Genomic DNA, 144,179 nt, shown 5'->3' with positions numbered 1-144,179 from the left:
TTAACTTGCTGGCAAGACTACTGTGGGAGACTATGTCAAAAGTCAAGGAATAACACGTCCACTGCTTTCCCCTTATCCACAGAGCCAGTTATCTTGTCATAGAAGGCAATTAGATTAGTCAAGCATGATTTGTCCTTGGTGAATCCATGCTGACTGTTCCTGATCACTTTCCTCTCCTCTAAGTGCTTCAGAACTGCAATTTCAATCATAGCAACAGGTGTTTGGCCAAACTACATCCGATCATTGATCCATCCTGCCTTTTAGCTGTGTGTAGTCTAGCGAACTTGAGCTGGCTTTACTCCAGCTAGCACGGGTAACCACAGCAGTGAAGACAGCACAGTGTGGACTGTAGCCTGGGCTAGCGAGCTGAGTATGTTCCCAGGATCCATGCCAGGTTTTTGAAAACTAATCCTCATGCATCTAGCTAATTGCACAATGCTCTATGTGAGGGAAACATTTTTTCCTAACACGTGCTGCAATCATTTAATGCCCTGAAGGATGAGATTTGATTATACTCTTAACATGCAAAACTAGGAATGTTATTAACAGTCATTGTTTGATTTATCCCCCTTTTGCCCATGATCCATGCATGGATGGGACCCACTGCTTGCAGATCTCCTGCCAGCTGCCTCTCTGATCCCCTCCTCTGAGGCCATAGAAGGCACTCAGCTGGGGGAGGAAACAAAGACTGGGCGTATCATGGCTCTCTCCAGGCATATTTTCCTCCAGCCTTCTACCAACCCAGGTTCACTCAGGTTACGTGTGCTGATCACTGTTTGTCGACATGCAGTATGATGTGGAGCTACACCCGTTTCTTAAGTGAACTGAGCTGTATCCATTTTTAAAGAGGGGGGAGTCTCTTAATTATTGGTAAGCCTGAAGCTAAAGTAAACTCATCAAAAGGAAAAAAGGCACTGATTTTTATGAGGTTTCCAAGAGAGAAAATTCCTCTTTTTCTTTCCTTTTAGACCACCAAAGCAAAGGTCTTTAACATCTATTTTTAGGAGGGGATTAAGCCAGCTAAATCTTTTTTTTTTCTCTTTGACACTGTCCTAAATCCAGAGTAATTCTAACAAAGTCAAGAATTTGGCCTGGAAACTTTGTCCAGGAGAGTTGGCCTAAAGAAAAGGAGTACTTGTGGCACCTTAGAGACTAACCAATTTATTTGAGCATAAGCTTTCGTGAGCTACAGCTCACTTCATCGGATGCATACTGTGGAAAGTGTAGAAGATCTTTTATACACACAAAGCATGAAAAAATACCTCCACCCCACTCTCCTGCTGGCAATAGCTTATCTAAAGTGATCACTCTCCTTACAATGTGTATGATAATCAAGTTGGACCATTTCCAGCACAAATCCAGGTTTTCTCACCCCCCCTCCCCACACACACACACAAACCCACTCTCCTGCTGGTAATGTCACGGCTAACCCGGTGGCTGAACTTTGTGACTTTGTCCTTACCCATAACTATTTTACATTTGAGGACAATGTATACCTTCAGATCAGCGGCACTGCTATGGGTACCCGCATGGCCCCACAGTATGCCAACATTTTTATGGCTGACTTAGAACAACGCTTCCTCAGCTCTCGTCCCCTAACGCCCCTACTCTACTTGCGCTATATTGATGACATCTACATCATCTGGACCCCTGGAAAAGAAGCCCTTGAGGAATTCCACCATGATTTCAACAATTTCCATCCCACCATCAACCTCAGCCTGGTCCAGTCCGCACAAGAGATCCACTTCCTGGACACTACAGTGCTAATAAACGATGGTCACATAAACACCACCCTATACTGGAAACCTACTGACCGCTATTCCTACCTACATGCCTCCAGCTTTCACCCTGACCACACCACACGATCCATCGTCTACAGCCAAGCTCTGCGATACAACCGCATTTGCTCCAACCCCTCAGACAGAAACAAATACCTACAAGATCTCTACCAAGCATTCTTACAACTACAATACCCACCTGCGGAAGTGAAGAAACAGATTGATAGAGCCAGAAGAGTTCCCAGAAGTCACCTACTACAGGACAGGCCTAACAAAGAAAATAACAGAACGCCACTAGCCGTCACCTTCAGCCCCCAACTAAAACCTCTCCAACGCATTATTAAGGATCTACAACCTATCCTGAAGGATGACCCAACACTCTCACAAATCTTGGGAGACAGGCCAGTCCTTGCCTACAGACAGCCCCGCAACCTGAAGCAAATACTCACCAGCAACCACATACCACACAACAGAACCACTAACCCAGGAACCTATCCTTGCAACAAAGCCCGTTGCCAACTGTGCCCACATATCTATTCAGGGGACACCATCACAGGGCCTAATAACATCAGCCACGCTATCAGAGGCTCGTTCACCTGCCATGTACATTGGTCAAACTAGACAGTCTCTACGTAAAAGAATAAATGGACACAAATCAGATGTCAAGAATAACATTCATAAACCAATCGGAGAACACTTCAATCTCTCTGGTCACGCGATTACAGACATGAAAGTTGCAATTCTTCAACAAAAGAACTTCAAATCCAGACTCCAGCGAGAAACTGTTGAATTGGAATTCATTTGCAAATTGGATACAATTAACTTAGGCTTGAATAGAGACTGGGAGTGGCTAAGTCATTATGCAAGGTAACCTATATCCCCTTGTTTTTTCCTAACCACCCCCACCCCAGACATTCTTGTTAAACCGTGGATTTGTGCTGGAAATGGCCCACCTTGATTATCATACACATTGTAAGGAGAGTGGTCACTTTAGATAAGCTATTGCCAGCATGAGAATGGTGTGGGGGGAGGTATTTTTTTCATGCTTTGTGTGTATAAAAGATCTTCTACACTTTCCACAGTATGCATCCGATGAAGTGAGCTGTAGCTCACGAAAGCTTATGCTCAGATAAATTGGTTAGTCTCTAAGGCGCCACAAGTCCTCCTTTTCTTTTTGCGAATACAGACTAACACGGCTGTTACTCTGAAACTGGTCTAAAGAAAGCAAATCAGAAAATGTTGTCTTTATAACCAGATGTTTTCATTGTCATTGCAAGGTAAATTCATTAGAAGGCAGCAACATCAAGTTTTCATGTGGTAAGATCTCTCCAAATTTAAAGAGAGCCATAGTCTATTTGGCTATGAGTTTACCAAATACCCCCTTTCCACTAAAATAAAAGTCTGAGGCCTAATCTATATTTAAAAGTTAGGTCAACATAGCTACAATGCTCAGGGGTGCGAAAAATCCACACTCAAGTGTTGTAACAATGCTGACGTAAGCCCCAGTGTGGATGTAGCTAGGTCAATGGAAGAATGCTTCTGTTGACCTAACTGTCGTTGCTTGGGGAGTTGGACTTCCTGCAGCAAATGACAAAACTCCTTTTATTGTTGCAGTCTGCGTCTATATTACACACTTACAGAGCAAAGCTACGGCACCAGAGCTATGCTGCTACCATGCCCATAGAGTATACGTGGCCCAAGAAAAAAGAACAATATCCAGGTTGTTTACATCTTCTGTTAAAGTGCATTGTACTTAATTTACACTCATTAATTTGAAGGATGGTCTTGTAGTTAAGACTCTGGATCTGAGTTCAATCCTGGCTCTACCACAGATTTCTTGTTTTACCTTGGGAAAGTCACTTAATCTTCTCTGCCTCAGTTTCCCATCTATAAAACAGGGATAAACTTTCCTGTCTCCCACTCTCTGTTTTGTCTATTTATGATGTAAACTCATCCTTGGGTCAAGGACTGCCTTGTAATAGGTCTATGTGCAGTGCCCAGCACGCTGAAGCTCATGAAACCTCTGATGCAATACAAATAAAAATGTTAATCAAGATGTTTTATTATGTCATAAAACTGTACTGAATCTTGAGTTCTATACTTAGAAGAAAAAAAAGAAAACTGCAAGTCTTATTGGTAGCTTATATTGTTTATAGCTAACCTAAGGTGTTACAATTATTTTTACTGACTCTGTTCTCCCTCCTGCCCATGATAGATTATGGGGAAACATTATAAAAATGTGTTTCTATCACAACTTTTATTCCTGTCTGGAAAATATGCATTATGATTTTTAAAAAGGGATTCCTGACTGAAAAGAAAAATGTATTTTCCCTCACCCCCAAATTGTATAAATAAATATACATGCCACTGTGTTGTAAATAATCCAAGAATGGCCCTATGTATCTTTAAACACACACAACAGAAGATTTGCGTTAGAGACCATTCTTTGGAATGGAGCCAGGAGCTGATAACAACCCTGGAATTGTTGGGTAGGAAAGGTTCAATTTATTAAGTGTACATAGTCACCATTTTGGATTGGTAAAAGGACAACCTGTCCTCCATCTTGGCATCCCTTCTCCTTCGACTTTTGGTGCCAAAACAAGGAAAAAAGACAGGAAAGATAGTTTCTCGTGGCAGTAGAATCTGCCTAGCAACAGAGAACGCATATCAGGGAGTGTCACCCTCTGAGGGGCGCTCTGTGTCTCTGGATGCTGTGAAAGCCAGTCATCACAATGAGGCATAGAAGCCCTCCCACAGAATACCAGCCTTGCTATTAGCTAGAGCCCTGAGGGATTAGGACTTAAGGTGAACCAGTAACATCTACCAAGTAACATCTATCCCTTAACTTACCTCCACTCACCGGTTCCATCATCATGTGAGGTAGCATTCGAATTCAGCATGCAGGATGACGAGATCAAGAATAGAAGACAAAAGACAACATACTGAAGATCTACTTACCTGTCACCGAAGTTCCTGAGGTCCGGTTCCTCTTGTGTTCCTGTTCCTGAGACCTGTCTCTGAGATCCTGGTTCCCATCTGTGTTCCTGTTCTGCGGTCCAGTATCTACAAGATATGGTATAGTCCTTCTTGTTTAGTCCTGTGTGCCCCATTGTGTGTAGGGTTTGGGGCTCTGCGGTTCACCCCCATTTACATCATTGGTGTTAACCACTGAGCTGTTATAGGGTTATCTTAGTTTCCAGGGGGTCCTAGCCTGTTTTTGTTACTCTTAATAAATACTACCTGACTGTTTGCAACCTCAGTCTGCCTTTGTCTTGACTACACAATTACCAATGATAGATGCAGAGGGGGTAGAACACTGTAGATAGCCCATCTTCTGTACAGTAAAGCCTAGTTCCAACTATCTTGGGCTAACAAAATGAGTCCACATCCTAACTGTGAGCTATGAATCAGTGTCTTGTAAACTACTGTATACTGGTGAAAAAGCACTGTTTTGTCTTTACAAGGAACTCCAGCTATGGTGAAAAATCACCAAGGCTCCAAAAGAAACACACATTCCCTTGGCTGTCCTTTGCTGGAAAAAGTAGAATACAAAAACAGTTACAAACCTCTCTTTCAGTACCTACTTTCACAGGCACAAAACACTGTTTAAAAGCCCCCCATTACCACCCTCAATGTAAACATGAATATATTACAGAGGGGAAGTGAATTAATACACAAAGATATTTCACTTCCCAGTGCTCGTGCACGCTCTCACAAAGTAAACTATGCCTAAGTATTTCTTGCTCTCCAGTAACTTTGCCTAGGAATATTATACTCCCCATGTAAAATTCCCTTCGGAAGCACTCCCCCCTGTATGCTTTTGGCCCGATGCAGTTTCCTACTCTTAGTTTCAGAAGGAAAAACAACAACAACTTCCTGTCTGCTTGCCACATTTCCATACCCCCAAAAATACACATGTTCAAAATACACCATCAAAATTATGGGCCAAATCCTCAGCTCGATCTGTGTTTTACACTATCTGACGAACTGGTCCTATCTTGTCTTTGTGTTGTTCTTTCCTTCCTGCCTACCATTTTGATGCTTCCGCCCATATTCTAGCCACTACCATGTGCACCTGCTGCTGTGTCCACTGAATTCTTGCCACCTGCTGGTCAATGGGCTACTGCTGCTCCTGTGTCCATTTTAGTTTCTAAATCAACACTAAGGTGACTACTTTGTAGTCCAAAGATACAAAGGGGAGGCCGTGATGCCTAATGACTAGATCATCATACGCTGACTCAAACCTGGGTTCTATTCCTAGTAAGGCTGTCAAGCGATTAGAAACTTTAATCACGATTAATCGCGCGATTGAAGAAATTGATCATGATTAATTGCTCTGTTAAACAATAGAATACCATTTATTTAAATATTTTGGATATTTTCTACATTTTCAAATATTTTATTTCAATTACAACACAGAAGTGTACAGTGCTCACTTTATATTTATTTTTCATTACAAATATTTGCATTGTAAAAAAGAAACAAAAGAAACAGTATTTTTCAATTCACCTAATACAAGTACTGTAGTGCAATCTGTTTATCATGAAAATTGAACTTACTAATGTTGAGTTATGTACAAAAACTAACTGCACTCAAAAATAAAACAAAGTTCACTCAATCCTACTTGTTGTTCAGCCAGTCGCTCAGACAAACAAGTTTGTTCACATTTGCAGGAGATAATGCTCTCCGCTTCTTGTTTACAATGTCACCTGAAAACAAGAACAGGCATTTGGCATGGCACTTTTGTAGCTGGCGTTGCAAGATATTTATATGCCAGATGTGCTAAAGATTCATATGTCCCTTCATGCTTCGCTCGCCATTCCAGAGGACATGCTTCCATGCTGATGACGGGTTCTGCTCGATAATGATCCAAAGCAGTGCGGACTGACCCACGTTCATTTTCATCTTCTGAGTCAGATGCCACCAAGAAGGTTGATTTTCTTTTTTGGTGGTTCAGGTTCTGTAGTTTCCACATCACACTGTTCCTTTAAGACTTCTGAAAACATGCTCTACACCTTGTCCCTCTCAGATTTTGGAAAGGACTTCAGATTCTTAAACCTTGGGTCAAGTGCTGTAGCTACTCCTTGAAATCTCACATTGGTACCTTCTTTGCGTTTTGTCAAATCTGCAGAGAAAGTGTTCTTAAAATGAACAATATGTACTGGGTTGTCATCCGAGATTGCCATAACTTCAAATATATGGCAGAATGCAAGTAAAACAGAGCTGGAGACATACAATTCTCCCCTAAGAAGTTCAGTCACAAATTCAGTTAATACATTCTTTTTTTTAACGGGCATCATTGGCACGGAAGCATGTCCTCTGGAATGGTGGCCAAAGCATGAAGGGGTGTACAAATGTTTAGCACACCTGGCACATAGATACCTAGCAACACTGTGGTACCATGCAAACACCTGTTTCATTTTCAGGTGATATTGTAAATAAGAAGCGGGCAGCATTATCTCCTGCAAATGTAAACAAACTTGTTTGTCTTCATGATTGGCTGAACAAGAAGTAGGACTGAGTGGACTTCTAGGCCCTGAAGTTTTACATTTTGTTTTTGAGTGCAGTTATGTAACAAAAAATCTACATTTGTAAGTTGCACTTTCATGACAAAGAGATTACTCTACAATACTTGTATGAGGTTAATTGAAAAATATTATTTCTTTTATCATTTTTACAGTGCAAATATTTGTAATAAAAATAATATAAAATGAGCACTATACACTTTGTATTCTGTGTTGTAAATTGAAATAAAATATTTGAAAATGTAAAAAAACATCCAAAATATTTAATAAATTTCAATTGGTATTCTATTGTTTAACAATGCGATTAAAACTGCGATTAATCGTGATTAATTTTTTTGAGTTAATCGCATGAGTTAACTGTGATTAATTGACAACCCTAAGTCCTAGCTCTGCCACTGATCTGTTATGTGATGTGGACAAGTCATTTCACTGCCCTGTGCCTTAGTTTCCCCATTTGTAAAATGGAGATGATACTGAACTCACTTGGAAAGGGCTTTGAGATCTACTGATGAAAAGTGCTGTATTAGAAGTAGGTGGTGATGGTGTTAATTTGTATTTTGGTAGTTTATGTATTAGCAGTTTGTTTCCCTTACATTTTTATTCCTGTCTGAACAATCGTTTCAGTTGTTTGGATGAATCTGCTACATTTTTCTTTCATACAAGATTCCAGACAAAGTCACACTGCTGAGAAGACTATTGCTTGTGGGACATCCATCCATCCTTCTTCTTTTTTGACATTTTATTGCTATTGCCACAAAATCTCTGCACTTGGAATAAGTTCTGAACTCCATTTCCCATCCAGCTCTCTCACTTTCTACATGCACCAAGAAGGTATAAATCCTTCCCACTATATTTGTCTTTTTTAAAAAAAAATACATAACCATAAAAAGAATAAAATTAAGGATGAGAGGGGGAAAATAGCCAAAGATCTCAAACCATCCAGTCCAACTGAGAAACAAATTAACAACAAAACTTCAGCATATCTGCTGAGCACAAGTGTGAGGGGTACTCCTTGTAAAATTTTCTCCTATTCAGATCACAATCCAAGCTTTAGTGTTTCATCTGGAACAAAGATGGCAAAATACATTTAACTTGTTCATTTGCTAAGAATCCCTGTCTTTTTGAGAACGAACCCAGTTTTGACCCCAAATCGTAGGAATGGAATGCAGAGATGAATGCTTGTTTAAATTCCTGTATATCCTGTTCATGCTGTGACACCAAGACCACCTACAGTTGACCTTATTTACCCTGTCCAACACCAAAAGAATAAGGGGACACTAAAAATTAAAAACAAAGAACAGATAACTAAACTGGGACTCAGAACACATGCGTTCATTTCCTCACTCTGCCAGTGGCCTGTGGAGTGACCTTGGACAGGTCATAGCCCCTTCCTGTGCCTCAGTTTCCCCATTTGTGAAATGTTAATAATTATACTGGCCTTCTTTGTAAAGTGCATGGAGATCTGCAGATAAAAAGTAATATGTAAGAGCTGGGTGGTCCAGTGATCTGTTCCAGTGTGGATATTCCTATATTCCCATGTTGACAAAAATAGTCAAGTGCAATTCAGGGCCCCACAAGAAAACTTCAACTGGGAGAAAGAAAATTCTCCATACTTCTGGCTGTGCTTGATTTCATCCATTGTAATACAACAGTCTGCCAGTAAATAGATGCAGTTGACACATGGAAGTATTATCATTCTGATTCTCCATGGCGCACATTGTTTTAATTGGATTAAATTCCAGTTTATTTAAGAAATAAAAACATAGCATTGACTCCCTGATTCTGTCATCTGGGGCAAAAAAAAAAAATTCTTTGCAACCTGGTGTGCACTATATCATGTTTGCTCACACAGACTTTATTAGGATTATGTTTATGATGATCTATGCTAGGACCAAACAACTAATTCAGCTATCTGAAAGAAAACTGGCAGTAGCTTTATCTAAAGTAAGTTCCCTAATGGCCATGAAATTGCTTTAAATGCATCCAGTGTGCTGAAAATGTCAGATAAATGGCAGACACGGTCCACAATGCAGATATGTTAACAGGCTTTGTGCTTTCTGCCTTCTTTTCATCTGTGACCACATTAAACATTTGACCAGCCTTTAAGGTCATATTGTGTGAGTAAAATATGCAGATAGATATTCTTAGAGAATTTTAAAATCATGTAATGACTGTACAAGTCATTCAAACGCTGTCTGCTCCGTTCCTTATAAAAAAACACACATGACGACATAATCAAGAATTTTAGGCTACAAATCTTTCTAAAAGCTTTTCAAAACATTGACTTAATTGGCTTGCTGGTTCACATTACAGTGACTATTCAGGTCTAGGTATAACCCAAAGGTGAAATCGGGGGTGGGAATGGGGAAAAATGTAAGTGGTGGGATTATCTTGAACTCTGCTCACAGCCAAAGCGCCTTCCACTCTGGAGGAAGAAATGAGGTCAAACTTCAGAGCACATTGTGCGGTTCTGCATAATACAATTGCCCCTCTTCTTTTCTGCATACTTCTATCAACAGCCAACAATGCAGATATTTACGTTATCATTGTGCTTCAGAATCACCTAGCTGAGCATGCCCCTCGAAGCTGTTAAGTTTGGGATTGTTTGCAGATTCAGGCAGACATCAGTGTATCAGTTATTATTGTTGTATTACAGTAGTGCCTAGGGGGCCCAGTCATGGAACAGGACCCCTTTGTGCTAGGCACTGTAAAAACACCAAACAAAAAGTTGGCCCCTCCCCCAACAAGATTTTAATCTAAGTATCAGACAAGAGACAACAGAAAGATAGAGGAGTAAAAGGAAAAAAGGAGACAATATTGATCAGCATGATAGGCAGTGGTCTCAGCACACTAGTTGCCTAACAGTTTGAAGGTTATCTTCACAACCATAAGAACTCGAGACTTTCTTTTTTATAAAAACAAACTCTTACATTTTTGGACTCAAGATAGCTAGAAGGCATGGCTGCTTTCTGATGCATGCTGGGACAACTATTGAGGACTTCAATAGCTCAGACATAGGTGAGAGGTTTTTTGCAGGAGTGGTGGGTGAAATTCTGTGGCCTGCGTTGTGCAGGAGGTCAGACTAGATGATCATAATGGTCCCTTCTGACCTAAATATCTATGAATCTATGACTCTGAAAGTTTGCCCCCTACTTAAAATTAATTTGGAAAAATCACATAAGATGAAGTCAACCACATGAAGATCAATAAAGACAAGTGCAAAGCTCTACATTTAGGAAGGAAAAATCAAATGAAATGGGGAATAACTGGCTAGGTGGTAGTACTGTAGAAAAAGATCTGGGGATTATAGGGTATCAACAAATTGAACATAAGCTAACAATGTGATGCTGCTGTGAAAAAAAGACAAATGTCATTTTAAGATGTATTCACAGAAGTGTCACAGGTAAGGCACAGGAGCTAATTAGTCTACTCTAATTGGCATGGGTGAGGCTTCCATATGTACTACAGTGTCCAGTATGGGGCACTTTAAGAAAGATGTGGACAAGTTGGAGAGAGTCCAGAGAAAAGCAGCAAAAATTATAAGAGGTTTAGAAAACATGACCTATGAGGAAAATTTGAAAGAATTGGGCCTGCTTAGTCTAGAGAAGAGAAGAATGAGGCAGGGCATGATAACAGTCCTCCACTCTGTTAAGTGCTGTTATAACGAGGATGGTGATCAATTATTCTCCATGTCCACCAGGAGTCGGACAAGAAGTGATCAGTCTGTAGCAAGGGAAATCGAGGTTAGATATTAGGACACAATTTTTAATTATAAGGATAGTTAAGCACTGGAACCAGTTTCCTACAGAGGTTGTGGAATCCCTGTCACTGGAGATTTTAAAGAACAGGTTGGAGAAACCGCAGCACAGGCAGATGGGCTAGATGATCTCATGTGGTCCCTTCCTGCCCTACATTTCTGAGTCTATCAAATAAGATGAGGATCAGTCAGTTGCTAGGTCACTGCGGGGTTTTCTGTGCATTGTAATGAATACAGGCATTTTAAAAACACTAACCAATTAATCATTGCAACACCTTTGAGCAATGGGTAAGTAGATATTATTATCCCTGTATTACAGATTTGGAAACTAAGGAAGGAAGGTGAATTAATGTTCAAACTGGCCTCCAAATATGAGTGCCCAACTTTAAATAGCCTTTCATTGTTGAGCATCCACAGCTTTCTCTTACTTCAGTTGGAGCTGTTTGGTTCCCAGTATTTCTGGAAATCAGATCCTACGTGAACTGGTCTGGATAAAATGAAATAACCCTTCCCCAACCAACCTGGGTGCAAAACAAATACTTTTAAGGTATTTAAGTAAATAGAGCTCTTTAGTTTTAGCCCAGCTTTACAAGCTGAAGAGATGCAGTTGAACACCAAGTTTTCAGAAGCGCTAAGATTTCATTTAGGCATCTAAATGGACAGATTTTCCGATGTGCCAAGACCCAGCAGCTCCTACGGTTCTCCTTTGGGAGTGGCTACTTCATTTAAGAGCCTAAATGGGAGCAGAGCCCTTTTGAAAATCTGCCTACCAAACTTCAGGGTGCTTACCCCAGCCAAACCTAATATGTGACCTGCTCGAGAATTCGATCACCACCAGGAGTCATGTCAGAAACTGGCATTTATCAGGTGTTACCAAATCAGCATTTCTGATTTAAAAGCCTTCAAAACAGTATAGTCTAGTGCTTAGAGGAGTAGGCCTGGAAGTCAGGATGCCTGTTTTCTTGCAGTAGTTGTGTGATCCTTGGCTATTTTTATTATTAATTATTATTATTATTATTATTATACTATTGTGGTGTTTTCCATCCAAAGACCTCAAAGTATTTTAAATTGTCAGTTAATGAAACACCCCAACATCCTAGTAGCTCGATAGAAAACTAAAGTTAGACCCAATTTGCAGATCTACAAACTGCAGCACAAAGAAATGAAGGGACTTGCCTTTATTATTTCAACAGGTGTAAGTATTTACTGGATTGAAATCAGAAATAAGATAGGAATAATTGTCCCAGGACAAGTGTTTTTGCTCAGAAATGAATGGCACATATACCGTAGAACCTCAGAGTGACCAACACCAGAGTTACGCACTAACAAGTCAACCACACACCTCATTTGGAACCAGATGTACGCAATCAGGCAGCAGAGATTTAAAAAGGGAAATACTGTATAGCACAGTACTGTGTTAAATGTAAACTACTAAAAAATAAAGGGAAAGTTTTAAAAAAAGATTAGACAAGGTAAGGAAACAGTTTCCATACTTGTTTAATGTAAATTAAGATGGTAAAAAGCAGCATTTTTCTTCTGCATCGTAAAGTTTTAAAGCTGTATTCAGTCAATGTTTAGTTTTAAACTTTTGAAACAACCACCATAACGTTCTGTTCAGAGTTCGGTACATTTCACAATTACAAACAAGTTCCATTCCCAAGGTGTTCGTAGCTCTGAGGTTCTTCTGTACTTTCTTTCTTTTTTTTTTTTTTTTTTTTTTTTTGAATCTCTGGCATAGCTTTAGAGAATATGTAATGCTGGTTTTAGCCAATGCCACTGGTTACTTCAGGTGTTTGTTTCACACCGGTTTTCCTTAAGCCAGTTGATTTTTAGCATGTATATTCCTTAAAAAAAATCAGTTGACATTATAAAATATCAGTGCACATCCATGCATCAATGCTCACTTCTTCTGACCAGCTCTCCTCTTCACATATCAGCCATTTGAACGCATTTATTTCCATTCCTTGAGTATCTTTAAAAATAAAGCTTTGTTTGTCTCCTTTTCTTAAAAGTGTCATAATCCATGCAATAGGCCAAATTGATGTAGCTCCATGAAGATCAGGGGAGTTACAACAAGGAGGAATGTGTCTCAATGGGCTACATTCTGCTCTGTGTTAAGTCCTGAGTATGTCTACTGAAGAAAACAGACTTACTCTGGACTTATACCACTGTAAGTGAGAAAAAAGTATGTCCCAATTTGCCTCTACTACCATAGGGATAAGGGAAACCATATGGGATAAAGTAACTACTGACCCAAAATTTCACCCAACACACAAGCTGATCCAAAACTAACAAAGCCACATTAAATGGTTTTGATTCTTGTGTCTACTCTGCACTGCCTGGTTTTGGCCAGAACCAAAAGGACAAGGGCTGAACTATTGCATGAAAGGCAGTTTTTAACCAGCACTTAGGAAGGAACAATCAGTTGCACACATACAAAATGGGAAATGACTGTCTAGGAAGAAGTACTGTGGAAAGGGATCTGTGGATCACTGTGGTCATAGTGGACCACATTCTAAGTATGATTCAACAGTGTAACACTGTTGCAAAAAAAGCAGACATCATTTTGTGATGTATTAGCAGGAGTGTTGTAAGCAAGACATGAGAAGTAATTCTTCCGCTCCACTCCGCGCTGATTAGGCCTCAACTGGAGTACTGTGTCCAGTTCTGGGTGCCACGTTTCAGGAAAGATGTGGACAAATTGGAGAAAGTCCAGAGAAGAGCAACAAAAATAATTAAGGGTCTATAAAACATGACTTATGAGAGAAGATTGAAAAAAATGGGTTTGTTTAGTCTGCAAAAGAGAAGACTGAGAGGGGACATGATAATAGTGTTCAAGTACATAAAAGGTTGTTAGAAGGAGGAGGGAGAAAAATTGTTCTTCTTAACATGAGGATAGGACAGGAAGGAATGGGCTTACATTGCAGCAAGGGAGGTTTAGGTTGGACATTAGGAAAAACTTCCCAACTATCAGGGTGGTTAAGCACTGGAATAAATTGCCTAGGGAGGTTGTGGAATCTCCATCATTAGAGGTTTTTAAGAGCACGTTAGACAAACATCTGTCAGGGATGGTCTAGATAATACTTAGTCCTACCATGAGTGCAGGGGACTGGACTAGATGACCTCTCGAGGTCCCTTCCTGTCCTATGATTCTATGAAGTACTGTAATCTTTCATGAAAGTCTGTTCTGTGATTCTCAACCCAAATTTGCAAACTCAAGAGCTTTTGGTAGATCAGATGAGCACAACTTTGTGAAGTTCTTCTATCACTAGCATTAGCTTTGCCATAGCTCATCTCTAATGCATATTAGCATTGATGCCGAGGAGTTAATGAATTTAATCCAACCATTTGCCCTCATCAATCATCTCTCATGGGCTTTCCTAAAAAGAACAGAATCCACTTTTTTCTCAGTAGTAGCTGTTGCCTTCACTTACTTATGCTGTAATTGTTCATTTTTTTGTCTCAACACACCAGCATCAGATTCTCCCCTCGGTGTTATCCGGGTGACCCCATTGACTTCTCCATGAACATGACACCTTCACCCTACACCCTGCACATGTCACAAATGGCCACAACTCCTTCTTTTTTCAGGAATGAAACAAAAGCTTTTGGCAAACTCCAAGCCACATGGACACGGTCAAGAGTAATGATAGTCTTGTGTGGTTAAGGCATTTTGGCACTGGGATTCAAGTTGTGGCCATGACACAGACTCACAGTGTAAACTTAGGCAAATCACTTACTTTTTTCTCTGCCCCATTTTCCCATCTGTAAACAGGGATAATAAGAATAATGCTTCAATGTTGTGTCAAGCAGTTTTTAATCATCAGAAATTGCTGATTCATCCAAACCAAAACTGCTCGTGGTTCAATGAAACTCTAAATCAGCAAAGATTTCTCAGGTCCAGAATGGAATTTCTGGTTAAAACTAGAGATGGAGAAAGGGAGATCTTCCTACCCCAGAATAGTCAATAGTGTGGTGGTAAGGATGTGGGATACCTAGGCTAAGTTCTTGCTCTCCCTGATTTGAAGCAGAGACTTGCACTCTGGTCTTTCACATCTCAGGTGAGCACTCTAACTACCATACTATCGACCAATCTGGAGCTCTCACTTTCTGCTTTCCTTCCAAGGTTTTGAAAGAGCTCCATTTTGTCCCAGTGAAGAACAGGAAACATTTTCAAACTCTCAAAAATATTCACAGGCTAGGAAAGACATTTCCCTCCCAGCTCTAGTTGGGAGACTAAATCCATTAACGACTGGGAGATGCTCACTCATTGGGCACAGATAAATACATGGGAAAGTACTTTATGCCTCAACTTCGGTTTCACAAAACCAAAACGTTACTCCATTAAGGTCAGCAGAGCTACACCAAGGTTTAAATTGGCCCAATATGAAAAGAAAGAAGTATGTTTTTTAAAAAAATCATTTAAGAGTTCATTTATCTCAATTCTCCCCTCCAATGTTGAAAACCCAAACACAACTGTGTTGAACTGTTACATAAGAATTCATAAGAAATCTGAGCCATGGAGAAAGTGAAACTGGCTGGTTTAGTTTTACTATCCAAGCAGAATGATATACAAACACTAAACAAATGGCACCAATGCCAAAAAAAAAAAAAGATGAGACATTCAACATACAGTATCAAAATCAAAAGTGAGATCTCCTTAGTAACTGAAGTTGTTCACATCATTTGCTCTGACTAATATTCACTGTGCATTAATGATTGCTCATTAATCACTTTTTCTGCTATTCAGCGGCCTCTGTTAGTAACCCAGGTAAAGAATTCTTTGTCAATATTGCTAACTGAAGCCCCCAAAATGGGCACCATTCAGATGGCAGAGACCCTAGCACTCAATTCTATTAAGTGCTACGTCATTGTCGAACTTCTACAATTAACAATTTCACAGATGAATTTTCTCCAGCTCCGCTCCCTTGTGCCTCTGGCCTATCTCTATACTCAGCAGGCTGTGAGGCCATGATGCTGACCAAGACTAGCATTTGCACCTGGTTTTATCTTTTCACCTCAGAATCCCTTTCTCCTTCACTCTGTAGCTCAGCATGCTGCAAGTGGACAAAAGTATCCATAGACTGGCGCCTTTCACCCACTTTTTCCTTTGTAAGGTACCAGCTGCTTGAAATAAGGGGACCGACCAGACACAGATTCTCTCCTTGCAACTCAACCACTTGAGGGCTGTGAAGAGGTTTGTTTCTTCGCCACTGTGCTCACCTTTCCTTGCTGCCGGAGAGCCCATCCTCTTGTAGAGTCCCACGCCGGATTTAGAGGCTCAGTCTGCAGCTTTTCCAAGACTGGACTCTTGTTCCTCCTGGCTGCTAACTTAGGGTACATCTACACTGCAAATGACAGTCCACAGCAGCGAGTCTCAGAGCCCAGGTCTACAGACTGGGACTCACGCGACAGTGATAAAAACAGCCGTGTAGACTCTGAAGCTTTGGGAGGGCGGGCGAGCTTCACAGTCCGTAAGCGATGCAGGATCAGACCAAGAAAATTTTGTGGCCCACATTCATTGGCACACTGCAGCTGCTTTATCCCACTCCAGTGGTACAAATGAACCACAAATCCACTATAATCCGCCACTTCCGCTCGTTCTACGGCTGGCTTGTGTTGCCTGAGTGATGCGAAGCTGCTGGAGCATTGCAGTGTGCCTGGCCCACTCATTACGTGTGTGTAAATAACAATATCAAAATCTCTGAGTACTGAGCCAATGAGTCCTTTTTAGAAACAGGATTCATTAGGCTAACTTTCCACATCTAATAAAATGTAAGTGGCTTTTCTTTCCATTGCACAAGAGGCACGCCTACCAAAAAGGCAGGGGTCAATAACATGGTCTTCCACATGATAGTACAGAGACTGCAAATATTGCCTCTGAAGAGGAGGATGACTGTGCAGATGCGGGGGAGGAGAGGGTCACCTCTGCTACACAGTGCTCCCGATTCCCTCGCCCCGCAGAAGCCTCTCCACTGCCTGGGCTAAAAGGAGAAGGAAGGAGATGGGCTAAGTGATAACACGGCACCTTCCAACCTTGTGGGACTTTGGCAGATGAGTCAGTGCTAACCACCCGTTTTCCTTCGCAACAATGTGGAATGCCTCCGGCCAGAGAACCCTGAGACAGGTAGCAGCAGTCAAGAGAGCTGATAACAGGCTAGAGGGGGCTGGGAGCCGCTGTAGAGACTGAGCCTTTCCCCACAAATCCCCAGGAACCTGCTGGTGTGGGGAGCCAAAGCCCTGCTCGTGCTGAGGAGGCTGGAAAGCATCAAGCCCGGCCCCTCCCAAGGGAAGAATGCAAAGAAACTCCGCAGGCACAAAATCTGAGGGGCAGATTTCCCATCGTCCTGCGTCTTGCACATTTGCACCAGAGCAAAGTGAAAGCAAACCACTGCTATCCTGATTTAGTAGCATGTTGCAGTCTCATTAACAGCTACACAAAGAGCAGGGCAACAGAGAACTGGGCCCTAAGAGACCACCAACCTCTATGCAGTAGGAGCCTGACTGAAGTTTGGTGAAGGGGACAATGAAATCCTTGGTGAACAAGTTTGTTACCATTTACATGAGTGCCACTCTTCCTCCTTCCCTCTTTCACTCCCTTCTCACCCAAACTACTACTCTGGTAGCAGGGGACCCCCTAGATAACCCTTTATATACTCAAGTCTCTTCAGGGTATCCATATTCTTGCCAGCAAGTTAAAAAAGTATGGATTTGATGAATGGACTATAAGGTGGATAGAAAGCTGACTACATTATCGGGCTCAACGGGTAGTGATCAGAGGCTCGATGTCTAGTTGGCAGCCAGTATCAAGCGGAGTGCCCCAAGGGTCAGTCCTGGGGCCAGTTTTGTTCAACATCTTTATTAATGATCTGGAGGATGGCGTGGATTGCACCCTCAGCAAGTTTGCAGATGACACTAAGCTGGGGGAGAGGTAGATATGCTGGAGGGTAGGGATAGGGTCCAGAGTCACTTAGACAAATTGGAGGATCGGGCCAAAATAAATCTGATGAGGTTCAACAAGGACAAGTGCAGAGTGCTGCACTTAGGATGGAGGACTCCCGTGCACCGCTACAGGCTGGGGACCAACTGGCTCGGCAGCAGTTCTGCAGAAAAGGACCTGGGGATTACAGTGGATGACAAGCTGGATATGAGTCAGCAGTGTGCCCTTGTTGCCAAGAAGGCTAATTGCATTTTGGGCTGCATTAGTAGGAGCATTGCCAGCAGATCAAGGGAAGTGATTATTCTCCTCTATTTAGCACTGGTGAGGCCACATCTGGAGTACTGTGTCCAGTTTTGGGCCCCCTGCTATAGAAAGGATGTGGACAAATTGGAAAGAGTCCAGCGGAGGGCAACAAAAATTATTAGGGGGCTGGGGCACATGACTTATGAGGAGAGGCTGAGGGAACTTGGCTTATTTAGTCTGTAGAAGAGAAGAATGAGGGGGGATTTGATAGCAGCCTTCAACTACCTGAAGGGGGGTTGCAAAGAGGATGAAGCTAAGATGATTTCAGTGGTGGCAGATGACAGGACAAAGAGCAATGGTCTCATTTTACAGTGGGGGAGGTCTAGGTTGGATATTAGGAAAAACTCTTTCACTAGGAGGGTGGTGAAGCACTGGAATGGGTTACTTGGGGAGGTGGTAGAATCTCCATCCTTAGAGGTTTTTAAGGCCTGTCTTGACAAAGCCCCTGCTGGGATGATTTAGTTGGAATTGGTCCTGCTTTGAACAGGGGGTTGGACTAGATGACCTCCTGAGATCTCTTCCAACCCTAATATCCTATGATTCTATGAAAACCTACCATTGGTCCGCTGAGTCAGCCTGTTCTTATGGGGGACTTGAGCTTGTTTTGAAAGGTGAAGTTCCCCTTTTAGGATGTTTATACTCCGAGGAATAATGCAGCACATTGACAGATGCAAAACCAGGATGGTAGTGTTTTGCATTCACTTGGCACCGGAGAAAACGCTTGCTGAGGCATCTCTGTAATGCTACCATCTACTAGGGTTCTGCAGCATTGCCATGCAGAGGCTGAGGGTCCAGGGCTGCTTCCATTGAAGTCAATGGAATTATTCTAGATTCCAGGTGAATCTATCCTCTAGTCTGGTTTAACTGCTAGCGAAAGACCAGTGCTGGAAATGAATACCCTAGCCATGGCAACATTTAATACAACTGACAAGCTTTCAGCACTTCACTGGGGTCATTATTTTTCTTGCCTGGGAGCTGCTCGCAGGGTGTTCCCACTGAAGGGCTGCCAGCTATGGAATTTTCTCCACAGAGACCATGTTTGCTCGCCTTTGGGGTCCAGAGTAAGGCCAGTAGCTTTTCACAGGTGACTTCAAGAGGGTTGGTGGGGGAACAGAGGATGGGTTACTTCAGGAAATCTCCTTCTAGCTATTGTTATGGATAGATCAAAAATTTGTACAGGATGGCCCAATTTTTCCACAGTGACTAGTGACTTGGGATGCCTCATTTTCAGGGTTCCCAACATGAACCACCTTAAAGGGACCTGGCTTTCAGGCAGTGCTCATACCTGCCCTCTGACAATCAGCCCCCTTTTCGGCATCTGAAGTTGGGTGCCCACAAATGGGAGCAATAGTGAATCCTTTGAAAAATTGAGTCTTATGTTTTCTCTATTAAATTGTGTCCAAATCCCTTCATTCAGAAGGATGGGGCCCTATTTTATTAATCAAAAATAGATATGAAAACAAACAAAGCAATAATAACCTCTGAGCCAGGCACTTCCCACACTGACTTGAAATGACTGGCTGAAATTAAGGACTCTTTCTTATACCTCCACCTCTTTCTTACACCTTCTTACACCCATCATAAGCTGAGGAAAAAACCCGCGACTTCTATTTCAAAGCAAGGGGAACTGTGAGTGAGCATCAGCAGGGTCCATATGAACACTTGGAGTGCAGCATGGTGGATAGTTGCACCCCAGTTTGCCGTGCACTAAATATTTGTGTACACAAGCCCATAATCATTGCCTAGCAGCATTATTTAAAAGGGCTTTCAAACTACAAGACAAGGTTAAAAATGAGGAGCAAACTGGTGAGTTATGAGCATTCAGAGAAACAGATGCAGCTATGTATATTCAAGGTAATCTAGATTATTCTTCGTCAGTTTAATGAAAGGGGCTGGATTGTAGATGAGAGTGGCCATTGAGAAATCCAATGCATTTCCATTCAATTTAGGATAGATAGGAATTTTAAAAAAGGGTCTATTTTACATGCATCCCATAAATAAAATGAGTGTAGACTGGTCTCTTACAAAAGTATCCCCAGAGCATTTTAGATCTGAGCATTTCCATTCCTGGGCCCTGATGCTTCAATCCTGACTCAAGTGAAGACAAAAAGAGTTTTGCTTGAGTCAGAACTTGAAGGGAGAGCCTACCAGGAAGGATGGAAAACTCTGAATTTGTAGTTGCTTACATTCTAAGTCCTAGTGCCATTAAAACACAATGCTACGCTCACCTTCATTACCGGTATTAATTAAAACAGGAAATTAGAGAGGTCCTAACCTGAAAACACAAGGGAAATGAAAATCAATATAAACATGAACCCAAGAGTGGACATTCAGAACAGCATCCTAGAAAAAGAAAAGCCTTACAAGTAGAATTGTAACACAAGTGAGTAGGTGGAGAATGAGTTCAACATTTTATGACCCCAGCATACAGACACAGTCAACTAAGGCATGATGATGAGAATCCTGAAAGATGGGAAGGACAACCACTTCTCACATAGGTCGTGAATATAGACCTGAAACAGCTGTAGATTCTAGAGTCACTGAATGGTATGTATGTATTTTCCAAAGTGCTCAGGGTTGGCCTCACTCTGCTCCCATTTAAGTCAATGGAAGTTTTGCTTTCACAGGGAGCCTCCCCCCACCCCCCGCCCCAGTGTAGGCATAACAGGTTTACTATTGTTCTTGCGAGTTAGTCAGTGTGCATTCTGAACAAGCTATAGGGGATGGAGAAGTGCTTCTGGATGCTCTGCGGAAAGGGAATTGTAACTATCAAATCTCATGGCCAAACTAATACCAGGAATGATCGATAAACCAACAGTCAGACAGAGCAAAGAGACAAAATTCTGCTCTCAGTTACAATGGGACTCACCATCCCATGAAATCAACAGCTATCTAACTTTACCTACATGTGAACCATTTTTGTCCACCTGGGAATTTTCTTACTATGGGTCTAAAATGCTGCTAGGCCCAGTAGACTCCTCTAAGCTCTGGTCCTGCATGAATGATCAGAAAGATACCGTGTTTTGTTCCCAAGATCCAAGCACCACCCATTTGCACCCAGATCCCAGCACTATCACCAGCCTGTGTGCAGGATCAGTATTTGCCTGCCTTGTACTAGGGGTGCTGATGGGATGCTGATGCTGATGGGGAGGATGTACGCCTCAGCTAGCTAGGAGGTACGTCTGCTGTGGCCTGTTTCTAGCAGAACATTCTGGGCAGTGACCCAATTAGTCTGCCCCTGTCGTTCATGCAAAAATTACACCAGTTTATGCTTCCATACACTGATTTATATGAGCTGTAATTTGTCATCTCCAAATTTTGCTCCAAGTCAATGGAAAATCCTGGATGCTTCAAGAAATCCCTGCTGTAAGAGACACAAATTACTGCTGCTGAAGAAGAAGAATTTCTGCTCTGACCTGATTCAATCACAGCCACCTTGGTCCCACTTCAGCCTCACACCATTGATTAATTTGTACATGAATGGGGGCATTAGATGTCATCCCTAAAAGCTTAACAGCCATCCATTATGTAACGACGATAATATTCTTGGGACGTACAGGATGAAATATTAGAGGGAGGTCCACCTGTATGTGCAGAATTACACACCTACATTTGGGCAGGCCCTTACTGTGATTTTACTCAGAGTCCATGCTGGTTTCCCATGCAATACCTCACCCATGCACCTCCAGTGATTTTGCACGCTCACGTGCAGGCACACAACTCCATTTGTTGAAGAACTTTACAAACATTAATTTTCACAACTCTTCCGTGAAGACAGTATTACCTCCACTTCACAGATGGGGACAATTAAGGCACTCAGAAGTTAAAGTGCCTTCTCCGAGGTTACACAATGACAGAGCTTGGATTAGAAACCCAGATTCCCTAATTCTCAAACCCATGTGCTCAGGCCACTGGGTCATTCCTCTCTCGGGCCCCAGTTCAACCAGGTACTGAAATACATGCATAACTTTAAGCATGTGAGCAATTGTATTGAAGTCAGTGGACCTACCCATGTGCATGGTTAAGGAGCTTGCTGAATCAGGGTTTCAGGGGATAACCAGGTAAATTGTTTCTCATGGGACTTTTGCTCTTCTCACAGTGATGCCTAGAAGCCAGGGCCCCATTGTGTTAGGCACTATACAAATGTTTAAACAAAAAGCCTACTGTATATGAATAACAGATAAAATCCCACCACACAAATAAATGCAAACTTATCTAAGTTTCCAGTCGGGGAAAGTAGCTTAAGTCTTTCTAGTTCCAAGCCTAGCTGAGGTGGGAGTTTTCAAAGAAGCACTTCCCCAGTAACAGTAATCCTTTGACAGGACCTCAATAAAAGCATCTTCTTCACAGATTACTAATAATATCTGCCACTTTCATTTGAGAAACTCTTCATCCACAGTTTGACAGCTGCATCGATAAAAATGAGAATATTGCTCACACCATACAGAGGTGGGGTAGAGTTTATTTTCAGAATTGGGCCTGGGGTATGCAGTTCTGGATCCAGTTCCAAAGTTTCTCAGTTAGGCTATTTGCAACCAGGGCTATTTGGAACCAGCTCTATTTGTGGTTAGAAATGAGTCGAGCACTCAGACTATTTGAATCCATAGAGTTAGGGATAAAGTCAAGACATCCTCTGTCAAACACATGTCTCAGAAAGACGGTCTACCGAAGGAAACTTAGAATCATTGTCCCACACTTTCAGAAGTATCACAGCTCTGCTCAGCTAAATTAACTCCGTTTTAAAGCAGATCTCAAAGGGAGGAGGCAGGGGGCGGGAGGGGAAAGATGATGATTCTGTGTTGCCCAAGATCTCATGATATGTACCAACTTTCCCCTCATTCTTGTCCCCATCTCTTTTCTTTCAACGATAAGTTATTACATGATCAGCTATTTCTGTCACCACCCCAGCTTGAGCATTGCTACAAAATGCTGTGTAGAATATCGCGGGTAGCTTAGCTACTGAGAGCAGTCAACCACTATTGCTACGGCTGAAAGACTTCAATAAAAAGACTTGCAGGTCACCTTGAAAAGACAAAAGTTGAAGGCTTGTAACATAAAAAGTTGCATACATAAAAAAAGTTTGTAATAGAACCACTAACAATCCTTCCATGAAGGGAAGCTCCTCTTATAAAGTGGAAGAAATAAAACTGGAAAGTAGACAATGTGAACTGGAAAATATTGCACCATTCTTGCATCAACAAATCTTAGAAGCATGTGATGTTTGAGAATTTGAAGCCATTATGAAACCGCAGAATTGTGGGCCAAAGTGTTCAAATCCTCTGAAGTTGGGTTCCTAAGCCCCTGTTTCAACTCCTAAATAGAAAAGAAATCATTTTTAGGGAAGTTCCATTAATTTCAGTGGAGGTTATGAGTGCTCAGCAGATGTAAGAATCAACACTTTCATATAGAAGATGGATTTAAGTACCTTATGTTCAGTTATCCAGGATTAGTAATGTTGATTGCAATCTCTAATTTGGAACTTCATAGCTTTTATGACAAACCCTGGGGGTGTGGAATAAGTGCTGTACGTAGATCGATGCAATTTTTAGTGATTTTATTGTCACTAAAACATTGTGCACATAAACCAAACTTCCTACAAGAGATAGTGCGGGTCTGATCGGGGTGATAAATGTGCTTGACAACACTAACAGTCCGCATACATCTCTCTCTCTTGTGGTATACAGTATCCTTGCACTGACGCATTAAAGTATTTGTAAAAATAGGCAGCTAGGAAAGAACCGTGCTGGAGATGGTATCAGAACTGTTATGCAGAGACTCAATTCAGTTCCTTATGTCTGATCTGACAAGGGCTGAAATTCACTATGTAAGGACTACCCTCAGCCCCTTTAAAGAAGGAACACCTGAGAGCATTCTAATGGCCCCTCTGATGAATCCATGGAGTAGCATTCATGTGCTCCAGGGGGAGCCAAAGGCAACCCTCTTCTGTTGAAGGAAAGCTTGCAATGATTTGGGGACTATTAAGCAAGAGAGGAGCAGCAGAGAGTCATGTGGGGGGAAAGGAAGAATGGGAGGATTTTTAAGGCAGACTCAGACACCATCTTCCAAAGGGTCGAAATGCTTAGGCAAGCATATAACTGCTTTGAAATATTAAGGTTCATAAATAAGTGATAAACCAGATCCTGTGCAATTTTGAAAGTTGACAGGCTTAGGAATAATCACATTCATGTGTCTTGCATTTTTAAACACCACATATTAATACAAAACAACTTTATTTTGTATGGGATCCTTCATAAAAAAAAATACCCAGAAACATTAGTTAGATCATATACTGTAGTTGCAAAGCTAGGCTGCTTCTAATGCTTAGGCATTTGCTTAACTTTATGCAGACAAGCCACTCCATTGGCTTCAATGGGACTACTCACATGCTTAAAAGTAAGCATGTGCATAAGTGTTTTCAGGATCAAGATCTTAAATAATAAGTAGCTGAAGGAGGAAAGAGAAGTTAAGGGTTGCAGGCAAAAGAGAAAACCTGAATTTCCAGCTGAGTTGTAACTATGGACCGGGATTTAATGAGGCAGCGGGATACAGGAAAGCTATTCGAAATAGCAGAAGCTGTGGGAGATCTTCGCACAAGCAGTGAAGATATGCACACTGAAGAAGCCAGCACAAGAAGAGCAAGGAACAGAGTCGGTGGGGACAAGGGGCTCATGTGCTCAATTGAAGCAAGTTGATGAAGTATTTGGAAAACAATGTGAAGACTAATCTTTCATAGATAAAAGTATCTGAGTGCCAAAGAAACTTGTTCTTATCCAACAAGATTCTCCTGAATGTGTCAGAATCTCAATGGACCTAGACTGATATGTTCCCTGACCCGATAAACTTACTAAAATTTTCAAACTTTTTACTTTAACACTGACCTTACTTTCATCATTGAAGTCCAAAGCCTTTGATCTAGATCAAAGAAGAAATCATGTGAATCTAAAAGGAGACCTCAGCGGTACAGGATAAAATGATAATCTGCTGCTTCTCTCTGAAGCACATGGAAATGTATGTGTCAGTGTGACTAGTCATGTTTTCTCATTGGTATCTTCCCATATGGAAAAATGACACTAAATTTAATAAGGATGAAGCCAAAAGGGTTAGAAATGTAACAAAGTTCTATAAAAATTACTCTAAGAACTTACAGAATTGTAACACATTCTTCTTTAGGTTGTCTGAGCATTAGGAATTGTCAGACTGGGTCAGACCAATGATCCATCTAGTCCAATACCCCATCTCTGACAGTGGCCTGCATCAGCTGCTTCAAAGGAAGGTATAAGGAAGCAGGAAGCATTACCGAATAACCTGTTGGCAAGCAAAGATTCCTTTTAACCCCCACCGTTAGAGGTTGTCTTCGCCCTGCAGTAGGAAGGCTCATATCCTTGCCACAACTCTTGGTATTTTTAACTCTTTACAATTATAACTCAGGCTATTCATGATGGCCCCAAATAAAGTCACTGGAAGTTTTGCCATTCACTACAGTAAGGCCAGGATTTCACCCATTATCCATGTAAATATCCAGTTCCTTTCTAAAGTCTTGTTAAGATCGTGTTCTCAGTGATATCTTGTGGCAATGAGTTCTACGGGCTAATGAAAAAATTATTTGCTGCCTTTCAATTCACTTAATGGTCCCTTGGTCATGTCTCATGAGAAGGTGCCCAATCTACTCCAAGTATACCATTCATTACTTTGTATAATTTTATTGTATTCACTCTTATGAAAGCCTATAGTAAGGATACAGTTCACTACTGAACTCTAACAGGATGGTTCAAACCGCTCTAGAAAGGATCTTATTCTCTGTAGGAATTCCTGAGATTGACTGTGAGATGATATGAACACCCAATTCACGTACAAGCAATGATTAATTATACCGCTACCCTTCACCACACACAAAAAATTGGTATTTAAAGCACCGTTAACTCATTCAGACTCCAGTTTGCTCACTAATTGTACACATTTTTCACCTGTATGTTTTATTATTCACCATGGCTCTGTGTCTACAGGAGTGTATTTGTCAACTTTTTGTTACAAATGGTAGTTCACTTTCTATCATTACTCTGCAGGATTCCTAGCTGTATTTTGCTTCCTCGTCAACGGTACCAACAGATCTCCCTGTCTACACATCTAATTATGTAACTCACAGCATGACACTCAATTTAGTGCTTCTCCAATTTCAATTACACGGGGCAGATCCTCAGCTGCCATCGATTGTCACAGCTCCTTTGAAGTCAGTGGAGCTATGACAACTGACAGCAGCTGAGGATCTGCCTGACTACTCCCCTGTGTTTACTGTCACTGTATAAGCCTATCGAAAGCGACCCCCCCGTCCCCGCTTCCACTGCGCTTAAGAACTGGGACTTATTCCTCACACGAAGCAATAAGTTATGGCAGAGATGACATGCAACTCTTGATAGTGGGGAGGTGCACCATTTAAAGGTTCGGGTGGGGGCACGTGACTATCTAACGCATCGCCTCTGGCCTGAAGAGCAGCAACACAGCCAGGAGCACCAGGGTAGCAGCGAGCGAGCACCTCGGGGTTCATCTCCTGGCAGCCAGGCTCCACAGGCAGGGGCCAGCTCCAGGAGGGCCACGCTCCTTCAGGGTAAAGGCAAGAGCATGTCAGGGTGCAGCTCGGAGTGGTACTTCCCACCCTTCCTAGGAGCTTCTGGCCAAGCAGAGGTGGTTCAGTTAGGGGAGTTGCACAGGAAGGGCTGCCGGGCAGCCAACCAGTACCCTAGTTCCCACAGCATGGACAGCCAGGGGCCCGAGCAGCTCCCACCAGCTTCCACTCTGGTGGGTCCTAGCAGGAAGTGACGGGTCTAGGAGGTGCACCCCACAGTTTGAAAACCTCTGTGCTAAATGGAAGGAAGAAATCAGGGAGCGGTATATGACACCCCCACACACACACACATCACCTCTGACTTATGAGTGGATATTGAAAGGGCCCAACTCCCTGTGAAAACCAACAGGATTTGGAAACCTAACTCCCAAAGCCCCTTCGATGATCCCAACTCGTAGTATCAATATCTGCCCTATACAAGCCCTATTACATATTTAATTGGCTCTAGAATACATAGTGTGCAGCCATCTCTCGCGTTGATGAGCACCTAGAGCCGGTCCACTCAAGAAAGCTGCTCCAGTGTAATTAAAGGTGTGATTTCACAGCTGTTTAGTTAAACTGATGCACACATCTGCATGCATGCTCACAAAACTGAAATAAATCTGAATTATAAGTCAGTTCGGTATTGGTTCACACAAAACCAAATAAGCCACCGTAAAAAAACGATTGTTCCCACAGGGGTTTGCATTGGCTTAGCTAAATTAGTTTCAAAAACTGATTTACATTAAGAGGTGCAACTTTTTCATCTGGACAAGGTCTGATTCACATGACTAGTCCCACTGACTCACATGAGTAAGTGCTTGCCAAGATGAGTAGGGTTGCACAATCTAATACCAGGGTGGCGGGGGGGGGAGATTAGAATTCAGGAAGAATCTAGCAAAATTCAGAAATTTAGTTTCTTTTTCTGTTCTGCAGTCGGTTCACACCAGAAAAAAAATTGCATTGGGTGGCCTCAAAATTAGGAGTCAGATAAATTCTGTAAATAACTCTTGGTCTGTAGCTTGCTCAGAGGCAGTTTGTTGTGAGCACACAGCATCCAAAAGTCAAACGAGAGCTGTGTTGAGTAGTTTTCACTGGACACCTTCGTCTGCTGGCATTGTTCCTGTTTTCATAGGGACATGCCTGAAAAATCACTTTTCATTAATACACTCTGCTATTTGCATACTATGTGCACCTTCCTCCCAGAAAAGCCTGTGTTAGAATATTCACAAAAACAAATACAAATAAGGCTTAAATAGAGCCCAAAAGATTTCAGTTTTTGCTTGTGTCAAGGTTCCTCTCTGGGGAACTCTAGGGTACAGATGTGGGGACCTGCATGAAAACCTCCAAAGCTTACTTTCACCAGCTTAGGTTAAAACTTCCCCAAGATACAAATTAATTTTATCCTTTGTCCCTGGATCTCCACTGCCACCACCAAACTCTAACTGGGTTTACTGGGAAACGTAGTTTGGACACATCTTTCCCCCCAAAATCCTCCCAACCCTTGCACCCCACTTCCTAGGAAATGTTTGGTAAAAATCCTCACCAATTTGCATAGGTGACCACAGACCCAAACCCTTGGATCTGAGAACAATGAAAAAGCATTCAGTTTTCTTACAAGACGACTTTTAATAGAAGTAAAGAAATCCCCTCTGTAAAATCAGGATGGTAGATACCTTACAGGGTAATTAGATTCAAAACATAGAGAATCCCTCTAGGCAAAACCTTAAGTTACAAAAAAGACACACAGACAGGAATAGTTATTCTATTCAGCACAGTTCCTTTCTCAGCCATGTAAAGAAATCATAATCTAACACATACCTAGCTAGATTACTTACTAAAAGTTCTAAGACTCCATTCCTGGTCTATCCCTGGCAAAAGCAGCATACAGACAGACACAGACCCTTTGTTTCTCTCCCTCCTCCCAGCTTTTGAAAGTATCTTGTCTCCTCATTGGTCATTTTGGTCAGGTGCCAGCAAGGTTACCTTTAGCTTCTTAACCCTTTACAGGGGAGAGGATTTTTGCTCTGGCCAGGAGGGATTTTAAAGGGGTTTACCCTTCCCTTTATATTTATGACAGCTTGAGTGAATAATTATGGGGAAAATACTGAAGAATTCCCCTGGCTCTGTGAACTAGACACTCTCTGTTTGGCTCCAGCCCTGCAAACGCAGAGGCGTGGTCACACTGCCCTCAGCATGAGTCATGTGTAAAATATATATATGTGTGTGTGTGTGTGCGTGTGCGCTACACCTCCAAAACGAGCTCCAACCAGTCCAGCTTGCATAGATGTTCACAGTTTGAGCCTGTGCGCTCCGCTAGACTCCTCTGACTGTGGCTTCTGCAAGATGGGCTTCAAATACAGTCATTGACACCGTGGGCTTGGTTCCCCCTCAGTGGACGTCACATACCCTGCTGGGCTTATTTAATGTGTTTCCTTCTGGGGGAGGAGGAGGGGAAGAAATAAGTGGCAATCCTGTCTTAACCACCATCCCCCTCCTAGCTCCAAAGTGAGAGGTCACTCACAGTCGACTGAAATCAATGGAGCCAGATTCCAGCAGTTAATGAGTTAGACTGGTCTGATTTTCCCTGAAAGTCTGCCCTCCTCATCTGGTTTCAGCTCAGCCCCTTTTTTTTTTTTTCTTAATTGTGTCAAATAACACATTTTAAACAGTCTAGCCCAGTGCTTCTCAAGCTATCGGATGTGGGGGACCGGCAATTTTTTTTCCAACGTGCGCGCAGACCGGCAGCCGATGGCTTACAGACCGGCACCGGTCCACAGACCACCACTTCGAGTAGCACGGGTTTAGTCTAACTGTTTGTTACTGAGGGCCTGTCTATGTGACAAAATTAAGTTGGCCTAACTTACACTGACCTACATTTACAGTGCTTGTGCATGTCTACAGTTTGCTCTTCGTGTTGACAGTGCATGTCCTCCCCAGGAGCCTTTGTGCGGATTGAACTGCCAGTGCAGGGCATTGTGGAACAGCTACTGGAAGCCAGCAGGAGTCAACGCAGGGTTTACACGGATGCTGCATTGGCGTAAATACATGGCAGTGTAGCTGGGTCGACCTAACTTTTAGGTGTGACCTGGCCTTAGAGCAATACGCAGAGCTATACAAAGTGTGCACAGACCCAAAGCACGTGACTAACTTAACTAAGGTGAGTAGGCCCACTGCAGGACTGGACCCTTCCTCTGTATACACGTGTATATAGTAAAGAATGGGGCTAGGACTCTCTGGCAGTGTTGAAAGTGAGGTTTGATCTCAGAGTACTTATATGGCCCCCTTACTGTAGTATCTCAGCTTCTCACAATCTTTAGTGTATCTCTACTCATAGGGGTGCTGCATCCCCATTTTACAGAGGGGGAACTGAGAGACACAGAGAGCGAAGTGACAAAGGGAAGCTGTGGCAGAACTGGGAATTGAAGCCAGGACTCTGACATCCCAAGCTAGCATCTTATCCACACTTCCTCTTCCCGCATTGAGTGTTTGCTTAACACAGGTAATTTAATGCTTGGTGATTCCTTAAAGAGGTTGTTTTAGGCAGCTGGTCTTTAAAACAGGCTTCATGCCCCTGGAGTTGTTTTCCCTGAACAGATGTTTAAATTCTTCCGTGTACACCAGAACCAACCTAAAAAGTGAAGTCCATTTATCACACACCTGTCAATTTCAAGCATTGTTTCCTATAGTCCACCATCTCACCAGTGCCTCCAGCACAGTGTTATTTAAAGGTTCCCATGAATAAATGTCACATTCTGCTCCATTGCCTACAAAAAAATATATAACCTTGTGTTAACACCAGTCTCAACCATACTTCTTCCCATGTGTCAGTGTTTTGGTCTGCTGCCCCATAGGAACAGGGTGTCCCCCAAGGTATCCCCCAGCTTCTTCTTGGTTAAGGAAACTTGCCAGACAAACGATGAGGAATCCGGTGGCACCTTAAAGACTAACAGATTTGGGCATAAGCTTTCATGGGTAAAAAACTCACTTCTTCAGTTCTTCTTGTTTTTGTGGACACAGACTAACACTGCTACCCCTCTGATACTTGCCAGGCAAAACAAATTTAAAGAGGTCTGATCCTGAACCCATGGAAGTGCAAAAGCAGGACTGAGCCCAATTGTTTCACTGACGGTGTTGCATACACCCAATGATTAGGCTTTAAAAAAAAAAATCTGGGATTTTCAGAGACTTAATGGATTTAGACATGCAACTGCAAAGCTGGGAACCTAACTCCCTTAACCCCATTTCAAATTTGCAATAGATGCAGCAAAGAGGCTGAATTGTAGGAAAGATTATTAAGCGTGCCCAGAAGGCAGTGTTTCGTAGATGTATGGCCCAGCTTGCACTCTGTCACACCAAACTAGGCCCCTCCTGAAACCTGATCCCCCTGTCTCCAGATCCCCTCCTCATACTACAGCCCTTTGAAAATACCCTCCCTGGCCTGCTATTCTGCTCACCAGTCCTGCGCTGTAAAGTTAAACAAAAACCACGACCACAAGTTACTGTTTGAAAATCATGAAGTTTTTGTTCCCCTGACGAGGTCTGCTTTTTTCAAAAAGCACTTCCTTCCCCCCCTCCCCCTTTTTAGGGAGCAGATTGTATTTGGGAGCCAAACCGACAGACAAGGGCTAAGCCTAAACCCCACTGACTTTCAGTGGAACTTGGGTTCCCACCTCACTGGGGTGTTTTGAAAATTTTGCCCAGTATCTTTTAAATAGGAGTGGATTTGACTTGGGCAACACACCCACACAGAACCTCCCTTAAACCCCTTCTTGTGCAACCTGGTCTTGGGTCCAGATGTTGAGGAATAAACTGGTGCCCCCTCCCTGGAACAGGTGAGCAGGGAGGGGCAGTACAAAGCTGGTGTGCTCATGGCCAGAAACAGTGCAGCAGCCTCTTACTTTGCCCCCAATTGATTGCCCTGAGCCTGCAGTGGTTCACCCCTTCTCATGACTCAGCCTTCCAGCCAGATTGCTTATAATCCCAGCCCTTCCAGGTAACAGAGTCCAATAAAACAGAAGTCAAATGATCTTATCCATGGCCTTAAATCCTACTGCAGGCTCAATAGTCCTTGGCCCCCTCCCTGCATAAGGGGGGGGGGCAGGCTTTTACATTCTCTTCCTCAGGGACTGGTAGGGGAACCCAGGCCCCCCTCCTTTGCTGGGTTCCAGCTCAGAGATCCTATGTTAAGCCTCTAAGGTCTCCTTCCTCAAACTCACTTAATGTTTCCTTGGGCCACTTCCTCCTTTCACCAGCCTCAAGGTCACAAACAGTACACTGGATGGGCTCCACAGTTTGGTGGAGCAACTCCTTCAGTGCTTTCTCCCTGGAGGGTCCAGCTTCTTGTACCACTTCCTACCAGTTTGTGGCTGATGCACAGCCCCCACCAGCAACCTGACAGCATGCAGTACCTCACCGACTGGGCAGCTTGTGGCCATTTGGAAGGTCTGGTGCTCCTTGGGAGCACCTTCTCTCCAGGAGCATCAGAGGTCTGGTGGAGGAAAGTAGCCTTTTGTCAAACCCAGGCACTAATTAGCTGCCAGCTAGGCAATTAATTACTTTCAGGTGGGCTGAGATGGACTCATTCTCCTTATAGCCCACCATAGGCACACTGGGCCCTGACTCCCCTTAAAAGGGCCAGCCAAGTCAGCATAGAGGGTGCATAGAGTAGCCAGCACCCAGTGCCTACTCCCATCCTGGAGCAAGGGGGAAGCAGGCATGGAATTACGACTCCAAAAGGTGTCTTAGGCCCAGGGTTCTCACAACAACATTTCTGGTGGCCTCAGAGTGCGTCTACCAACTATTGCACTTACACTTTTTCCTAAAATTATTTATTTCTCCTAAAGTTAATAAAGTAATATGCACATCATTGTAATTTATTTATGTTAGGTTTGGGGTGGGGTTTTTTTGTTTTGTTTTTTTGCAGACTCAATAACAAAAACCATGCACAGTTCTCGCTCTCTAGTCTTTACTGGACCTAACAGAATAGAAACACAAATAAGATGCTTTGCACCTTTATTATTTTATTATTTATTATTGTTGTTTCTTTTGCTTTTTTGGTAAAAGTGGCTGTCTGTATAACAATTCTGAAGTACATTTAAAAATGCTTTTACACAATAGAAGTCCAAATAATAATGGAAAACATCTCTAGGTGGCTTGGGTCTGGGGAAGGGCGAGGGAAGGAGGCATGGCTGCAGCTGGTTGGTGGCTCCTCCAGGCAGGTGTGGGGGCTTCATGCTTCAGCCAACCCAGGGCTCCTCTGGGCAGGTGGTGGGGGGAGTGGCGGGTGATCAGGGCTTCTCTGGGCTGGGGGCTTGTGGCTCTGGGCACAGGGGGTCTCGGGGCATCAGCTGCCAGGGCCAGGAGCGCAGGCAGCAGGGGTGCAGTCGGGGGCTAGCCTCCCCGGGGGGGCTCCACCCACTGCCCATGAGCCTGCCACTCGCCTCCTCACTCCCCTGCCACAGACACCCCACTGCGAGAGCTCCCGCTGGCTGGTGGCTCACCCCTCACCTCCTCACTCCCCCACTCGCAGCCAGACCCCCCTGCCCACCTCCTCACCCTGCTGCTGGCTCACCGCTCGCCTCCTTACTCCTCCGCCAGGGCCCCCCCGTCACTTGCCTCCTCACCCCCTCCTCGCAGCCTCACCTGGCTCCTTAAGCGTTGTGTCCCACACCTGTGTCTCTGGAGAGGCCGCGCATGCAGGAGCAACAGCGAGGAAAGGGAGGGACTGATGCTGCACAGGAAACTGCCATGGCCATGTCTGAGAAACAGTGGCTTAGGCACAGTGCTGACTGGAACCACTGGCTCAGGGCCGAGTCAATAAGTACAATCTAGCTCACTGGTTTTTCTAGCTATGCCATGCAGGGACAGACGCCTCAGTAAAACAGCCAGAAGAGCAGCCCATTAAGATAACATTCACCAGAAGAGATGCTGATGAGCTAACACAGGACAAGAAGGCAGATTGAGGAAATCTGAGATGTGTCATTAAATGCCAATAGTCATCTGGGATAGACCCACAGCTGTGGTTAGTGACCACACCTAGGGCTAGAAGACTGTTTTGGAGCTCAGTTCTGCAAACCCTTACTCCCCTCAGTAATCTTTTCCCTCTGAAGAAATCAAGGGAGGAATTGTGCTTCAGAGAGAGACCTCTAAGGCAGTGTCCCTTGGGGCTACTTCTGGGGTGTTGCAGATGTTGCTAGGCAGCTTTAGAGCACAATCCTAGTGTATGCCTAGAGCACAATCTAATCTGTAAATGTATTCTACAGATCTAGTTATAACCACCAAAGCCGGCTAGGTGACTGTTCTGGGGCCTCCTTCCACAAATCCTTGCTCACATCAGAAGCCTGTAATCCCACTGAGGTCAGTCAGACTGACTAGCTGAGTAGGGGTTCACAGAATCAGCCCTTTAAACTGAATACAGAGGGTTAATTCCATGCTATCCACATGCCTGTCTCATTGTCATGGATATTTGCCATTTTCTGTTCTTTGTTAAAATGTTGACAGGATTGTTAAGCTTGACGTATGCAGTGAATTATTCTTTCACAGTGTACCGTTGTAACCTTTCTATATTTTGGATATTTCTGCTCCTCAGACTTTGCATCTGTTTCCTCCCTCTTGTGATTATAATTTGGAGTCTGAAGAACTGCCCACAGCAGCTGACCTTCCCTCTTCCCCATGCAACCTCTCTTGTCCTGTCCCCTCTCCTTCCTCCTGCCTGCAAATGTAGGGACACATCTGACTGAAAGTGTGGGAGCAATCTTGCTTTTTAACTTTGCTTTAAAAGCCTGTTCCATTAAGTTGTGGATTCGCATCCTGAGATTCTTGCAACTGATTGCAATTTATAGTCAAAGACCACTCTTACACACTTTGGTGAGCATGTGACTTCAGAGATAGCACTTATGTATGTGCTCACCAAAGTGAGTAAGAGTTGTATAGTATAGCCCTATATAAGTAAAAGAGATGCCATTCTGGATATATAAGGACACCCTTACTGAGGTCCATGAGAGCAATGGAAAGTTGATGTAATGTCATCTGAAATTTCTACTGGGGATTGTTAAAAAATAGTCTCTATAGTTGCATTAGCAGATCTACTCATATGTTTCATTATAATTAACATGACCCTGATGGAAGTAAGATCTATATAGGGACAGGCCAGATGCTGCTCACACTTTGCTTGAGTCAGGTACTTGCACAGAGCAGAATGCAGTCAAACTTCTCATTCTGCTCTCTGGGAGCAGGGCTCTGGGAGACCAAAGACCCACTTACTCAGATTCCATGGCTTTCTATGCACCTATCGTAGACTCACCATCTCCGAGCACATATTTATGGCAAGGCCTACTGTTGCAGCCCCTCTGCCTCACCTTCCTCCTCCGGACATCAGTGGTAGATGCAGTAACATGGTCCTCCAGCCAGGTCACCTGAAGGGTTCCACTTCTTCCACAGTAACGATGTCCAAACGCGGCAGAATAAAAACTCTTCCACCCTGCCCAGGCTCAGTCCTCCACAGGTTCCTTGCTCTTCCCCGCCTTGTTACAGAGGGCTGCTTCTGAGGGTTTTCTCCATGAAGGCCCAGCTCCTCCTAAAACAACGACTCTCAAGTCTTCATCCCTGTAGCTTCTCTTTTCCAGGCCTACTTTAGGACTCTGCTTCTCCCCAGCTGCCCTCTCCCTTCAGGAACAGTACTAGGTACAAGTTCCTTCCCACAAGTCCCTCTTTCATTCCTTTCCTAAAGAGCGGAAAAACCCCTCTATTTCTCTCTTAAGTCTCCTCTGCCACTTGCCCCGCATGCCTTCCTTTACAGAAACTGCCCAGTTGGGTTTAATCCTTTATTAGCTGTCTCCCCACCAGGTGCCAGGGAATGGGCTGATTGGTATCACCAACTCCCTTAACCCTGTCACTGCCAGTGTGGGGTATACACTCTACCACAGCACCCTAGAGCCAAATTCTGGAGAAACCCACTCCCTGACTGTATGGGAAGGGTTTGTTTGGGTGGGTTGAGGAAAAGGTAGGAGCATGACCCACGAGTCTATGGACTGCATAGATCCATAGGACACTACCTATGTTAGAACAGACAGGAGCAAACATGGTGTAGCATTGCCCCCATCTTCCTTTGAACCCACAGACTTTACATTGTACAACTATTGCTCAGTTGGTGCCTTGTGGGGTTTCAGAATTTAGGAGAGGCTAAAGGAAGAACTGGAAAAGAGCCATTCTGACTGGTATTGCTAACTGGTAATCCCATAGGGTTTTTCCTTCAGAGTGAGGGGAATAGAGCAACACAGGCATGAATGGGAAGACAATGGCAGCATGATGTCTCTCCAACTGCACAATGGGGCAAGACTTCCACATGGATGCCCTAAAATATGCTGATCGAGGGACAGGAACAACCGCCTGCCTCTGCTCCCTCTCCTCCAAGGGAATGACGGTTAGAACAATCTGGGTGAGGAATCTCATTATCTTTCCTTAGTAAATATTCCTCTCCCATAGGTTTTTCCCACTCAAGGGGATAATCTGGTCCAGATCTTTAAAGGGATTTAGGCACCTAATCCCATTAATCAATCACTGGGAATTAGATGCCTTAATCCCTTTGAGGTTTCAGGCCTCAACCAATTACCAATGTTGAATACTTACTCCAATCATCATTCCTTAATATCCCAATATCCCCTAAGCAGAATATATAATATCCCAATATCCCCTAAGCAGAACTATATTCATAGCTATTTAATGTGATCCTTGATTTGTTTGTTTTTTCTTCATTTGCAGGGTTCTGCCAGGTCTTAGTCCAATGCATGATTCCAGATATGATGCCTTAGAACTGCAATGGCAAGAGTGGCGTTTTTCACAGTGCCCGTGCCATGTGTGTGCTCGGTGAATGAACTCCTCGGGTAGCTTCCAATGTGTGGGGGAACACAGCCAGTCATTAAATTAAAAGTTGAAAAGGTCGAGCATTTGTCAAGACTGGTAACTTATCCTACTGTCAACCTTAGGAATGAGAATGTGACATTGTAAGAAAACTAGCTCATTGTTGACGCACTTTTAAAGACAGCATTTCCCTTAGCTACCATAACAAACTGTATCTTTTTCCACATTAATATTTATAGCTGGGCAAATACAGAAAAAAAATATCCATGACCATTCAAATTGTTTAAACAAAGTCACTTAATTTCTGGGCCCATTTTAGGATCACTTCACACAGATATTCTGCCTTTGATCAGGAAACGCATATGCTTAATTTTAAGCACAGCAGTTGTCCCATTGAAGTCTATGGGATTACTCATGCACTTAAAATTAAGCACATGTTTAAGTGCTTTGCTCAATCCAGACCATTACAAAGAACTTTGCTGGCAAGAATATTTGCAGAAAGAGCAAATTATAAACATATATTGCAGAATATTTGCAGAAAGAGCAAATTATAAATATATATTGCAGAAAGCAAATCTAGATTTCATAATAAGGAATATTCAAATTGGAATGCTGGTTTTAAAAGTTCCACTTCTCCCGTCAGAGCACAGAAATATATCATCTGAACCATGTGTGCAATCAAAACAGCTCAAATGTTTCATATTGACTATTTGCAATCATGAATGAGCTCCGGACCAAGAATTATTTGCAGAAATTATTGTTTTGAATTGTTTTGAATAAGGAACAAAAATGAAAATTGTGATTTGCTCATCAACAATTCACAAGCAGAATAAACTGTTTACCATAATTTTTTCATCCAGTTCTTATATTATGCTAAAACAACGAGGAGTCCTTGTGGCACCTTAGAGACTAACAAATTTATTTGGGCTTATGCTTATGCCCAAATAAATTTGTTAGACTCTAAGGTGCCACCAGGACTGCTCGTTGTTTTTGCTGATATAGACTGACACGGCTACCACTCTGAAACATAGTATGCTACTTACTGTAACTTTTACAGTAATAATCTTACTTAATTTTCCTGAAACTCTTCTGGTTTTTACTATAATGAAATCTGCACACAAAGAACAGGTGGAAGTCCATTGCTTACAACAGGTTCTAATAAACCTGGAGCAAAGTGGTACACCTTGCATGATAATTTGCAGTTGACTCTTAAACCACAAGTTTGTATAACTAGAGTAGTTTCTTATACAAGTTTCACTGCACTTGGGATTCTAACTAATAATGAACAAACGTCAAACAGCTTGGTTTAGAAGCCTGGATGCCTGTGTAAAAGCTTATAACAAACTTTATAAAGCATCTTAGTCTGGAAACTGGACTGGAAATCATATGAATGTTAGTTTTCTTATGAGATTTCTAGTATATCCTAGTTTCAAGTGGGTGAGAAATGCCACATAGGTATGCTGCTCACAAAGAGCAAGATTTCTCCTTGAAGTCCCAGCTGAAAACCAGGAATTGCTGAGGTACACACAAGGAAAAAGTGGAGTCTGGTGGCACCTTAAAGACATTAATTTCAAAGGGAATTAGCAAGCTTTCCCAAACCTCAGGAAAGGATGTGGGTCCTGCTAAGTGACATTGTGAGCCAAGGTTTGAGTCATTCTTATTTTATCACAGCTGCTTCACCCAACTCTAATTGGTGTGTGTGTGTGCGTGTGTGTGTTTCTGGAAAGGTCCATTTTTCTATAGGCTGGATTGGTTCTTTTCTATGTTCAAAACATCTCTCCCAACCAAAGAAGCCAGGAACCTGCAAAGATGCACCTTGTGATCTAAAGGGGTGCCTTCTTCAAAGGAAAAAAATGGAGAAGGGGGGGGGAAGCCAGGGATAAATAGGATGGGGAAGAGGATAAGAGTGGGAAGTAAATGGAAATGAATTTTAAAAGCATGAGAAGAATGGAGGAAAAAGAAGAAATGGAAGAGTGAATTGAGTGCATTTGTAGGAGGTAGATATAATACAACTAGGTGCTGGAACATTTTCTCCTTCTATCTTTGCTAATGCACCTCAGTCATGACCTACAACACCCTCGCCCCCAATGCTGGGGTACTCTTACTACTTTTGAATTTATGATATGCCATTGTACATTAGGAATGGAGACAACCACACTCACGCACACACACCCCTTCTTTCTCTCTCCCCCACCCCATCCTCCCATTTCTTTCTCGCTCCCTTTGAATTTTTTCTCTGTACAAAACAGTTGTCTTCTACAAGTCATTCTAACCAAGGGTGATGACTTGGTAACCAATGATTGCAGGTCCCACAGGTTGAAGCCTTTTTAAATCTGAAGCAGTAGCTGAATGGAAACGGCATCTAGAGCAATATTGGATTCCCAGAAGTGAGCGGTGCAGAGGTGAGAAATCTGGTAAGGTACAAATTCAGGGTCTAGTCCTGCTGCCCTTACCCTCTGGGAACAATGCTGTTGCCTTTAGTAAGATAAAGCTGCAGGTCATACTATAGGCCAATGATAAAAGTTGGAGTGTCATTCTTTCTGTTTGACAACTAAATCATCTTGGAGAAGTTAGGAAAAGTCTGAGAAGGGAACGATTTCCATCTCTCTAGCTGCTATTTACAGCTCAGAAACCTTAGGGCTATAGTCATAGAATACCAGGGTTGGAAGGGACCTCAGGAGGTCATCTAGTCCAACCCTCTGCTCAAAGCAGGACCAATCCCCCCAGTTTTTGCCCCATCCCAAATGGTCCCCTCAAGGATTGAACTCAAACCCCTGGGTTTAGCAGGCCAACGCTCAAACCACTGAGCTATCCCTCCCCCCAAGCTATCCCTCCCCCAAAACTGGCCACTTGCACCCAAAATACCAGGTGGCCCGCGTGTAAGAAATTGCTCTCATGTGCAGCTGCAGAGGATGATGTGTGCCAATCCTGGCGCGTGTGTAGACGCTGCCTCTGGGGCCTGTTGTCAAGATCCATGCAGGGAGCTGCGGCGCGTGTCAGTAAAGGCTGTATCAAGCAGGCTCTCCGGAGTCTAGGAGGGGGAAACCTGGCTGTCTACAGGGCCACGTGCAAAAGCGCCCCTATTACAAACCCAGCATGGGGTTAGAGCGGTCTAGATTGCAGCTATAAATAGCCCTTGTCCGCCAATCGGACCCTTCACGCTTGTTTTATGCCTCGTGCTAGCTGAGATAAGGACCCAGGGCGCTGGAGGGGAGCTGTCCGCCCGGGCTCTGGGCTCTGCCCGGGAGCGCTGGGGCACAGGGACGGCGGGCAGCCAGCGGAGCGCTCCGGACCCCAGCGCCGCCGGAGGGGACTGTGCCCGGCGCTGGGGCGGCCCGCCGGCTTTGGGAGAGCGCCTGTCGGTGGGAGTTGAGCGCAGCCAAGCGACGGACCGGAGTCATCCAGCAGCTCGGCAACTTTGTCGCCTCGGAGCAAGCCCCCCCCCCGGCTGGGGGAGGCTGGGAGGGGGGGTGGAGAAGCGAGCACAGAAGAGCTGGAGGAAGGGCTGAGGCTGGGCCCCTCCCCGAGCGGGGATGTGGGGCTGGGCTCCCTGGGGGCCCCCCCACCGGCGGGATCTCCTGGCCACCGCGGGGCGATGATCAGGGCGCCTGGCGGGGGCCGCCTTTCACTGCGCTGACTCTTTGCCGAGCGGACGGGGCTGTCCGGGCGCTTCGGGGCGGGGGGAAGCGATCGATGCTGCTGGGGAAGGAGGGTCCCCCCCGGCTGCCCCCCGCTGGGGCCAATGGCTGGCGCTGGGGTCCCCAGGCGCCTGGAGTGACTGGAGCCGGCCGCCACCCCCGTGGCTGGGAAGCTGCTCCGGGCTTTGGCTGCTGGGCGGTGCGAGGGCTCGCAGGAGGCGGCGGCTGAGCTGGGAGGGGGGAAGGGGCCGGCCGCTCCTCCCGGCTCCCCGGCCGCTGGCTTTCCGCGATGTGGAGACTGGGTCTGTGGTGGCTCCTGAGCAGGGTCTGTCTGCTGCCGCTGCCGCCCTGCGCCCTGGTGCTGGCCCGGGTGCCCGGCTCCTCCTCCCACCCGCAGCCCTGCCAGATCCTCAAGCGGATCGGGCACACCGTGAGGATCGGGGCGGCTCACCTGCAGCCCTGGGCAGCTACCTCCCGGCCCAGCCGCGGCTGGAGCTGGGGGGCACGCCATGACGCCCCGCTCGGAGCAGCGCCGGACCCCGCTCCCGGAGCGCAGGAGGAAGGGAGCAACGGGGGGCAAAGTGCGCACAAGGCAGCCCAAACTCCCAGGACTACCGGCGGGAAGGGCGCCGGGATCCGGAGGCGGTGGATCGGGAACAGGGCGCAGCTGGGCACCGGGAACCTGACTGGCACCGAGAGCGGAGACCAGGAGCTGCTGCTGCTGCCCAAGGACGCGCTGCTCCTGGGGGTGGAGAACCTCAACCGGGTGAGCGGGCTGCTGCCCTACAACCTGTCCCTGGAGGTGGTGATGGCCATCGAGGCCGGGCTGGGCGATCTACCTCTCTTGCCTTTCTCTTCCCCCAGCTCCTCCTGGAGCAGCGACCCGCTCTCCTTCCTGGAGAGCCTCTGCCACACCGTGGTGGTGCAGGGGGTCTCCGCCCTCCTCGCCTTCCCGCAGAGCGCCGGGGAGATGCTGGAGCTGGAGTTCGTCTCCTCGGCTCTGCGCATCCCGGTCATCAGCATCGTGCTCCGGGAATTCCCGCGGAAGAGCCAGGTAAGGTCCCCAGGGGAGGGAAAGAGAGACGGGGGGGGTGTATTAGGGGTGGGGGGAGTGGCAAGAGGCAGTGAGGGGTGTCCCACTGTGAATAGAATACCAGGGTTGGAAGGGACCCCAGCAGGTCATCTAGTCCAACCTCAAAGCAGGACCAATCCCCAATTTTTGCCCCATCCCTAAATGGCGCCCTGGAGGGTTGAACTCACAACGCTGGTTTTAGCAGGCCAATGCTCAAACCACTGAGCTATCCCTCCCCGCAGGCTTATAGGGCAGATCGCCCTGCCCCCATACAAACTAAACATATCTAACGCCTGAACTCCCAAAGAGCCGGGGAGTGGGTGCCTGCATGTCTCCAGGGGGAGGCGCCCCCCCAGTGCGCATCAGGACAGGTGTCTAGCCAGAGCTGGCTCAATCGCTTGGCCATTCAGCCCCTAACCTGATGGCTCAAGCAGAGAGGAGGAGGCTGGCCGAACGGCTGCTGCAACCTGCTCTATAAACACCCTGCTGTGGGTCAGACCATACACACTCCGCAGCTCCCCTGAGCCGGAGGGAGAACTTCTTCAAAGACCGTTTCCCAGCACTGTGCTCTTTTCGGGCACAGGGTTTTTGCCAGGAAGGGACTATGCATAGCTGACAATTTCAAAACCTGCATCAGTAGGCTGTTTCCTCTACACACGCACACACAGCCCTACGTGTTGTAGGCGAAGCAGCAGCCACCCCTAATTTAAGATTGGATAACATTTTTATCGCACTCTAGACTTCCTTCGGGCAGGAGGGCAGAATGCTCTTTCTCTTCACTTTGTTCCTGAAGAACATTTCCTAGTGTTCTGTTCCATCAGAGAAAAAAAAAGTACCAATCTAAAATATGCAGTAAAGGCCCTCAGATTTATTAGGTATCTAGTTCAGGCTGCCTGGCTTCAATATTCGGATTCCAAATGTACCTGGAGTGGGTTGGTAGCCATAAAACGTACTGACAAATGCAGAACACAGATTCTAAAACACCTTATTTTCCACCTCAAGGCAGACCTTTGTATTGTCCTAGGATGCCCATTTAACAAACAGAGTGTAGGGAAGCAGACTCTAACTGAAAGGAAAGTGGAGTGTGGTAAATCTTCCAGTGAATCTTCTCCCATCAAGAGCCAATGCCGGAGAGTAAAGGGTTAAAAAATCAAATATATCAGAGTGAAAAGGGAGAAGCACCTCCAAAACTGAACTGGTTAATCACAAATATTGGTATTAGAATGATAAAGGGAGAGACCATGTATAGTATGCCCATGCCCAGAGCACTCTGTGATGCCATGGAATTCATCCAACAGTTGTTAGGCACCTCGGTGCTTTCAAAAATCTCATCACGTGCCTCATATTTGAATGCCTAAATAGCTGAAAAAATCTGGCCTTTTGTCAAATTCTACATTCCTGAAGCTAATATCACAACAGCAGAAAGTGGTACCCTATTCATAGCATCAGAAGAAGTCATTTAGATTGAAATCTTAGAATTATCTCCTGCCACACACAATGCTATATAGAGTAAAACATGCCATTCTTGTCCAACTTTCCATTCTCTATGCAATATCTAATGACTAGTGTATACTGACAATAAATCTAAACCTAGTTATTACCAAGGAACACAGTTTATTTCATGAAGTTCTCCCTAAATAGTAATCATAATATCAGCAAAATGTAGCAGTTTACAGCTATCATTGGGCCAAACAGATCAGGATTTCCTTCATTTTAATACCAGTGCAAATCACACTGAAGTTTTGACAGGCCATTCATTAATTTGGAGGCAGAAGTTCTTGACCAAAGACACCGAGAAATTGAGTCTTGCTTAGCATTCTTCTATGCAATATTACATGGAATGATTATGTACACAGACAAGATAGTTTCCCTTCCATTCCCAAGATTTCTGATTGCCACTCACCAATTTTCCCAGGGAGATGCCTCACAGGCAAATGGATGAAAATGAAATCACCCTACCAGACTGAGCCAGTGGTATGGGGAGAGTATAGATATAGGCAGTGTTGTTGGAAGTATGTGAGGTGGTTGAGTATTTTTGTAGCAGTCTTTTCCGAATTTTCATACTGAAAAGTACGTTTTAAGGGTGAACTACAAACGAAGCATTAGCTGTTCCGTTTTACCAAGATTTATTATTAAAAAGAAATTTCACAAACCATGCAGTGCAATAAAATAATAAACAGCTAATGATCTTCACAGTTAGTTCAGTATGGAGATGACACTCAGCGATGGATATAGCAGGAGGGGTGGGACAAGGAGACGTTATGCCTTGCTGGTTATTCACATATATACTGGTTCTGTGTTCCAGCAGGTTTCTCTAGTATCTGATATCAAGGCATGGGATATTCTGGGCACCACTGGGCAGTGGGAACCAGCTGATGGTGGCTTTGGAGCATCAAAAAGGAAAATAAAGATACATTTTTAGATTAAGTGGTGAATCCCTGCTAAAATGGCAAATCTGGGCATACAGCAGATGCTCCTGCAGCAAATGGAATTTTGACATTTAATTTGCAGTTCAATTGTAAAATTACTATTAGAAAAGGTTTTGTAGTGTCAAAGGATACTGAGTGCCAAATGGTATGACCTTATTGGGTATGTGGTACCTCCAGAAGTGATATTGACCCACTAGTCCCAAGTAAGTCTGAGCACTTGTGCAGGGGAAGGCATTTTTGGGAAGTGGGCATAAGGAGAAGACAGCCTTCTGTCAAATATAAAAATCAAGGCGATGTTTCCAAAACAGAAGTCATTTTTGGCAAAGCAGTACTGCCTAGTTACAATATTTGATAGTTTTAAAGCTACATAATCATCCTAAATTTGTCTGAATCCAAATACTTGGGTTTATAAAGGATCTCTCAATACCACACAAAGCTGACACTATTTCATGTGCTTTAATGCTCATTTTCTCCCATTCCACACATTTTAGTATTAAAACGATATGAAACATAGAATCATAGAATCATAGAATATCAGGGTTGGAAGGGACGCCTGTTGTAGACTGTGAGAGATATGAAGGAGCCTCTTTAAAGGGTGGCTTTTGAGTCTTGCTTTCTTCCAATTCCTGCTGAATTATTCTGGTTCAGGAATATTTCTTTCACGTACACTATTAGGGCTAAGGGGCTTGATTCTCATTTAAGCTAAGGTCTCTTTCTGCTTCCAGAGTAGTGTTGAAGGCCAAAGTAACCAAGAATCAGGCCCTGTCTGGACAGGAACCTGAGAATTTTTAATCCTTCTGAATGTGAATTTTGAAGACACAACAGGCATTTTGGTCATAAAAATGTTGTTTTGTATCTTTCCTGTGTTAGGTGGAAGCTCTTGGTTGTGCAATTGTCTACCATTAAAAGCGGTAATATGTGTATTTGCTGACCTGTGTTTACCGTTTCAGAACCAAAGCCTCCTCACAAGCTCAGGGTTAGATCCCTATCGTTTTCCTTCAACATTATGTATGTGTTCTCCAGAAACAGTCTGATTCTTGTTTTTACAATGTGCACGTTTTGTATAGGGATGTGTGCAATGCCCGCTATAGGACTGGTAGAATTTCCACAGTCCACTGTATTTACAACTGCAGTTCATCTGTCTACTACCTTTGAGTCCATAAAGAAGGGGACACCCAATGGAAAGGTGTCCTTGTTTGTATAGTGTTTTTTCAGTGGGTGATTGGACAGCCCTTGTTTAGAGACTGGGAAACCAATATTGGCATCAGTTTGGGAGGTAATATTTGTTCCTTCTAGAGTTTTAGCTCTTTGGTTTCCTTGTTTAACGCATTGATTCCAAGTGTAATTTTATATATTATTACACATCTCATCTAACTGGAAATCCTCCTCCTCACAGTGCGACCTACAGCTTAGCAGATTCAAGAGCCTATTTAAATAATTTATTTGACATTTCAGCCTGGTTTGTGACATGGGGTGTTTTGACTCACCATATTCCCTGTGTCAATAAGCTTTGTCCTAGTAGAAGATTTGGATGATGGATGGAAAATATTGCATTATTTCCTGTGTGTGGTCTATGACTTCAGTTCCTCCAGACCGAAGAGAATCCTTTTTTCAGAATCAACAAGTCCTGTAGCTAAATTTCTAAATAAATATGTCAAAATGAAAAGTCAAAATGTTTCATTTCAAAAATGTCAAAACAAACTGGCTTTTTAAATTTTTTTCCTCCCATATTTTATTTTGCTGAAATTACTCACTCAGTTCGACTCAGATTCACAAATAGTTTCATTCAATCAAAAAAAATTCATTCTTTTGTCAAACTATTTGCTAAAAAAGACATGCCCATCTCCAAGTACAAGTGGCTTTTGCCATTGAATATATACAGCTTAGTTGTTCAAAAGGGCCAACTCATGCTCATATCTGTCTCTCTCTGTAGGTATATGTGAATAGCATATTACTAATTGCTGAATGGAAAAGACAGAATTATCAGTAATAATGCAGAAAAGGCAGAAGTTCAGTAAATATTTCTGTTTTGAATTTGGGGAATAAAACCAGATAATGCACTCATATCATACAATGATGAGAACATGCTTTCCATTCCACTAGTATCATGGGACAATGTTAAATGGCAGCTACTAAAGTCAAACATGTTAAACCAACAGGTCCAGATAATTTACATCCAAGAGTTTTTAAAGAGCTGGTTGATGAGTTCGCTGGACTGTTAATTTTGATTTTTAAGAAGCCTTGGAACATTGGGGAAGTTCCAAAAATCTAGAAGACAGTTAATGTTGTACCAATATTTTAAAAGGGTAAATAGGATGACTCGGGTAATTATAGGCCTGTCAGTCTGACATGAATCCTGGGCAAAATAATGGGGGCGGGTGTCACCACTGCATCCCCCTCCTGCAATCATGCACTGCTATGCCCAGAAGGTTTATTCATTGATAGCAAAGTTTAACAAGCAAACAGAATGCAGAGTTAAGTCAATACCTGGCCCCCAGGCTTCAGGGCCACCCCTCCCGCGGATTTCTGGCTTTCCAGCTCCTGGCAGCTTCCTTGCCTCTTCCAACTCTGTTCCCCTCTTGAAGTCGCAGCACTTGCTCCAGGGACCCACCACAGTCGTTAGCCCTACTCCAGTGTGGCCTCTGCTGACCAGGGCTAAGCCGGTCTCAATCCTTCCTCCCAGGGCTCCACTTGCCTCAGTCCTTTCCTTCCAGTTGCCTATGAGCAGCCCTTTATAGGTCCAGGCATATCTCAGCCCTCTTTTAATTGGCTGTATTGCGCTCACCTTCTCCAGTCCCGGGGAGCTGGGCTCAGCCTAACCACAGAGACCAGCTCCCCTGTGACAGGTGGATATGGGACTTGATTAATAAATAATTAAAGGAGGATGATATAATTAATGTCCAACAACATGGGTTTATGGAAAATAGAGCCTGTCAATCTAACTTGATATCCTTTTTTTTTTCTTTTCCTGAGACTACAGGGTTGATTGACAAAGATAATAGTTTTGATGTAATACAGGTAGATTTCTGTAAGGCCTTTGACTTTACGCTCAACACTGTGATTATAAACCTAGAATGACATAAAATTAACGTTTTCTTGGACTAACTTCTGTTGGTGAGAGAGACAAGCTTTAAAGTTTACACAGAGCTTTTTGTGTAACCTGAAAAGTTTGTCTCTCACCAACAAAAGTCTCTCTAATATCCTGGAACCAACATGGCTACAAAAACACTGCATACATAAAATTATCATGGCACATATTAAGTGGATAAAAAGCTGGCTAATTGATAGGTCTCAAAACATAACTGTAAACAGGGAACAATCCTCAAGCAGGTGTTTTTTAGTGGGGTCCCTATGCTATTTAACATTTTTATCAATGACCTTGAAGAAAACACAAAATTATCACTGATAAAGTTTGCAGATGACACAGAAATTGGGGGAGTGGTAAATAATGAAGAGGACAGGTCGCTGATACAGATTGATCTGGATCTCTTGGTAAATAAACAGTATGCGTTTTAACGTGGCTACATGTAAATGCATACATCTAGGAACAAAGAACATAGGCCATACTTACACAATGGGGGACTCTATTCTGGGTAGCAGTGATTGAAAAAGATTTGGGGTTCATGGTGACAGTCAGCTGAACAAGAGCCTCCAGTATGACACTTTGGCCAAAAGGGTTAATGTGATCCTTGGATGCATGAACAGGGGACTCTTGTTGTTTTACCTCGTAATATGGCAGTGACTTGACTGCTGCTCGAATACTGTTTCCAGTTCTGGTGTACATAGTTCAAGAAGGATGTTGATAAACTTAAGTGCTTGCAAAGAAGAGCCACAACGATGATTAACAGATTAGAAAACTCAAGGAGCTCAATCACTATAAGCCTTATCTGAGTCTATCTATTTAGTTTAACAAAGAGAAGGTTCAGTGGTGACTTGATCACAGTTTCAGTAGCAACATAGGGAACACATTTTTGATAGTGGGCTCTTCAATCTAGCAGAGAAAGGTGCAGCACCATCCAATGGCTGGAAGTTGAAGCGAGACAAATTCAGACAGGAAATAAAACACAAATTTTAACAGAGAGGATAATTAACCATTGGAACAACTTACCAAGGTCATGGTGGATTCTCCATCACTGACCATTTTTAAATCAAGATTGGATGTTTTTCTAAAAGATCTGCTCTAGAGTTATTTTGGTGAATTTCTATGGCCTATATTTTACAGGAGGTCAGATTAAATGATCCCATTGGCCTTGGAATCTATTAATCGAATTATATATGTGCACAGTATATTGGTAAATACACATCTGTGCAAAATGTGAAAATGCACGTTCCACGAGGTTGAAAGATGATGCTGAACTTTTTGATTTGTTCCCCTATATTTGCTTCATTGACTCTCACTTGAAATGAATTACCAGTTTTGAAATGTTGAGGGGGATGCTCAGCGAAGAACGCTTCCAGCAGCCGCCTGGAAGGTTTCCATTTGGCATTGCGCTGGAAAGATTTGATCTGCAGCATGCTGGCTAATTAACTTTTATCTAAAAGGTTTCAGTCACCTGAATCTGAATAGCTGCAGTCAGCAGATGGGGAGTCGGGGTGGGGCGGGGGGCGAATTCACAGGTGCACCATCAGCCACTGCTAGTGAGTAGTAAACAGGGAAATTACCATGAGCGTCTGATCATTATGATGCAGGATAAATCAAATGTCAGGACATTCAGAAGTGGGCATTACTTCCCTTTTCTCACCCATGTATTTTTATTGCTGTTTCTTACCAGCTTTCATCTGTGATGATCGTTTCCAAAGCTGCTTGTACAACTTGAAAAATATTTAGGATGCATTGTACAGGGTCTGAATACGCTGCACAAGCACATTTTAAACATTTCACATTTCCCTAAAGGCCGGCTCTTGACTCATTTAAGGAAGAGAGAGCCGTCACTGCCCACAGCTTTGTATCTTAATACGGACTCAAAAACAAGACAGATTTTCAAGAGTAAACAAGTGTTTTGATTTAAAAGTGGAATCTCATTTGTAATATGAAGATCACACTATAGGATGCAGCAGTTAATAGCCAGAGGGACCAGCTATCTTTTGCAGGCAGACTCTTTCAGTCATGCTGTTTAAAAGAGTTGCATCCCCCCATTTTAAACAGCCTATTTGCTCAAAGAGATTTTTCACCTGCTTTGCAAAACTCAGTATTATTTTGGCTAAATTCAAAGTTTGCTGATTTCGCAGTGGGGATTTTACATGAAAGCATAAACTATTTATTATTTCTTCTGAGCTTCTGAATTTCACTAATATTTATGAGTTGAAAAGCTCACCATAGGAAACCAGATGTTTATCAGGCTCTTTACTGTAATGAGTATGTAAGCATCATTACATAGGAAAGATAAATATAAACCTGGACGTGTTGCTGTCACCCTCTTTAGAAATGATATCGCAGTTATCTTAGGTATAATTTATCTTTTCTTTTCCATTAATACTAGGAAGTTAGTTTTTACTACACTATTGAAAGGGATATAAAGTGAAACAAACCTTTTTGTTTCAATGTCCTCATTTCAAATGGCTTACAGTGATGAGGATAACATTAAAAAGAACATCTTACAAATGAACTAATAGACACCATTAACTGTTTTAAGGGCAGCCGAAATAATTAATTAATACTAAATGAAACCACATGTATTTTTAATGCCAGAATCTTAAAACTGAGCGTGCCATTGCACAATGGCATACTTGACAAGCAAGTATACCCAGTAATTTATTGTTATTCCCTGGGGTTTGGTGGCGGGTGGGGGGGCGAGGGAGGGAGAATTTGCTTTGCTCAGGGAAAGTTTTTAACCTACGCTCTGTTTTCCCAGCCATTTGACAAGTCACACATGAACTGCATCATCCATCAGTGATTATCTTGCCCTCAGCCCATGTGTGGAATTCCCGCTAATGTCAGTGGGACTCTGGTGCCATAAATGATGGTAAGACTATGGTCCCAAGATTTGTTTCCCTCTATTTTGTGAAACTAATGATGCAGTATCTTGTGCAGATAAATGATCTGTTGCAATCCTGGGTTATTTCCCAACCATATGGAGGAACAGATCATGCAGTGCTTGCTCACACAAAACTCCCATTGACATAACGAAATTGCCAACTGCAGCTTTCTAGCACTTTCCTTCTTTAAAGATTCTTGTGCTAGTAGTCCTTGAGGGACACAGGATAGTGAGCTAGGCAGGCCCCTGGTCTGGTAGGGTGTCAGTTCCTATGTTTTATCTGAATAACAGATGCAAGGCCCAGGCCAAAATTGGCTGAGTAATACATGCCACATAATCACTGTTGGCTTCCAAATCTATTAGCGGAGAAAAGGTCAGCATTTAAATAAGATCATTTCAGCAGTCTCCTTAGTTCTTGGAACTTAAGCGGTTTACATTTTTTCAAAATGAAACTTAAAAATCAAAATGTAACATTTATGTTTGCACCTCAGAGATTTACGGGAGAAAAAACTCCTCTTTTAAATAATCAGTTCATTAAGTGCTCTGATATGAAATGTAACTATACACTAGTCCCACAAATAGCCTGTCACACAGAAGCCAAAACTGTCATTTATTCAATCATCTCTGGGACCACTTTTTATCTGTATGAATTATTTGCTTGGTACTGGGTACTTACATGCCTGCTAAAGTAATTAGTTTTGTGCTTTCATCCAATTATGCCCATAAGATCTCTTTAGTGAATGTAATCCTTCACACAATATTTATTACATTCTTGCTATGCTGCATTTTATTCCGTGTTATCTTTCATCATGCAAATATTGAATCGTTCAGTTATGAACTGCTAATGGGAAAGGATTCACTCCCTAAATACATATTTATATGGCATTAAAAGCAAGCCTGGGGATCATTAGGAGCCAAGAAGTTGCACAATCACTACCCTTTGTATCCTTGTGATTTTATTTTGTTATTCTTCTCTTCCCTTCTTTTGTTTGTTACACTCACTCATTCCATCTTGTCATAAATTAGACTGTAAAGTCTCCAGGGTAGGGACGGTCTTTATCTTTGTGTTTATACAGTGTCTGGTACAATGGATCACAGTCCTCATAAAGGCCTCTAGGAACTACTATATTACAACAATAATTAACAAGACCTGATTTTCAAAAGTGCTCAGCACCCATAATTGAGGTCAGATTTTCAAAAAAGCACTTAGGCACTAAAATAAGCCAAATTTTAGTACCAGTGAGACAGAATGTCATGTCTTCCTCCAACATATCAACAATGCATATATAATGGATGTGTAGTTATTTGCAAGTGAGGTGTCATCTTTGGGTATTTAGAACCTGTGCAATATTTCTTACCACAAGTGTAAACTGCAAATTTATATCCATGGTGCAACCAATGCAAAGTGGGTGCCTATCATGAAATAGATATGTGGATTGTTCAAGAATTGGACAGAGTTGCCCAAATGATATTACTCTTGTGATCATTTCCAGCAGCACGTGTTAAAAGAAGAGTAAGCAAAGAATTCACAAGGAATAACTTGCAGAATATCGGAACTATTTAACTTTATGGAATGATCGCAAACAGTTCTCTGCAAGAATACACGACAGCCCTAATCCATAGCCCATTGAAGACAACAGGAGTCTTTCCATTTACTTCACTGGGTTTTAGATTGGGCCCTAGATGTGTTGGTTGGTCAGATAAGTCACCTGATATCGTTTCTGTTCTCTGATTGGATGAGTGCAAGGACTTTGGAAATACACTCATGTCAAGGTTCCTTCCCCATTCTGAACTCTAGGGTACAGATGTGGGGACCTGCATGAAAACCTCCTAAGTTTATTCTTACCAGCTTAGGTTAAAACTTCCCCAAGGTACAAACTATTTTACCTTTTGCCCTTGGACTTTCGCTGCCACCACTAAACGTCTAACACTTGTGACTGGGTAAGAGTTCGTTTGGAAATGTCTTTCCCCCCACAATCCTCCCAAATCTTACCCCCCCCCCCGTTTCCTGGGGAAAGTTTGATAACAGTCCTCACCAATTTGCATAGGTGACCACAGACCCAAACCCTTGGATCTTAAGAACAATGAAAAAGCCATCAGGTTCTTAAAAGAAGAATTTTAATAGAAGAAAAAGTAAAAAGAATCCCCTCTGTAAAATCAGGATGGTAAATACCTTACAGGGTAATTAGATTCAAAACATAGAGAATCCCTCTAGGCAAAACCTTAAGTTACAAAAAGACACAAAAACAGGAATATCCATTCCATTCAGCACAGCTTATTTTCTCAGTGATTTAAAGAAAACAGAATCTAACACATATCTAGCTAGATTACTTACCAAGTTCTAAGACTCCATTCCTGTTCTGTCCCCAGCAAAAGCATCACACAGACCGAGAGAGAGGCTTTGTTTCTCTCTCCCCCCAGCTTTTGAAAGTATCTTGTCTCCCCATTGGTCATTTTGGTTAGGTGCCAGCGAGGTTATCCTAGCTTCTTAACCCTTTACAGGTGAAAGGGTTTTTCCTCCAGCCAAGAGGGACCCCAAAGGTGTCTACCCTTCCCTTCACACCCATGACAGCTCATCTAAAATTTGGTTTTGTGAATACATGCACACTCTACTTTGAAGTTCACTTTCTGTGAACATCTGTCCTTGTAATACTTGATTGCCCAAATGTTTATGGAAAGCAAGCAAACAGGTACAAGCACGGCTGAAGTGAATTCATTTAATCATTGAAATGAATATTTGCTGTTTGATTTTTGATGTGTTTATCAGAATAAATCAATATATGCTGAAACTGTAAACCCTTTCGGGCAGAGACTATCTTTTCATGTGCTTACAGTTGTTAGCACAGTGTGGTCTGGAGGTATTACTTCAATACAAAAAAATAATAGTAGCAAAGGTTTAATATATTATTCAACCTTAGCTTTGAATTTTGCCATCTACCATTTTCTCTACTTTAAAGCTACAAGAATTTTAATACAATTACTCTTTAAAAAAATAAACACTAACCCTTTGTCCATCCCATACGTCTTGATTCTAATCCTTTTATTCACTTAATTAAATCCAGGGTCATTCGAATTGTTATCAATATCTTTTTGCAGATTGCACCAATATCAGTTATAATCCCAGATTAAATATTTAATAACTATTTAGATAACTGGGAACTTGATTAGAGATGCTAGGGGGAGTAGAAATGAGAATTTGAGGTGGTAATGGATACTTTTGAGGACTTGAAGCAGAAACTTTGTACAAACAAATACCATAGATCTAAAAGAATTGAGGGATTAGTGGGCCAACGATGGAGACAAAGGATAATCCAGCGATTAGCGCGCCAGCCTATCTGTTGGCACACCTGCTCTGCCACAGATTTCCTCTATGACTTTGGACAAGTATCTTAATCTCTCTGTGCCTCAGTTCCTCGGGTGTAAAATGCAGCTGATACTGCCCTACTTCCCAGGGGTGCCTAGAGGAAAAAATACATTATTGTGAGGGGCTCAGAGACTATAGTACTGCAACCGTATAAATACTGAAGACAGGGAGATTATCAATTTAAAGGCAGCCATTTCATTTTTGAAAATCTGCTGCAGAAACAGAAGATTAATCTGTTGGGGCAGGAATCATCGCCTAAATTTGCACAAGTGACTAGGAGTTTTGGGTGCCTCATTTTGGGGGATCCAACTTGAGACTCCTGAAAAGCCCCCGATTTTCAGAGACCGGTTGCTCAGCAGTTTCTAAAAATCACGTCCTTTTAGGCTGTCTCAAGTTGAGCTCCCAGTAACCACGGGCCTAAATTCACTCATCATGTTTGAAAATGTACGCCCGTGTCTTTGTATCTGTGTGTCCACCACCTAGCACAACATTGCCTTGATCCTGACTGGGTCCTCTGCATACTACTCCAATAATAATTTGTATTATTTATTATTACTACTATCTATTTATTATCTAGTGCTTTTCCTCCGAAGATCTCAAAGTGCTTCACAATCTTTAATGTATTTATCCTGACAAAACCACTACAAGGAAGGGAGTTATTACTAAATATTTTATGTGGTGGAAGAAGCAGCAGAGAGTAAAAATCCTTCCTGCGGCTATAATTCTATCTTTGTTCTCCAGGCAGGGCCCCAATTAATGTAAACAGGGATTCTGTGCATACAAGGTGAAATATGAGCAGGCTTCCAAGGGAGATTGTGGAATCCCCATCATTGGAGGTTGTCAAGAACAAGTTGGACAAACACCTACCAGGGGTGATCTAGGTTTACTTGGCCCTGCCTCAGTGCGGGGGCTGGGCTAGATGACTTCTAGAGGTCCGTTCTAGCCGTACATTTTTATGAATCCCTGACGCTTGGTCTAACTCCCTGTCTTCTCTTCAGTGACTGGAGGATGCTAGTTTCACCAGCACCCATCCAGCTCTGCTGCCTAGGGTGGCAGGAAAGAATGCTGGAAGCCCACAGGCAGGTCCTATTACAATACCTAGTTCTGTGGGAGAATTTTTTGTGCTGCTATGGAGTGGAAAATGAGTCAAGCTGGAGGTAGGGCAGGGATGGCAGATCCCTAACGATACCAGCTATTCCCTCATAACGGGAATAGGTGTGTGCACGGTCAACACTGTGCACCCTGTGGCCACAATAGCAGCCAGAGAGCGGACCAGAGTCTTCTCTCCACACGTTTTTGCATTGGCTTAACCAAAGGGTGCATTTGAAATTGACTTCCTTCAACCAAAGCAAACCATTGTGGGGTCAGCGCTCTCCCACTGATTTACACCTGGTTTATACCAAGTTGGTTTAAGCTAAAGTCCTCTCAGCACCAGGGGCAACCCTGGCATGAGCTTGTACCTCTGCCTTCTCAAGCTGGTGACTAAATGCCCCACTGTTGTCCACAGTTGGCGGCAGCAGATCAAACCATTCTGTTTATTAGTAGTAATGGTTTTAAGTGCATTAAGCAGGGCATTTTATAGAATACTTAAATTCTCCCACCAAGCCAGCTGGTAAAATGCTATCTAGAATTGGTTGCTGCATGCTGGTGCTGCATACTTATTCTTTTTTCAACATCCAGGATGGGGTGAGGGGTTGGGGGCGCTGCCAGATCTAACTTCCTTTCCTGGAAAACTGATGCAGAAGGTCTTATTCAGTGAAACAGAGGCATGAGTATGTGGAGGATCAAAACTGAGATTGGGAAATATATTTTTCTTTGTCTTCTGTATTGCAGTTTCTCCAACTCGGGAAGCAGTAATTTATCCAATAGAGGCAAACAGTTGCTTGGCTCATAGGTTCCTGTCAAATTCATGGATATTGTTGCTCTATCATCCCTTTCTTTCAGGTTGTCAGGGAGCAGAAGGTGCTTCTACACGCCACTTACAGCCAGCCAAAGAGTTAAAAAACTGTAGGATATTTTTGCACATACAGGTTCCTAAGCTGGGTTCCCTGTGATCCTCGGAGTCATTGTTATTATCCATCATTCGTGAGAACTTAAACAGCCTTGAGTCTTAATGAAAATGTTTGTGAGGCCTGACATTTTCAGAGATTTTGTTACAGACCCATTAAAAAATGCATCCCAGAATTTGTTTTCATTTTTTGTTATTCTCACTTAAAAAAAAAAAAGTCACAGTCAAGGAGAAAAAAGCCCAATAGCATGTGACTTACATGACCAGTTGCACAACACAGAGAACAATAAATACTGAGCAGGTAATAAAAACTGTTTGCAAACAATCCAGCAGCTGGCAATTATTTGTCAGAAGTGCTTAGTGAATAATGATCAAAAATGAATGCATTTGTATAAATCAGCGGAGTGTAAATCAGCGGGTGTAAATTAGCACTGCTCCATTGTCCTCAAGAGTTGGGGCCCAGATTCTGCATTGCTGTGCATCTCTTGCAGTCATTTACACCAGCGCAAAGTGGAAATAAATCGGTGCCTTCCATATTGGATCATGTTTCACACTCCGCTTGCCTTGATATTAATGACGACACAAGATGCAGGACTACGTGATCTAGTTACCCAAAGTAGGTGAAAATTATTGCTATCGCTATTATTTCATTTACTACAGTAGCGTTCAGAGACCCCAGTCAGGATCCTAGGTCAGCTGGGCAAGGTGCTGTGTACAGAGTTAGAGATGGTGCCCCTGCTTGGAAGCGTTTATAATCTGAGAAGAAAAGCAACGTGCAAAGTGTGTCTCCCTCTCCTCCCAGTCAAATGCTGTGTGTACATTTGCTATTTTTATATTTTTCAGCTTGATAATTACATAAATAATATTGACTTGCACTAACTGTGCCTAAGCCTAGCCCTTAAGTATTGGCTGATTGCCAGCAGGTGGTGCTAAGCTTGTAATGGATATTTTTGGAAACCAAGGGCCAGATCCTCAGTTGGTGTAAATCATCATCGATCCATTAAAGTCAATGCCAAGGAACCAGTCCGAAGAGTTTCACCAACTCTAATTGTATTGATGAGCATGATGTAAGTACTTATCTGTACTGGATGGAATTAGACTAGTTTAGCTAGAAGAAAGGAAGGAAGTCTGGAGAGTCAGTGGCCAAACTCATCCCTGGTGTACCTGCATTGATTCATTTGGCCCAGTGGTTTGAAAGTATTTTAATTCATTGTAGCCAGAGTTTAGCCGAATCAGACTTTGAAGCACCATTCTCTGAAAGGTTTTATAACTAAACCAAAGATCTCATACAGCTTTCTTAACACAACATAAATAGTAATACGACATGTATTCTTGGCATAATCATTTTTAGCATTTATAGTGCTTCGCATTTACAAAGAGCTTTGCAATCATTAACTAATTATCACAGCATCCCTGTGAAGAAGGTATATAGTATTGTTTTACATACAGGTAAACTGAGGCACTGAGCCGTTAAGGGACTTTCTGAAGGTCACACAGTGAGTTCGGGTCAGCAGTGGAACTAGTATTGAAGAATCCCTACCACTCATTCCCATGCTCACTTCGTTAAAGCATGCCACCTATCTTTAACATCGTACCCACAAAATTAAGATTAAATCTTTTAACTTATTAACTACTGGCAAATAAAGACTGTCCCTTTTAACCTGTCATAGTCGTTCCTTTCCAGAGAGCCATAACGCAATAGCAAATGCAGATTTTTGCATGGAAGGACATGCAGCGCAAAGGCCCGTATTTCCAGATCAACTCGATTTTTCATTGTGAAGCCATCATTTATATGGTTACTGCTATTTGCTGGCTGGGGGGCAATATCAGTAAAATACTGAGCAAGGGCAAAAATAGTTAATGAGATTTTGATATAGTGCCCAACGCCAAAGGTTTTTGCCAAAATGCACAACGGTCAGAACTACTTTTACCCACAGGCCATTTTGTTTACTGCTACTGGCCTCTGAAACAGCGATATTTGTTTGACTAAATATGAATAAGTCTCCTGCACTTTGTGCCTCCTCCCTCCCCTCACTTTACCTGGGAAGGGAAAGCTAAAAGACTCTTTAATCTGAGTAGGAGCTTATTTTTGAGGAGGAAAAGCTTCACATGGGAGTCCTCCCTTCCCACCTGCAGAACGGCATTAAGGGGACGTATTTGAGGAGGGAGTAGGCCGCAGCCATACCACAAAGCAGTCTTTGTGGGGAAGCTGCCCTGTCCATCACTGGCTATTTTTCACTATAGAGATTTCAGCTTGGTTCTGTCTTGGTGGGGAGACAGCTCCTGGTAGGAAAAAGTCTGGGCTTCTTCTCCCTATGGAGAAATACTGGGGCCATTTCCACTTCCTCCAGGGGCAGCTGCAGGAATAGAGCGCTAACATTGTTGGGCCAGCACCAGCATTCTCCTGCTGCTAGCATCCTGCAAGTGGTCATGTCAGACATCATCACCGATGTAAGATGGGAGGATACATGGCCCTACCCATGTGGGCTTGCCTTCCCAGAGTGCACTATGGTGTGTTTACCTTTGGTCAAAAACAGGTGTCATGTAAAACATACGTACACATACATGGGGCTAGATGTGAATCAGCACTGCTGCATTGACTTCAAGGACTGGGGCCCAGATTCTACATTGCCGTGCACTTTATGCGGTCATTTACATCAGTGCCAAGTGGGAATAAATCATGGCCATTCGTACAGGGTTGTGTTTCATACTCCAACTTGCACTCACTTTGCATTGATATTAATGACTACACAAGGTGCATGCGTGGCCCTTACAGGAAGTAGATACCCATTTACACCAGCTAGGGCTTTTTATAGGTGTGGATCATTTGTCCTATAATTTCCTTTTTAAAGAATTCTTTAAGATGGGAACAGAAATGTTCTGATCCTAACCCAAACAAAATTTTAAAAATTCACATTTTCCTCTTGCATATTAGAACAGCATTAGAAGTAGCCTTTTAGTTGTATATACTACAAGCCTTGGGCTAATCTTTGATTGATATCCCCCACACAATCCTGTTTAATCTCATTGCTGAATATTTTAGTCAGGAAGACTGATTTCAGAAATCACAACGTTCAAATGACTGAAAACGCTAGCGTCTGCTGAAACAAATGTCAGTTGAAAGAACGTTGCTGCTATGCTTTCCTAGACAAACGGTTCCTTTACATTAGTCTGAAAATAATCCATAAAATACTCCCTACTTATTTCAGGCAATATTTTATGCAATGAGCCAGTGTGTCTAGTGGTTTGAACAGGAAACTGGGAATTAAGAGACCTGGGTTTGGTTTCTCATTCTGCCAGAGACTTGTTGTGTGATCCAGGACATGCCACTTGACCTTGCCTCTGATTCTCCCAACTGCAAAAGGAAGACAATATTTACCCCACTTTGTTAACTAAGGGGTGTGCATTCTTGGAATGAAAGGCATGATCTGAGGTGCTTATGTAACACCTCACACTCTGTAATGTGTTTATCCTGTGAGATCAGGCAGTGCTATTATCCCCATTTTACAGATGGGGAACTGAGGCACAGAGAGGCTAAGTGACCTACTTCCACAGGAAGCCTGTGGCACAGCAGAAATTTGAATCTTCCTCTCTCCTGTATATGAGTACAGTCCGAGAACATCATCATTACAATGCTGCTGAGCACAGCCTCTCGGTTTTTGATATGTTCTTATTGAAGACTGTGCCCTTGTAACATGCTCAGGGCTCTAGTCCTCTTGTCTTGACAGAGGCAAAACTCTCTTTGACAGGGTCATGCCCTGATTGTGTGTCTGACATTCCAGCCCTATCCCAAAGCAAGTTCCAAACATTACTAAAAATCATCTAACTCACAAACATTCAAATGTGCTGATATTGTGTTGCCTCGTGTTTCTATAATAGTGAATTAATTTGGGCCTACGTCAGAAAAACTTGTGAATGGTGATTAAAAATTAAAAGGTGAATATAAATTACCAGCCTGCACTGAAATATTTAAAGGTTTGATGATCTTATTTATAGGTTATAAGTCCTAGGCCACATAGCTGATGAATACAACATATAGAACAAGGAGCAGTGGTCTCAAGTTGCAGTAGGGAAGTTTAGGTTGGATATTAGGAAAAACTGTTTCACTAGGAGGCTGGTGAAGCACTGGAATGAGTTCCCTAGGGAGGTGGTGGAATCTCCATGCTTAGAGGTTTTTACGGCCCGGCTTGACAAAGCCCTGGCTGGGATGATTTAGTTGGGGTCGGTCCTGCTTTGAGCAGGGGGTTGGACTAGATGACCTCCTGAGGTCTCTTCCAACCCTAATATTCTATGATTCTGTGATCCATATAGCCAGATTGAGCTCTTTGAGGAATAAGGTGAGAGACTGAAGGCAATTATTTTCTATCCCTAAGTAATTAATTGTATTCAGAGGAACAGATCCTGCAACCTTTCCTCATACGAGCAATCTCACCCTCAAGAAAGTAGCCTAATTGAAGCTGATGGGGTTATTTATATCAACAAGAAATGCTCAGCTGAGTAAAAGTTGTAGGAGTGGGACTCTGAAGATGGAGTAAGAAATAGGATTCGGTTTTAATAAATCCTGTTGCCAAAATAAGTTTGGGGTTAGCTGAAATGGAAGAATTTGAATACTGTAAAATAGAACAATAAAGAGACCTCCAGGAACGGCACATACATGTATCGCAAGGAGTGCACTGGAAATTAGAAGAGGAGAGAGGCTGGACAGTTGATATCGCTCTGGTGGCTCTTTGAAGCAGGCACAGAGTGCCATCTAATGGCCCTTCGGAACGAAATGTCAGTGCTAGTAGCTCAGCGTATGAATTGTTTGACTTTATTTAGTAATGTTCGAGTCCCTGCACTGCTCGATGTTCTTGGGGGGGGTCATAGAACATGTGTTTGTGAAAGGAAGGGTCATATCTGTCACGTCATTTCTGGCAAGATCCGTGTTGCTCTGGTTTTAAGGATGGAAGCTAACAATGTTCTGGTTCTTTGCTGAATGTCACAACAGTCCCTGAGGGTAACAGTGAAAGAAGGGGTGAAATTCTGCCCTTATAAGTGGATGGCAGTGGCAGCCATGGATCAGCTCTAGAGTCACTCTCTTCCCGTGGGCAGATAATTCCTTTTTCCTCATTGCACAGCCCAGTTACTCAGCCAGGGCACAGGCGAGATCCCTGAGTTTTCCAGCCTGGTGCTTATTTTGCCCTTGTGAAAGACTCAAAATGGGACGCACACTTTTTAGCTATAAATGATGCAAAAGCAGTTTATGAAGGAGATGAGGCTAGATTAACTACTGGGGTTTTCCTAGGGACAGTCCTTGAGCCATTCATTTTTAAAAACCGTGTCACTTGGTTTTTAAAGTTGATGTTTCAAGCATTTGGACTTTCCTCCCCCAGCCAACTGTAACTCTTGTTTCTAATTTCCCAGTCATCTAATTAAATCCTTAGCGTCTTAAATAAAAACTTCTAGCTGCGATTTTAACAGTTGTTCCTGATTTTATGCCAACTATACTAACATAGTGTTAACCTCTGTGGCAAATGGCTGACACTACTATGGTGGGTCCTGCACTTTTTCTTGGTGTGGTGAGTCGGGGAACCACCCCATGTCCCTGTTCTTGGGCACTGAGGGCTCCGCTAGTGTCCCAGGACGGAGGAAGAGGAGGAAAGCAGGGAAGGGGTCAGGGTCCGCTCCCTACCCTGAGTCACAGCCTCTTCCTCTCCACAGGCTTCTTACCCTCTTCCCTCTTGGGTAGGGTTACCCTCAGTCCTCGATGCTAGTGGGAGTCTCCCTGCTCTACTTGGGCAGGGTCTCCTTTTCTCTAGTCCTCTGGTCAGCCAGTTCACAGCAATACCCCTCCAAACTCTAGTCATCTCTTCCCCCCGCCCCCCAAACTATCTGACAGAAGCAGGGGGTTTTTATTAGGTCTCTGACTGGGCCTTAATTGGCTGCAGGTACTCCATTTGACCTGTAGTAACCTCTCTCTAGTCTGCAGGGAACCAGGCCTCGATCAGCCTAGGGTTTATATACCTCCCCTCGACCACTCTTCAAGGAGCAGTGGGTGCTGTCCGGGGTCCTCTGCTCGGTGTTCCCTTCCAGTTCCCTAGTTTTGGATCTTTGACCTTCACACCTGCCCTTGTTTTCTTTTTCGTTGTCCCCTGTAATCAGTTGAGTTCCTGGGCTCAGTGGATCCTCCCCAAAGGCTGCGAGAGGGTCCTTTAGCCATGGGTGGGCTTATGACCTCCCACTTCCCCTGGAATTTCAATAGGACCACTCTCCCATGGCTCCCTGGCCCTGCTGTATCACACCTTATTGTCATGATTTAAACATGTATCCTCAAAAAGATGAACTGCTAGCTTCAACTGCCCTGCACTCACTGGAGAGCTAACAGATCAGACTTTGCAAGCTTAATATTTTTTTTAATTTAGTTTCTTTCTGTATGCGATATTCATGTAAAATGAAATCCACCTGAAGGCAAAATTCATCCAGTATAGAATGCCCGTATAATGCCATTAGAACACTGGGCTTCGAAAAGAGACAGTGTGGACACAAGCCATCTAGGGTGGGACTCATTTCTTCCATACCATGTTTCGCTGCATACAGTGTGTGCACACTGTGTTTCACTGCACGCAGCAATATTGTGCACTGCTTTAGGACTAGAAGTGAAGTGTCATATCCATGTAACATCCAGTTGGATTTCGGGAGGCGGCGTCCCAGCTGCAATTTGGCCAAGACATTGAGGTCAGCAGCACCTCAACTCTTGTAGAAATTGCCGTGGGATTTCCGACGAGCACCAGTGGTTAGGATCGTGTTTTTACATCTCAGGTGAAAGGGGATGCCTGTGGCAGGGCCTTCCTGTACTGTCACCCCAAACATCATTTTAAAACGTTGATTCAGCACTGAATGAGCAACACAGGTGCCACCAGCCCCGGCAGCACCTAAGTAGCCCTGACTCCAGTGACCTAGCTTGATTCTACTGAATTTACAGCACAAGGCGGAACGGCTCCAAGGCAATGGTCAATATAGTGAGATAAGTTTCAGAGTAACAGCCGTGTTAGTCTGTATTTGCAAAAGGAAAAGGAGGACTTGTGGCACCTTAGAGACTAACCACTTTATTTGAGCATAAGCTTTCGTGAGCTACAGCTCACTTTGCTGTAGCTCACGAAAGCTTATGCTGAAATAGTGAGATAAAGCCATTTGGTTGTGAAGCCATATCTCAGCCCAACAGCGCCCAGGATAGGGTGTGGCAGAGAAAGCTCTCGAGTTCTTTTTTCCACATATAACCAAAAATGGCTTGGAAATCAGCCTGATTTCTGTTTCTTGTTTTCTGCTGTTTGTGTTTACCCAGAATACTTCTCTCACTAGGGTTAAACCGCTAACCCAGATGGCAGGGTTACCCAGGCCTAGTTGCACTTGTGAAACAGTAACATTCTGCAAGGAAATCGCCTCCCCTTTGCCTCCTCCCTACCCCGTACACATCCCAGCAGAAGGCCCATGTGCACATGCAGTTCTGCCGTGCCAGAGGGCAGGGTTTGGAAGTCCATTTTAATGAAACTGTTACAGCACTTCAGGCTGAGAAACTCAGCAAGAGGGGATGTTGCCAAGTGGCATGCTGTAGGACAATTTTCCCCAGGAGCGTCCTGTGCCCCAGTAGAGGAATTTGGGGACAGGGAGCAGGCAGCAGATCTGTAAGGAAGCAAATCCTGTGATCATTCATCTTGGCCTCCCAGCAGAAGAGACTTGGGGTCGAGGATTGGAGCAGCTGCAAAGACGGCAATCAATCATGGCTGCTGAATAGCTTTTACTGACACTCCCCACCGTGGGGAGGTCGATTCCTTCCCCACCTACTCCTGCAGGACTCAGCACAAAGGCTGCCTCTTTGGCCCTTCTAAAGAGCCGTCATCGTTTCTTTACAACAACTTAAGTCAGTCCTGCCATCCCGGCACCCATTAAACTCCCACCAACTTCAATGGGCATTCCACATGCTGGAAGGGCCGGATAGGACTTGCCCAGCAGTTTGTTAATCGACGTTGGAAATTATCTCCCCATCATTCGCACTGTCTCCGGCAGTCAGGCTCTGACATCTCTCAGCCTGGCGGATGCAATTACTGCCTGTATCACAGGCTCCCCGAGTGTCCCAAAAGCACTGCTGTGATTGCAGCAGCATATTGCGCACAGGGAGCAAATGTCCTGCTGGCTTAGTGGTCTGGGGAAGGTCTTAGACTAAGACCCAAATTGTTCCCTTCTGTCACACTGCTGCCCCTGTAAGACTCCTGTTCCCCATAGGTGCTTGAACACCCTGGCTTGAAGTGGTTTCCATCATATACAAGGTTTACAGTTTGGTTCAATGGCTCTCCGCACCCCCTCTCCAGATAAATAATTGATTGAAACATAAATACAAACAGCCTAATTCTCCTCAGCCTTTCACTTGCTGTGCAAGATTGTAATATTCTAATATTGTAGCACTTGGCACTCACTTTCCACACATGAGAATCACTTTGTGCAAGGGAGATTTAAAATACACTTAAACAATAAATCTACTGTTTGTTAATTGTAATGGCCTATATTGGGGAAGAATAGATATGTCTCATGGTATCTTTATGAAATTTCCCTCTGTCAATAACGTTTAAAAGTCTTTCCTGAACAAAGAACACCTTGAAGTTTTGGAAGTAACATTATTTATTATACTCTGTAAGTGGCAATGTGGATAAATAATGGATCTAACTTTCCAAAAATGGCTGATTGTTCATATTTTGGCAGGTTGTTTGACCTTGTGTGGAGCTTTACATATTCAGATTAGTTTGGTGCATTTGTGTGTAATCTAGCACTCCTGAGCAGCCCTTAGGCAAGATAACAGTTTGGTGCAAGGAGAAATCATTTTCGAGATGAATTTAGACTAGCCCTAAATTAGTCCAAGATATGAGGTTGTTGTGTTATCTTTTTTAAATAAACAGTAAATATCTTGTTAAGATCTGTTTACATGTGCTGCTTGGCCAATTGACAAACTCCTTTTGATGCAAGGATCACAGGAACTTTAACTAGTCTAAATTACCTTCTCTCAGAAGCTTTAAAAATGCCTTTAACAAATATTTTCAGCCATTATTTTTGAGATCTTGATTGCTCCACACACTGGGCTAAATTATGCTCTTAGTCTCACGGGTGTATATCACCAGGACAGACAGGGAGTGGCTGCTCTCCCCGCTTCTTCGGTGGTGGGTATCCAGCGCACAGTCTTGCCTAAGTTACATCCTGATCATGCAAAGGGCTTAACTTTAAGCATATGAGTAGGCTCAGGGATCCCTCTTCCGAGCCCCAGAGAATTGAAAGAGAATAATATTTGCTGTGCATCGTTTACACCTAGTTAGCAAAAGAACATCAGGCTACAGTGTACAGGCTACAGGCTACAAGCTATAGTGTAATTAAAAGTATAGATACTGAAGTTAAACAGGACTTAAGTGGTTTGCTGGAGTAGGGCCTTAAGGCTACTTCAATGGGAGTTGGACAAGGCCCCAAAGTCAAAGGGAGTCTTTCCATGGCCCTGTAAATTGGATTGGCCCTAAAGCAAGATTAGCTCAGACCCCAGCCCCACCTGCCCACCAGAGAGGAGAGTTTGTGCGGGTGCTTGACGACCTGCAGCACAGCTCCTGCAGAAGCCTTGCTGGAAGGTGGAAGGATGTACAAAGTATAACACTGAGGATCCTACCCAGCATGCCATTCCAGGGCTCATGGGAGATGGTATGGTCCCTTCCTCTTTTGCACACCTGCCTCCAAATCCCTCCTCTCAGGAAACTGAAGGAAACTGGAGGATGAACCTTGCAAAGATTCCAGATTCATAAAACTTTCCACAGGATGCAACCATTTTACACATACAGTTGCTTTGACACCAAAATCTTACTGCTAGAGTTGGGCAGAGAAAGGTCATTCCATTTTGTGGAGGATTTTGATATTTAAAAAGTTCTAATTCGGAGAGAAGGGGAATAGAGCCCTGGCTCTGAGCCAGTTCACCTGGTGGACTGCCCTGGGACCATCGGTCCTAGAAACCCAAGAAGCCCAGACTACTGAGAAGCCACAAGCCTAGAAGCCCAGCTCCTCAGCATCCCACCACATGGGCCACCGTGTGGGTGAGCTGGCAGGAAAGCAGGCAGGTTCCCAATGAAAACCCTGCCTGGGTTCCGTCTGAACTTTGCCAAAATCAAACCATCTCTGTGAAATGTTTTACTTCCAACAAACTGGTACCTTCCAGTGAACAAATGTTTCTCCAGAATTTGTCTGAGCAGCTCTACTTCCTACGTTAATTAAAGGGAAATTTCAAAACAGGTCCCGCTAATGAAAATAATGACTCTTGGCCATGTGGCACTGTGCAATCATGTAATGTGTGGGTCATTAACTTTCAGGTAACGTGGCTTCAACTTTGTAAATTCAACTATAGAATACAAAGCTTCTCAGGTTGTGGAAACAACTGCCTTTCCTTGCTCACAATGGCCATTTCGGAGTCACTCCTGAGGTGCAAGACCCTAGGGGTGCTTTGAACTCTGTGAGGTATATTTTTCCTCATGTGTGGGATTCCCATTGAAGTCAATTTATAACTATGTTCCCCTGAGCAAATGCATATTTGAGTACTACCTCAGCCCCAGAGAATCACTAGAGAATAATAGCTGCCATGCATCACTTACTTTTACACCTACTTAGCAAAAGAGTGTTAGCATATGTACTTTTAATTATAATAATGAAACTGTAATAATGTAACATAAAATGCCTCTGCAACAATGCCTAATCAGTGTTGCAGACTTTGTGGAACAGATAAAGGGCCAGATCCTCAGGTAATGGAAATCAGCCTTGCTCCATGGAATTCATTGGAGCTGGAAAGATTTACATCAGCTGAGGATCTGGTCTAGAAGAAAACTGAAATGGAGACTCAGCAAATGTTACCAAGTCTGATTTTAATGAAATGCAAATAGGGTTTCATTTGTTAAATGAACCAGCAGTTCTTATCTCAAGTAGTAGGGCAATGAATACAAGCCAATAAAACTGTACTTGTTGTGAGAAGCTAAGTGATAAAAAGGGACTTGTCAAATGTGTCCTCTGATCTAGGAAACTGAAAGACACCACAGATCATACAAAGTTAATATTAATATTTCATCAGACTCAATGGGCTATTCCACAGTCCATTGAAGTCAGTGGAAAGACTCCCATGGACTCTAATGGCCTATGGACCAGGCTCCATATAGAAAGAAACTTAAAATTCCGGGTCAGATCCTCAGCTGGTATACAATGAAATCATTGGATTTATGCTGGTTTACACCTGCTGAGGATCTGACTTTCCATGTTCAACAAAAACAAAGGCTAATGGAGTTTGATGAAAATCAAGTGCTAATAAAATTTTTTTAAAAAAATTTGCTAATCATCAGGCTGTACGATAATGCAAGTACGTTATTAAAAAGAGAGACCAAATACTTAGGATATACATAGATGAGGTTTAATTCTTTTTGGTGCAATAAAACAAGTTGCAGTGTGAGTTATATGATCTTTAATTATAGTTTCAAGCCAAACTGGGACAGACTAATTGAGTGGCCATCTGCATTTTAATTTATAGATTAGGCAGCTTAATTGGAACAATCACATTTTTAATAATTTCCAATTTGAGATAAATAGGGAAGCCTTTTTCCTCAGAACTTTTATAATGATGGCTTGAACATCGTTCAATACACTCCAGTAATTTAATAAATCTGCAACTCACGGATACAATTTTATATATGTGTGTGTCTGAAATATTATTTCATTTGGTAAAAGGCTTGGTCATGAAATTATCCAGCCTCAATGTCAATCACTACATAAGTGATTCTTTCTCAACAGTTCTTCATTTCCAGGCAATAATTTGTTGATTCATTATTTCAAAGAGTGAGCATTCTACAAAACCACTGAATTTAAAAACATGCTACATTACGCCAATATCCCAAATCCTGGCCACGCCTCCAATATAGAACTAACCCTTCAGGACCCCTATGGCCCAGCTGGGCCTCCAGTTGTGGAAGAAAAATTAAGTCTTGTGGGGAAACTTGGAAGCAGCTTTCAAACATCTACAATGCAGTCCCACCCCATTCCCAGAGACTCTGCTCCCCTTCTGGAGTAGTGCTGGTATGGAGGAGTGTCCTAAGGGGAGGCAATGCCAGGAGGAGAGGCAGGGTTCTTTTCAGATGAGTGACAACACCAAAACAGAGCTGGCCATCAGTTATCTCAACTAGAAGAAAAGTTTCCCACCCTAGGGCCATTGCAGGTTGGTGGTAAGACAAAGCCCTATGTAACTGCCCAAAGTCCATGATGGTATTCACGTGCAGGCCTCAGACTTAGCCAACAGAGGTGTAAAACCACATTTGGGCAGAGAGCTCTCCATTGCGGAATTTCATGTGCCATCATTGTTCCGGTAAAATTCTGGAATAAGGGTTGCAATAAGTACCCCTCAAAATTATTTTTGTTCCTTATTAAAGAGAGTAGTAAACAATAACCAGTACTTAGACCTGATACTCTTGTGGGAGGGATAGCTCAGTGGTTTGAGCATTGGCCTGCTAAACCCAGGGTTGTGAGTTCAATCCCTGAGCAAGCCATTTAGGAGTCCGGGGCAAAAATTGGGGATTGGTCCTGCTTTGAGCAGGGGGTTGGACTAGATGACCTCCTGTCCTACTTAGGGCCAACTCATTAAACATTGTGTGCAACTTCATGCACAGACATGTTAGATTGTTATATCTATCCTAATGTGATTTTTGGCCCTGATTCAGCAAAGCACCTCAGCACATGCTTTACTTTAAACCCAGGTGTCAGTTCCATCGAAGTCAGTGTGATTTACACCCGCATTAAGGCTACTAAGCAAGTGCTAAAGTCCTCTATTGAATCAGGACCGTTAAGAGGATCTGTCAGTTAAACAACACTTTCACAGTTAAATATTCAAATGCATGTTCCAGCCCACATTTTGGAAATATAGATTTACCATTGTATGTGCCTGAGGTCAGACTCAAGTGCTTTCAAGTGAAAAGGAAATGAGAAACTTTACACTGCAAATAGTAAATTGAACTAAGGGTTGATCTCAGGACTGGGAACATTTTTTTGAAAAAGGTTTTGATAGAAAAATCAGACAAGCTGATTTAGTTCCATATCAGAATAGCTTCTGTGATTTCTGATTTTCTCTTGAATCTTTCTGGCACAAAAACCTGCTGCATTTTAAAACCCCAGATTTGGAAGGGACTCCCTCTCCAACTTTCACTATTTAAAACCATTTAATTATGACAAGAAATTAGTACCTGAAAGTGACTGCTGTCCGTGTGTAGATGATGACTGTTTTTTATAAAAATGTAATGGATCAAGGTTTCAGCACCGCTGAAGTCAGTGGAGAAAGATTTCAGAGTAGCAGCCGTGTTAGTCTCTAAGGTGCCACAAGTACTCCTTTTCTTTTTGTGAATACAGACTAACAAATTTATTTGAGCATAAGCTTTCGTGAGCTACAGCTCATTTCATCGGATGCATTCAGTGGAAAATACAGTGGGGAGATTTATATACACAGAGAACATGAAACCATGGGTGTGACCATACACACTGTAACGAGAGTGATCACTTAAGGCGAGCTATTACCAGCAGGAGAGCGGGGTGGGGGGAACCTTTTGCAGTGATAATCAAGGTGGGCCATTTCCAGCAGTTGACAAGAACATCTGAGGAACAGCGGGGGAGGGGGGAAAAACATGGGGAAATAGTTTTACTTTGTGTAATGACCCATCCTCTCCCAGTCTCTATTCAAGCCTAAGTTAATTGTATACAGTTTGCAAATTAATTGCAATTCAGCAGTCTCTCATTGGAGTCTGTTTTTGAAGTTTTTTTTCTTGAAGAATTGCCACTTTTAGGTCTGTAATCAAGTGACCAGAGAGATTGAAGTGTTCTCCAACTGGTTTTTTAAGACTGGGAGTGGATGGGTCATTACACAAAGTAAAACTATTTCCCCATGTTTATCCCCCCCTCCCCCCACTGTTCCTCAGATGTTCTTGTCAACTGCTGGAAATGGCCCACCTTGATTATCACTACAAAAGGTTCCCCCCCCATCCCCGCTCTCCTGCTGGTAATAGCTCACCTTAAATGATCACTCTGATTACAGTCTGTATGGTAACACCCATTGTTTCATGTTCTCTATGTATATAAATCTCCCCACTGTATTTTCCACTGAATGCATCTGATGAAGTGAGCTGTAGCTCATGAAAGCTTATGCTCAAATAAATTCGTTAGTCTCTAAGATGCCACAAGTACTCCTTTCCTTTTTTCAGTGAAGAAAAACACACCTGAGTTTTTTATGTTAAAAAAATGGTTTTCAAATTGACTCTGTGATCAGCTCTATCCCATTTCATTGGCAGAGACAGTGTCATCTAATCCCAGTAAAACTCAATGGGACCAAACTAACACATCCAGCTGTCCCAGATGTGCATTAGGACTAGACCCTCAGAATGCAACCATGCAACCATAGGAGACACTTAGGGTCCAATTGTGGGGTTTAGAATGCCTCCAACTCCCAGCTAAGTCAGTGGGAGTTGAATGCACTCACTACCTAACAGGATGTGCTCAGTATCTTTCAGGATTAACCCTAATTTTTAACATTCATCAGTACTTGTTTTTCCTGCATCATCTGTGTGACCCTGCTGGCCCTACAGTCAGTGGTAAATCCTTGATTGGCTTCAACAGGATGAGCATCACATTCCATGGGACTGCTGAGAGTGAGACAAAGTGATAGTTTCCTTAATTTTTTATTTGTTGGTTTAATGCTGTTTCATTTTAAGAAAATAGTCCTCTACTGAGTTCAGTGCAGTGGAAAGGTGCCAAATTGATACCTCTAAAGACTAAAGTCCCCTGTTTATTCAGAGATCATGTACAACATAGGCAGTGGCAATCAAAGCTCCCCCACCTAGCTCCTCTCTGACCTGGAATGAGTCATCCCTAGGGGGTGAAAGGTAAGTTCAGTCTCCAGGGCCTTTCAAAACTTCCTTATGAGGCTTCCAACAAGGAGGCTAACTTGTGTGGATGTTCCATTTGTATTGCTGTGGCACCAAAATAGTCAATATGTTGTAGGACAAACACAGACTCTGCTCCCAAAAGCTTAGGTTATGCTGTTTTGTCTGAGGTGGACACCTGTGCACTAAGGATTGGACTGAGCCCATCAATCTCATTCCCCATAGGCTACTCAAAAGGCAAGAGATGGTCATAATAAGCGCTCAATCATTCTCCCTCTGAATTTAATGGCCAAAGGACGAGAAGGGACCTCCTGGGTCATTGAATCCAGTCCCTGCTCCTGCAGGTAATCCAATCATATAAACCCTTCAATGGGAGGAACAGGATCAAACTGCAACTTTGGCGGGTTTATCTATATTTAGCACTTAATTTATTACAGGTCTGATAACTTCATTTTATATAAGCAGCACCATGTTTCAGTCTGTGTATTATACTGTAATAATTACAACACTTGGGTTTCAGCTTTATGCTACCAACTGTCCCTAGGCATGCTATATTCCAGTACAATTCATGCACTGTTGTGTTATTTATAAATGTGGAATTTTCATTTATTATTCATTTAAATTGGTGAATTTCTTGAAAAATTCTCAATATGCATATGTCTCAGATAACTATCCGTGCATCTCTAAAATTTATAGTCTGCAAAATCTAGCTGAAAAGCTCATGAGAACAGTCTGTCTTGTGAAATTTCTGGCACCTCCACTTCTGATCCTGGATAGAAATAATCTGAGAACAGCTGTTCTCATGGGATACTGGCCCTTCCATTTGCAAAGGCAGGCAGAAACTGAAGACGAAAAAACACTTATCCAGTCATTTCAGAGCCTCAGAAAAGGTTTAGCTTGCATTCAGTTTGAGCTTAAGTTTAAGGACAGTACTTTATTGGAAGCAGTTCACCTATCCCAAATTATTACACAGGATTTTTTGTTTTCCATGTTAATCAAAAGCCTTATGATCAATAGACAATAGCTCTGTGGTGTGGGATTCATTAATGTCATATTCTTGTTAACTTGGTAGTTTCTCCTTTATCAGTCAGTCGTATAATGTCTTATTGCTAGTATAAGATGAGTATCGATTCTGTGCCATGATCTATTTATTTAGTTTATTCATGTGTCTACGTAAAAGAGGCCCTGCATACCAAAACCAAGAGATAACAAAAAGAGCTGAAAACATTTTTAAATGTGGTATTCTTCTAACCTAACTCATGAGTTTGCATTAACTTCAGTGTAGCTTAACTGATTTATACCAGATCCTCAGCTGGGACTACACCAGTTTAGAGCAGCTGGGGATCCGGCCTGCATCATAGGATAGAGATGGGGAGCAATAACTTGGGGTCTTTCATTTATTCTTCAACATATGACATTAGGATCAAATTAAATAAAGTGACAGTGTTCCATAAACTCTCACTAATTTATTTTTTATTGTGTGTATTTTTGGATCAAAGATATACTCCAGATTCTACACTGATTTAGACCCAGTAGTTCCCCCAATAAAGCTGTTCAAAACTGAATGGGAAGTCAGAATTGATTCCAGTGCACTTAATTCACACACACACATATTTACACACATACAGACATACTGTAGGCCAAATCATACTTGAGAGAGGAAGAAACATCATACGTTTCTGATCCACCTTTTCTAATCAATATCTTTCATATCTTTAAATACAGAATCCCCTTCACCTACAACTGAGTTTAGAAAATCCAGTAAGCTCTGATGCGGATGTCACTTTCTCAATCCTGAAAATGAACAACTGGTACAATTTCAGCTTGATGTTATGCCAAGAGTGGAATATATCAGATTTTCTCTTCCTCACACAACAGAGTTCCAAGTTCCACATGGCATCCATTATAAATATTACCACAAATCTCACTTCAACTAGTGACCTTCTGAACTACTTACAAGTTCACCTAGAGAGCATTAAAGACACAATATCAACCATGGTCATGTTTGGCTGTGACATGGAAAAGACAAGGAGGATTTTTGAAATAACCACCCAGTTTGGTGTGATGCCTCCTGAACTTCACTGGATTCTTGGGGATTCACAAAATGTGGAAGAACTGAGAACAGAGGGTTTACCGTTGGGTCTCATAGCTCATGGCAAAACGACACAGTCCATTTTTGAGCATTACGTCCAGGACGCGATGGAGCTAGTAGCAAGAGCTGTGGCAACAGCTACATTGATCCAACCAGAGCTAGCACTTATTCCAAGTACGACAAATTGCATGGACATAGAGGAAACAAATCTCACTTCAGGACAATATTTATCAAAGTAAGTTCTTCCTTTTTATTTTTTCCCCTAAAGTCTATTTTGTGAGTATAAAATGAAATCTCCATTTTTTTTCCATCTTTCAACCATTTAGTTAACTCAACACTATTCACTGCTTGGTATTACGTTTATATTCGGCAGTTGGTATTTCGTTGTGCTTAATCACTTGCTAGATTGTGATTCCATTACTCAGGATGAGTAGCCACTCGCCTCATGAATAGTCCCATTGAAGTGGTTGGGACCACAGTGTGAGTAAAGATATCAGTCTTATACACAAGCCAGTTTTCAGGTCAAGTTGTAATAGGAATGCAAATTTACAATCATGTATGATGGAAAAAAAGTCAGAACCAGCCTCATATTTTAAGGGGATCCAGGATGCCAGAGAGGGGGCAAAAAAAAAAACAGGCCAAGAATATTGGTCTCAAGTTGCAGTGGGGGAGATTTAGGTTGGATATTAGGAAAACCTTTTTCACTAGGAGGGTGGTGAAACACTGGAATGCATTACCTAGGGAGGTGGTGGAATCTCCTTCCTTAGATATTTTTAAGGTCAGGCTTGACAAAGCCCTGGCTGGGATGATTTAGTTGGGGATTGGTCCTACTTTGAGCAGGGGTTGGACTAGATGACCTCCTGAGGTCCCTTCCAACCCTGATGTTCTATGATTCTATGATAATATTCCCAAAGCCAGAATGGGTCTCAGGGTGTAAAACAGGTCTTTCCTTTCAGTTCCCCTGCTGGGGGTGAGTATGTGAGTGGGAGGAGCAGGTCAGACAGACAGAGAAATGCATCTTGAGTGCCACCCCTTTTTCTGGTGCAGGCTAGAGGGAGATTTGGCTGAGAGTTAATGAAACTGTGTAGAATTTCCAAAAATGCAGAGCCCTCACCCTCCTGCCAAGCAATCTGTCATCTTGCTGGTGCTTAAGGCTAGCCTTGTAAAATGCGGAACACTGCGCAATCACTGCAAAAATTCTACCCTGGAAATTCATCTCTAGTTGTTTGGTGAGTGAGTGGACAGTGGAAGGAAAAGAGGGGTCACCAAAAGAGGACGTGGTCTGTCTATCTGCCTGGGTAATATTTGCTGTAGATTTCTCTGCCCATAGCATCCCATTATTGTGAGATAGAATCACATACATGCATGGATGGGCTTTTTTTTTCTCTCCCTTCTTCTTGTGGTTGTTAATCGTTGTTTTTTTTTAACTGCACTTCACCTGCCTTCTACACAGTAGACTTTTTTTCAGGATTCAGGTGCAAATCCATTGTGTTTTTGGTGTGAATGTTCACAGTTCCTTTTGGACGGTATCTATCCTCTCTTCACAATAATGATGTGATGAATCTCTCACCCAGTTAGGACAAAAAATGTTTCCTTCATCAACCCCTGTCAAGGTTCCTTCCCCACTCTGAACTCTAGGGTACAGATGTGGGGACCTGCATGAAAGACCCCTTAAGCTTATTCTTACCAGCTTAGGTTAAAAGCTGCGACCACCAAAGTGTTACACAAAGAACAGGGGAAGTGCCCACTTGGAAACGTCTCCCCCCAAAAATATCCCCCCAAGCACTACACCCCCTTTCCTGGGGAAGGCTTGATAAAAATCCTAACCAGTTTGCACAGGTGAACACAGACCCAAACCCTTGGATCTTAAGAACAATGAAAAAAGCAATCAGATTCTTAAAAGAAGAATTTTAATTAAAGAAAAAGTAAAAGAATCACCTCTGTAAAATCAGGGTGGTAAATACCTTACAGGGTAATCAGATTCAAAACATAGAGAATCCCTCTAGGCAAAACATTAAGTTACAAAAAAATACAAAAACAGGAATATACATTCCATTCAGCACAACTTATTTTATCAGCCATTTAAACAAAACAGAATCTAACGCATATCTAACTAGATTGCTTACTGACTCTTTACAGGAGTTCTGACCTGCATTCCTGCTCTGGTCCCGGCAAAAACATCACACAGACAGAGAGAACCTTTGTTTCTCCCCACTCCAGCTCTGAAAGTATCTTGTCTCCTCATTGGCCATTTTGGTCAGGTGCCAGCGAGGTTACCTTTAACTTCTTAACCCTTTACAGGTGAAAGGGTTTTTCAAACCTGTGAAAGGGTTTTTCCTCTGGCCAGGAGGGATTTAAAGATGTTTACCCTTCCCTTTATATTTATGACAACCTCCATCATTAATTTAAGGCTCACAAGAAAGTTGTTTCAGCTAAGTAAAATAAGGGTATGTCTCCACAGCAATAACAGTGCATGAACAAATCACCCAAACTAGCTAGAATCCTGCTAGCATGGGTAACAATAGCAGCGAAGACTGCCCACACTGTTCTGTCTTCGCTGCTATGGGAACCCATGCTAGCTGGATTCAAACTACTGTAGTTTGAGTAGGTGGCTCATGTAAGCTTTTGCTGTATAGACATACCTTAGTCATGAGAACAGATGTTGATGTGGGCTTCAGAACGACACTGTGGTGATCCATTGGGTTGTGAGATTAATTTCATTCCATTCAAAAAGCACCCATGGAAATAGTTCCAAAATAATTCACTGAATCTTTTAACTCTTTGAGAAATACCACCACAGCAGAAAGACATGTCAAGGTACCAAATGGCTGACTAATTTAACTGTTGAAGGAGACATGCAGAGGATCAAGTTGATGACTAAATGAAGAAAGCCAGGCCTGTAACAAACGCACAAGCTTTATGCTACATTACTGCATGTTTATTAATGTCCTTTCTTTTCCCTCTTTGGAAATCTAAATAGTCTCATGACAAGAGTTGCAGTTGTGCTCTTAACTGCGCATCTTGGGAAAGCAAACCCAATTTCACAGCACATGAAAGGGAGAGCAGATGCATTCCAAATAGCTATTTGATGGCAGGCATTTGCACATACAGCTGCTGTCATAAGAATGCATTAATCAACAGGACAAGATATTCTTAGGTCCCGATCCCGCAATGTGATCTGCATTGACAAATTGCTGTTTGCATGAAGCCCCAATAAAGTTAATGGGGTTCCACATGGGTGAAGCAGACTTCCCGTGCGGATCACATTACAGGACCGGACCACCTGCTTTGGTATTTCAACATACAGCAACTACTGGCAACTTTCTGCTTTTCCCTTGTCTGTCTCCATGTATGGCCCCAAACCTGCAATGAGCTCTATGAGGATAGAACCCTACACCCGTACAGATGCTCGTTGCAGGATAAGGGTCTATATCTCTAACCATTAGGTATAGTTCTACAGAGCTCAGCAAAGCCAAGCTCGTAAAGCCTGGGCTCTCAGATCATTACTGAACATAGTCAGTGGATAGTTGGACATTTAAATGCCCATTGTAGCACCCAAATGCAGAATTTGGGCCTCCACTCTAGGCATCCAAGTTTTAACATGTGGCCTACAATATTTTCACTTTTTAATGAAAGAAGGATCTGGCCCTCAGATAACGTGCAGAACTTCCCCCTAGGCTTTGGGGCTAGGCTTTTGCAATTTCCTTATGATGAGAGTGAATTCCTGCTGAGTGAATTTTTCCTCTTGTGAGCACCCTTGTTATAGGAATAAGCCATTAGGATTTTATAGCCTCATCTAGCCTGTGAATTAAAGCTTTAACTGTGCTTCTTGGGCAATTTCAGCAGCCTGTGTTTTGATTTGCTCTCTGCTCTGGTTCTTGGCCCTTACTAAACTTTGCAAGAATGTAATCAAGTTAAAGAAAATAGATGAGACTATTTTAATTAAATTGTTATCCAAATACTACAAACGTAGTTCTTCTAGGGTATGTTATGAGAGCTTTAGCACCTCTGCCGAAGAATGAACATGAAAACCAGAATACAACAGGAAAGAGCAAGCGTCACCCTTTGAACTCATTTCCATTGTTAAATTTAGAATGACAACGGAATGACTGTGTCTAGCTGTCTGGCAGTGGGTCAAGAGCACGAGTAGCAGCTTCAGAGCAGACTGTTAAGAAGCAGAACACAAACTAGCTGCGAGATCTGTACTTTGATTTCACCAACCAAGTATAAACTCCTCAGGCACTATCACAGCCTTAACCAGGAGTCACAAACAGTCCCCTTGGGCAGTCCGATCTATCTTGATACCCAGGTAAGCCTGCCTTGGAGACAGATGGTCCCTTATGCCAAAAAAGCACAACATTCAGGTTACTCTCAGTCCCAGAAGACTTACCCCACATCAATTGCACTTTAGATCTCACACTGAAGATAACACTTGTAGCCAATCCTATAACAAACTGTGTCAGGGTTTATTAACTAGAAAGAGCTCTGTATTTTCCTTAGGACTAACTCAGGCCAAGCGCTAGGGATCTTTTGCTTATGCTTAGTGATCCTTACCCCTCAGAGTCCAAGCAGCATAAAGATGCAGTTTCTTGTGTAGGAAGAAGGGAATAAAAATCCATAAGTTCAAACTGTTGGGATGAGTTCACACACACGTCTCTTCTTCATGTGGCGGAGGGTAGCGGGAGAGCGCAATTAGCGAAGTCTTCATTCTTTGATGTTCCACAGTGGCCCATTTGGTTTCAATGGGCCTTCTTGGTGAGCCGGACCTAACACCTTCTGTCAGAAACCAGGATTTTTATGTATATTAACTCATCTTTCCTCTTTAGTAACTTTGCACAGTTACAGAGGATTGCAATGCAAACACTTCATATCACCATATAACATGGGGTACAGATAAGTGAAATTTTACATGCAGCATCCTATAAGTATTCCATAAATGCTAAATACACTCTTTTAATCTTAACGTCTATGCTAATAATAATAATACACAAGGGAGCCAGACTAAGTCAGGTATGTCTTGGTCAGTGGTCAGCTGATGCCTAGGGGCTTGGGCATGAGCTGGCATTTTGTCTGCCGGCATTACAGACACTAACCAAACCTTCATACAGTTCACACAGCCTCATCTTAGGGCCAGATCCTCAGCTAGTGTAAATTGAAGCTGTGTTGATTTACCCCATCTGAGGCTCTCACCCTTCATGTCCACAAGCCTGGGTAAACTACCCACTCTCTGTACATGCCTGCCAGCAGCCTGTACAGAAATGTTATTGATAGGGACCCATGTAAATAGAACCGCTTTTTATAAGCCAGATGCTTGCAAGATGCTGAACACTTAACTCCTACAGACTTTGCTCTGTCCCTCACAGGAGGCCTTGCTAGATTGAGCCCGATACCAGCTGAACTGCTCTAGCTTCTCCTTAAGGTTTCTGACTAAGGCAGTTTTTCCATGTCCATGAAGGCCCTTGACTTTAAACTTCATTAATGCTGCATATAGCATATGCCAGTGATTAATGGCCACAGAAGTCACCGTATAAGAGCATAAGTTGTTAAAATGTGATTTATGCCCGGCTCCCTTTGGATGTTTGGATTAAAGTACCACCACCACCGACAAAAGTATCTACCATGGACATCAGAGGCAAAAAAATGCATCAACTTGATAACGTTGCAAAATCAACACTTTAAATATCATGAAATCTCTCAAATCATGGAGTCAGAGAGTTTAAGGCCAGAAGGGGCCAACAGACTTCCTGAATATCAGAGGCCACCAGCTGCACACTAAACCCAGCAATCAGAATTAGGCCAAAGAATTACAGCCCTCCAGAGACTATGCTATTGTGCTACGGGCGGAGAACAGGAGGGACTAACGTGCACCAATGCCCTAGGCCCCTGCAGTAGCAGGGAACTGAAAGTTTATAAAACAATTTAGCCACCTCAGAGATGTTGGGCTGATTCACTCCTGTGGGTGGGGAGGTGTGCTGTTTACACAACCGATGACTCAATCTAGATTCTGCCAGTGTAAACCAGAAAACCCAACGAGTTCATTTGGCCTGTAATACTTTTTATTCTCGTTCTTCATATTGAATATAAAGCTTAATGTGCTATTGTTTTATGTTAGTTAAGCTATACCCTAAAATAAGTAGGGCATACACTATGCCTCAATTGTGTTGCGGTAGAAATTCTTGGCCAGATCCCTGAGCTATGTTGATTTGCACAAGCTGAGGATTTTTTTTTTCTGGATTTTGCTTCTTTGATTTCTCAAACTTAACATGGCACTAGCATGATTATTATTTTGCATTATATGGATATTAAATTTCTAATAAGGCTAAGCAGAGTAGGCGGTGAAGTTCTCAGATAGCACTCTCTCAATCAGAAGGATTCATAACTGCCCAGCTAGTAAGAGACAGTCCCTTCCTGAAGAACTTAAAATCTAAATAGACAAAGGGTGGGAGAAAGGAAGCATAATTATCCCCATTTTACAGATGGTGGAAGTGAGGCACTAGGGGATTACATGATTTGCCCAAGGTCATACAGCCAGAAACAGGAAACAGACAGCTCTCCTGAGTCCCAGTACAATGCTTTCAATACAAGCCCATTGTTCCTCTAAAGCAGTGTAAGGCTTCAGCCATCTGGATGTCTGGCTCTGTTTTCTTACATTTCTTCTCCCAACAGGTTTTTAGCCAACACGACCTTTAACGGTCTCAGTGGCCACATTAAAGTGAAAGGCTCTTCCATCATCAGCTCAGAAAACAGCTTCTTCATTTGGAATCTGCAGCATGATCCTGTTGGGAACCCAATGTGGACTCGACTGGGGAGTTGGCAAGAAGGAAAGATCATCATGGATCATGGGATATGGCCAGAGCAGGCCCAGAGGCACAAAAACCACATCCTGCACCCTCCCCGGCTGCACCTGAGAGTGGTAACACTGATAGAACACCCTTTTGTCTTCACGAGAAACGTGGATGATGAAGGGCTGTGCCCAGCAGGACAACTGTGCTTGGATCCTCTGACCAACGATTCAGCCATGTTGGATAGCCTCTTTGAAACCCTTCATGGGGGCAATGACACTGTGCCCATTGAGTTCAAAAAGTGCTGCTATGGCTACTGCATCGACCTGCTGGAGAAGTTGGCTGAGGATATGAACTTTGATTTTGACTTGTACATTGTTGGCGATGGAAAGTACGGAGCTTGGAAAAATGGACATTGGACAGGTCTTGTGGGTGACCTTCTGGCTGGGACAGCCCACATGGCAGTGACATCATTCAGCATCAATACAGCCCGTAGCCAAGTGATTGATTTCACCAGCCCTTTCTTTTCAACAAGCTTGGGCATCTTAGTGAGGACCAGAGATACAGCAGCTCCTATTGGAGCCTTTATGTGGCCACTCCACTGGACCATGTGGCTGGGAATATTTGTTGCCCTCCATATCACAGCAGTATTTCTCACACTGTATGAGTGGAAAAGCCCCTTTGGGATGACCCCCAAGGGAAGAAACAGGAATAAAGTTTTCTCCTTCTCCTCTGCCCTGAATGTCTGTTACGCAATCTTGTTTGGCAGAACAGCTGCCATCAAACCCCCCAAATGCTGGACTGGAAGGTTTTTAATGAATCTCTGGGCCATTTTTTGTTTGTTTTGTCTGTCGACATACACAGCGAACCTGGCTGCTGTCATGGTAGGAGAGAAAATCTATGAGGAGCTTTCTGGAATACATGACCCCAAGGTAAAGAATGGCAACTTTTGTTAACTCAGTCTTTGCTTCTTCCCAGTTTACATTAAGTATTACATAATTTATGGAGTCTAAACAGTCACATTACAGTCAATTATCTCCTGACTCAGATCCAGGAGAAAAGCTGAAGAGAGAGAAGTTTAAACTGCTAGATTCAAAGCCAGATTGCAAACTGGTCGCTGTTTGGGGTTCTTTGGACCAGGATTTTGATTTAGGCTATTATAAAGGTAGAAGCAGTTTTCAATATTCAGATTTGAATTTCTAACACCCGTAAATTTGGGGATGTTTGGATTGATCTGGGTTTTGGCTCGGTTCCATCTCCGCTAAGCTAGCCATAAACTGAGCCACTCTGAATAGGGTCACACCACCTTAGATTGAGTGCTAAGTTAGAGACATTCTGGGTGGGATTTTCAGAAGCACTCACTCAGCTTTAGCCTAATTCTGCTCCTATGGAAGCCAATGGTAAAACTCCCACTGTCTTCCATGGGAGCAGAGTGGGGCTAAGGTGGGCATTTTGGAAAATCCCACCCTCTGGGAACACACACTTTTCATAGCAATTGAAGTTGTTTCCACCTGTATTCACCCGCCTTTTGTGTTCACTCCTTGAATTTCCTGATAGCAGAGACAGCAAACATTATAGAACATAATGAATTTCAGATTAATAATTGTGAGCATTTGCACTAGGAATCTAAGAGAAATAATCACGTGACCTGTGCCCTACCCAAACTACCCACCACAACGCTCACTTGAGATACTGAACGTAAGAACAGCCATGCTTGATCAGATCAATGGTCCATCTAACCCTGTATCCTGTGTTCCAACAGTGGCCAATGCCAGATACTTCAGAGGGAATGAAATAACAGGGCAATTATCAAGTAAGCCATCCCCTGTCATCCAATCTTACCATCTGGTAGTCAGAGGCTTAGAAACACCCAGGGCATGGAGTTGCACCCCTGACCATCTTGGCTAATCACAATTGATGAACCTATCATCCATGAACTATCTAAGTCTTTTTTTAACCCAGTTATAGTCTTGGCCTTCACAACTTCTCCTGGCAAAGAGTTCCACAAGTTGACTGTGCATTGTGTGAAGCAGTACTTCCTTTTGTTTGTTTTAAACATGTTGAATACTCACAACAAAGTCCTTGTCAATAGAACCCTCCCCGTAAGATACTGAAAAGTTTTCCCATCCTGAATTGGGATGAAAAGTCAAAAATCACAAAAATGTATGTGGACCAAAAATCTGAAAACTTTTGGTTTCAGTCAATCAAAAAATGTATCCTGATAATTTTGAAACATATCATTTTGATTTCAATATTTTTATTGTTTTGATCATAATTGGCTTAACATTTTCAAAATGTCAACTCATTTTGAACTAGAATTTTTCATTTCGAAAGTGTCAAAATGGGACATTTCGAAATGTCTCAACATTATTTTTCAGTTGAGAAACTCATTAAAATGGACCCTGTGTTTCAACAAATCATTCATTTTCTGATGAAAAAAACACTTAGTTGAAAAATTCCTGACCAGTTATACTTGTGAGTAATCTACAGACCAAGAAAGAGTCATAGAAATTACTAGGTGAATAGTTTAAAATAACAAGTACATTTAAGAAAATTGTGAAGTGCTTATGGACAATTTGCGAACAGAAAAAGAAGCAAACTTCATTCAATGAATTATTTGCACAGCTCTAGTTAGAACCATGTTGACAGACCATGTTGTTGCCTAGCACAGCCAAACTGCGTTAGCAGCACACTAAAGATCATATTCCAGAACAGGCCGACATCGTGTCCTCCCTTCCGCATTTGCTGGCTAAAGTATGTTAGAGGTCGGATCAACTGAGACTGTGTTTAACCTACAGCTTGGGCTGAAACCACAGAATTCAGATCCAGATATTGAACACCCTCTCTCACCTAACGCTCAGAGACTTTGGATTTGGGGCTTTAATATGGGCTAGCCAAGGAATTCAGATCTGCATCCAGGTTTGGATTTCGAACCACTGTCAAAGTTTGGGATGTTCAGATCTGTGGGTTTTGTTTGGGCACATTGAAAGGTGAATTTGCATATTGTTCCTTTGCTCTATTGCCTGCTCAGTAGACAGGACCACCATGAAGACTGGAACATGGCTTAACATTGAATAATTTTATTTTGTGCTCCTGATATTATTGTATTGGTGGTGAGGCAGCTATTTAGATGGAAAGCAAGATAACTGCCTGTTGGATTAATAGGTTTTTTGGGCTTGTTTCATTAGCTGGAAAGGCCCTGTGTTACCACCACCCTCTGCATTAGCTGGTTATGGTAAATCCATTCTATCTTCTCTTTGCAGCGTCCACTCCAACTCTAGTGAGTAGGGACACTTTCATTGATAGGAATTAAGGCAAAGCATGCATAGAAATCAATCAAAATCACGGCTACCCCCAATTTACAAATCCTCTTTGGGAGGATGAGGAAAACTTTAGAAATAGAACCTTCCACTTTATTTTCTAAAAGTGCATGTGTGTTTGGAAAGGTATGGTATCTCCATAATTCATCCACCAACTACTAATGATCCGGAGAATCAGAACCAATACATCATACATGGGTTTCTTGTCTCACTGCAGAGACAACAGCAACTAGAGCATCAGGCTAGCCCAACATTTTGGTTCCTTGTACTGTATACATCTTATTTTTTTAATTTCCAATGCAGTTGGCATTAAATTCTTGCCCCTTTGTACCAACTCCAAATTGGTGGCTTTGCTTTTCAAGGGAGAAAATGTCTGTAGTAGACCTAAGAAGCTTAGACCTTTAAGGAAGTATATTCGAGAATGGCTCAAACATCAAAATTCTGATCTAAGTTTCAAACACCACAATGTTCAAGAATGTTCGAATCCTGGATTTTTGGTTTATCTCTTGGGAAAAAAAGCACATTTGGATCTAAGGTTGTGTCTCTGGCTTAGAGCTAAATAATTAAGGCCCTGATCTTGCAAACACATAGGGGATTAACTTTACTGCCATGAGTAGTCCCAATGGGAGTTACTCATGGCAGTAAAGTAAAGCATGTGTGTAAATGTTTGCAGGATTGAAGCCTAAATCTTCATTTTTAATAGAATGGGGCTTCTTCCCAATACTTGCCTTTTCCTGACATCTGCAGTGGACTTCTCCAATGTCCCTGCCCACTCACCTACTTAGATCTCTCACTAGTATTTTCACCATCTTCCCATATCCACTAAAACCCTCTGCTGTTGCACCGTAGACCACCATCTGTAAAGGTGCTAGATCTGAATTTTAACTTTGCCAGAAGTTCAGACACTGTATGTTAGGTGAGTCAGTTTTGGCTCAGACCTATTTCTACATTAAGACCAATTTGTCTTAACTAACATGAAAAAATATAAAACTGACCAAAACATATCTGAGGGTTATTAAAGACTAGCTATCAATGACAACTGTGTGCAGATAATTACTGGCTAACCATCCTAAATAGCTTAGTGTTTTTATCATTAGAAATCTTTTTAGCAAAGGGTCTTGGAGAATCATTGTAATAAGCCACATTAATCTTGGTATGTGCCTTAGTCAAAAGGTAAGTCATTAGCAGTATGCTGATATGTGCTGCTTTACTAATGAGTTCTCTTCAGCAAATCGATGATCTGCAGTTTATTATTCACTGGGAAATTAGTGGGCAGCATAAATTCCAGGACTGCCTGAAATAAAGTATATTCTAAAAATCAGTTTTTTAGAAATCTTAAATTGGTCGGGATCTATTGTGAAGCTGTAAAACGAGCATTTCACTGAATCCACAACAGCTTCAGCCTGAACTTCCCAAGATCCACATACATCTCTGATGCAAACGAGCATCCTGCAAGTTTCCCAGTTCAGCTCCACCACTGCCCCTTGGACCTGGCTTTTCCAGCCCTGGGCATCTCCTGCTAGACCAAAGCTAAGCTGCCCGCCCCCCTGTAGTCCCCTCCGTGTAGTTAGAGCAGCGTGAATTTCCTTAATGTGGAGAGTGGCTTAGGATTTTCTATAGTGCCAGGTAAATTACAGCTGCTAGGTACTGTCTCTGCCAAGATGCAAAACTTGGCACAGAATGCTGAAGGAAGAAAACAGTGAGGTGTTGCAAACAGAAGTCCCTATTCTGCACAGGCTGAATGCTGACTTGAGTTTAGGGCTTACTACCCCGACTGGTCCAACTGAAATCAACAGGGTTATTCTGAGTAGTGAGCAGTATTCTCAATAGCGCTTGCAGGATGAAGCCTATAGGCACTGCCATCTTGACACTCACTGCAAGAATATCCTTATGGAAGAAGGTTTACTCCCTACTGTTCTGTAAAAGCCAACCAGACAGCTTCCTGGGTATCAGTCCCTGCATTTACCTCGGAATTACTCTTCTTCCTGGTGTTAATCCAATCAGATTGGGTCTGCTCTACAAGTTCTCTCCCTCCAGAGTGCTCTAGTCAATGCCATATCCTCTATCATACCACATGCTAACAGGACTTCCTTAATGACAGCCCACCACTTCTTCTTGGGCTGGCCTCTTTGTCTTTTTTCCTTCAGTCTCGATCTGTTAGACCCTCTCACCCATGAAGCTGTCAGGTCTGCACTGTATATGACCAAAACCATCTAAGCCTGCACTCCCTCGTTTTTTCGTTTATGGCTGTTAGTCACAGGGTACACCACTCACTGCTGGTCTGGCACCTCCTCCTGGTCCCTCTGGGGATTGACTGGAGGCTGATGCCCCCATCCACAATTTTGCACACTGTCTCTCCCTCTGGTCTTCAGCCCCTCTCTCAGACCCAAGAACCACAGCATCCTCTTCAGGACTTAGCCCTTGAGCTAGGTCACTCAGCAGTCCCTTCTCTCTCACAGTCCTAGGCAGTTTCCCCTCTCACTGCCCAGTGCCACTTCCTCAGTGGCTGGTAAGGGAACCCAGACCCATCCTCTTCTCCAGATTCCAGTCCAGGGACCCTCACTCAGCAGTTCTGGGCTCCTCTCTCTACTTCTTCCCTGGACTGCTGCCTACTTCTGACTGGTTCCCCTTCTCTCTCTGGGGATACCACCTCCAGGCACTCTCTTCCCAGGGAGTGACTACTGACTGCCTTCCTGCAGCCTTTCCCAGCAGCCCTGTCTGTAGCCTGCTACCTGACTTTATAGACCCTGCCTATTCCTGTACAGGTGAGCCTCTCTCTAATTAGCTGCCTCCACCCTAAAGCTCCAATGTTTGCAACCTAATTAGTAGATTTGGCCCACCTGGCCCAATTCCACTCTTGCAGGGTAACAAAATAGCTTCTTCAAATCATAAAAGTACCTAGTAAAAACGCCTCTTAGATAGCGTGACCAGATGTCCCAATTTTATAGGGACAGTCCCAATATTTGGGTCTTTTTCTTATATAGGCTCTTATTATCCCCACCCTGTCCTGATTTTTCACATTTCCTGTCTGGTTACCCTGCTCTTAGAATACAAGCCTTTTCCTTGTTGTGGTTGAAATAATCATTTCAAACGGGTGATGAATGAGTTAATATTTATTTCTGGATTCACAAACACTTTCTTCTCCTCCTCAATTGACAGTGCCCCTGGAGAACTGTGTTTTTGAAATGTTTAAAGAAAACCAACCTTTTCAAGGTGGTGGATGACTACTATCATTTCTGTGCTGCAGGCTGGCAGGTCTGCCTCACAAATTAAATCCCCTCTGAGCTATCAAGCAAGTAGACAGCAAATACTGAAAAATTAAAGTGACTGTCTGCTCCGTGAAGGACATTAAAAAACGTTAACATCCAAAGTCAGTGCTGCCAAAGAACATCCATGCCTCTGTTGTAAACATAAATAAATAATGTAACTGCCTTTCCATAAAGATATATGTTGACATAGTGATGTTTAACGGATCGAGATGCGTGTCGTTTTATGCAATAAGGTTCTAGAGGGGATGCGTGGAGCCGTCTTGTTAAGCTGGGCGGGAATTCCAGTCATGTTGCACTTTGTGCAAACATCTGCGAAGCTGCACAAGGAAACAAACATTGGTACCACTAGTGTTGGGTGACATTTTGGGGATGAATTGTTTAATACTTGTTAGTCCATTTGTTGACAAATGCAACAAAAACTATTTGCAAGCTTTTGGTCAAATAGTTTCAGCCCGAAAAAAAGCGAGGGAAAAAATGCACACACAAAAAAAGGAGTCAAAAGGAAACATTTTGACTTTTTCAGAATGAAGTGTTTCAACTTTTCATATTGAAATATTATTTCATTGTGAAATTTTAGCTAGATGTAATTAAAAAAAATAAAGGGGGGGGAGAATAACCACCTGAAAACAACACCAAATATTTAGTTTTAGGTCAAACTAAATGTTTTGTTCGACCCCCAAATGAACCAAATAAATCAATTACTCAGCTCTAGGGTATGATTGCTCATAATGAAATGAAGTGCAACAAATAATTAGAAGTCTGCCTTAATTATCACTTGAAATGTCTTAACAACAGTGGGAGTAGAAGTAAGGGGCTATATCAGCATGTTGATGAGATTAAGGTTAGCAAATAAGGCAGAGTGAACTAGTGATTAGAGTTTACGGTCAAGGAATAGGAAGACGGGGCTTCTTTTCCTGACCTAGGCCCCAGTGCAGCAAAAACAAATAACTATAGTGAATAAATGGGAGTATTCATTGTTTGCAGGATCAGGATCTTAGCCAGTGTCTTGACCTTGAATAGTCACTTAACCCAAAATTTTCGAGTGTCTATTAATTCCACCAGCCTCCATTTTGGGGTTCCCCATTTGAAAAATATAAGGCCTTCTGCATCAGACAGATGACAACACAAGAAAGGAGCAAGTTCGACACCTCTTTAAACCGAGTGGCACTCGCTGCTTTTGGTCACCCGCATTGTGCTGAAAGCTGATACAGAGGAATCTAATCACAGACTTAAAAACCATCCTAGGAACTGCAGAATAGCATCACCTAAGGATCTGACAAAGGAGTCAAATGCACTCTATTTCCATTTTTAAATCACTTTTCTTTCTGGCAACTTTTAAAATGAAATGAAAAATAGGTTGTTTTCTCATCTAAGTAGTACCGTGAAATAGCAAATATTACAAGCATACAGTGCTAGAGGAACACTCTTGGCTGGTGAGAAGTCCCACCAACGTTAAAGAAAGGCACAGTCATTTACAATAATTATACTCGGCTACAAGCAAATATAGCCCAAGTTTGGATGAGCTATTACCAGCAGGAGAGTGAGTTTGTGTGTGTATGGGGGTGGGGGGGATGTGAGAACCTGGATTTATGCAGGAAATAGCCCAGCTTGATTGTCATGCACATTGTGTAAAGAGTTGTCACTTTGGATGGGCTATCACCAGCAGGAGAGTGAATTTGTGTGGGGGGGTGGAGGGTGAGAAAACCTGGATTTGTGCTGGAAATCACTTTAGATAAGCTATTACCAGCAGGACAGTGGGGTGGGAATAGGTATTGTTTCATATTCTCTGTGTATATATAAAGCCTGCTGCAGTTTCCACGATATGCATCTGAGGAAGTGAGCTGTAGCTCACGAAAGCTTATGCTCTAATAAATTGGTTAGTCTCTAAGGTGCCACAAGTCCTCCTTTTCTTTTTGCGAACTCCTATCTTTGTTATTCCCGTGTGTTCTTGCATCTGTGAATCCATAATCCTTGTCCAGTGTAGACTGTTATCACTGTCTGCTGGGGGGGGGGGTGGGATCATCTCTTTGAGGGCATTCAGACTGTTGTTTGATCATGATAAGGTAGGCTGCAAACCTTAATGCTACTTAAAGGATCCGCATAAAATCAATATGCAATTTGCATGAAATACTGACAAGAGATTTACAGAGATCAAGTAATTTCCTCAGTCAGACCAGGAGACTGCTCTACACTTCACAGCAAAGGTGCTTGTTTACAGGTGTGAGAAAATTATGAGGAAAATGTTTCGTCGTTCACTTGGATCATACTAAATCCCCCGCACTGCTCATCTGAATCCTAGAAGCTTGTGGGCACCAGTTAATGTCTCTGGTGGTCCTTTTTTGTTAGAGGAGATGTGCTGACTGTGTTAGTTATGCTTCGACCCAAAAATGAAAACACACACACACAGAGTCTTCACCCTGGATAGTGTGTTGCTGCAACAAAACTAGTGATATGATGGCATAAGAACCTGAACAGAATAGAATAGATCTAAATCAGAGGCTAACCACAGTACAGCTGGCCAGAGAAATTTAAATTAAACTATATTCTTTTGAAATATGCGATTCCGTCAAAACTGAAATGCTTTGTGAAACTGAGATGATTTTTCTGGAATTTGGTTTTGGAAGAGAACCAGGAAAACGTTGCCCATGACATTGAAACATCTGATTTTGACATTTTTTCAAAATAAAAGAGTTTGATTTTTTGTTTTGAAATTACCTCTTCTATTGACTATTTTAACAAAAAGTGGAAGTCAACCCCAAACAAAATTTTCCTTGGAGGACTTCAAAATTTGGAGGTTTTGTTCCAGTTCAGAATAAAGACAAATTTCAAAATCAAAATCCTTCATGAAACAGAAGCTCTAGTTTCATGCACAGCTCTCGTAATTAGGATGCATTGAGGTGCCTACACTGAAAATTTAGGCCCCTATTTGCATGTCTAAATGGCAGCTGTTGCATGCTGGGCTCTTTTTAAAAAGTCTGGCCCTGAATGTATAGGAGAAAACAGGACAGTATATTCCACAAACTTTGTCTTTCGTTTTACGGCTTTAACTACACCGAATCCTCACGCTTCTTGTTTTCCCATGTAATCACTCAGAATCACACTGTTTCTCTGCTGTTGTTTTTAAATTGGGAGAAGAAGAGCTGCACTCCTAAGTAAGAAATTATGTTATATTAAAAATGTTCTCTACCTGGGACGTTTGAGTACTCTTAAGCTTCATAGGATAGGTCTACATAGCCATTGGCATGAAGCCTCCCAGCCCAGGTCAATAGATGAAGGCTTGGGCTACTGTGCTAAGCACAGCTGTGTAGACAACGCTCTGAAGTTGTGGCTTCAGCTATAGCTCACACTCTGAAGCCCTCGCCTTACCCTAGACTTCAGAGCCCAGGCTCCTGCCCAAACCGCAACATCTACACAGCTGGTTTTAGCACATGGTAGCACGAGCCCAAGTCTGTTGACCCAGATCGGGCCGCTCGCTGCCACAGCAGTAACACTCTGCTCAGTCAAGAATTAAATAAACCACTCTCCAAAACTTGAGCTCTCTGCCATGGATGACAGATGTTTTTACAAAGGGAAAACTAGATGAATAAAGGAACCAACAAGAACAACAGAAGAATGGAGGAGTAGAAGTTCTTGGAGTTAGAAGATGAAACAGGAGCATACTTTGCCAAGTTAAGTTCCATGGAGCTAGCATGACAGTGCTGTGACAAGAAAAGTAATAAGCTTCTATACTTAGTAGTATTTCTGTTTTGAGCACAAAAATCTCAAAATGTTTCCTTCCTTGTTTAGTTTCCAGTGTAGTTTTACAGAAGTTGACACAATGCGTCTGTGCAACAGCAGTGATTTAGGTCCCGATCCAGCAAAGCTCTTAAGCATGAGATTAACTTTAAGTGCATGAGTAGTCCCATTGATTAGTCACATGCTCAAAGTTAAGGATGTGTTTCAGTGTTTTTCTCATCCTTGCCCTGAAGAGATTGCAATTTTAGACCCTGATCAGCAAAGCACTTACAGTAAGCATGTGCTTAACTTTTAGCACAGGAGTAATCCAACTGAAGTCAAATTACTATCTCCCAATGGATCAGGGCTTTAGATTGAACGTTCCTTGAAGCAGAAACCTTGTCTTTATACTTGTCATTAAAAAGTATGCCGCAGTTTTAGGAGTTATATAAAATAATTATAATAAGCAGATCTACCACAATCCAAACTACTTTGAAGTAACATAACATTCACAGAAACCCAGAGGACTGAAAGGGGTGTTTCAAGTATGCTCCCTTAGTGACTGGTACAGCAGACAAAGTATAAACTCTGAATAGTCTTCCCATCAGGCAGGTAGACACCTGGCCTTTCTTTCCCCCATTCATATAAATGGTGTTTCAATAAGAAAGTAACATAAGACGTGAAAAGCCGATTATAATGTTGATTTGACAGTCATCAGTTTCCCTTTGCCATCACTAGAATCCAGTTAGTAGCCCTTCTAATTAATTTATCTTGGGATGCATTCAAATATTCCTTCTTAGCAGCCAAGAAAGAAATCAAAGCACACCTCAGGAATGCCGCAGCTGTCTCCTAAAGTGTATTTTTCACAAGAAGGGACGTACTCATTGGCCAGAAACATTGAGATTCTTTTAATCAAAAGACAAGGGAACTGCAATATAATCCAAAACCCATTGAAGACAATGGTCATCTTTCAATCTACTTCAGTGAGCTTTGGATCAGGATTTTGGAGAATTAAGTTTCTGATTCCTCATTGCAAATCTCCTGTAACAGACTTAAATGAGTTTGGAAAGTTATTTGAAATATTTACAGTAATTCTTGATTAAGGAAAAGTTCTACTCAGGTTACTTCCCTTCCACCCTGACTGAAACAGGACCTGCCAGATATGTACCAGGGAAGCCTGCTCCGATGAGATATCTAGCCCAAATTTGCAAACTCAATAAATTTCGATACTTCAGATTTACTCATCGGAATCAACCCTCCAAGCCTTTTGTGGTTTGCTTCTTGCTCATGCTTTGCTCCTTTGTAGATTCATTTTGCAACCCCAGAATTTAGTTTCTAAGCTTGCAGATCATCCTGCTAGGCTGGACTCAGCAATGTTAAAACTTGAACCTTCCCTTCAGAGTTATGCAGTCTCACAATTAGCCTGAAAACCTCAAACCAGGTCTTGGAACTATATCTAGGTCTAGATAGTTATAATGTACCTCTTCTGATTATTAAATACAGTATTAAAAAATCACTGAGTTAAAGAAGACTACAGGTTAACGTCAGTGATGCCATACTATGTAGCAAGGGAATTCATGGCCCTGAGAGTATGCCATCACCACTTCCTATACCTTTGGGGCCAAATTCTATCCTCTGATACTTTTGTGCAGCATCTTTAGCTGCAAGCATCCAGAATTTGACCAATACCTTTTCACTGAGGCCCCAATTAGCAAGTTACTTAAGTACATCCCTAACTTTAAACTTCAGTGGGGCAACTCACATGCTTAAACTTAAGCATGCTTAGGTATCTTTGTGAATTGGGGCCTAATCATGTCAACCACTTTGGGATTCTTCTGGATGAAAGTTTGATATCATTGTCAGCCACTCCCAGAAGTGGGTGAAAGGTGTAATATGAACTTCCTCTTCCTCTACCAGGCCTAGGAAACCCCTTCCTTTTGGTGCCTTCTTGGGCATCTCCAGAAGCCTGCACCCCCAACCTCACTTTTATAGCCCTTGTCTTCCATATATCATTTCAGAGGATCATGATTAGCCACTGCCCCCAGCTCATCAGCCATCTTTACGGCATGTGAAGAGAATCACCTGCTACCATTGAAATCCAGTCCTGGAAGCATGGGGGAAAGACTAGTGAGGAAGGAATGAAGAATTTCTTATTAATTAAGCAGGGCACTAGAAGACTGCCTGACCTGAATGTCAGTCACCTCCCTATACTGCAGGAGCAGGACAGGCTGTCAATTCACTTCTGCAGTACCTCCACTGACTGCTATGGGCTCAGAGATGCCACCAGCTCCTTAGCAATGCCCTGAACCATGTCACTTGATGCAGGGGAAGTGTTTTCATGGACTCTAGCCTTTCCTTGGCTTCCGCCCACCTGTAGATTTCCACCAAGCTTTGTGACAGGTATACCATCTTAAAAGACAGACAAAACCAAACCATGTTTATGATTGGAAATTAGATATCTTCTTCTTCAAAGTCATGTACAATATAGCTTTGAGGGACTCAACCATCAATCAGTGTCAAGGGGAGAAAAAAGCCCTATTGAAAATTGACTGTACTACAAGGACTTTTGAGGGCAAACTTCCTTGCAGTTGCACTGCCTTTTAACTTTCTCTTTTCCTAAAGGAAAGTAAAACATCAGACAATGCAGGGCCAGAGTCAAGACCATTGAAGTTAAAGGGCCTCTTTACATTGAGTTCAGAGAGCTTTGGATCAGGTCCATATACACCAGTGAAGCTTACAGACATATTTTCTTCCTTATGATACAAGAGTACTGGCAAATTTATTAGTCTTTGAAAAGCACTTAGATGTTGAAAGCACAGAGCTAAATTTAGAAATGTGGAACCATGGACCTTTCATGTCCTGGGTATTGTTGATCCAATAAAAAGGCCTCTGCACTGCTGCTATGACAAGCATGTAATAGATGCTTTGTTATGAGCCGGGGCACGTGAGAGCCTGACCAAAAGCCCATGAAAGTCTCCCATTGCCGTCACGAGGCTTTGGATCACTGACTAAGAGGGCAGAGGTTTTCCATTTTCACAGCTGCACAAGGATTCCTCAAGGACACATTTTTTTCTCTGCAGGAATTTGTCAGAAGCCGCAAGGTGATAATTCATGTGTTTCGTTAGCGTTCAGTGCACAGCTGAGTTCTAGTGATTTACTGAAGAATCTGAACCCAAAAGGACTTCAGTGTCTTGCAGCTGGGACATAATATTGGAAAGTTAAAGTACTAAGTGCCAAACTGAAGCCACTGAACACAGAACACATTTCACTTGGTCTCTCATGCAGGGAAAAAAATAAAAAGCAACTGTGAAGTACAGCCGCTCTTCCATCGCGGGGTACTGGGGATGTTGTGAATGATTAGACAGGCTTATGAAGTCACTGGAAACCCCTGATGGAGATGAAGCCCCGTAGTTCAAAATTTGCCTGATTTCGGTTTTGTAGAATTCTTGCATCCAAGTCCCTGATCCATGCACTGCACAAAGCCTACTCCTTCCCTCCCGGCTGCGTCCTTGCTACTGTCACAGCTGGTCCTGTCCCCCAGCCGTCCCCCTTCTCTTTTCCTTTCCCTCGGCTCTTCTTTTTGTGCCTTGTAACGCCTTTCCCTATCGCTCTAATGCTTCATCTGCAATTTGGCTTTTATGGTCACCTACCACACTGGCAGCCAGTTCTCTGCCTTGCAGGTGCTTTGATGCAAAGCACACTGAAGTCATTGGAAAGCCTCCCATTGTCTTCACTGAGCTTTGGTTTAGACCATAGTGGCTGGTTAGTCATTGCTGTTTCCACAGCAGCAGCAGTCCGTGTGTTTTCGTCCTTCCCCGGCTGTTTCCACATCTGTAAATTACACCGTTTGTTATTTTCTTTCACCGGGGTTGCAGTATATTTCATCTATATATTACTTTAGGATGATGAACCTGTTATTGTAAATATCAGTTGCATTGTACAGGGAATGCTGAACCTTTCAAGAAACAACCGAATGAAACACAAGGAGGAGGTCTTGAATGCGTTCACTACTGCAGAGCCGACAGTACATTGGAGCCAGTGTACAGCAGTGATCTGCACCCTCTTTGCATGGCTTGGTCTCCCTTAAACAGCGGGGAATAATATCTCAGCCAGCCTACCAGATATTGCCAACCTGAGGATTGCTGGGAGCCAAGCCAAGACCGGAGGCTTGATGCGGTTTGAGAAGATGGGAAATTCAATCCATTAGGGTCAGATTTTCAAAAGAGCCCAGCACCGCCCATTGAGAATAATGAGAGCGGCTGAGCGCTGAACACCTTTGAAAATCTGGGCCTTACTTTTTTCATTTGGGTGCCTACATTCTTATTTGGTGCCTACGTGTGGGATTTGGGAACCTAATTTAGATAAGGCCTAGTTTGAAATTAGGCCTTAGGAAAGAGTGAACGTTCAGTTCCAGGATTGAACCCTCCACTGTATCAGCAGCAAAGCATCAATAAGGCAAACTCTTTATGATATACAATCAGTGTAACCAACTTTCGGTCAAAAACTAATTGCAAATTCTTCCATTGCAGCACTAATTTGTCAAGGATGCCATGTTCTGTTGTTAGCAATGGGGAAATCTCAGGTCACTGATGGCTAGAAGCCGATGGCTTTATTTTCAGCCAAGTGGTCATTGGTCTAGTAGCAAAGTGAAGCACTAGTTATTCCCTTCATTGACACTGCAAGGCACATGTGTCGCAGCATCAGGATTTTATAACGTTTGACTGACTTCCATGGTATGTTATTCTGCACTAAGGTCTAACCACTTACAGGTTTGATAAGGCACCTTACTGTTATTATGATCTGTGGGACAGAAAGCCAGACACTCCAGCTGAGATTGGGGCCCCGTTGTGCTGGACACTGTACAAACAGCGTAAGAAACCATCATTGCCTGAAGAGTTCACTGTGCATGACAGATGAAGGGTAGGAGAAAGCAAAGCATATCATCAATGGGGAGATGAGGTACAGGGTCCCAGTCTAATGCCTCTTTAAGGCAGCTTGACCATGGTGCTTTATGCTACTGGGGTGTTGTTGGAGCCAGGAATATGGTCCATTGGAAGTAACAAAATATTTCCTCTTTATTCTTTTTTCTAAGTGCTTGCATTTAATAGCTTGCCATTTCCAGCCTTGCAAAGCAGCAGAAAAAGACCAAGTTCATCATGCTGATATTATGTGTCCATAATCACCGAGCTGCAATGTTAACATCGACTGCTTGCTGCTAGTGTCCCACTGCTGTATCGCACTGCGCTCTTTTCCCCTGATGGGTCAGGTCAGGAACTGATTCCTCAGCCTGCACTCTCCTAGCGGCATTGTCTCTGCAGCGCTCGACGTAGAGAGGAGCGTATAATTAAAGCAGTAGTATTTGTATGATAAGCACAAAGTCTGCCCTCCTTACACGCATGCTCCTGTTGGAGGTGTGAATCTACAGCACACTAGCTTGCCAAGCTCTAACTGGCCATGCAGACGAGCCCTGGGGATAACTGCACATTGAACTCAGTGTTGCTCTGCAGATTTATACCAGCCAAGGATCTGGCCCGGGTAGATTCCAAAATAAGTGAAATGTACTAAGGTTTAACAACTCTCTTGCCGAGGCAGGCGGCCTCCTCCATCGGCAATTCAGCCCCACCAGCACCTGTTTTGATAAGGGAATGAAGGTGATTCTTTAATTCAAGCCCTGTACCGGACCCATGAGACACTTTCTGAGCCGTTGCCACGTCTACACTGTGTCCTAAACATGGTGACTGTTTATGGTTCTCCCCCGCTACAAGTCATGAGCATGAATTTTCACATGAACCTTTCCAAGATAGTCAAGTGCTTCATTGTGAATAAGCTGCTGTCCTCCCCACACCCCCACACAATCACACAACTCAAAACATGTAAAATGATGGTAAACTGGTCAGTAAAAACCCGCCTAGATTTCCGCAGTATTTTTCTCCACCCTTTTGCCCAGCGCTGGTACCCGCACAGAAGAGAGACAGCATTTGCTATGATAGCAGAGAATACAAAGCCCCATTCTATTAGGTTTTTACAGGTAATAAGATTGGCCCTGGTCTTGGCAGCGCTCAACCTGTTAATGTGTCTATTGTATGAGGCCAACCACTCACCTCCACCGCTGCCCTGGTTTTCAGGTCCAGTGTATCCACTTTGAAATGCCAGTGTTCTAATAAAATGTTCATGCCTCACAGTATGCCACACGCTACAGCTGTGGCGGGTTAGAAGCACAGAGCAGCGGCTGAGCTTTAACAACTACTGACGAAAGTTTGTCCAAGACGTGCAGCCTCCTCGCGGCAGATGTCCTGTAGGCATCTACGGGAGTTCTGCCTATGCATGAAGTGGCCATGACACCAGATTCCAGGCAGAGAGTGACATAGCTGGAAGCAGGGCTGGTGGAAATTTTTCAAATTTCAAAATTTCCATGGTATCTTTTGTCAAAAGTTCCAAGTTTGATGGGAAAATTGGGACATTTCTCCGTTTTTTCCTGTTTTTCCTCAACCAACTTGAACTGAAAGTAGTGTTATATAATCTGCTAAAAGGTGAAGCTATCTTCACCTAGCTGTCACTGCAGGATGTCATGATTACCTCTGTGCACTACTACAGTGGTTCTCATGGGGGTCCGAGGTCCTGTGGGGGGCCACAAGCAGGTTTGGGGTGGGTCTGCCCAAATAAACTACAGAGCAGGGCCGGCATTAGAGTCGCTGGGGCTCAGGGAAGAAAGCTGAAGCCTAAGTCCCATCGTGCAGGGCTGAAGCCAAAGCCTGAGCCCCACATGGGGGAAGCCAAAGCCCGAGCCCCATCATGTGGGGCTGAAGCCAAAGCCCAAGCAACTTAGCTTTGCAGGGCAATTGCCTGGCTTGCTACTCCCTAATGCCAGCCCTCACTTTTAATCTACTGGAGATGCAGAATAAACAGTTGTTGTGGCACAGGTGGGCCATGAAGTTTTTATAGCAAGTTGGGGGATGTGGGTTGGGCCTCAGAAAGGAAAGTTGAGACCCCCTGCTCTACTATATGGCAGGTAACCCCTTTTTTGTATACCTCATTTCTGTGACTGTATAACAGGGGGCACAGATAGATGTTTAAGCAGTTTTTTGGAAATAAAGGGCTCGTGAAATCATTTACGTCGCTTCAGCAGCGGATTAAAAACCAAACGGTGCTAAAAATGTAGATCTGAAAAAGTAATAAGATGCATAACATCTTACCCAGACTCAGTGAGGCAGTTATTGCAGCCCATTAATCAAATATTGTTAAAGCATTTGCTAAACTTAAAATAGCTAGAGAGTAAATTCATCTCATTGCTTTGTAATTAACTGTAATTTACATTTAAGCAATTGATTTATAACCTACCTGAGCACTTAACATAAAACTTTTCCCTGGGTTTAAAATGGCTGTGGTCAAAGGACAAGATCCACCAGCCTCACTCACGGTTGGCCATGTCCTTTATGCAGAATGCCTGCAGTACCCATGAGGAAGCAGGAAATCTCAGGTTCCAGAGAAGTGCTTTCATTAAACTATTGCATCATGAACATCCTGGATAAAACTGGATTTAGTTTCTCACTCAAGATAGTCTCTAAATCTCAGACTCCATATCCCTCCCTAACCTACTTCCTGTTAGATACCTGAAGGGTCCACCAGAGGGCACTAGGTTGGTGCCCCCATGCAACCAGTGAGCCCTCTCACCAAAGAGGTTCTACTAGAAAGTGTCCTCTCTCTGCCCCCAAACCTCACTGGATGTCTTTGTTATATTTCTCAATTCAATTCTCATTTAGCATAATAGGTATAGAGTGCATGTGATCATCAGAAAGCCGCAAATTCCTAATCAGAATGTGAACTTGGCCAATCTGCCAAGCTGAATGCAAAAGTTTGCTTATGCCAAATTTGCTCTTGTGCAATAAGAATTTTTTTTTAAAAAAAAATACTACATTTTGGGTTATTTTATTTGCCATTTGTTTTTTGAGTCTCTAAAGGTCATGTTTTCTTGCCTCTCTCTGAAACCATCAATGCTGGAAGCTTTTTTTAAAATGAAAGGTGAGATTCTCTCATCACATGACTCCAGCAGCTGAGGCTTTAGGAAGCACACCACATTTTGTGAGAGCCATAATAAAATATCAAGAGTTTGCAACAAATGTAAAGATACTTTGAAGGTGCAGCGTTTTCTCAAGAGAAGACTAAAAGAAAATATTAAAGGTATACTGTCAACTTGAAAAAAATTCAGATTTTCATCCAACAGTTTTGTAGCTACTTTAGAGACACAAAACCCTTAACATTCCTGTGCCTGAAGGAGATTAGAGAAAAACAATATTTTTTTCCAAGTTAATTTTGTGCATGTGACAGCACTTTGTGCAGAGTCCGGTTCTGCTGAAGTCAGCTACACTTAATGTCTCATGCATAAGTACTATGAAACCTCCCTTGTGTGGAGGAGGAATTCATGGGTACACTCTTCCCAAAGCCTCACATAAGGTTCTTTACTAAAAATTGCAAGAGAGCTGCTGTTGACTCTTAATTTGGAGTTAGCAGTATTCTCTTCCCTTAAACTCTGAAGAAGGCAGAGAGCCTGGGGTGAGGGGGATAGGGGAGCTCCCTCTTCCTGGAGTCAGGCAGTACCTGAAGAAACAGAGAAGATAGTCCCCCCCTCCATACACACAACTTCACTTGACTTCCCTGAAAGTTCTAGGTACTCTGCAAATCAAACGCTCGGTCTCTCAGTCTGAGTTTCCCCACCCTTAAAATGAGGTGACTGACTTACCTCTCTCACAGGTGTTATGAAACTTAATTGTTGCCAAACACTTAGCAAATGAAAAGCATTAATCCAAGAAAAGGAGGTATAGAAAAGCTTAATTCACACTGGGTGAAATTCACCCATATACAGAGTCAGCACAAGCCCTATGCACCAGTGAAGTCCCACTGATCCTCAAAATAGGGCCTTGGGCTGGTTCTCTGCATGGGGCTGAATGTCACCCATTTTATTTTGAATTCACATATGAATTTTAAAAAAAAAACAGATACAGATGACAGCATGTCTGTGAACGATTTCCGCTCTGAGAGGTCCGGCGACAGATACCCTGAGTTCTTCCACGGAGCAGATGCTCCAGGAGCTGCAGCAGTACAGTCTTCCACATAAAACCTACCAAATACCTCCACTCTTCCTTGAAGGATTGGAGAGTAGTCCGGTCTTCATGCCCATCCTTGACCCCTAAACCATGCCGAAAGAGATCACCAATCAGGGCTCCCGGTGGTGACTGGTTTATGTAATGTGGACACCTGTCTGCTTGGAAACGGACTGAGCCCTCTAACTCGTTTCATAAAGAGTCATCAGAGACTCATGACTTGAGCTGGTGTTGAACTGTCAACACTAGGCTCCCTAATGTATTACCAAACCACCAACCCAACCAATCCCTGCCACTCGTGCCTTTTGGCACTTTATAAAATTACCAAAACCATGAGGTGTTCAGAGACCCCCCCCCCCCACAGCAACAGAATACAGACCAACGCAGCTGGTACTGGCCGCTGGGCATATCTACACTGCATGTGGGGGTGACCTTCCAAGTCTGTGAAGACAGACTCATGCTAACAGGGTTTATGATAGTGCTCTAAAAGTAGCTGTGTAGGTGTTGTGGCTTGGGCTACCTGGGCGGGAGCTGTGGGGGGGGGTGATGTCTGGGGGGGGAGAAGGGAGGGGAAGGCCCTGGAGAGCCCGATCTCCAGCCTGACCCGCTATGTCAAAGCAACATCTAATCTGCTCTTTTTAGAGCGAGCACGAGCCCTATTAGCACAAGTCTGTGGGCCCATGTTGGAAGGCTCACCCCCAGAAGCAGCGTAGACACGGCCTGTCAGGATACTGAGCTAGAAAAGGCCAATGGCCTGGTCCAGCGGGCTAGCTCTTATGTTCAGTGGACAGTGAAATATTTTTAGCCAGGGGATCATCAATGGAAAGGAACTTCTGGACTAATCGCCCATGCCGTATTCTAGTCTATATAGGTAATATCTAAGCCCCTGCACCAGAGCAAGAACATCCTTTCCCCTGGATCCCAGCTTGCTCTCGTCTAACACTAGACACATATGTGACAGGCAGACGGCAGATTGACGTTTGCTTTTTTGGCGTGCTCTTCTCCACAATGAGCAGGACTGTTTAGACTGACATATTCTTTATTGCATAGTGTTGTTTGCAAAGCTCTTGCTGAGACTCCTGGGGAAGTGAGTGGAAAACTGTTCACTGAACCTTAACATCATTTGATTTCCTTTGCGCAAAAGCTTGACCCTGTGCACTGCTGTAAGGTGATGAGAACACTCGACTCCTTCTGACTTCCATGGGAGCTGGGGGCCACTCAGCTCCCCACAAGAGTGCTCAGCAACCTGCAGGATTGAGCCTTTACTGTATTCTACAATCAGCTAGGTGTTTTCACATGATTCCACTCCAGGTATTTAGCAATTGATGTGCACTGGAAACTTACCAAGGTCAACTCCCTGAACTGCCTAATAGTTCAAGAAGCGACCAAGGGCTGTAACACAGTAAAATGAATCCAGTTATAATCAGAGCACACACAACACAATTTAAAAATTACTGTTTTTGTGTGTGAATTTAGTGTGTCTGAAAGGTACTGGGCTGACAGCCCTGGAGACTGAAATCTTGGTTATACTCAGAACATGTCCAGAACTGCAACCTTCCCCATAGCGCCCTTCCAGTTTGTTTCAATCCTAGCTTAGTTTCCATAATCATTCAGTCCATCTTTCTACTGAGTCATAAGAACATAAGAAGGGCCATTCTGGGTCAGACCAAAATGGTCCATCTAGCCGAGTATTTTGTCTTGCGACAGTGATCAATGATGGATGCTTTCGAGTGAAAGGACAGAACAGGGCAATTTTTGAGTGATCCGACGGACCCCTGTCATCCAGTCCCAGCTTCTGGCAGACAGAGGTTTATGGAGACCCATAGCATGGGGTTACATCCTGGACCATCTTGGCTAATAGCCATTGATGGATCTATCCTCCATGAACTTATCTAATTCTTTTTAGAACCTAGTTATACTTTTGGCCTTCAAACATACCCTGGCAATGAGTTCCACAGACTGACTGTACATTGTGTGAAGAAGTACTTCCTTACGTTTCTTTTAAACTTGCTGCCTGTTAACTTCATTGGGTGACCCCTGGTTCTTGTGTTATGTGAAGATGGGGAGTGGGGGGAAATGTCCTGTGTTAGTTTGCATGTCTTTTGTTAATTGCTCTTCAAATTCTTTTTTGGCCTGCCTAATTATACTTTTATACTTGATTTGCCAGAGTTTATGTTCCTTTCTATTTTCCTCAGTAGGATTTGCCTTTAACTGCCTCATTTACTATGCTCTTTAGCCATTGTGACATATTTTAGGTCCTCTTACTCTGTGTGTGTGTGTGTGTGTTTTATTTGGGGTACACATTTAGTTTGACCTTCCATTATGGTGTTTTTAAATAGTTTCCATGCGGCTTGCCAGCATATTACTCTTGTGACTGTTCCTTTTAATTTCCGTTTAACTAGCTTCCTCATTTTTGTTTAGCTCCCCTTTTTGAAGTGAAATACTACCGCGGTGGATTTCTGTGGCACTTCCCCCCTACAAGGATGTTTAAATGTATTAAATGTTTAATTATTACCGAGCAATTCAGCTATATTCATCTCTCTGGACCAGATCCTGTGCTCCACTTAGATCTAAATCAAGAATTGCCTCTCCCCTTGTGGGTTCCAAGTGCTGCTCCAAGCAGCAGACATTAATGGTGACTAGAACATTTTATCTCTGCATCTCATCCTGAGGCGACATGTACCCAGTCAATACGTGGATAGCTGAAATCCCTCATTATTACTGGGTCTTCTGTTTTTTGTCACCTCTGTAATCTCGCTGAGCATTTCACAATTACCATCATCATCCTGGTCAGGTAGTCGGTCGTATATTCCTACTGCTATACTCGTTATTCATTAGTCATGGAATTTCTATCCACAGAGGTTCTATAGTACAGTTTGATTCATTTAAGCCTTCTTTCCAGTCTGAATTTGTCTAGTTTCAACTTCCAGACATTAGATCATGTTACCCCTTTCTCTGCTAGATTGAAGGGCCCATTAGCAAATATGTATTCCCCACTTAGGTACATACAGGCTTAAATTTGTAAACAGCGAGGCCAGTTAACCACTAGAACAAGTTACCAAGCTTCATAGTGGATTGTCCAGCACTGGCAATTTTTAAAGGAAGATTGGAGGCGTTTCCAAAAGATCCGAGCTAGGAATTATTCTGAGGAAGTTCTAGGGCCTGGTGTTATACAGAAGGTCAGACTAGATGATCACAATGGTCCCTTCTGGTTTTGAAATCTAAGAATCTCTATGAATGTTCCCCCTCCAAACACCCCACCCCACAACTCCCACAGGGTTCACACAGCTCTGCTCTGTTTCCCTTTCCACTTCATGCAGTCACAATAATCAAGTCACCCCTCAACCTTCTCTTTAAATTACTCTCATGACCCTTTCCTCAAACCTAGGCTGGGCTTCAAGTAGAGAACAGAACTGAACACCACCTGGATATGGGGTGGTCTCTGGCTCAAGGGGAAATTTTTTCACAACCCTACAGCAGATCCTAAGAGTATGTAACTGGTAAGCTGACATTAACTGGTCCTGAAGATGGTATGCGTCTCTATGATGGTGTCTATGATCCCATTAAAACACATCTGTAAAATCTGTGTAGCTGTCTTTAGAGCACAGAAGAGTGGGCCTGGAATGGAGGTTACTCAACGTGAGTGAGACAAATTACTGGCTGCTCTGTCTTTTCCTATTTCTTAGTTCCACCACCCTTCCCAGGGATTCCGCTTTGGAACTGTGCGAGAAAGCAGCGCTGAAGATTATGTCAGGCAGAGCTTCCCAGAGATGCATGAGTACATGAGACGGTACAATGTACCTGCAACTCCTGATGGAGTGGAGCACCTGAAGTGAGTCTCTGCATGCTAGCTTCGTGTGATAACAGGCTGATCAAAGAGCAATTAATTTCACAGTCCTTGGCTGCACCAAGGCCCTAGTCCAAAGCTCCTTGAAGCTAGTGGACAGCTTTCCATTTACTTCAATGGGTCTTAGTTATTCTGAGTGTCCTCTGTACATGCTTTCTAGATTCATCTTGCTTTGTATATTTTTTTAATGGGTAACAAACTTTGCTTGCCTGGATCGTATCCGATTTTCCTTTTTCAAAGGCATCAGCAGCATTGCGCTGGCATGCTAGAGACGGTGAAGAAGGCACAAGCTCATTCTCCACCACTAGAAAGGAGAAGTACCAAAGTAACAATGACAGCATGAATAGCTGTCCTCAGGCAAAGAAGCCCTTTCCACTGCAACTACAGTGCCAAGATGACCCTTCTGCTGCTAACTGGTGGCAAAATAAATCCTGGCAGGTGTCAGTGCTTGGAAGAGATTCATTAGGCAGTGGGCACTATCCATGAGCCAGGTGCAAAGTACTGATAAAAACAAACATTAGAAATCTCAGTGTCTCCCACACAATAGCAATAGGTGGATTGCCCCAAACAGAGATTCCTTATAAAGGAATTAGCTATTCATTTAAATAAGAACATTAGTGACATTAGATCAGCCTTATAATTTTCCACCATCAGTCCTCATGCTTCCAGAAAGGAGTGTGCTTTCAAATGCGTTTCACTCACAATGTTTTGCAATTGATTACATACATTACCAGATAGGAGGCTGCAATCATGGGCATCATTACCCACAGTTGAGATCCCATGGTGATCTGTATAACAAATTGCCTGTGATTATATTTTTTAATAATTTTTCTGGCGCTCTGATTGGTTTGCATAATTAACTCCTAAAACTTTGCCACATCCTCAGCTGATGTAATTCAGTATAGTTCCACAGAAGCCAGTGGATATCTGCCAGTTGGGGATTTGGGCACTTGGTTTTTTTTTTTTTTTCTTTGATTGGATGAGAACACATGGTGCACATTTCCACACATGCTTTCAGTACTTTCAAATTTGCTTTCCATAAAACATTCATACCAATGAAACTCAGTCATCTGAATATTCATGGAATACAAATACAAGAGAAAAGGAAGCCTGGATGAAGGACATTCATTTTAAAATAGCAGCATGTATTCATGGAAAACCTTTCATAGGGCTTGCCCAGCTCTAACTTTTACGATAGTGTAGGTAGATGTTAGAAGCAGCATAAGGAAACCGAGCCTGAGTGACAGCCTTAGAGATTCTTGGTTTCCTCCCCTGTGGTCTTTGTGCTACTGTGCAAGGAACTCAATTTGATTCTCACCCTGTTGCACTTTCCTTTTTCCAAGTCAATGATATGTCAAGTGAACAGAACTGGTCCTTATAAGGATATTCTGTGAGCCAGATCAACCTCTCTGCACATGAACCTTTCAGTCTTTGATATTTAACTCAATTCTGTGTTTATATCAATAGCCCCTGATCCTCGTCTTTATTGGGCTTATAACGTAGGTTTTGGCTTGGTTTTGTGTTGGGTTTATATCGGAAGCTTCCTAAGAACTAGATCAAATATATTCCTGGTTTCCACCCCTGAAACAATAGCTTCTGTATCAATGAACACAACTGTACAGCTGCTCGTATTGATTCTATTTTCTTACTTTGATCTTGAATACAGGCATGATCCAGAGAAACTAGATGCCTTCATCATGGATAAAGCACTCTTAGATTATGAAGTATCAATAGATGCTGACTGCAAACTTTTGACAGTGGGGAAACCATTTGCCATTGAAGGTATTTCACACAGTATCGTTCTCCTTCTGATACATTCTGCCTGCCAACATGGAATGCAGACATCAGAATTAAAGAATATCGGCCAGATCCTGACCCCACTGAAGTCATAGCAAAACTCCCATCAACTTCAGTGAAGCCAGTATTTCCCCTTATTTGTCTTTCAATGTTTTAATTTCAGCTTTCAAATCACTTGCCTATTACATTACTGTACGTTCTCTGTCTCACTGTTATTTATTATTGTGGTAGCACCTACGAGCCCCACTCAGGGAACCCCATTATGTTAAGCACTGTATAAACACAGAACAAAAGTCTCTCTCAAAGAGCTTGCCATCTAAATATTTAATCTCAGACTAGTCCTATGTAGGCTAAAGAGGAGAACACAGCATGCTGAAAGGGTGCTTTGTCATTAGGGGAGTGGCCCTTATACAACAAAATGCTTAGACATGCTCAGCAATTGCCCAAACATTAAAGTAACTCTATGGTAAGAGGTTTAATCTATTGCCATAAAACGGGGTGGTATTCTTTATAAGGACAGCTTCCCCACTGGGATTTATCTGTGCCTATGGGGCTAATCCTGCTTGCTCCTGTGTGGGAATGGAAAGCCTTGAAGGCATCAGAACCTATCTATGTTGACTGTGCCTGGACATAGGATGCCAGAGGACTGGTGCAAACAGATGTTGATGTCTTGCCCATAGAGCTGTGATCCCCAAGGATTATTTCTTCATTGTTGCAAGGGAGAGGCAGATACTTTAATGGTCAATGGCTAGGTAGATCCACTGGCCATATCCCTTTGCATTGAAGAACTACTGCAGCCCAAAAGTTGTGATAAGTGCTTGGTGGTAATATTTCTACCACATCCACAGTGGATCACCCTGCACCAAGTCTGTGTATACAGTCTTCCCTCAGGGAATAGAAATTGACCCTATACTTGAAAAAGAAATGATACCTGTACCACTGTCAGACAGGAGAGACTCTTTTTCACAGTTCAGGGTGGAATAACATAGCTATTATATTGGGGGGAGGGATAGCTCAGTGGTTTGAGCATTGGCCTGCTAAACCCAGGATTGTGAGTTCAATCCTTGAGGGGGCCGTTTAGGGATCAGGGCAAAAATCGGGGCTTAGTCCTGCTTTGAGCAGGGGGTTGGACTAGATGACCTCCTGAGGTCCCTTCCAACCCTGATATTCTATGATACTGAAAGACTTTTCACCCATAATAGTTACTGACAAATTCAAAAACTCCATTCCCCCTCTGTAGGCACACTCACCCCCCCAGAATGGATTCCCATAATCCCCCTTTCAAACAGTCAGCTTGATTATTCAGCTGGGGCTGGAGCTTGATTTAAAATAACTAATTCACCCTCTCCAGTTACCTGACCTCTGAAAATGTCAGTGTATTAACAGTGACACACAGACAGCTTCGCATTGCAGCCTGAAAGCAAAACTTATCAATGAGAGGCTCCAGCCCTGCAAAGCACATTAGCAGCTATTAGACCTCAGGCTTCATTTTTGTGATGGATGGTCCATGGAAATGATTTTTTCCCCCTCCTTCCAAGAACAACCAATCCAGTTGCACCATCACAAGGCAAGGAGACCTCTCCCAGAACCTAAACAGATGAAACTGATGGAAGCTGATTAGTTTAATCATTCAATCTAGAGGCACCAAAGATGCCAACCATATAGCAAATCCCTTTTGCTGGAATTGAACAGTGAGACTAAGTTGTTGCCATTTTATAGCACACTAGGACATTAAAAAGCAATCCATTTTTACTTCCCACAAGGGGTTATAATGGTCATAAATCCGTCTATCCATCAGCAGTTAGGTTTATACTTAATTAAGCATGCATGTGAGAAAATGACTTGCTTTATGGCGATACCTACAAAATTACAAAACTTTGAATCCATTGAAGTCAGGAACAGTAAAAATAATAAATAATAAAATCAGACACTACATCTTCGACCATCAAACTGCCACATAGTTATGATGCATATTGTACTTGTTATTTTGTGCTGTCCTTTGTGTTTTTCCCCCACACACAGAGTAGCCATATACTTCCAGTCTGAACTACTTATCTTTAAGATTAAGGAAAACAAAAGGACACCAGTAAATTTTCCACCTTGGAACAGTGTGTATGTCTCTTCTGTACAGTTAGTTATACAGGCTGCAGGAACTTGGAGAAAAACAAACACACACACACACCAACCTCTTATAGAGTGCTTTTCAACAGTAGATCTCAAAGCATTTTACAATTGGAAGTCAGTATCATTATTCCCGTTTTAGAGATGGGAAAATTGAGGCACAGAGAGGCAAAGGGACTTGCACAAGGTCACCTATCAGGCCAATGGCATAGCCAGGAATAGAACTCAAGTCTTCTGAGTCCCAATGCAGTGCTCTATCATGTGCACACCAAAGTTTTTAGAAATGTAAGGTGCAATACACAGATAACAAAAGGAGGACTTGTGGCACCTTAGAGACTAACACATTTATTAGAGCATGAGCTTTCGTGAGCTACAGCTCACTTCATCGGATGCATACAGTGGAAAATATAGTGGGGAGATTTTGTATACACAGAGAATATAAAACAATGGGTGTTACCATACAGACTGTAACAAGAATGATGGAAGGAGCTTGGCTTGTTTAGCCTAACTAAAAGAAGGTTGAGGGGAGATATGATTGCTCTCTATAAATATATCATAGGGATAAATACCGGAGAGGGAGAGGAATTATTTAAGCTCAGTACCAATGTGGACACGAGAACAAATGGATATAAACTGGCCACCAGGAAATTTAGACTAGAAATTAGACGAAGGTTTCTAACCATCAGAGGAGTGAAGATTTGGAACAGACTTCCAAGGGAAGCAGTGGGGGCAAAAGATCTATCTGGCTTTAAGATTAAATTCGGTAAGTTTACGGAGGAGATAGTATGATGGGATAACATGGTTTTGGTAATTAAATATTCATGGTAAATAGGCCCAATGGCCTGTGATGGGATATTAGATGGGGTGGGATCTGAGTTCCCCAGGAAAGAATTTTCTGTAGTATCTGGCTGATGAATCTTGCCCATATGCTCAGGGTTTAGCTGATCGCCATATTTGGGGTCGGGAAGGAATTTTCCTCCAGGGCAGATTGGAAGAGGCCCTGGAGGTTTTTCACCTTCCTCTGTAGCATGGGGCACGGGTCACTTGCTGGAGGATTCTCTGCTCCTTGAAGTCTTTAAACCACGATTTGAGGACTTCAATAGCTCAGACATAGGTGAGAGGTTTATGGCAGGAGTGGTGGGTGAAATTCTGTGGCCTGCATTGTGCAGGAGGTCAGACTAGATGATCATAATGGTCCCTTCTGACCTAAATATCTATGAATCTATGAATAAGAGTGATCAGGAAAGGTGAGCTATTACCAGCAGGAGAGTGGGGCGGGGGGACCTTTTGTAGTGATAATCAAGGTGGGCCATTTCCAGCAGTTTACAAGAACAGTAGGAGGAGAAATAAACAAGGGGAAATCCTTTTACTTTGTGTAATGACCCATCCACTCCCAGTCTTTATTCAAGCCTAAGTTAATTGTATCCAGTTTGCAAATTAATTCCAATTCAGCAGCCTCTCATTGGAGTCTGTTTCTGAAGTTTTTTTGTTGAAGGATTGCCACTTTTAGGTCTGTAATCGAGTGACCAAAGAGATTGAAGTGTTCTCCGACTGGTTTTTGAATGTTATAATTCTTGATGTCTGATTTGTGTCCATTTATTCTTTTACGTAGAGACTGTCCGGTTTGGCCAATGTACATGGCAGAGGGGCATTGCTGGCACATGATGGCATATATCACATTGGTAGATGTGCAGGTGAACGAGCCTCTGATAGTGTGGCTGATGTGATTAGGCCCTATGATGGTGTCCCCTGAATTGATATGTGGACACAGTTGGCAACAGACTTTGTTGCAAGGATAGGTTCCTGGGTTAGTGGTTCTGTTGTGTGGTGTGTGGTTGCTGGTAAGTATTTGCTTCAGGTTGGGGGGCTGTCTGTAAGCAAGGACTGACCTGTCTTCCAGGATCTGAGAGTGTTGGGTCGTCCTTCAGGATAGATTGTAGATCCTTGATGATGCGTTGGAGAGGTTTTAGTTGGGGGCTGAAGGTGATGGCTAGTGGCGTTCTGTTATTTTCTTTGTTGGGCCTGTCCTGTAGTAGGTGACTTCTGGGTACTCTTCTGGCTCTGTCAATCTGTTTCTTCACTTCAGCAGGTGGGTATTGTAGTTGTAGTTGTTTTCCACTGCATGCATCCGATGAAGTGAGCTGTAGCTCACAAAAGCTTCTGCTCAAATAAATTGGTTAGTCTCTAAGGTGCCACCAGTCCTCCTTTTCTTTTTACGGATACAGGCTAACACGGCTGCTACTCTGAAACAGAGAACAAAGGTGCCATCATTTGACAGCTATATACCCACCACAATCCTACCCCGCTTCATTGTGTAGCAAGCCACTGGGGCTGCAGTCTTCCTGCTAGTGTTCAGTTTGCATCTCCATCTCTGTCCAAAAAACATTTTTGGTACAGCGTTTGTGAGAAGAGGCTACACTTTAAGAAGTGTGCATCCAAGCTGCAACCCAAAAACCATGGAGCCGCATATGTCAAAAGAGGAGCTGTACAGGCAATTGGTAATTTCCTGCTGGCAAATTAAACAAGTAACTGCATACGCACCTTGTACTGTGCACAACTGCATGCTTCATGTGTACAAATTAGGCTATTTTAAAAATAAAAAAAACCAGAGTTGTTTTCTCTAAGGTGTGGCATTCAGTAAATAGAATTATTGAGTCTGTTTCTCATTTGCACCAAGGATTTTTTACAGCCCTCTGGAAGTGTAAAAGGACCTTCAAGTGGATATAAAATACATGGGTGCCTGTTTAAAGTCCCTTTCCATGGCCAGAGCAGAATTTTATGTTATGTTTACACTGGAGCTGGGAGATGTAATTCTCGGTTTGGGTTGATATACACACTCATCAGCTTGAGCAGAGCTAGCATCTGTACATCTACCTGAGCTGGGAATCACAGCTCCCAGCTGTGGGTGTAGACATTGCCTTAGTCAGTGGGAATGAGAATCAGGCCCACGGGGTATTGAGCTATTGTAAGGTATAGCAATAAAATCTTATTGCAATAAAATTGCACAAATCTCAGTACATTTTTTAAATAATTCAGTAAATACTACACAATTCTCCATTGCAGAGTCCAAATACTTGTCTGCACCTGTACTAGATGCTTTCTAATCAAGAAATATAGGGCCAGATTCCAATTTACACTAAGGCCACCTTGTGCTGCTCTGGCAGTGTGAAGTGGCTTCAAAGTCGTTGGAGTCAGGGATGGCAATTTCCTGTGGAAAAACTAGTTTAGGAAGGGGCAGTGGAAAATACTGGCTTAAATCAGGAAAAATAATTGCATCAGTGTCCATCAAGTTCAGCAAGCATAGAACAAATCTTTTCAAACTTCGGATACATCCATTCAAAACTGAGGAATAGTCTCGGTCTAGCCACTACATCAAAATCGGTCTTCTGCTACAGAACGCTTTATGATGAAATGATCCTGTCTGCAACTCTCGCATGCTTCTGGTTGCTTAATGCTTCAAGCCTACAGCTCTGCACTGCTGCCATTTTCATATAATCAAATGGTTTTTTGACTTTTGTTTATATGATAGTGGAAACGGACATTTGAGTCAAGACATGTATAACTTACTTAAGAAAATACCAAACCAAAACATACACGGACGTTCCGACATTCAATGTTATAATTATATATATTAGCATCACGCCCACTGCAGTTTTATTTTTCATTTGTACAACCCTAAATTAATCTATGAATATTTTGCCTTATTTAATCACAATTTGAATTTTTAACTAAAACTAAGCGTAATGTGGTATGCATTAGCCAAGCAATTTTTAAAATAGAAAATGCCTTAAAATGGGACTAACTTTTTTTTCCCCAGGATGGTCAAAACAATGATTTTACCTGGTAAAAAACTACCTTTGGTAAATATCATGCCAGCCCAGCTTGGACTTTATCCCCACTTGAAGGCCCTTTTACATTGCCAGAATGATGTAAAGAGGTCTGGGTATAAATGAAACTGAGGCCCATAGCAAATGCATAGAAGAGACTGTGTTTCTGAAATGAAGGCATTCAGAAAATGCTCACATGCATGTTGCAGTATCACTGTGTTGAACTTCTTTGGCTTCTAATTGTGCACATTTGTTTTTGCAGGCCTAGTCATTTGCTTGAGTAATTTTGTGTGCACAAATGCTGTTTGCATGACCCTGTTTTGCATTGTGAAATCTCATTTGTGTTTGGACCCTTCACACTAGAGATGAGCCAATACACAGCCTTGGACCTGGTTTTTGGACCTCAGAGCAAAGCACAGTACCTCGCTGTGCCACACAGATACCTGAAAAGGATGTGTTGCTACCAACTATTCATAGACAACCAACACCAACCAAACGATAAAACCTTGTATTTGTATTTTCTCCTAGGATATGGCATTGGCCTTCCCCCAAATTCTCCACTGACCTCCAATATATCTGAGCTGATAAGCCAATACAAGTCCCATGGCTTCATGGACGTGCTGCATGACAAGTGGTACAAGGTAGTGCCATGTGGGAAAAGAAGTTTTGCTGTCACTGAGGTAAGCAATCCATTTAGTGGTCACAGAAATGACCGTGTCTGGGGTTTGCGCTGACTGCTTATTATTGGGAAGGTTTGTCAAGGTTCCTCCCCCACTCTGAACTCTAGGGTACAGATGTGGGGACCTGCATGAAAAACCTCCTAAGCTTATCTTTACCAGCTTAGGTCAAAACTTCCCCAAGGTACAAAATATTCCACCCGTTGTCCTTGGACTGGCCGCTACCACCACCAAACTAATACTGGTTACTGGGGAAGAGCTGTTTGGACGCGTCCTTCCCCCCAAAATACTTCCCAAAACCTTGCACCCCACTTCCTGGACAAGGTTTGGTAAAAAGCCTCACCAATTTGCCTAGGTGACTACAGACCCAGACCCTTGGATCTTAAGAACAATGAACAATCCTCCCAACACTTGCACTCCCCCTTTCCTGGGAAATGTTGGATAAAAAGCCTCACCAATTTGCATAGGTGACCACCGACCCAAACCCTTGGATCTGAGAACAATGAAAAAGCATTCAGTTTTCTTACAAGAAGACTTTTAATAAAAATAGAAGTAAATAGAAATAAAGAAATCCCCCCTGTAAAATCAGGATGGTAGATATCTTACAGGGTAATTAGATTCAAAAACATAGAGAACCCCTCTAGGCAAAACTTTAAGTTACAAAAAAGATACACAGACAGAAATAGTTATTCTATTCAGCACAATTCTTTTCTCAGCCATTTAAAGAAATCATAATCTAACACATACCTAGCTAGATTACTTACTAAAAGTTCTAAGACTCCATTCCTGGTCTATCCCCGGTAAAGACCAGCATATAGACAGACACAAAGACCCTTTGTTTCTCTCCCTCCTCCCAGCTTTTGAAAGTATCTTGTCTCCTCATTGGTCATTTTGGTCAGGTGCCAGCGAGGTTACCTTTAGCTTCTTAACCCTTTACAGGTGAGAGGAGCTTTCCCCTGGCCAGGAGGGATTTCAAAGGGGTTTACCCTTCCCTTTATATTTATGACAAGGTTCATGACACATCAACAGACAAGAGTCTCCGGCTGGAAGTGATTACAATCTGAGACTTGAAGTGGTTGCTCGATGAGCTATGATTACTAATACACCAGTGTGGTAGGGAACAGAGCACAGGGATAACAGGAGTAAGATTGCATGGTTGCATTGGATGGTGATGCTTGCACCACGTAGGTTCTGTCTGTGTGTTAGAGCAAAATACAAGGTGTAATGTTGCATCATGTGGTTAGAAAAGCAGATTTTGGCAGATCTCGTAGATACAGGCACACGTTAAGTGCAGTCAGTTTAGTGTAGTTGTACAGTGGCTACTTTAAGTCTAACATTGGTCACTCTCTCAAGTAGTTGACAGCAGGAATATCACAGGAAAAAGAACAGACTGGGGGAATTCTCAGCTATTCTATTAATATAACTGTGCCTACTGTATAACTCAGAGGATACCTTCTGCTACAAGGATAACAAAGATTTCAGCTAATTACACTTTCTTATTTGCGGATTGGAACTTTAGAACCTAAAAATAGGGGGCTTTAAGCTATCATTGTACGAACAAAGTAGATGCATCTTTAATAACTTAGCAAAGCTGACGTATAAAAAGGGCCAGTCTTCAGCTGGAGTAAACTGGTGTGACTCCCCTGAAGTCAACGGAACTAAGCCAGTTTACAGCAGCTGAGAATATGGTCCATTGTCGAATAAAAAGACATCTAATATGAACGAGAAGAGAGGTAGTCTTCTTGGGAGAATCGAAGGGTTAAAAGATTAAAAAGTGAATTAAAAAATCAAAAAGTCTTGAGGAACCTAAAAAGAGCTTGTAGCTTAGAAGTTATGATGTTACGTACGTTTTGTTCCAAAGGGTTGTACCCAGATACAAGCAGTCTATTCCTGCTCATATGAAGTACACAGTCATGGATCCACTGTTCCTTTCTCAGCTGATTCAGCCCAGCCCTACGCCAGCCCTCAGTGTTACCTGGGAATCGAAGAGGTGACCCGAAAATTCCACACAAGAGCCTGATTTTGTGGGATTTCCATTTCTCCAGTTCTGTCCAGGACCAAAAGATTCAGATGAGCATCTAAATTCCTTGGTCTATCTAAACCACTAAAGCTATTGAAGGTTTATCCATCACTAATTGCAAATAGCATGTTCTAGAGACTGGCCCAAACAAAAACCCAGAAACGAATATTCTCAAACTTTTGTGGAGTGCAGATCTGAATCTGTATCTAAATTTTGCAGCTTGCATCAGCGTTTAGTATTTTCATTAATGTCAACATGAACCTAATTAACTAATTATTTTTTTAATTCCCTCTATAAAAAACTTATCAGACTTTTGTGTCTCTAATGTTCAGCCAAATTCCAGGAAAATAAATTTCAGGGTGAGAGGGGAGACGCTTATTCCAGGCAATTTCTGATCCAGTTTATCTGGAGACTATATTAATATCCAAATGGAAATGTTCTTGGGGAAAGGCCAGGTTTTTAATGCAGCATATCTACTCTTGACAGCCTGTTAGTTCTGTGATCTCCTGTTATTTTACATTTGAAAACAAGTCTCTTGAATTAAACCTGATCATGATTGCCAATAGGCAATGGCAGTTAATTAGCACAAGTTGCTTAAAATTTTAAACCCTTTTCTGCCAGGGACAAACTCGACTTTTGAGTGCTTCCATATGAAATGTTAAATTGGCTTGTTAAGCTTTTGCATTGTAAAGAGGGCAGTCAAGTCTCAAATATATTTGACAAGTCTCTTTTTAAAGAGTCCTTTGAAAACTTTGCCATGGAAGCGGGCAATGCTTGTTTTCCACCCCAGTATAGAACTGCATCGAGCATGGGACCATAATAAGGGAGCTTCATTAAACTGAATTTTAGAGTTTCTGATCATGGGATTTAATCATACAAGACTGTAGTTCTGTGGTTGTTAGCAATGGGGGTTTCTTCATGTAGTACCCAGAAGCCTGAGTACAGAACTCCCCACAGAGCAGGGAATCTCAAGTTTCGGTGAAATGCTCTTTTGCCTCGCCCCCAGTTACATTGACAACAAAATGGATGAACTGAATCACTTTGGTGTCTGAACCCCTAACCTCTGTCTCCATCTCTCTCTCTCTCTCTTTCACCTACTTCCTATTAGAGACCTATAGGGTCCACCAGCTGGCAATGTGCCATACAGATCCCAACTCTCATTGGAACTGCTGAACATGGAATTTTCCCTCCTTCTTTCCATTTTCACCCACACAGATGTATTTACATGCAGCCTCAGGGGGCTGTTCAGACCTTGCACTCCACAGGGCATGGCCAGTTCTCTTCATGAAAGTGAACTGAATAGAATCAGGGTCTGCTGGTATTCTGATGGCAATGCAGCTCTCACAGACTGACTGACAGATGTCTAGAAGACAGTAGTCATTAAACCCCCTTCTTCATTTTGAAAGCTTCAGCGATGGAGGTGGGCAAGGGACCCACCATCCCACTGAGAAGTGGGGTTCTAGTGGGCAAGAGACGGGTCTGGAGACACACCTGGTTGTCAGGAGCCTCTGGAGAAATTAATCCAGTCTAGGGCTATATGAACGTTGACTTTTGAAACAACAGCTGTATAGTCACATAACCTATTCTTTCGTGTCAGGCAGAACAGATCTCAGGAACGGGAAATATTGCTACAGGGTTTCTCCTCTGCAAGTCAACCCATCACAGCATTTCACACTCATCCAAAAACAACAACAAAATGAAAAAAGCTCCCACAGTTTTTAGTGATCCAGACAATTTTTGGGTGAATATATTAGACAGGTACAGACAAAAGCAGAAACTACCTGAGACCCAAAGATGTAAGATCTGCACCACACCTGATCTAGAGCATTTTATTTGCAAGTGTAGGGTCTGCAGAGAGAGTGGGGATATAAGGACGCTTACCGTTAGCATCAGTATCTCATGGAGCCAACTGAATTCCAGAATCAGACTTTTGGCTAGACATAGAATTCAAATCCAGATTTTAAGCATCCCCAACATTAGTCAGTTCTGCAATTACGGCCGCAGTTTCTTTATACTTTTGACAAGGGGCTCTTGTTTGCGGGGCATTTCTCAGGCCGTCACGATTGTCTCTAAAATCTCAGGACTCTTGGCTGTGCCACCATAAAACTGACAGTGAATAGATTAGAAGAGGGAAAGATAGATAGGACCTGCCCAGGCAAGCTGCAGAGAAGATGCTCCTTGAGTTTTGCTACTTTCTGGATTCATTTAAGTGATGACATTTTTTCAGACGTCTGTTTGTTTTTTAAGGGTGGGAGGGTGTCAGTTAAGAGGGGTCATGTTGGTCTTTTCTCTTGCCCACTGTAAACATGCATGGATAGATCAAGACATTAAGAACTTCAGCACATAATTACCTCAATAGAGACATCTAGTGGCTATAACATTAAAAAGGTTCCACAGACCTTTGTTAAAGAATCATTACCTACATGCTTTTTAGGTGCTGCTTCTACTCAGTTAATGAGAGATGAATCAGGAAGGAAAGCAAACAATGTGTTGACCTGCAATGGATGAAATACCAACCTGAGATCCGCAGATATTGAGAGAGACTAAATATTGAAACCATAATGTCATTCTTGTCATTTTTCGAAGTATAACCCGTTTAAGCACACAAAACTAATATGAGAAGTGCTCCTGCACATCCATCTACTGTAAACACTGCAGTAACGTTGTGACTGATCCAAAGCCCACTGAAAGAAATGATATGCATGAGTCTGCAATCAAGCACTTTATGTAGTTTTAGCCCAGTCCTGTGTGATGCTAAGAGACCTGGGTCAGGATCACTGGATACTATGGTAGCTATTCAGACCATATCTGTCCGAGGTAGGTAGAAATGGTGGCATTACTAAAGCAGTCAAAGAATCCCAATGGCCTGCTAAGAATATGAATATGAGAAGAGATAAGGGAAGAGTGGGGAGAAAAGTCTGCAAAAATTCTCTCCAGTTCAAAGGAGCATTTCAGTTTGACTGTGTTCGCAGCCTTCGTGCGTTTCCTTTCTGTGAATCTTCAAACACGTCAGCTTTACTTGCGTTGTCACAATTCTAGGGCGAGCTGCACTTTAGACCCCTTTTAGTCCCTCTTGAGTACACCCTTCAGATGACACTTCCCCGCTCTCACTTCCCCTTGCAGTCCAACTACACTAGGACTCTCAGTGGCCGCCTGGCTCCTTCCTACACTTTATTCTCTCCTTGCCAGCGTTGGATAAGTTCCACTGAGGCCAGACCATCCTACTTCGAGGCATGGAGTGACAGACCCCTGCAGCTTTCTCTGTCTCTGTGTCAGAGACTCCTCTTCAGCCACCACTTCCTCCCTAGACCAGGATCTTCATGGTTTTAGTATCCCCTTTGATCCTGTTTTTGGGCCTGGGAAGACTAGACCTTGCTAGCCTTGCTGGAGCCAGGCAGGAGCATTCCCCAGTTAAATTGTAAGTTCTCTGGGGCAGAGACTGTATCTTTCTTCTGTTTGTACAGCACCTAGTACAATGGGGTCCTGCTCCATGACTGGGACTCCTAGGTACTATGGTAATACACATAAAAATAATGATCGCATCATGACCATTGTTTCCTCCAGGACCTTACCTATTCTCCAACTGTATTTTATCTTTGCCATTGTTGCATTTGCTGTTTGTTTTCCTCCCTACCAGCATCCTTTGAGTAAACTCTTTGCAGTGAAACAGGATACTAGAAAACAGATAAACTCAGGTGCATAAGATGTTCATTAAAAAAATGCAGGTAACTCACTCATTCTCCATGTGTGTAATATTTTTAACCTGAATGCTGGAATTTTCTCTGAATGAAAATTTGAACATATTATTTTATTACAATGACATTAATATACAGGTAAAATTCATGCTTTCTTAAATATTATTCCCAGCACAATGCTTTATTAATAGAGCTGTGAAACACCTTTGCAATTAAGGCTGAGACCCTGTGACATCTGCCTGGTTTGTGGTTGTAAATGCAAATTCAAAATTTGGACTACAGTCTTGGAGAAATTTGCCGGAGTTGCCAAAACATTTGAGCAAGTCTGGGCCCAGTCTCCAGCAGATCCAGGGTGATTTATGGTTTCACATAGAAGAATCATAGAAGATTAGGGTTGGAAGAAACCTCAGGAGGTCATCTTCTCCAACCCCCTGCTCAAAGCAGGACCAACACCAACTAAATCATCCCAGCCAGGGCTTTGTCAAGCCAGGCCTTAAAAACTTCTGAGGATGGAGATTCCACCACCTCCCAAGGTAACCCATTCCAGTGCTTCACCACCCTCCTAGTGAAATAGTGTTTCCTAATATCCAACCTAGACCTCCCCCACTGCCACTTGAGACCATTACTCCTTGTTCTGTAATCTGCCAGCACTGAGAACAGCCAAGCTCCATTCTCTTTGGAACCCCAGCCTCTCCTCATAAGCCATGTGCCCTGGCCCCCTCACCATTTTCATTGCCCTCTGCTGGACTCTCTCCAAATTTGGCCACATCCTTTCTGTAGTGGGAGCCCAAATTGGACTCAATACTCCAGATGGGGCCTCACCATTGCCCAATAGAGGGGAATGATCACTTCCCTCAATCTGCTGGCAGTGCTCCTACTAATGCAGCCCAGTATGCCATTAGCCTTCTGGGCAACAAGGTCACACTGCTAACTCATATCCAGCTTTTCATCCACTGTAATCCCCAGGTCCTTTTCTGCAGAACTGCCGCTTAGCCAGTCGGTCCCCAGTCTGTAGCGGTGCATGGGATTCTTCCGTCCTAAGTGCAGGACTCTGCACTTGTCCTTGCTGAACCTCATCAGATTTCTTTTGGCCCAATCCTCCAATTTGTCTAGGTCAGTGTTTCCCACACTTGGGACGCCGCTTGTTCAGGGAAAGCCCCTGGTGGGCAGGGCCGGTTTGTTTACCTGCCGCGTCCGCAGGTTTGGCCGATCGCGGCTCCCACTGGCCGCGGTTAGTCGCTCCAGGCCAATGGGGGCTGTGGGAAGCAGCAGCCAGTGTGTCTCTCGGCCTGCGCCGCTTCCTGCAGCCCCCATTGGCCTGCAGCGGCGAACCGCAGCCAGTGGGAGCCGCGATCGGCCGAACCTGCAGACACGGCAGGTAAACAAACCTGCCCCGCCCGCCAGGGGCTTTCCCTGAACAAGTGGTGTCCCAAGTTTGGGAAACACTGGTCTAGGTAAATCTGGACCCTATCCCTACCCTCCAGCATATCTACCTCTCCCCATAGCATAGTGTCATCCACGAACTTGCTGAGGGTGCAATCCATCCCATCATCTGGATCATTAATGAAGATGTTGAACAAAACCGTCCCCAGGACCAACCCTTGGGGCACTCTGCTCAATACCGTCTGCCAACTAGACATCGAGCCATTGATCACTACCATTAAGCCTGATGATCTAGCCAGCTTTCTATCCACTTGTAAGGGAACTCAGCCGGGGCTCGTCCCTCAGCGGGGTGGTGGGACGCCAAACCGCCTCACTACACTCTCGGCTGGGTTGGGGAATACCCAGTCTACGGCCCAGGCCTTCAGGCCGGGTGCCGCAAGCAGTTTGATATAAACCCAGGCCCTGGGTCAGGGCGGGGCAGCAAAGAAACAGTCAGGGGCTCAGGCCCTCAGGCAGGGGCTGAGCAAACAGTCAATATAAGCCCGGGCTCCTGGCTTTGAGCGACCAGGGGGAGGGGGAGACGGCCACCCGCAAGGTGGGTGGCAGGGGGGCCACAGGCCCACCCACTCCACTGCGTCCCAGCCCGGGGCCCTAGCAGCGGTCGAGGACCCGCTGCTGTGTCAGTGGGGATCCCGGCCGCAACTCACGGACATGGGCTCTGGCATTGCTGCAGCCAGACTGGGGTCGGCTGCCCCTGGGCTACTGCCGGACTCCCCCTTGTAGGGTACCTGGGTCAGGGTGGTGTCCTCGGAGGGTTCCAGCACCATGGGCTCCTCTGGGTCGCCAGCGAGGGATAGACTTGGCCACTCCTCTGGGTCGCCAGCAAGGGGTAGGCTTGGCCACTCCTCTGGGTCGCCGGCAAGGGGTAGGCTTGGCCACTCCTCTGGGTCGCCGGCAAGGGGTAGGCTTGGCCATTCCTCTGGGTCGCCGGCGAGAGGTAGGCTTGGCAGCTCCTCTGGGCGTCGATCGGCGTCAGGCATTGGCCGGTCCGGCCAGTCCTCAGGTTGGCCGCGGCTTGCCTGGGTCTCCCAAGTCGGAGCCAGGCCACAGGCATCTGGTATCTCCGGCTGCTGAGCTCCGGGGTTGGGCTTTTCTACTTCCTGTCCTGCACCTTGACCTCTGGGGGGCGGGCGCAGGATCCACTGGCTCCATCCACTTTGGTGTCCGGGGAGGTTCTTCCCTCGGTGGGGTGGTGGGGCACCACACCGCCACACTCCACCACCTTATAGTCCCTTCATCCAATCCACACTTCTTTAACTTGCTGGCAAGAATATTGTGGGAGACCGTATCAAAAGCTTTGCTAAAGTGAAGGTATGTCACGTCCACTGCTTTCCCCATATCCACAGAGCCAGTTATCTCATCATAGAAGGCAATCAGGTTGGTCAGGCATGACTTGCCCTTGGTGAATCCCTGTTGACTGTTCCTGATCACCTTCCAAGTGCTTCAAAATGGATTCCTTGAGGACCTGCTCCATGATTTTTCCAGGGACTGAGGCTGACCGGTCTGTCGTTCCCCAGATTCTCCTTCTTCCAGTTTTTAAAGATGGGCACTATATTTGCCTTTTTCTAATCGTCCAGGACCTCCCCCAATCGCCATGAGTTTTCAAAGATAATGGCCAATGGACCTGCAATCACATCAGCCAACTCCCTCAGCACCCTCGGATGCATTAGATCCGGAGGCATGGACTTTGGCACGTCCAGCTTTTCTAAATAGTCCTTAATCTGTTCTTTCACCACTGAGGGCTGCTCACCTCCTCCCCATACCATGTTGCCCAGTGCAGCAGTCTGGGAGCTGATCTTGTCTGTGAAGACCAAGGCAAAAAAAGCATTGAGTACTTCAGCTTTTTCCACATCATCTGTCACTAGGTTGCCTCCCCCCATTCAGTGAGGGTTCCACACTTTCCCTGACCTTCTTCTTGTTGCTAACATACCTGTAGAAACCCTTCTTGTTCCCTTCACATCCCTTCCTAGCTGCAACTCCAATTGTGCTTTGGCCTTCCTGATTACACACCTGCATGCTTGAGCAATATTTTTTATACTCCTCCTTAGTCATCTATCCACGTTTCCACTTCTTGTGAGCTTCCTTTTTGTGTTTAAGCTCACCGAAGATTTCTCTGTTAAGTCAAGCTGGTTGCCTGCCATATTTGCAATTCTTTCTGCACATTGAGATGGTTTGTTCCTGTGCCCTCAATATGGTTTCTTTAAAATACAGCCAGCTCTCCTGGACTCCTTTCCCACTCATATTAGCCTGCCCATCAGCTCCCTGAGGGAGTCAAAGTCTGCTTTTCTGAAGTTCAGGGAACATATTCTGCTGCTCTCCTTCCTTCCTTTCATCAGGATCCTGAACTCGACTATCTCATGGTCACTGCCGCCCAGGTAGCCACCCACTTCTACGTCCCCTACCAATTCTTCCCTTTTTGTGAGCAGCAGGTCAAGAGGAGAATGGCCCCTGGTTGGTTCCTCCAGCACTTGCACCAGGAAGTTGTCCCCAACACTCTCCAAAAACTTCCTGGATTGTCTGTGCACTGCTGTATTGCTCTCCCAGCCAATGTCAGGGTGATTGAAGTCCCCTATGAGAACCAGGGCCTGTGGTCTGGAAACTTCTGTTTGTTGTCCAAAGAAAGGCTCGGCAAATGCAAATGCATGACAGCTATGCAAATCTTGTGTTTGCAGTTTCCCCAGGTTATCATGAGGTGGGCAATTCACTTGGATCAACATAAAAAAACCTGTTTGCGTGACCCAGACAAACTGATGGGTTTCATGCGGTTTTCACTATCACCTCCCTGTGTATTGGGTAAGTGAGGAAAACCAAAAACAGGAGTGGTTTATAAAGAACAGGAACATGTGAAGATTCATAATTGTTCCTCTTTCTCTTAAGAGTGCACAATGGCCCAAGCAGCAGAGCTGATCAGAGAAACAGCAGCATTCAGGGAGTCAGAGAACTGGTAACACCAGTGCCCTTCTGCATGGTCCACCAGATAGTGCTCAGTATAATTCTCCATTCCCATCGTGTGAATTCAGCTAGCCCCTGTGCAGCCTATCCTGGCTGAAAGAGGGTGATCTTTAATTAATAGGATGTTAATCATCATGTATGGTCCACACTGAGACCTACACAGTGAATGGCTTCATATTTTTATTGCTTTTGGATGAATATTTGGCCAGCTACACATTGCACGTGTCAATTAAGAATAGTAGCATAAAATGGAATATACATGAGTGAAATATTGATCGATATGGCCCCTAAACTGATGAAATATCCATCTTCCCATTTTGTCACCACTCCTGTAGGATATTACCAAACCTTATACATCTGCACTCCTGTACTTTGGAGGATTAATTTCTTTTTAGATTCATTTCAAGATTTTTCTTTCTACTCATCATTCTTTTCTCATCTTACCCTCGGGACCTGTTCTTTTCTGTGGCAGAGGTGGCTGACTGCCCCTTCCACCTCCCCTTATCTGGCAGCTCCTTGATCATTTAAAATGACATTAGAAAACAGAGTCGTCTTGGAAAGGCACAAGCTAAACTGAGTCTGGGGAAGTTGGAATGCCTCGAAACGCAGGAGGGAAATCACAGGAAAGAGTTTGGTGGCCCAGAGGTTGGCAGCCTCTTTACCTTCCTTGACTTTTAGAAGCACCTTCATTAGAAGTGCTCACAGGGGTTATGTTATCATGTCGGTCAATGCTGGCTAGCACCAGAAAATCATTCTTGGAAGACCTGCCTTGTAGAGGTGCCTGTGAATGAGTTCATCGACTCACATTGCCCAGTACACTTCCCGGTAAGTGTTGCTATTTGTAGGGTATTCTTTGTTATCTCTAATCATGGGAAAAGCAAAGGAGCCTAGTATCTGAGTAGTCTCAAGTCCAAATTGGCATAGACAGCAATTCAATTAAGTCTGAGAGTCCTAGCCTTGAATGAATTTTTCTATACTGAAAAAAATCAAGTCTCTGCCAGGGGTAGAACAAAGACTAGGATGGCAGGTTTCATAATGATCAGGGCTCAGCTGCATTTGTAGAGCTATGTGACAGACCCTGCAAAATATTTGCACGTTATTCCTGGCTCTAACCATTGCAGCGAGACTCACTGCCCTAAGTTGTTTACACTACACTTTTGCTCTAAAATGTCTCACCATTGCAACCACCGATACCATTCAGCAGTGGGACCAACAATGGAACCTATTGCAGACAAAGGGCTAGCTTATACTCCCTTGAGAGTTCGATTTGTTCTCTCTCTTTCCTTTTCTTTGAGGACTAGGATATTTGAGGGACTTGGGGTTGGATAGCAAGTGTTTTCTCTGCATGAATCTCTTGTTAGTTGCAGGTCTTCCTTCTATTTGAATAATTTCTTGGCAGGTTCTCTCTTTTTTGTTTAATTGAATGCTGGACTTGAGTTCCCCCCTTAAATTTACCTCGATTTGATTATCCAAAAATCTCAGCCTGGTTTATTGGACAAAGTTTGCACTGGCTGTATTTTTACTTGGAGTAATTATTGCATGTGCCATTGAAGAAGACATGTGGATGTCTCAAGAGCATAGTAATGGGCTTTAGAGCAGAGGTGGGCAAACTATGGCCCATGGGCCACATCCAGCCCACGGGACCATCCTGCCTGGCCCTTGAGCTCCCAGCCAGGGAGGCTAGCCCCTGGCCCCTCCCCTGTTGTCACCTCTCCTCCGCAGCCTCAGCTCGTTGTGCCGCCAGACATGCCACCAAACAAACATGATTTCCTTTAGCAGGAAGGTAAAAGAACTTGTTGATTTTCCAGGCAAAGCTGAAAGAAATAACTAGACTGCTGCTGATTCTCAGCTCTTCTTCCTACCTTGATATTTTTCTCTGCTTACATGTGACTTGTGGCATTTATTGCGCAGAACCATTTAACACAAACCATCACCTTTTAAAGGAAAATTCACATGTGCACACACAAAACTAGAAAAGTTATCATTTTGCAAGGAATTGCAGGGGAGGAATTAGTAAGTATCTCTCTCCCAGAATGTATAAATAGGTGGATATAGACTTTCCTAATTCTTGCATTTCTATGCCTTTCTAGCTGCTGTTTTTCCCATTAGTTAGCAGCAAACAGTTTGGAGAGAGTAATGAATAGCATCATAACTCCATGGCCATCTTTTGGCCAGAGTTGTTGCTTGAGTGCCCACTATGGTTGCTCAGAACTTCATAGCCACAGCATGGATAGATTTCAGAACCTCTTGCTCCCAAAACAGAGCTACAACCCCTTGAACTTGGGTTGTAAACTCTTTGAGGCAGAGATTGTCTTTTTGTTCTGTGGATGTACAGTACCTAGCACACTGAGTCCTGGTCTAGATCTGTGGCTTTTAGGTGCTACTGCAATACAAACATGATACAAATAAAAACAAGGGAATTTCTGCTGGCAGTATAGGACCTGTGACACACCGTTTTACATTTCAATCCTGCTCAGAAGACAGCTGTGATATAGAAAAACCAGTTTATTCAATTCTGTCTGTTCTGTCTGAAAATACAGCTGAACATGTATGCATTCTACACAGTGAGTAGCAAAGCTTGCCCTTCTGCTATGTGTTCTGAAGTGTGGCGATGTAAAACAAGACAGCAACGTATAATAAGATGCACTGTATCTCTGTTCTCTTGATTTATGTGTTGTGCAGCATAAACAGCTAAAAAAATTCACAATTTATAATGGTTCATACACCTCTTATTGTGTTGAATCATTTCATACTCTCCAAGACACGGTGTGGTAATTATTTTCTTCCCCTCCTACTTATCCTGTTTAACTTATTCCTGAAATGTATCTCTAAAGTGTGGCCTTTGATGGGTGGCTGCTTCATTGTGTTTATCTTCCTTTTATCGCCAGATGAAGTATTTTTCATGCTTACTTTGGCATTTCATGGACTAATAGAGAAAGATGTCTTGTTTGGGGCAATTTAAAGAACCATAAACAACAAATAACAATGCATCAGAGACACCCTTGCTGAGATTTCTTTAGCCTATATCCAGCTAAGCTGCGAATGAGTTCAGTAGGGCTGACAAAATATTGGGCCAGACCCTCAGTAGTGCCAATCACTCTCTATTGAAGACAATGGAGCTACATTGATTTATGCCAGCTGTCGATCTGGTCCTGTATATTTTTTCTGCACCTCAGTCTCAAGGATGTCAAAATGGAACAAGATCAAGGATGAACATTCTCAACCCTTCCGTTGTCTAGCGGTGGTTGATATTAGGATATGATTTATTCACAGGCTTTGGTCTTTGTTTGCCAGAGTTTTATTATTCTATTTTGTAAGCCCTGGCCCAGATTTTCAAGTGTGACATGGTTGCTCGGCAGCCTATAGCAACCACAAAGGCAGCGGTTCAGGCCACTGAAGGATCTCTGCTGCCTACGGGATGCCGCACCACTTCATATATGGCCATGGACACCTACACCACTTCACATAAGGCCACCAAAAAGGGGCATGTTCCGTTTCCCTTGAGCCGGAGTGACGGTCTCTTAGCTGGCATCAAAGATGGGGAAAAGAGAAGAGGTTAACTGAGATGGGCTGGAGCTGTTGTTAAAGTCCGATCCACTGCTGACCTTGTATCACAGTGCTTCAAAACACTGAAAACGGAAAGACTCCACTACAAATCTCCTGAAACAAAATGCACGGGGAGACCCTCCAGCACTAAGTGTCAGTGGATTTGGCACTAATCCACTACTGTTTTGGAAATGTCATTGTAACCCTAAAAGAAACCCCAAGAAGGTATCCAAATATTAATCTAGGGACTTGTCCAGACAAGGGAAATTTGCACTTGGATGTACTTATAGCAATGCAAAACACCCCAGCATAGACAGGGCCTAACATGCTGGGGTTATATAATATCCCCAAAAGAGTGTGAATTAAAGACACACAGACCTACCTCTTTATTAGAAATCCAGAGTTAGCTAACCTGTATAGTCTGCTCTTCTGTTTATAGCCACAGGGAATCTGTTTTTAATGGCTGGGCACTGATTTTTATTCTTGGCAATGTTCCTCAGCTGGTTGGGGGGCAATGATTAAAGAACAACAGACCCAATGTTCCATAATACACAAAGACTATGTAATACTGAATATACCCAACATGCAAGGCCTAGCCCCCTCCCCACACACACACACACACACACACACACTGCTTGTTTTCTAAAACTTAGAACACAGTAAGCACCAGTAGAGGGCTCACAAACTATTGAAAGGGATTCTACCCAATTCCTGTAAACTACAGGGTGGAGCAGAAAATCTTTCCCCTTTTCCTTAACTGCAGTCAACTTTCACGACTATGAAATGAGGATCGATACGCAGCTTAGTTAATTAAAGGAGCTGAGGCTGCCATGAATGTGACATGCAAGTTTCTCCTTGATTACTTCCCTCTTTTGCACTTAGCCAGGAACAGGAAATCGTTACCATTGCCTTAAAAAAAATCCCACTAACAATCACTCTTGACTCTCTGCTGACTAAAGCCTTGGTCCTCAATCCTTTGATGATGTTTTGCCAAGCAGTGGCACAGATTCATATTTACAGCAAGGTCCCTGTTCACCACTCTGACAGTGCAAAGAACCTTAAGGCAGCCAGGGTGGTATAAAAGGGCCTGATTGTGAATGACAATCAGTCCATTATGCACCTGTTATGATTTGGCTAATGCATGCTCACTGAGACGATATTTCCTCATTTGAAAATGCAATGTATACTATGTATATTAAAATACACCAAGAGGGCATTTTATTTTGCACAGACACTGCAAATGGGCATTAAGCACTTCTCCGGACTCTTTGTGATGTTATGCATTGGATTTGTCTTGTCCATTCTCACCACCTTTGGAGAACATGTAGTACACAGACTGGTCCTACCACGAATCAAAAAGAAATCCAAGCTGAAATACTGGCTCCATACCAGCCAGGTACGTATTCGAGAAGTTCGCTGGTAATTCCATCAAATGTTTCCAGAGCTGTTCAGTAAAAGCCTGATCCAAAGCCACTGAAGTCAATGGAAAGACTACCATTGGTTTCAGTGGGCATTGTCTCTATTATTAGTAGCTCTGCTGTTCTAGCAGAACCTGTTGCAGTTGATGTTGCAAATTTTACCAATGACTTTGGTCGGAGCAGGTACACTATCTCTAGCGCCCCTTCTGTTATTATCAAGGGTAACCAATTAAAGATATATCAATGTTATTTCTCAGACCAGTCAATCACTCTTTAATGATGAGGGGGAGGAAGTAGACTCTGGGATGGGAACATTTACTCATGGCACTGCAGGTGAAGTTTTCAAAGTAGCCTCCAAGTGGGCTAGGTGGCTCAGAGGTGTGATGGTGGTGATGCACATTAGCAAGAGAAGTCCAGACTTCCACATACGCTGCTCAATATACAGCAGCACTGAAAATGAGGGGCCTTATTTTCATTTACATTAAGGCCCCTTAGTAGTGTAAAGAGACCTAGTATATATAAGAATCCAGGCTAGCATGTTGGACTAAAAATGGGAAAGAAAACAATGTAGGAAATTATACAATAACACTACCAGTAGATATTGAATAATGCTACAATGTTATCTGGTGTTCGTGTTTAATTTGGTCCTGCCACTGTCAGGAAGTTACAGAAAAGGTCCAGAGAAGGTCAATGATGGTTAGAGTTAGGAGGATGCTAGGGACTACATATGAGAGTTTGAGATGAAGATTATTTAACATTGAAAAGAGAAGCATCAGAGGGGACTTGAAGTATTTGCAATTATGAAGTACATAGTGTAAAATGAACCCCCCTCCCTGCCCCAACACACACTTCTTTTTGCTTCTCAATCGCTGCTGTTTTATAACCCAAACACTGCGCAGTTGGCTTTCTGTGCTAGCTGCATTGTGAGACTGCCTTTCCCAAGTTGAGCAGTGTCAGTCCTGTGGTATCATCCCCCCGCCCCCATCTCTAGCCCTACCACATTCTAGAGGTGATCATCGGACACATCATGGAAACTCCTGGGCTGTATTTCTGTATACAATTGAGCAAAGGCAGCGTTTGCTGGAACATAGAGATTGCCTCTCTCAATTCTATCAGGTCCTCAGCTGGTGTATCACCATGCAGTATCATTGACCTTAACTGAGCTAAGTCACCTTACACCAACTGAAGATCTTGCCTAGAGTGAACTGCTAGAAGTCCAGTGAGCGACCGACTCCAGCAACAAGTTGTATTTTGTCAGTAGCACAGAGCAAGTTATAAAGGAGAATGGCTGTGGATCTCTGTATCTTATACATCACTAGTCAGGTGAAAGCATTTTGAGGAAGACCTCATTTGATTGTCTGAGGACTGAGTCATTGTTGGAAGGTCCAAATTAAGCAAAGACAACCGTTTATCTATAAAAACTAGAATATGAAAAAAGAGGGGGGAGGGTTGTTCTTCAGTGCGTTTGTTTTCTTAAAGACACACAACTAGTTTGTGTAAAAAGCCTGAACCAAAACCCCTTGAGCTTTGGGATAGTTTGAACTTTAATATGCTACAAACTAGCATGAATTCTAAGTAATATCTTGTTTATCAGTACTTTGGTTCCCAAGCTTTCTATGCATCTATAAAAAGTGGGTTCACCTCCTTTGGCACTGTGCTTGTAATAAAGTGGGGAAAATATATTTATCTTTCTGCCTTGGGGTCTCTTATCTAATGGATACATTACTTTCTGATACAAGGTCTTTAACGAAGTGTACATTAGGAAATCAACCACTCTTGCTCCAGAAATAGGAGACCTTTCAGACAATGAATATGAGCTGGGCATCGTGTCTGTATCCCTGAATGTGCAAAATAAGAAGCTACATTCAGGTGGATTCCACACAAAGATAGTTGTCTGCCTACCCTCAGAGGTGGGGGCTCTTTTTTCTTGTGTTTAATTACTCCTGTTTCACTTCTTCTAGAGACTGCATCGCGCGTTAAACAGTTCATTCACTGAGGACAAACACCAACCCAAGACAAAACGAGTAGAAAAGAGGTAAGTTGTGTGTGCCTTTTTAAAAAAAGGCTTATTTTGGAACTAGATCTGTTGGAACTGGATATATGACCATGAATTTAAACATCTCCCAGAGATAAAGATAAATCAAGAGAGAAAAATGGTACTTTGACTATTAGCTAATAATATTGTTGCAGGCTGCAGTTCTTTAGATCCCCAAAGAGAAGCAGAAAATGGATATTAGTTTAATACAGAGATACATAGATTCCCTAATATTCTTTAGCCACACTGCAATCATAAATCAAAACCCAGTACCAGCCCCCATGCTCATTACCAGTTGTGAATCTAGGTATACCTTAAATGTAACTTGTTCTAGTCACAGATATACACCAGCCCTAACATGGTCAAATAGCATGCAGGGCAATCCCTTCTCCCAGGAATCTCAGCTCAGCCCAGGTCACATAGAGCAACTCTACCTTGGGCATTGACTCTAATTAGAGACCAACTCAGAGAGCAAACTCCCCTCCTGTTTGCACAGCTGCATGTCTCCAGAAGCTGTGTCTACACAGAACCTTGCAATACCAAAGACAATATGACAGCACATCTTCCTAAGACTAAACACTTGCTCACACACTAAGAAAAAGAATTTGAAAGACTAGGGTACATCTACACCACAAATGAAGGTGTGATTGTAGTGTGGGCAGGCATACGTGTGCTGGCTTTAATCTAGCTAGCACAGGTAACAAGAGTAGTGAAGATTTAGCACACAGACCCTGCCATGGGCAGCAGCCTAAAGTCCCCAGTGGGCTCATACTGATAGGACTATCCCATGCCACGATTTCTTCACTACTGTTTTTTTTTTTAAACCCACCCTAGCTAGGTTAAAACTAGCAAGGATATGGCTACCTGTTACATTCACACCTTCATTTGTGGTATAGACATATCCTTAGTGCAACAGCACCACCTAGTGACACTGGTTATAACAATACCATCTTTTTGAAGTGGTACTGCTAAGAAATGACCTCTAGATGGCAGCACTGCTTCCGTACAGAGGAGTCCAGCTGCAGGGAGCGGCCAAGACAGCACCCTTGCCACTTACAGTGAAAATCTCCCATGAGTCGCGTCCGGGGAAAGATCCGCTCTGTGGCCATGAGCCAAGCACTTACGCATGGGTTTTGTTAAAGTTTGGTGCCACTGAAATGACACCAGGAAAAAAATAATTCGTTGATTGACAGATGACGGAGGGTCAGCCTCTACAATGCCCCACATCTGGCCTCCCCCGCACCCCCAGGCGGGCAGGCCACTGATAAGAAACTGACAATAATCCCCAAGGAAACACAGAACAAAAAGGTCCTTTGCTCCTCCTGGGCTCCCCTTGCCTCTCGTACAGCAATGACCCTCCAGACTTTCTCCTTGGAGGCCCAGCTCCTGCCCAAGCAACTGGGCTTCAGGGCTTCCTCCCTGGAGTCCTTCCCCCATTCTGGGACTCCACAGGCTGGATCCGTATTCCCAGTGTACCTCCAGACTTTCTACCTGGGGTTTGACTCTCTCCAGGGTCTACTACAGGACCTGCCTTCTCTCCTGCTGTACTTTCCTTCCCAGCAGAACTCTCCCAGTCCTTTATGAAAATCACCCAACTCCTTCTCGGGGGGGGGTCTGATAATTGACTCCAGCCATCTGATCAGGATTAGCTGCAGGGCTACCTGATCCACCCCAGGCAAGGTTGCCTGACTCCCCTGGAAGAGCCAGCCAGTATCTCTCTCTACTGGCCACACCCTTCCTCTGTCTTCTCCCCATAACAAACCCAGTTTGACTCCATGGCAGCTTCATACATTCAAAAGCACAACATTCTGAGGCAAAATCTGCTTTCAGAAGCCGACTGGTGCAAAATAAACACCGTGCTTCTCACACTGCCAAGGCCCTGACTCCCATACAGAATGATTAAGGTGGGAGGGTGGAGGGGAGTCACAAAAGTTGCTTTTTTATATAAAGGCACTTTCGCCATCTCTAATTAGAACCCTGCTAGCAACAAGCCTGTTCAAAAACACTTGTGCTTATCATGCCTTTAACTGCACTGTGGACGAGACCCTGGTGAATTAAATTCAAGGCTCCCAATAACCTGGAACGCAGCTGTAATGAGTCCTAATATTGGAAGGGACAGTGCTGTGCTCCCCAATTAATTAGACAAGAACACTCTCTTATTCCTCCAGGTGGCTGTCCTCTTTCAAATGGTCAGAAAAGGAAAAGAGATGGAATTAACTCGTGTTGTGTTATTTCCCTCGAGATGGGTCCCCTGATATCTTCTTCAGTCATCACTATCAGAAAGGCTCTTTTAACACACTGCCCGCAGGCCTGCACATTCTCATTCTCTGAACTGTAAGGGGTTCCATTTACCCTGGCCTCGAGCACAATACCCGCTTACCTCCAACTCTGAATGGGTGAGCCCATGACAAGCGACTGCCTCCATCCCCTCTTCACACTCCCCACCGCCACAAGCAGCAGTAGTCAAGCCCTGGGAAGGCTCTTCTTGTGTTGGGTTGTAAGAGGCGGGAAAGACAGAGGCAGTCACTCATGAGTGCTCTTCCTAAACACACGCAGAATGCAGGACAAGGCTACCTGCTTCCTCTGGGGTGTTCCTGAGGAGGAGCGCTACATAGCCTGCGCCAACCAGCTGCCCATTGATTTCTGGGTGTAATCTGAAGTGATGGAGTCATGCTGTGGTTTAAAGCCTGAAATGGATTGGGGCCACTTCTTTCCCCATCCAATACTGCGCCAGTGGAGGGAAAGTGAAGCTCCCAGAGAACAGTTCCTGATTGGATGGTGAATGCCCTGGAGGCGGAATGGCCTCAGTGAGATGTCCGCCACAATAGGCCCATCTTCCATTTATTCCTCACAGACTGAGATTGGTCACCTTCCCGTCACACCACATGCAGCTCACTCTGTTCTTCTTGGCTTTTTCTGGCAGAGGGAGGGATGGCTGACGGCGGCAGAAGGGTTTAAGTTTAAGGGGATTTGCGAAGGTTTTTGCTTGCAGACTCTGTCACATTGCAGTTGGTAAAATGTTTGTATGTACACCTAGGAGCATTAGGATGAGCATGTTTTAATGAACTGAAAGAAACAAACTTAGGAAATGCTTTTAACTTTTCACTCAAGATGAAGTATCAGATCCATAGCCAGTTTTCCTTTTAATAGCAGGCTAGCTAGACAATCCCGTCAGCCCTCCTCAGCTTTGATCCCATATGAAATCAGTGTGACATACTCCGCTTTTTCATGTTCCTGATTTTCACTGGCTCTGGTTTTATTGAGATTGAAGATAAGCCCAAATCACCAAATTGCAATCTGGCTCCAGATTTCTAATGTCTCAATGGCCAGGAGTGTTCAGATGCAAGGGTTTGGTTCAGTCCATTATCAGAATTAGGAGCCAGCTGTAAAAGTCAGATCCAGAACTGGATTTGGATCAAGAAACTCCCAGTGTTTGGGGATTTGGGGGACCTTGGGTTTCAGTTTGGGTCTGTCCCTAAGAAGAATAATTCACCCGTCCACTTCTCCTGTTATAGCAAGTCATTTGGGTGCTCAGGTAAATTTCATTTGCTAAATAAGTCAGTGTCTCTCTCACAAGCAGGCATCTTTAGTAGCTTGGAAACATTCAAGACTGAATCACTGAAGTTCTCTAGTAGCTTATCCACAGAGGTTTCCAGGCAGTTAGAGAGTCTGGCAGATTGGCTTTGTCTGATCATTTTTGACACCATTTGTGTGCATTTAGGATGCAGTGTCACTGCAAATTTCTCTGCCAGTGGGAGCCACATAATGGAAGTTCCTTATCAGTCTACTTAGCAGCTTAGGAATCAAGTTGACCAAAGAGGCATGGTACAGGGTTTAGTAATCTGAGAAGGGGCCTAAGCACCAGGACTTCTTGAGATCTAGTCATTGCTCTGTCATTCACTATGGCCTTAGGCAAATGAACCAGTTCATCATCTGTAAAATTGTGTCTGTAAATGGGACATGATGGTATTTACCTACTTCGCTGCAGCCAGGGGAGGATGAATCAGTCATTGTTTTTAAGCTCTTTGAAGATGCAGAGTGCTATATAAATTACTGCATGTTCTGATTTTTCCTCTTTGGCCAAAATGATTTGTGCCGGCCAGAAGGTTAATCAAAATTCAAGCAGGTAGGCTGAGCTTTTTGGAGTCTGAAATGCAGCTCAGCTGTTTAATGGTGGCTATTGCACAGGCGGGGAGTGTTGGGCAGGACTCAGGGAAAAGCCCTCTCTGCAACTGTTATGGTTTCATTTTAACGAGCCATTCTTTCTGCAGGTCCAACGTGGGTAACAGCCAGCACGTGGTGTGGAATGCTGCCAAACCAGGCAACTGTCACCGGAGAAAATACATATGCAGCGAGGAAGGGCAAAACGAAGTGGCCCTCAGACAGCACCAAAACATACCGCTACCCCAACTGAGGGGAGAGGCTCCAGCACCCTTGACAACGAATGGGAAAGCAGATCCCCTGAATATTGCTAGGACCTCAGTGATCCGAGAGCTCACTGAATTAGAGGAGCAGATTCAAGCAATCAAGCAGGAGCTGCAGCTAGCCATGAAGAGAAAATCTGAGCTGGAAGAGTATCAGAGGACAAACAGGACTGCAGAGCCCTAGGCCACCCCACCTCAGGCCCCCTGTACAGTTTGCAATGCACTTTTATAAAGCCAGAAAAGAGGCTTGGGAATAAAAGAGCAATATGTTCTTCATAAAGGCTCTGTCCCGCAAAGCGGACGCTGCAAGAGCAGCAGGAAACGTACTCCTGGTTCCTAGAAGGGTTCTGGGTCTTTCATAAGAATGAATCTCTCGTTCTTTCCATGACCATCTAAAGGGTAGCCTCGCACTAGCAGAGCTGCGAGCATCCAGAGCACACCAGTCCTGTTTCCTTCACATAGCACTAAAACAAAGTTTCCACTTTTTAGCCCTTTCTGTGCATTAATTAAAAAACATTCTAGAGTGGTCAGCAGTTTGTGTCCCTTGTTGGGGTGTGTGTGTTTGTGTGTGTGTATATATATAGAGAGAGAGAGAGAGAGAGAGTAAGTGACAAGTCAAGGGACCTTAGCGAAAGAGAGAATCAGACCTGTCATTTCAAGGGAATTTATTATAAATGCATCTCTCTGAACTGATTTGCCTCTTGGATTCTGAAGATGCGGAGAAGAAGTTTAAGCCATTCAGCAGCTAAATAGATAGTACATCAGCCTAAGTGATAGTGCCATCAAATAATCTTTATCTAAACAGGATTTCTATTAACTTTTAAATAATGCTTGACAACACACCCTTTGGGACAACAACAGCCTGTGTGATGTAGACAATGTTTTTAATGTCTTATTTAGTATAGGCCATGGAGGCCCAAGAACCGATAGATTATTCCCAGTGCACACCACATCCAGAAGAGGATGGATTCTAATCATCTCATACCTGGCTAGCTTTCAATCTTTTTGCAAAGTAAGCCGTAATTATAGATCTTAATCTAAGTAGGCTTTTTCAAAGCCCTTCTTTAATGACCGATATTTTGGGAGGCGGTGGGGGTGGAGAGGTCCTTGATTAAGATGCTGCTTTGGTGGGTTGAATTCAAGTTGATGTGCTTACAGTCAATCGAGCTAGGGGCTGATATTATATTTAACCTTTATATTAGGCCTGATTTTCTGCTGTTTAGTCAGCCATCGTTATTTCAGAGTAGCAGTGCTTACATGCACTTTGCTCAGGGTGCACGGCCACAGAAAATCAGGCCCACTGGCCCTGCTCCTGCAATGATCTCTATATGGGAAGACCCTTCATCTGCCCAGAACGTCACAGGGCTCCATGTGCAGGCAGAATGCTTTAAACATGCAAGGAGGGATTCTGAAAAGCACTCAGTGGCAGCTCAGCTGTCTCCACTCAAGTCAATGGGGGTAAATCAGTGAGAGTTTGACCATTGACTTCAGAGTGAGCAGAGTGAGGCTAATTCTGAGTGCTTTTGAAAAATCCCACCATAGAAGACCAAGTCCCTGTCCTGGAGAACTGGCTTCTCAAAGGGTGTGATTTCTGGAACTGCTTAGCAGCCATAACTCCAACTGTAGGAAGTGGGAGACACAGGTAACCAGCGTCTCTGAAAATCAGGCCTTACATAAATAAAAACAAATGAGGGACAGGGGAAAGGAGGCAAGCGAAGCGACTGAAGTGATTCATCATAAGTCACTGCATGACCATGCTCAGTGTCACATGGTCTTACCTTTTAAGCAACCCACACAGTTTTCTTATTTTGCAAAAGAGACAACTGGAAAAGGAAGGATAGAAGCCATCACGGTGACATGAGGAGAATTTTGTTCCACCTGGGCTAGTGACTAGGAATATTTGGATTGAAGGTGCACAGTGAAGCTGTCAGTGGGTGTAGGATCAGGGCCTTGTTTCCTTTCACCACTGAAACTATGTAGGTTAGTGTTTGCACATCCATCAGCTCCAGTAGCAGTCAGTTTGTCTTTCTAGTTCTTATACACTAGCATGCTGCTGAAAATCTTTGGGTTTACAGCAACGTAGGCTGGCGCTGGCTGAAAGATTCCATCAGGGCTGTTTTGACAGAAAACTGTATTTTTCAATTAAACAAAATCTGTTTGGGAAAAAAAGAGAGTCTGCTTTCTGCTGTAAACTTCACATTTGTGGAAAACACCACCACATACCTATACATGCATGCACACCCTGAAATTTCAGCCAAAACCTGAAAAAACTTTATTCGGAAATGCTCCTGGGAGTTGTACTTCATCTGCTTCAAGTGCCCGTTCTCTTCTATGGGCCAGGTCATCCTGACAGATCCTATCTCCCATGATGCTCGGCAGTGGCTCAGGTAACACAATGGTGCATTGTGGTACATGTAGTCTGGCCAGGGACCCCATCCCTAGAGGAGAATGGGAACATGAGGACCCAAACAACTCCTCAGAAAGACCATGATGGCATTTCCAAAATAAAGCTTTTGGGTTAGTCTTTCCACCAAAAATAGAACAACAAAAAAAACTTGCACAATTTTCTATGGAAAAGGCCCTCGTTTTCCAACCAGTTCTATTAGAGAAACATTTAGACATTTTTAAAAACATTAATAGGGAAAAAACAAAGGCGAACTGAAATGCTTTTGAAATAATTGCATCCTGAATGCTATGTAAATTGCTAAGAGCCAGCATGTGATCCTGACTAGAATCTCACACAAGTTCTTACTCCCATGAGAGCTGCTCACATTGCAAGGGAAAGCGCAGGAAAGGAACAGCTTCTGTGAATCTCCTCCTTACCCAGCCGCAGGGATGGGTGGGGAGTGGGTGGAGCCTTGGCTTTTTCGCACCCCTCCAAGATGCCAGCCCGTGTGTCAGCATTCAGAAGGAAGTACTCTGCAGGAGGTATAGAGCTGGCACAGGTTACTGGCCCACCGGAGCAAGGTGAGAACCAGGGACCAGACTGCGACTTGTACCGTCACAGGACAAAATTTTCAGAAGTGCCTAAGTAACTTAGGAGCCTAAGTCCCATTTCCAAAAAAGACTTAGGCACCTACTGCTCAATGAAAAAGTCAGTGTGAATTAGACTTCTAAGTCAATTCTGAATGTGGGACTCAGGAACCTGAGCCATATAGGTGCTCTAGCCCAAAGTCTGGTTCCTGGACTGCTCGGGGACAGTGCAACTGCACTTTACTCAGGGCTTATGGCAAAGCCACAGTTTACCCAAAATCATTAAGACCCAGATCCTGTGACTGCTGAAGCCAACGGTAACACTCCAACTGAATGAGAGCAGTTAGGCCAATGCTGAGCACATCCGAAAAATCCCACCCATAACTCATAAGATTAGGCTGTGTCGCAGACATATACATTAGCACTAAACTGCCAGTATCCCTTTAAGAGTGAGTTTGGAACAAGGGGACCGTAAGGGGAGAAGAATGGTGGCAGCTGAGTCTAATTAAACTGCTTCCTCCCCCACTTGGATTACTTGGACCGTTGTCCTTGAGGTGGGAGAGGAGTGTTTTCCCCAGTAAAGATTGAAGATTTCATCTCAGGGCACTTTTTCCCCAAAAAATTATTCCACGCACCTCTGCAGTGATGGACGCAGCTGCCTGAGACATGGCTAGGGTTCAAAGGCAGATCAGGACTCTATATAGGGTAACCAGAAGTCCCGATTTTATAGGGATAGTCCCAATATTTGGGGCTTTTTCTTACATAGGCTCCTATGATCCCGTCCCAATTTTTCACACTTGCTCTCTGGTCACCCTAACTCTATATGGCATAGCATTCCCAGGGTTTGAAAATTTCAGCCTTGCTAAATGCACAGGCAAGACGTGGTCAGAATGACAATCCCTTTGCTGAGACCTGTGTTTCGAATGCAGACAGGAGCACTTGGGAGAAAAAACATGAGATGCTGAAACCATTTTAGTCTAACCCATCGGAGCAATAAGGGAGTAGAGTAGAAGTGTCAGGGAATTCAAGCTTTGATTAAAGGGTGTCTCAACTTCTGGGTTAACTGAACCTGGATTGCCCCTCCATGCTCCTTTGAGGGCACCCACTTTAGGTTTCAGACTCCCAGCTGTTGTCTCTCCCCCTCCTGACTGGGGTATAAAAGCTGTACAGCCCCGTCTTCTACTGTGATACCCCCAGGAAGCATACCTGCCTAAAAGGTCAGCACTGTGCTTTGTTTTCTCTCTGAAGTCTATGAACAGTGTATTGCCAGCAGTAACAAGGTACCACAGCTCTTTCTAAGCAAGCATGTTTATTCTTAAGGCAAAAGCATTACAGGAAAAAACAAACAAACAAACAGATTTAAACACACACAAAAAAGATACCAGGAGTCGTCTTACGGGGTTTTAGTAGGCCAAAGTCTTTCCAACCGTTCTAAAAAGATTGGGCTCCCAACCCCTTGGACAGAAGGTCCTGGATGTCATTGGATCACAAAAAATGCCCTGATTCAGTTTAAACCCAGCGTTTTTATACCAAAAGCCTTTTCTTTTGTCTGTTGGAAAACCCAGTTTGAACTAGTATATACAAGCCTCCCCAGGGGACGGTACTTCTCTGGAAGTCTTTACAACCTAAGTGATTCACTTTAACACACACACACACAGTTTTTGGTTGAGGGGCTGTGGTAAACTTTCCCCTGTGGTGCATACAATTCCTGTCTCATGGTGATATATAAATAGTTCATATACTGAATACAACATAGTCCCCAAAGACATTGCATCAGGTTGCAATATCTGCCACAGAGCCCTGTTCTGTAAAGCTCTCCACTGAGAGATCAATCTGTTCCTCATTGCCCAGTGATATCTTAAATGATTACAACAGAAATGGAGACACACATCTCCTCTGAGCATATCACAGTACATAACAAATGCATAAACCAAGGGCTTCCCATCACAGAATAGACCAATAGTCCAGTTAATCTAGGACCCTGCCTCTGCCAACCGCCAGTACTGGATTATTCATAAAGGGTTTTAACTAAAAACTCTTACATAGCTAATTGTGCATTATTATATTTTTCTTTAGAGTTGGGAAGGGGATTCTTTGTGACCCTGCCTGGTGATCACCATAGTGCCCCGAAGCATCAAAGTTGTTAACACATAGAAAGTTATCCGAGCTGGTGTCACTACATTCAGCTATTATTATTCATAGATAGAAATTTGGAATTGTTTTCTTTTAAATCTTGGTAAGCTGCTTGCCTCAGGGTGCAGAAGCTCCACAAGTCAACACAGCGTTTGTGTAAAGCAGCATTTATTTCCAAACAAGCCTCATGTTTTCTAAGGTGTCAGCAGAAGAACATGAGCCTCCTTTCAGCTGCGCACAGGCAGTTTAGGAGCCGATATCCTGCTCTCCCTGCATGGACAGAACTTCTGCTGCTAGCAATGGGTGCTCCACACAGGCCGGCAGAGAAAAACAGGAGAGGGGAGATCCATTCCATGGATCTGAGTGCTGGGGAGTTGGTTCTGGGCTCCAATGTTAAAACAAAAAGAAAATCTCACTACCCATGAATTGACTTTCTGCCCATTGGCTGGAGTCTGCAGGACTAAGATGTGCCCTTCTCCACATTTTGCAGAGAAAGACAGCTTCCGCATGGAATCATTAAATTTTATACCAAAATAGCTGCTTAGGCTTAGTAGGAGAAAAGAGGGGCTAGCAGCAAGAGAGGCAGGATGGGCCAGTGGTCAGGGTGCTAGCATGGGGCTCAGGCGATCGGAGTTCAAGTCTCTACTCAGCTAGAGATTTCCCATGTGACCTTGAGCAAGTCACTTAGTCTAGCTGCACCTGAGCCGCTCAGCTGTGAAGCAAGACTGCCCTACTCCGCACAGGGGCCTGAGGATGAATATATTAGAGTGTGAGCTGCTTTGACACTGTGATAAGGGGGGGACACATAAGTACCATAGAAACAGTCCTAGTCAATTTCTTCTCTAGCTAACAAGAACTTGATTCTAATGAAAGACAGTAACTAGGGAAATGGGGGAGCTTATTTAAAATATAGTTATTAAAGCTGGTCGGAAAATGCCAATTTCTCTCACTTTTTAAAAAATTATTTTTCAAAACTCCTGACCAAAAATGGTTGTTTCTCAAACATTAAAAATGTTGTGTTGTGACCACACCCACCTTATGCCCCAGGCATGTATATGTTTAACCGACTGACACAGTTGCCTTTGCTAGGAGGCAGTATGGTCTAGTGGATAGAGCTCTGGACTGGGACTCAGGGGACCTGAAGCACTGCCAGGTGACATGGGGCAAATCATTTTCCCTATCTGTACCTCAGTTTCCCCTCTGTAAAATGGGATTAATGATACTTAACTCCTTTGTAAAACGCTTTGAGATCTACTGATGAAAAGCCCTAAATAGGAGATATTATCTTTCTTGATCACTTTAGTGTAGCTTTCCACTCTCCTTTAAACTGGCGGTGGGGGGTGTCAGAAAAATGACTACACCAAAATAACATATATGTTCCCTTTGAGTCTTTGAGCCATATTTTCTTACTTTACTTCTGTTAGCACTGCAGAGCCACCTTTCATACAAACAGGGAGACGGAGTCTACTAGATCTCACGCATTATATCTAACTTCTGTCTGCAAATACTTTCTCACTCACGCGGATAGAAAAAACACAGCTCAGTGGTCAGATCCCAGATTGAGTTTGTAGTGCTGGGTCTTAGAAAGCAGAACAATTTTGATAAAGAAGCCACAAAAGCAAGACTAAACACACACACACACACACACACACACAGACATTTTTCAGTCACTTCCATAACTCCAACTTAATTCTAGACACTTTTACTTGCATCAAAACTCTACTTCACAGACATTTTTTTAAACCTCACTTTGAAAATGTTAATCTCCCTGAGGGAAAGAAGAGAAGAGTTCCAAACCTGTAGAGTGAAACAAACCCTGAGAGTTTCAAATACCCTGCTTTGGCCTATCATCAGAGCCAGAAGCTACCAGTACATACATCAGCGACTGCTACACAGTGATTTTTAAAACCCAGATAAACTTTTTCTTTAAAATAACATGGCTCAAGAGATTGGGACTGGGATAGGGAGCTTTACAGCTCTGTGTTGTCAGTTCAACTCCGTCGTCCCCTGGTTGTGACAGTAGGTTTGTTGCTAGGAGTTGTTCAATAAAATACACACAGACCATTAGTGATTTCAGCCCAGGTGTCTACAGCACAAACAACACTTTCATAACTGATACTCCTAAGCACCCTCCTTTGCAAGTCTCAGCAGAGAATCCAGGCATCGTATAGGCAGAGGATGATGTAAGGAAGGAAGGTTGGACTTCTAACGTAAGCTCCTTAGGGCAGGTACCATTGTTTTGTTCTGTGTTTGTACAGCACCTAGCCCAATGGGGCCACGACTGCGTCTCCTACGCGCTATGGTAATACAAACAAACAACAACCACCTTGTGGTTTGGAGCACAAGAGCTTTTTTTCCATCTCTGCCACAGACTGTGTGAGCTTAAGCAAGTCCCTGCCTCAGTTACCCCCTTTGACACTTTTCTTCCCTACTAATAAAGTTATGAGAGTTCATTCATTAACGTTTGTAAGTGCTTCGAGATGGATGATGCTATAAAAACACAAAGGTGTATTTAGAACCCTGAAATCAAGGTTGAAATACAATGGTGGAGTAAAAGTGGGATGCTTACACTGCTCCAGCTAATGATTTAAGCAGTCTGTGAAAAAAACAGAGGATGTCAGATTCTCCGGCTGCCATTCCAGCACCCTTCAAGAAGACTAAAGCTGAAAAATAATTATCAGCCTGTAGAAGAGTAGACTCACCACTGGCTTGCCCCCGGTGTCTGGGCATCGTGTCATCTCATGCCACCTGCTGGCAGCTGCTCCAGCTCTGCAGTGGTCTGCCTCTTCCTATGCGTCAGCCCTCTGGTCAGGTCACTGAAGTATTAGCACTCCCGGGGTAACAGAAAATGTAACAAAACATAGACCCACAGTCTCAAGCCGAGTCTTTGGTATGACTCCTGACTCATTAGTCCTTCCAGCCCTAGTGTCTGGGGTCTTTGCTGTGGACTGGAAGGAGAACCCAGCCAGCCTCTTCTCTGGATTTCAGACCAGGGACCCTGTATTAAGCAGGCAAGGTCTGGCTACTCAGTCCCCCTGCTTCCTTCCTGGGTAACTTCCTCTGTGGTCATCTGCAGGCTTCCCCACCAGCCCCTTCATGGGTTCACTGTGAATCTATAGTCCTCTCAGGCTGCCTGCAGGACCGTGCGCAGGATTCCTCTCTGGAGTTCTCCAACAAATTCCAAACCAAAAATATAAACTTAAATCACTTCCACCCTCCTCAGGCTGGACCTTCAGCCCTTCGCAAGTCTTCCCAAATACTCTGTTCCACAGCTGAACCCCAGGGCTGTCTCCCTACAGTCTTGTCCCTATTTTGAAAACCACCAGAGGAGCTAAATCCCCTCTTCTTGTGGCTTTTCCCGATACTTCTCTCCTTTAATTTAAATCTGCCCATTTGCAAAAGCAGGAACTCACAGGCTCCTCACTGCTGGGCCCCTCCCTAACTGAGCTTTCTCAATCCTTGTAAAGCAAAGTGACTCCTTTCCAGGTAGGCCTGATAATTGATCGACTTAACTCCCCTCCAGGAGCCAGCAGGAAGGATAACTGAGCTCTCAGACACCTGGTACAGCTTTCAGAACCAGTGTGGGGTTTACACCCTCTCACTAACTATATTAAGTGAAGTGAATTAAGAAACCGCCCTATCACTTCCAAAGACATGGGGTTCAAATGCTAACTTTGGGGGTCAGTGGTAAAACAAGAGTAAGGTGATCACACCTGAGCAAAATTCCTGACACAGCAAAATTAGTGCACAAATTAGCTCGACAGACTATCCCTGCTGAAGGAAGCCCTGGCTCCAGAGTAACAGGATAGGAGTGAGGGGGCATGGGCATTGCAAAAGGTAACTAGAGGAGAAAGAACTGCTCTTTCTACTGTGGAAGCCAAGAGCTTTTTAAAAAAAAGAAGAAGTGGTTTCAATGACTGGATTAGGGCTTTTTAAAGTTCATCTTGCACGGGGAGCAAGAATTAAAATCTACTCACAGGCAAGAAAAACAGCAAAACAAATGGAACCACAGTTTTTATTGGAGTTTGTGTAGTACAAGAATAGTCCTTGTGGCAAAGCTGTACCAAAGTAACCACTACAAATCGTCTTCTGGAAAATAAGGACACTGCTAGTGAGGCCCCAGCTAGGTGGGAGGGAACAGAAAAGTGTCCATATTCCATCCAGACCTAATGGGGCACATCAATGGAATGCTATTCTCGAGGATTCTCCTGTACTTCTCTCTCGCTCCTTCCTGACATTAAGGTGTATGCAGCATGCCTTTGGGCTGGGAATGCAACATCTTCTCAGCTGCCCCAGCTTTTTCTACGGCTCTCCTTGCAGATTCTGGCCCTGAATCAGAAAGGTACTTAACCATGTGCCTAACTTTAAGCATACAAGTCTTCCCACTGAAGTCAACAGTACTTGTGCTTAAGTTCCCTCCTGCCTCAGGGCCTTTAACCGGTAGGCTATTCACATCGAAAAACCCTACCAGAATAAAAAAGTTCGGTGTGCTGTGCTGCCCAGCCCTTCCAAGCACCCCTACAAAAACAATCACCAGCACACAAACACACAGAGGGGGACATTTCTAGGAAGGACACAAGTTTCCCATCTTCCAATAGGTTTGTTGTAATCAGAGGAAAAGGTTTTAAGGGGGGGGGGGGGAAATTACCCTAACATCATCCATTTAATACCCAAAGCTGACTTGCTATTTCAAGGCCTCAGGCTCATCACCCCTGGGGTTAGGGTTGAGTTAGGCTTTATTACTCCACAGCAGCAACCCCAACTCAGCAGTGTGGAGGGGGTGAGTGGGAATGACCATTGTGGGGTGGGGGTCCCATCAAGATTAAAGGGAAAGGCAGAAAGGAAGAGAAGATGAGCAGAGATCCCAAACCTGCCTCGCCCCACTCCCTAACCCAGGGTCACTTGTTCTGGAAGAGAACGTGGGTGGTGGAGAAGCAGTGACTGCCCTGCTGGTGACAGACAGACAGACAGACAGACAGACAATCAGAGAAAGGGGCTGGGTGGTCGGCGGAAGAGATGACTCTGTCTCTCTGTGGCGAGACTCAGCCGATGTAGATCCGATGGAAGTCGTTGGCACCAAAGGCAGCATTACATTTGGGGCACTTGCGCTGCCGGGTGTCATAGCGCGTCTTCACACACTCAAAGCAGAAGACGTGAAAGCACTTGGTGAGCACAGCATCCTTCTTACGCATGTTGCAGCATGGACAGGTCAGACGCGCCTACAGGAGAAAAATGCTGCAGTGAGAGTCTAAGCTACCACACGTGACAGACCTTGGCTGAGCTTTCAGGTGCCCCAAGTGGAAAATACACCACCATGGAAAGCAGACTTTACCTTCTGCCCTAGGAGAAGGTGGTTCTCCAGTTACACAGTTAGGGAAGGCCAGTACTGAATGAATAGGAAGACTAAACCCTTTGGCTAGGAAAGAGTTAACAGGGGAGCGTGACAGAGTTTCTCACCTTGTAATCTTTGATCTCCTCCATCAAGATCTCATCACAGTTGGGCACCATATCAGGTTTCTTTGTAGTCTCCAACTTCCTACGCAACCTGGAGATGTCCTCCTGCAGGAGGATGAGAGACCAACAAACAAATTATTGGAGCCATTTTTCCAGAGAGCTTGTGCTTCAAGGGTACAGAACTGGGGCCCTTAAAGTGCATGGTAAAATATGCCAATGCTGTGCTTCCAACCATCTCTTCCCAGTGCACTGTAGAACAGCTCTTCACAGGAAAAAAGTGATTATATTAGATCTGTACTGGAATGTTGTCAGATCTCAAACTGGGCCAAGCCATAGGGGCTGAGTGCAGAAGGTAGGGGAAGTGAGAAAAAGGACACAGGCAGGGGCCAAAATGACTTATGGAGGAAGCTGGAAACAAAATAAAGTTGAAAAAAACCTGGAGAGCAGTGGGATATGATATGGACCCTTTTGAAGTTTCACTCTGGCAGGCAGAGGCAGACTGACTAGAGATGGAGAGTGAGGGACTGTGGTCTATGGCACGTACCTGAGCCCGTTTGAAGTTGAACATATCCTTCTCTTTAGTCACACTGTTCTCCACGATCTCATCCTGAAAGTCATGTAGCTTCTTCTGAGCCAGCTCTAACTGTGCTTTGAGATCATCAGCAAGCTGGGCTGCATCCATTGCCTGTCAAAGGAGATGGCCATAGGATCATAGATATTGGAGATGGAAAAAACCTAGAAAAATCTTCTAGTCCCAATCCCTGCCCGCCCAAGACTGTGCCCCACAGTACTTTCAGGGTTTTCCCTCCAGTCTAGTTTTAGAAGATCCAAGCAAAGTGATTTACAGGACTTCCCTGGAGGGCCTGCTCAACAACCTGAAATTTCACTGTCAACAAGTTCTTGACAGTCAGCCTAAACGTTCCCTTTCGTAGTTTAATTCTTTAGTGAGAAACGCAGAGTAAGACTAATGCCCCTCCTTGGTGTTTATACCCTTCAAATATGTATAGCCTTATGTCTCCATGGTCCTGTTGCTCCTGGCTCTATTACCTTGTAGATATTTTGCCACTGTTCTGTTATTTAAACCAGATAGAGAACTACCACAATCATTATTTTTCCTCTTATGAAAGCCAGTATCTCATTTTCTTTGCTCTAGTCTTCCAACACCCCGCTAACTGTTCCTGATTTTCTTTTTTAAATTTGCCAGGGGATCAGTAAATCATTTAGCTAAATTCTCTTCATACCATAGGATGCAAAATCCAGAACAGCCGACTGTTGGTTACAAAGGGATGCTTTTATCTTCCCTCCTTAATAGTTGTTCAGATTTCTCTCCCAACATTTTTCT

General features: G+C 43.4%; 2 protein-coding genes across 6 annotated transcripts in view; one reads left to right on the top strand and one right to left on the bottom strand.

Moving 5' to 3' along the window:
- The first annotated feature begins 39,744 nt into the window (after positions 1-39,744).
- Positions 39,745-132,807, top strand: GRIN3A (glutamate ionotropic receptor NMDA type subunit 3A). The gene is made up of 9 exons (XM_084628009.1): positions 39,745-41,455; positions 71,926-72,527; positions 78,959-80,006; positions 102,162-102,307; positions 103,989-104,104; positions 110,596-110,747; positions 125,632-125,796; positions 127,780-127,853; positions 132,125-132,807. Exons 1-9 carry the CDS (start codon positions 40,691-40,693, stop codon positions 132,459-132,461), a joined length of 3,405 nt encoding a protein of 1,134 aa, XP_084484135.1. The 5' UTR covers positions 39,745-40,690; the 3' UTR covers positions 132,462-132,807.
- An 8,577-nt stretch (positions 132,808-141,384) lies between these two features.
- Positions 141,385-144,179, bottom strand: part of RNF20 (ring finger protein 20) — a 24,560-nt gene continuing 21,765 nt past the window's right edge. For all 5 annotated transcript variants that reach the window (XM_084628284.1, XM_084628283.1, XM_084628286.1 and 2 more), the window contains 3 exons: positions 143,382-143,522; positions 142,841-142,942; positions 141,385-142,602 (listed from right to left, as the gene is read on the bottom strand). In XM_084628284.1, the coding sequence (XP_084484410.1) occupies positions 142,426-142,602; positions 142,841-142,942; positions 143,382-143,522 (420 nt within the window). In that variant the 3' untranslated portion in view covers positions 141,385-142,425. The remainder of the gene's footprint in view (positions 142,603-142,840; positions 142,943-143,381; positions 143,523-144,179) is intronic.

Source organism: Lepidochelys olivacea (assembly GCF_965140295.1).
Source record: "Lepidochelys olivacea isolate rLepOli2 genome assembly, chromosome: 5".
Taxonomy (NCBI): domain Eukaryota; kingdom Metazoa; phylum Chordata; order Testudines; family Cheloniidae; genus Lepidochelys; species Lepidochelys olivacea.
This window is presented reverse-complemented; position numbering and strand designations above follow the sequence as displayed.

Bases quoted from the DNA above. Each gene is read 5' to 3' on its own strand.
- GRIN3A (XM_084628009.1), top strand. From the start codon at position 40,691: ATGTGGAGACTGGGTCTGTGGTGGCTCCTGAGCAGGGTCTGTCTGCTG. The intron at 41,456-71,925 runs GTAAGGTCCCCA...CTTTAAATACAG, and splicing joins AATTCCCGCGGAAGAGCCAG to AATCCCCTTCACCTACAACT. The intron at 127,854-132,124 runs GTAAGTTGTGTG...TTCTTTCTGCAG, and splicing joins ACAAAACGAGTAGAAAAGAG to GTCCAACGTGGGTAACAGCC.